General features: G+C 38.4%; 1 protein-coding gene across 1 annotated transcript; it reads right to left on the bottom strand.

Moving 5' to 3' along the window:
• Window positions 1–25,779: 25,779 nt before the first annotated feature.
• On the bottom strand, window positions 25,780–120,534 carry DKK2 (dickkopf WNT signaling pathway inhibitor 2). Its single transcript, XM_080915661.1, has 4 exons — window positions 120,198–120,534; window positions 31,846–31,996; window positions 30,607–30,762; window positions 25,780–27,969 (listed from the first exon to the last, which is right to left on the bottom strand). Exons 1-4 carry the CDS (start codon window positions 120,417–120,419, stop codon window positions 27,719–27,721), a joined length of 780 nt encoding a protein of 259 aa, XP_080771787.1. The 5' UTR covers window positions 120,420–120,534; the 3' UTR covers window positions 25,780–27,718.
• Between the last annotated feature and the right edge of the window lie 23,645 nt (window positions 120,535–144,179).

Below are 144,179 nucleotides of genomic sequence, written 5' to 3'. Positions count from 1 at the left end.
ATCATTTAAGAGCTCCATCTTCTGTCTCTGATGACATCTGCTATGTATCCCTCTGTGAGAGTGAATGCTATTTGCCTTTTTAAAAATGTTTTAAATTAAACTTCTTTTTTGAAACTTCCACACAGAGTTTAAAGGTTAAGAAGAAAGGAAACAAAAGCTTATCTTCCTGTGTTGTGAAGTCTGCATTAGGTTGTGGAATGAAATAGAAGAGCACATTCTCCTTGCTTGCTCTCCCACCACCACCAACTCAGGAACTGTGGGATCTGGGATTCCTTCTCTTCTCCTTCCATCCAGAAGCCTTGGGGATGTTTACAAGTGTTAACCAGATTGTGCTTAGCTTGTGCATAATCCTTGGCACAGATCTGGAGAATGCAGGGCTGCTTGTCAGAGCTGAGCTGAAAGCAGAACCACCGCCCTCTGCTGGATGAACATTCAGTGTCCGGTTAATAGCAGGGCCTGGTTACTTTCCTGAGCTCACAAGTAGCAGTGGTTTTATGATAAGCTGATAATACAATATCATCAATGCTAAATCCAAACGTCCACATGAAAACCGAATCTTAGGTTAAAGGAGTAACATATTTTAAAATTTATTTTAGAATGAGAGATACTATGGCATATCGATGGAATACATTCACATATGTAATGGGTTTCCTATAGCTGTTAAAAGCAACACCTACAGTAATTGTAATTTTTAGGTTAGTATTTATTTTTCCTATTTCGTGATTTCAATATGGTTAACATATTAGTTTCCTTATTCTTTCTCTTCATAAATCCATTTCTGTTCTTGACACTTGTTCAGAATAAGATTTCTTTTCTTTTTACGTATGCTGTTTTTAGAGTCTATTTTATTTCACTCATGTATGTACCTTTTTGGAATGGGTAATTCCAGAAACAATAGTCCTCATTACCCAGGGAAGCCACTTTTAAATTTCCTTTGGGTTTTGTTAGTGACTCGCCAAATGCAATCACAACCTCTCCAACAAAGAAACTGTCAAAGCTAGTTGACAATTTGATGAATGTGAAATTATGACTTTTAAAAATATGACATTATGACACCAATGGCTCAAGCTCTAAGGTCAAAGATTAACAAATGGGACTTAATGAGATTGCAAAGTTTCTGTAAGACTAAGGAAATTGTCAAGAAAACAAAAAGGCAACCAACAGAATGGGAAAAGATCTTTACCAACACCACATCAGATAGAGGCCTAATATCCAAGGTATACAAGGAACTCAAAAAGCTAGACACCAGAAAATCAAATAACCGTATTAAAAAAATGGGGTACAGAGCTAAACAAAACGTTCTCAGTTGAGGAACACCGAATGGCCTAGAAACATCTGAGGAAGTGCTCGACATCCTTAGCCATCAGGGAAATGCAAATCAAAACAACCCTGAGATTCCACCTCACACCAGTCAGATTGGTCAAGATCCAAAACTCAGATGACAGCAGATGCTGGCGAGGCTGTGGAGAAAGAGGAACACTTCTCCACTGTTGGTGGGGTTGCAAACTAATACAACCACTCTGGAAATCAGTCTGGCGATACCTCAGAAAATTGAATATAGTACTACCTGAAGACCCAGCTATTCCACTTCTGGGCATATACCCCAGAGACACTTTAATATACAACAAAGATATATGCTCCACAATGTTCATAGCGGCTCTATTTATAATAGCCAGAAGCTGGAAGGAACCCAGATGTCCTTCAGAAGACGAATGGATACAAAAATTGTGGTACATATACACAATGGAATACTACTCAGCGTCCAGAAACAATGACTTAACCAAATTCTTAAGAAAATGGCTGCATCTAGAGAATATCATCCTGAGTGAGATAACCCAGTCACAACAGAACAGACATAATATGCAGTCACTGATAGTGGGATGCTAACCCCAGAGGCTTGCACTCCCCCAGAAACAACTCACAGACTGTATGAAGTCCAAGAAATAAAGAAAACAAAAATATATATATATTTACAAAACAAGAAGACTTTTACTATTTCCATGTTGCGTTTTGTTTTGCATGTACTTTACGCTCATTGTAACTATTAGGTTTTCAATGCATACTGTCAAGCCCTTGAAAAAAATCAAGTACTGACTAAAGAATATATTCACATAGTTTTATGTAAAAATTATTTTAATATCTGAAAAAACAGTACTGACAAAAATGTATAATTTTAAGCAAAAAATGTTTAAAATCTGTACATTTATCTTTGTTTTGTAAAATAAAGTCGTTTAAAAAAAAAAAGACCTTAATGCAGAGTATCAAACCTTAAAAAAAAAAAAAGGAAAAAAGCCAAGCACTGACAAAATTGTATTTGTGTACATTTATGCAAAAATGTTTAAAATTTTTTCTTTTATCTTTGTTTTTTAAAATAAAGTTAAAAAAAGTTTAAAAAATATGACATTATGAATATAATAAAGGCTACAATTTAAAAGCATTTTTAACAATGTTATTAGTCAGGGTTGTCTAGAGTCACAGAACTTATGGTAGTCTCTATATAGCAAGGAAATTTGTTGGTGACTTACAGCCGGTAGTCCAACTCCCCAACAAAAGTCAACAGCAACTGTGAATGGAAGCCTAAGTATCTAGCAGTTGCTCAGTCCCACAAGGCAAGCAGGCAAAGAGAACAAGCCTTCCTTCTTCCAGTGTCCTTATGTAGGTCTCCAACAGAACATGTGTTCCAGATTAAGGTGTGTAACATCACAGCTGAATCTGGCACTTTCTTTGTCCCAAATGACCTTGAACTAAGAGATCTCTTTGCCTTCGTGTCCTAGGATTCCTGGCTACTATGCCTCAAGATCTCAATGCCAAGCACAGGTCAGAAACTTGTATCTCTCAGCTTCAAGATCAGGATCATAGGTGAGCCTTCTGACTCTGGATTGTGGTTCATTCCAGATATAGTCAAATTGACAACCTGGAATAGCCACTACAAACAATAAATAACCCTTAATTTTCTAACTGATAGTAAGGAAATTGAAAGTCTAATGAGACCTGGCAGAACTAACTGAAAGTAGCTGACAGAACTCTCTCTAAAAGATGCTAACTTGAGTCAGTTGTCAGTCGTACAATTTCTCAAAGCTGTGCTCATTGGCTGGCTGCACCAACTTAGTATGAGTGTTAAAATCTGTGCATGGTGTGTTTCCCTCACATCTGCACTGTGGGAAAGAGGAGTATTTTTCTTCTCCATCTCTTACTCTGAAATTCTACTGCTACCTGTTTCTCAACATAGTTGTTTAGTTCTGCTGAATATTTATTATAATAAAAAAATCAGTTCTTAGTTAGCAAGCTTATTGGTGAATCAGAGGCATTATCCATCCTTTGCAGAAGCCTCTGCTTTCAGAATGTGAACTGCCAGGTACCAAATATCCCTGAACAAAGATGCTGAGTCAAGAGCTTCAAGAGTCCTGAGAGGCAAGGAAGGGAGAGATTAGGTGCAGCTTATTTGAAGGATTTGGTGTAGCAAATAAAAAGCCTCATCCAGGGTAAGTCTCCAGGCAGTTAGCTGGGTAAGACAGAAGCTGGCTTCTCACACTTGTTTCAAAGATAAGCATTGCATGGGCTTGGTCAGTAGGAGAGGAAATAGAATAGGCAATGAACTTGGAGGAGGACTTGGGTTTCTAAAAGGAATGGCATTCGTTTATCATGCAGAAAATAGTGCAGGAGTGGAGAGAAGTAACAGAACAGGAAGCTGAAGGGTGACCTTCAAGTTTTGACCTTCCTTGTACCCCATGCCACATACACCAATGTATGCATGATTGCCTACACAAACACGCACTAATTAAACGGGGAAAAAATAAATGGGTTGACATTGAAACATTACTCAAAGGCACTATGCAAATGAATTGTGTGGGCGAAATACAAACATCTGTGATAAGAGAAACCAATTATAAGAAAAGTATGCTCATAGAGCAAAGGATACTCCTGTGGATCCCGGACCAGATTAACAACTTTTCATAATCCACAATACTTCCTGGCTCATTGAATTTTGAGGGGGAGAAAGAAGTTAGGCTTCCCAGAGTCTCTTGCTTTGATAAACCAGAGGATGTAAAGTGAGAATAAAGAGTGATGGCTGGGAAGAAGAAAAAACTTCAGTTGTTTGCTGTCAGGCTAGCAGTGTCTGTGAAATATTCAAGAGACAAGATCCCAAGACACTTGGCACACAGTGAGAATTCTTAACAGAAGTTATGGCTTGTTGACCTGTGGTTAATACATGTTACACTGGCCCACTTGACATCAGCGTTTCAAACTTTTGTGAGCCACTTAGCCCCTTCCATTTCAGAAGGCCCTGGTACTCCTCTGACAATTCATATTCATGGTTTCTGGATAAATTCAATAGTTCTCAGATGAACACATGAAACTATGGAATTTATAGACAAATGGATGGAGTAGAAAACTATCATTCTGGTTGAAGTAACCCAGACACAGAGAGGCAAAGAGAATGTATTTTTCTCTTGCCTGGGGATGTTCCTTTTAAATATTCTCTCTTGCACACAAATATTAATTGTGAATCTACAGATAGGTCAGGATATAACTAAGGAACAGTAGGAGATGGGTGAGAGACAGAACAAGCTGGTATTAGGATTACAAAGAAAACAAACAGGAAGTGTTAAGCTGGGGATAGGAAGCAAGAAATAGTGTAAAGGAGAAAATATGGAGAAAAAGAGAAATAGCATTAAAGACATTTCAAAAAGACATATGGAAACCTACTATTGTAGAAGGTATGCACACACACACACACACACACACACACACAGAGAGAGAGAGAGAGAGAGAGAGAGAGAGAGAGAGAGAGAGAGAGAGAGAGAGAGAGAGAGAGAGAGAGGAGGGGGGATCAAATGGAGCTGTCCTACAACTTGGCAATAATGTCCTTGACAGACCATAAAAGCTAACAAATGAAAAGGCCAGTGTCAGGAGTGGGTTACCTGTTTGAGGGTTGTTAACCAGTGAGGTCCCATAGACCCAGAGATATTAAAGACTGTTACCATTATTTGTGGCTATCCTCTAGTACTTAACAGTAAGGTCTTCTTGATGAAAACACCATATACTTGAGTTATAAATAGAACATCTCAGCCAAACACACACAGAAGAGGGCTTGGCCAAGAACGGAGAATGACAGCATCAGATGACTTGAAAGTACCTGTGTGAGAGGTAATGTTACAGTGTTAAGTTCTTAAGTCTTGAGGCAGTTTTCCACTTCACTAGTCTTCTTGATTCTAACTTTTCCCCACTCATTCTAGCAACAAGAATAATCTCATCAAGTTTGTTAAACTATGAAACCTTTTCTAACAAACATAGTTACATCTTTAATTTCATTCAAAATGAAAGCAGCGTTTTATAAAATTCCATGTAGAATGCCTCACTGTTACCATTTAATATACCCAGTAGTCATTTCTCCAGAAATAGGCCTTATCCTCTTTTTGCCTCCCTATAACCTACCATACACTGACATATAACTTGTTTGCATACTATTGCAGTAAATATTAAAAAACAGTTTAATCTTTTATCTTACACTTTTGCTGGTTCTCTCAGGGGCCATGTGGCACTATGGAGCTTGGAGCTCCAAGCCACCTCTAAGAACTCAAGCGTGGTTCACTTCACCACCTGTCCCAAGTGGATATGACCACCCTGGTGTGTTCCTTTCCTCCTTCACAACCCAGTGCAAACATGACTCACAACCATCAACTTACAAAACAGGTTTATATGTTAATTTTCAATCCACAAACACTACACAATAAGCTTACAACCAATAGATAAAGAGATAATCTGCCCATCTATATGGGAGAAATTAGACCCATAGAAACCCTATAAATAATCATGACAACTTCATCAAGCTAGAGATGCACAAAGAGCAACACATACATCTGCCTCCATCTCCTTCTCTGCCAATCTCTGCCTCCTGCCTTCTCTTCCACTCCTACAGCCTCCTTACCTGCCTATCTCTCCATTTTCCATAAACGTACAGCATACTTAAATTTTATATATGTATTGTATTGTAAACTATTTATGTAACATCATCAAGATTTGCTAATTAATTCTTCTTTTCATCCTGTTTTTGTATAGTTATTTTTCCTTTAATGCATCTTTAAAATAAAAACCATTGAGCAATTAAATGCAGTGCAAACCTCACTGTGCCAAACCTCACTGTGCCTAGATCTAGATCTTTCTTCAGACAATAATCCAATATGTATCTTACTTTGAAATTAAGTTCTTTTCATTTTAATTAGTGTTTTTAGCATCTGACATATCCCTGTCCAGGCGTATTCATCAACAGATGCAATGTAAATTCAAACCACAGAACAGGATTCCCTCTGAAATTCTGCTGAATGAGAAGAATAAAGATTTACAGGTCCTTCAAATACTTCAGGCTTTGTAGGCAGAATAGAAGTCTGGATAGAAATCCAAGTATTCAGGGGAAGAAAATGCTCTAAGATACCTCACCCCAAACCACTGAAAACTATCCCAGGACATCAAAAGAGATACACATAGAGAACTCACTGAACTTCTCCCTCACATTTTGTTGTATAGTATACATTTTCTCTTCTTTTTTAAAAAATTCTAGTGGTTTTTTTTCACCTCTGTTATATATGTAATTATGTGGTTTGTTTCTACACTATGAAATGTGTTTTATATGAAGTTTCCACACTGTGAAGCCCTTTACAAAACCTTTGAGAATTTTTTTCACTATTATTTTTCATATAATGTGTTTGAGTTGGCACATAAATAAAATAATAGAGACCATTATCACTTTGCCATAAGCTAGCTTGAAATATATGCAATATATTAGAGGCAGAGAATGGAGAGGAGAGACTACCAATGAACAGGAACCATTTGCACCTGCCACTTTCAAAGACTTCAGGGAAGAGACTCTTCTTTTGGAATACCAGTATCTATAGTAACTATACAAGGACTATATAGATGATATCCATGAATTAAAAGAAAAGAAAACCCCTGCAGGGAGGGGGGCATGATAATGGGAAGTGTTGCTTTTTAAAGATGAGCAGTTGGCATCTCCATATCAGTCCATCAGAGCTAAATCCCTGTGTATTAATGTACTAATGCATTCTAAAGATTCTCCGAATGTGTTTTAAAGTAGACTCACACAGACCCTTTCACTCTGTCTGGGAGCTTTCAGGTGTCTAACTCCTAATAAAGATGAGATGGTTCCTCTCGCCATACCCAAGGGGATAGTTCTGCTGAATTAAATTTCTCAGCTTATCCATCACATCTCCTCGAGGACTCGGATGTGAAGGCTGCACATGCAATCATTCTATCTTTCCAGGTGATAACTTTTATATTTCAATCTGCTCCCCAAAGATTGCACCAGGCCTTGAGAAGGACTTCTTCAAAGTCAAACTCCACCACCACCAAGGTCAGAGTGAGACTGGGGTCCTGACTATCATGTCTCCAGAAGTGACCACCAGTGTCTCTTCCACTCATTCAGAGATGGGGCCTGTCAGTAAGAAGAAAAAATTGTGTCCCCATAGCCCATTTCCAGGCTGAGTCTTTTTTTTTTTTTTTTTTTTGACAGAACAAAGACTGCCATTTGGGCCAAAGTTGAGGTCTTTACTAATGCACCGGGAGCTTTAGTTCTCCGGGAATAGTGCCAAGACCACCAGACACATTGAGCTCACAGCATTTTACCATCACGTCATCAGAATGAGCTCCAGTTTTTCTGGCCAACATTGGATTCTGACCAATCTGAGTCAGGTGAAAGGTTACCAGCTCCAGGATTGCCTTGTTCCCTGCCCCCACCATCTACTTCCCATTGTCCCAGGAATTAAGCTGTGTTTATCACTTCTTAATACAAGTTTTTGGAACTGTGTACTGGATTTCAGGCTACTGGTTGACAAATGGTTGCTCAACGCCATTTGGATATTTAACTTAAATCTATACAATTTTATTTAGGAGGGTTTATTTTATGGGACATTTTAAAATTAGAATTAAAAAGTGACTTTAAAAACAAATTCTCATGTTTTAGTCTATTGAGTCTTGCCTTTCTGAAAAATAAAATAGACATAGTGGCTTTACTACTTGTATAAATTTCAGTAAGGCGGATAGGATAAAAATATCTAATTGATTTAATGACAATCCAATGTCAGTAATAGCATCTGTTTCTGTATGAGTAGTAACACATGTCAAAATATTTTGTGTCACTATCAAATTGTGGACCCTGAGGGGGGTAGGAACTCCACAGGAAGACCAACAGATTCAACTAACCTAGACCCTTAGGGCTCTCAGAGACAGAACCACCAACCAAAAATCATGCATAGGCTGAACCTAGGTCTCTCCTTACTCATATGTAGCAGATGTGCAGCTTAACCTTCATATGGGTCCTGAATAACTAGAATGGGAGCTATCCCCAAAGCTGTTGCCTGTACATGAGATATGTTATACTAGCTGGGCTGCCATGTCTGGGGAGGAAGCATCTAGCATCACAGAGACTTGAAGTACCAGTGTATGGGGCTACCCAGGGAGCCGTCATTGCTCAGAGGAGAATGAGAGGGGTGATGGGGAAGGACTGTGAAAGGGAGAGGATGAGCTGAATGTAAAGTGAATACGAAAAAAAAAAGTTAAAACATTCTTTAGTGTCTCATGAAATACAACTGCTTTGAACAATGTAGTTTTCCTATAAAATAACTGTAGGAAATAAACATCCTCCATAGGTATGGATTTTGCTATCAATTTTCATTATAAGAGTCAATAGATACTTATTGAAAACCTATATGTTAACTGGAAATACAGATGGAAACCCAATAGTGAGAATGAGTGTCTGAGAACGGACAGAGAAGCTGTGCTTCTGATGTCTCAATATGGTGACCTAAACAGAGCACACACAATGACAACCACAATACACATGCTTAGGAGCAAAAATAAAAATCTCAGAGGCTCCCACTTCTATACAAAAAGATCAGTCACCTAATAACTTCTGAGATGTAGAAACTAGCCTCTCCCAAGATTAGCCCCATGATCAGTCATTCAGTAAAACAATAATTATTATTCCTGAAATCATATATCCACAAGCTTCACTAAATAGACTCAGAAGGTTTTATTATGCATTAATGGATATGCACACACATGTAACAACACAATAAGCAAAAATGAGGCCATTAATTTGAGAGGGAATGAGAAGGAGGTGATGGGAGAATATTGGAGGACTGGGGGAAGATGGGAAATGGGGAAAAGTGATATAAATATATTTTAATTAAAAAAATAAACAGAAAGTAAATACTGGTAAAGATGAAAATAGTTAAATAATATTTTATTAAGAAAGTCAGATAAAACTATTTATTTAAATAAAGTAAATAACTGAAAGGTCAAAAATTAGATTTATTTTATTTCATGTGTAAAAGTTTTTTGTTTGCATATAGGAATGTTTACCCAATGTGTGCCTAGTACAAGAAGAAGTCAATAAGGGGGATTGAGACTGTCCCAAACCTGAAGTTACTGATAGCTGTGAGCTGCCACGTGAGTTCAGGGACCTTAACCCAGGCCTTCTACAAGAGCATCCAGTGCTCTTAACTATGGAACCATTTCCACCCTCCCCATAATTGTTTTCTTTGTTGGTTCTATTTACTTTGTAGGTGAGGAAGTGTGGCTGGAATCTTATAGACAGGGTGGTACTTCTCTAGCCTTTTCCAACTCCTTTTTGAGTTATGAATCTTGCCATCTTCTTTCTATTTCAATCCACTGTGTGTGTTTCTGAATGTATGGATGCTTATGCAGAGCTGAGGAAGCCCTATTTTTCCTTTTCCTCTCAGAGAATACTTTTTTCCTTGGGAGAGCAAGTGGAGTATTTTATAGTTAGAAAACATTACCAAAGAGTAGGGTCTCTGGCTCCTATTTCCAGCTGCATTCTCAGACCATTAAGCGACCTTCCATAATTGAGCTTCTCTGTGGCACTGTGTACATTGCTAATGAAACATGGAAAAAAGATGGGATATAGGCTTAGCGTTTAGTCCAAGCATCTTACATGAAAGTTATAAGCTCTCAAAGAGAGGAAGGTCAGCACATGACATCATTGCTTCCAACACATACCAAAATAATAGAAAAAATAGGCAAACTAAAACACCTGTACTTTCTGGGAGGGCATTGTCAGGTAAGGGGGAAGGCATGAACCGATAAGTGGGTGGCAGGCAGCTTTCCCAACATAAAATACAACATTTGCATCAAGTTTCTCATGTAAGTTTTTGACAAAGTAGAATTGTAAAAACTCTTTCTAGCAAGGTGTGATGTGCATTGGAACTGTTTGATGAAAGAACACGGGGAAGTAATTGGGGACCTGGAAATATGATTCAAACTCGATTTGAACCCTTGGATGAAAATCCTTCTTTCTGGGCCATTTCCATGACTTGTAAGATTACAGTGATGGCATTTGCATTCTCCAGCCCAGGATTATCTGGAGGAGAAGGAGAGCTCAGTTGAATTGCTTTAGTGAATGCATAAACCATGACATTTCCGGAAAGATAATTTTGATTAAAGGATTGTAAAACCTAAGTCCATTTGCCTTTCAGCATGGGCAGCAGAATTATACACAAGTGTGACATTTGCCTGAGTTGAAAGAAGAAATTTTTCTTCTTCATCATCTGCATCCTGGTTCTGGGTTGAGGGAATCTATAATTTTCAGATGGTGATGTCACATCTATTTCCACAACAGAGATTAGACCATACCACAAACACAGATTTATGATTTCATGGGAGAAATTGTATGTTCTCAAACATTTGTCTTTAAGAATGGGCTACTGGCAGGAAAGCAAGCTACCAGGCATACATAAAATTATGTATCATGTTGTCAGTTGATGGACTGCACACAGACAAAGGTACTGATTATTTCAATTCTACAGTGTGCATGCATTAAGTATTCCATCCAAGTTATAAGCCAGTTAGTGTCATAGCACATTTTTTGTAGGGTAATTACAAAAATGGTTACAAAAGTGGATGATAAAACTGTAATTACCAATAAAATTTCTGTGTCAAGAACTTAAATTCCCATTTTTTAAAATCCATATTTAATAATTGAGAAAATGGCAGCAAATGCAATGTTGATTTACCCTCCTTCTCTGTAAAATATAGGTGGCTTAAATATCAAAACTCCTAGCTTTAAAAAATACTACGTTACACAATTTTTAACTACTAAAAGTTATTCATTTTTAATAACACATGACCTTGGACATAGCAGTTTCAGAAAAAAGTACCTTAGGAAGTCATTGTTCTCATTTTAGCATCTGTTGGGGTCTGTGGTCTTTTATTATTACTATTTACTTTTCTTATTTTTTGGTATAAATGTATATGGTATGTGTGTGTGTACATCACTGAATATGTATGTAGGTGTAATTGTACTTCTGTGCAGTGCCCAGAGGTTAAACTCAGGTGTCTTCTTAGTTCTTCATCGTTTTTCTTCTTTTGAGACAGAGTCTGCCATGGGTCTTGGAGCTCACCACTTGACTTTGACTGGCTGGCCAGCAACACCCAGATTTCCTCCAGTACTGTCACACAGATCTGGTATTACACATTCATGTTAGAGTATTCATCCTATTAATGTTGTTAGAATACTAGGAATCCAAATTGAGGTTCTAGACTTGTATAGCAAACACTTTAGAGGATGTTCTATTTCCTCAGACTCTGCTTTCCAGAAATGGGCCTCACATTTAGATCTCATCTTTCCAGAAGACAGAAACAAATAAGAAAACAGTATTAATGACAAGATTTCACTGCTTCATTTAAACAAATATTTATAAATTTTCATCCTCTGCAAATTAGGATGTGCTCTTAACCACTTAGCTATCTCTCTAGCCTGATTTCAGTTTCTTTAAGATCCCCAAGATATGCCTGAGAATACATGACATTACTTTGGTCCTCCAGGGGTTGTAAAGTAGAAACAATTTTTGCAAGATAACTAGCAGTAGCCATCCTTTATACAAATGATGAATGGGCTGAGGAAGAAATTGGGAGGAAACACCTTTCATAATAGCCACAAATAATATGAAATATGTTTGTATAACTGTAATTCAGCAAAGGAAAGGTCTGTGTGACAAGAACTTCAATTACCTAAAGAAAGAAATCAAAGAAGATCTCAGAGGATGGAAAAAAATCTTCCATGCTCATGGATTGGTAGGGTTGACATGTTGAAAATGGTCATCTTACCCAAAGCAATCTACATATTCATTGAAATTCCAAAAAAAAATCTTTCAATAAAATTTTCTACAGACTTTGAAAGAACAATTCTTAAGGTCATATAGAAAAACAAAAAGCCCAAGCTAGCCAAAACAATTCTGAATAATAAAGAACTTCTGGAGTAATCCCCATCCCTGACCTCAAGCTGTATTACAGAGTAATAGTTATAAAAACTTCATGGTACTGGTATAGAGACAGACATGTTGATCAATGGAATAAAAGCAAAGACACACCTTTTATAAAGTCACACACCTACAGACACTTGATGTTTGCTAAAAAAAAAAAAAAAGCTTTATTTTAAGGGGGTTAAGTATACAACAAATGGTGTTGGTCTAAATGGCAGTCTGCATGTGAAAGAATGCCAATTGATTTATATATATTACCTTACAGAAAGCTTAAATTCAAGTGGACCAATGACCACAACATACTGCATACCCTAAATCTAATAGAAGAATAAGTGTAAAATAACTTTGAAGGCATTGACAGAGGAAAAATTTCCTTAACAGACTCCAATGGCTCACTCTCTAAGATCAACAATTGATAAATGTGACCTCACGAAACTGCAAAGCTTCTGTAAGGCACAAAACAAACAAACAAACAAACCATTGTCAACAGGACAAAATGGCAACCTACAGATTGGTTAAAAGCTCTTCACTAACTCAACATCCAGCAGAGGGCTAATATCCAAAATGTATAAAGAACTCAAGAAGTTAGACACCAAAAAAAAAAAAAAAAAAAAAAAAAAAAAGAAAGAAAAGAAAAAGAAACCAAATAACTTTATATTTTTTTAAATGGGGTACAGAGCCAAACAGAGAATTTTCAACATAGGAATCTCAAATGGCCAACAAGCACTTAATGTTCATCATCCTTGGTCATCAAGGCAATGTATATCAAAATGACCCTGATATTCCACCTTACAGCAACTGGATTGGCAAAACCTCTAGTGACAGCACAAACTGGCTAGGATTTCAAGTAAAGGGAGTACTCCTCCATTGCTATTGGGATTGATAATTTGTACAACCACTCTGGAAATAAAAAATTGGAGATAGTTTTAACTGAAGACCCAGCTATACCACTCTTGGGCATATACCCAAAAGATGCCCCATTCCCAGTGGCAGAAACAGGGACAAGCAGGACCCAGCAGCAGAAGCAGCAGAATCGGTTCCCCTTCCCTGTCTCGGGCTTCCCTTCTCTGCCTAAACCCATCATCAGAAGTGGAGGTGGCAGAATCCACTCCCATCTCTGACCAGAGATCTGTGTGGGTGGGGCTTCTGACACCTGCCCAACCCAAAGTTACACAACAGACTGTGAAAACACAGTTCCTTTCAGTTTGGTACACTAGTGTTGGGCAGTGGAGACTCTTTAAAAAATATTTCATTTATATTTCAAATGTGATCCCCTTCTGCCAACCCCCTAACTCATCCCCCTTACCCTGCTTCTATGAGGATGCTCCCCCACCCACACACCTACTCCAGCCTCACTGCCCTAGCATTCTTCTACACTGGGGCATCAAGCCTTCACAGGACCATGGGCCTCCCTTCCGTTGATGTGAGATAAGGGCCCCTCAGCTCCTTCAGTTCTTCCCCTAATTCCTTCATTGGGCTTCCTGTGATCAGTCCAATGGTTGGCTTTGAGCATCAGCATCTGTATTGGTTAAGATCTGGCAGAGCCTATCAGGAGACAGCTGTATTAGGTTTTTTTTAGCAAGTACTTCTTGGTTTCAGCAATAGTGTCTGGGTTTGGTGTCTTCATGTGGGATGGATCCTCAGGTGGAACTTTCTCTGGATGGTCTTCCCTTTGGTCTTTGCTCCACTCTTTGTTCCTGTATTTCACTTAGACAGGAACAATTCTGGGTTAAAATTTTGGAGATGGGTGGTGACACCAATCCCCAACCAGGGGAGCTGTACCTAACCTCTGGATGGAGACTCTTATGAAGGCTGTTAGCTTCTGACAACTGTAGCTTCTGACATCACTAAAGTAGATTTAATGTTTTCTGGAGTGTGGACCAGAACACTGAGATGTGAGTGTAGAATGGCATTAGTCAGAGCTTCAGTAGATGTATAAGTTCATTGACAGGTGAACTAACCTAATCTATACATCATTTGAAATGGGCTTGTGTATTTATGAAGCTGCTGTGAACTACAAATATTATATTAAAATCTTATTTTCTACTGGAGAAAGCTTAAAAAGTTCAAAGTAGAATTTCTACTTAATTTGGGATGCTTTAATATCTTGGTAAAGCAAAAATAGCTTAAGTTGAGCAATGGTTACTAAAAAATAGTGAAACAAGAACAATGTGTGCATGAGAAAGAACAGTGGGATGATAGCCATACTCCCAGGGGCAAAGTCTCCAGATTCAGAAGTCTGGGAGGGTACTCTCATTTACTAATGCTGCCTCAGCAGATATTTAATCATCCTTTGACTTGTCAGGAGGAAGGCCTAACACACGTAGTGTCTGTGCAAGTTAAATAAACATATACACACACAAAGTATGTTACAGAACAAGTGCTCAGCAAATGTCATTGCAGCAAGAGCTGCAGAGTGCACTGTAGTAAGAGATGGAACCTGAAAGCAGAGAAGAAAAGGCTTGCTGGGGTCAGCATGGAATAGTTTGCAAGGAAGTTAAGTCTTCATCTTTGGGGCTACTAAGTGGAGTGGGAAGTTATAAAGTTCTTCTTGGGCCATAAATTTAAAATCTAATGGATCAGGGAGGATCAACCCCAATGTCTGTATGCACTAGTGTCAGAATCATGGAAAGAGTGCTCAGGTCTCCAGAGATGGACATGGAAGTGCTAAAAGGCAGGGAAGCAGGAAGGATAAAGGGAGCATGCAGGTTATTAAAGCTGCCAGAGAAGAGCTAAATACCTCACCCTACTTAGGGGACCAACTTGCCCCATTCACCCCTCCCAAATCAAATCTCACTGACCCTGGGGGAATTATCTGAGAGCAGCATTCCAGAGGGAGTATTCATCTTTATTTTTGTTTATTTTCTCTTTAGGAAATGTATATTATGCTCATAAGAAACACATTGACTCTCTCTCTGTGTGTGTGTGTGTCTCTCTCTGTCTCTGTCTCTCTCTTTCTCTGTCTCTCTCTCTGTCTCTCCCTCTCTCCCTCTCCTTTTCTCTCTCTCTCTCTCTCTCTCTCTCTCTCTCTCTCTCTCTCTCTCTCTCTCTCTCTCTCTCTCTCTCTCTCTCTCTCTCATATACCCATACTAACCCCAATAACAAATGCTCCAAATTGTGTCTATATGCTTTTGACATTTTACAGTTTTTGCTTCCTGATTCAAATAACTTGAAAAATACAGGATTATGAAATGGAAAGGCTCACAAGACCATTAATGAAAAGAAACAGAAAACATTCATGGATACTCAAATGTAATGACTTTCCAATTCTTTGCATATTTTAATGGTTATAATGGTATAGCCTCATTTTATTATTGCACTTTTACTGGTTACAAAGCATCACTGCTCTAATTGAAATAACATCATCTGGCTTTCATAGTACACTCTAACTTTTATCCCCCTAATCCAAGGGCTGGAGGTACAGCCACAGTCTGGACCACTTAGAGATCATGCAGCATCAGATCACTTGGTGCTACAATCTCTGGATTTGCTGGATGACACAGGAAGGCAGTGATGTGGAAGTTTTAGAAAATGATCATCAGATCAGTAGAAAGTAAAACCAGAACAAGAGTTATGTGCACACAGGTGAGACTCTTCTCTCTTAATGGAGAATTTTGGAGTGTGATGCTTAGAGAGTGGCCACAGTGTCTGTTACTCCTGTCTAGATAAAAACAGCTGAAGTAAAGAGGGTTTGAAGTTCGGAAACCCAGAGAACTAAGCATGGCTTGAGGAACAGGAGAGCAACAGTGGAAGAAGTGAAGGCAGGAAGATTGACCAGAGTGTGTAATATGTGGAAGCCAGTCAGGGGTGATGGCAGATTGTGGAGGACTGGTGACAAAAACACAATTGACAGCCTTTCCTTAATGATCAAAAGGGAGAAGGCTGCATTAGATATTAGAAAAGAGGACATCGGCATGTGGAACGGCACGTAGTGGGCGAATGAAAGGGTGAAAGAGTGAGAGAGTTCTGCTCTCTGGACCCTAACTAATGCCAAGCAGAAACTCAGGCCCAGAATTTTTCTATAGCCCATGGTACGTTGTTTTGACTTTCTGCTTTGCCTTGTTTTGTTCTTTAGGCAGATCTAAAACAACAACAACATTTTATAGAAGAAACATGTAGTTGTCAAATGATACAAAGTATTTTACAATTGGCACATAAGCCAGCACTCTGTAGACAAAACTGAAAATTCTTGGAAGCCAGACACAGCCCTGGTTTTGATTGTTTTTCAACCTTATGATGCTATATCCTGACTTTCATGGATGGGGAAGGAGAAGAAGAAGAAGGTAAAGGTTGAGAGTCAGGTTTCAGGGTGGCTAGTGTCAGGCAGAAAATTTATGAATGACAGAGACTGAGCAAGTGCAGAAGGACAGACAAGAGAACTGTATGACAGCACCAGAGTTGGGAACAGGAAGCAAGGGGGGGTTGAATTATCAAGGACTGGGAAGATGAGAGGTACCATCACTGGGCCCAGAGAAGCCTGTGATGATACTCAGTAGACACTGCATGTCCCAGTGTGTGCTGAGATGAAGTAAAATTTCCACCTAACTACACAGGTCAGGGCTAACTCAGAAGACGTGGCTACTATGTCCTCAGTTCTCACTGTTGAAGCTTCCATGGGCATCACCTGTTAGCCAAAACCTGTAAAAAGCCTTAGGAACAGAGAATCCAGAGCATGAAGCAGGTGCTTGTCAATCTCCCAGGATACAGAAGACAAATCCAGATGCCTTTATTACTTCTATATTACTATTTATGCTTCGAGTACCAGTGATTTAAAAAATTCTGATATCTCTGAAAATTATAGCCAAGTAATGAAAAAATAAACAGCTTTGTAATTGGACCAATTAAACAAACAAACACCCTAGTTATAAACTGGCCAAAACCAGCTTAAAGTTTTATTTATTTAACATACATGTTGTTAGAAAATCATATCAGACAAACCTTTTCCTTTTGATTACTCAAGATTTTTTCAAAAACAAAACAAAACAACAACTACAACAAAGCCTAAGAAGGTCATAGAGACTGAAACAATAGTCACCGAGTCTACACTAGACTATGTGCTAGGACCTCGGCATGTATGTAAGGTTGTTTAGCTTGGTCTTCTTACAGACTCCTAATAGAAGGGGTGGAGGATATCCCTGGCTTTTCTGACTCCTCTTGAGACCTTTTCCCTTCTACTGGATTGTCCTGCCTAGCCCTGCTATGAGGGTTTGTACCTAGTCATATTGTAACTTTTTATATTATTGTTACATTGATATCCCTAGATGATATTTTCTTTCCTGAAGAAGAAGGGGAGAAGAATGAGAAAGAAAGAAAGAAAGAAAGAAAGAAAGAAAGAAAGAAAGAAAGAAAGAAAGAAAGAAGGAAGGAAGGAGGGAAGGAAGGAAGAAGAAAAGGAAAAAGAAAAGAAAGACTCACATGCACACGTGTGCTAGCTGGCGTGCACACAGAGAGAGAAAGAAAGAGAGAGACAGAGACACAGAGAGAGAGCAAGAACAAAGCAAAGCCAAAAAACAAAGTAACACAACAAAAGCCTACTCTTTGGTACACCTTTCAGATTCTTGTGAAAAGTATTTTTCAAAGATATTACTTTTAAATTTTTTATTTTTTAAATTATGTGCATATATTGTGTGGAGGAATGTGCACATGTGCTCCCAGAAGCCTTCAAAGGGTACCAGGTCCTCTGGAACTGTAGTTTGATGTAGTTTCCAGCTGCTAGGTGTAAATAAAATGATTAAACTTGGGTTTTCTGCAAGAGCATCACATACTCTTAAGCACTGAACCATCCTTCTAGGCCCAACCCCATGGTGTTTGAGGAAGACGCATCTGAACTGATGAACTGGGTCTCACATCCTCCTTTTGGAACTGAACTAATATGGTGGATGATGACATGAAGCCAACAAAGTGCTGTTTCTAAGATAAGAAATCACCAGCCTCCCAGAAACTGGAAAGTTTTCTAAGTACAGTTCACAAAGGAACAAGAAACAGTAACTGAAAGACAGCCTCAGGTAAAGTAGGACCGCGAAGTCCAGACCTATGGGTCGTCGTTTGGGTACATGTCCATCTCTGCTTCCTCTGGCTCCCAAGCAGTGACCTGGGCAAGTCATTTTGTTGGATCTTCATTGTAGTTTACCGCACAGAATGACATGCAGCTATTAATGTTTCTATATTTAGTGAATATGTGTGTTCTCTAAACAGATATTGATCTGAACATGTGCATAGGCCAGAATGAGGTCAGTGGAATCTTATATTGACTTTTGAAAAACCAAAAGTATTTTCATGGACATTTTCTAAAAATATTACATTCAAAGCCCATTTGAAAATCTAAAATTTTTCAAATAATTTCAAGTAATTATCTTGAAATGGAAATTTGACATTCTCCTCTGAATTCTGCTATTGCAGCAGAATGCAGATTGTGGTAGGCTAGAGTCAGTGGTTGTCCCAAACTCTTGGTCTTAGCATAGTCTAAGCTACATACTTTAACTCCTCTTTGTAAAACCCCATTCCTGCTTTTCATTAGCTTTGTGAACTTCTGGATTTCCCTTCAATTGCCTTCATGTTACTTGACTGCAAGTTGCAGATTATAATACCCAGAACCTGGTTTTGGTATTACTGTCCAAAATATTAACAGCTGCTTGAATTTGTCCTCTGAAAAGAAACCAAGGACAAAGAACTACTGGATGGTGGCAAGGGGGGTGTATTTGCCATAATTTCAGTTATAGCTACTCTGTTGTTGGAGAAAGTTAGGAAAGATGCTCTGGTAACATGTAATAGTGCAATGTTATGATGATGATGGCTAATGACAGCCTCAGTTATCTGACCTCAGACTCATGACAAGGAAGCCACAGAAGAACATGTCACAAAAGACTCTGTTACTTTTACTGGAAACACAATGGTTACTGATCAAGAATTAAAACCATGGCCTCAGAGTATCATAGTGTCAAACCCTAACTCTTCTCTTAGCTCCATGGTAGTCGCTCTGAAGAACAGGAAAAAAAAAATGCTGCAGATCTACTGTCTTAGTTAGGATTTTACTGCTGTGAAAAGACGCCATGACCAAGGCAAGTCTTATAAAGGACAGCATTTAACTGGGGCTGTTTCCAGGTTAAGAGGTTCAGTCCATTATCATCAAGGTAGAAATATGGCAGCATCTAGGCAGGCCTGGTGCAGGAGGAACTGAGAGTTCTACATCTTCATCTGAATGTTGCTAGCAGAATACATACTTCCAGGTAGCTAAGATGAATGTCATAAAACCCACACTCTTGGTGACACACCTTTTCTAACATGGCCACACCTTCTAATAGTGCCACTACATGGGCCTAGCTTATGAAAACACATCTACCATTAACCTAGCAACACAGTGCACAGTGAACCATCATCAGAAAGAAGAATGTTGGGCTCTTTGTAAGGACTGCCTTAGGGACACATAGAAACAATATGTAGCAAAATACAAGCTTCTCCATAAATGTAAGGTTACTGTTATTGTCACTATGCCTGTTTCCTACAGATGAGTCCTTATGAACAATTCTTGTTACTAGACGGTGAGAAAAGTTAGCAACCACCATATCAGAAAAACACATTAAACCATAACAATACTTACTATTCATAAGACCTTACATCACTGGATATCTTATGACCCAAGTCCTCATAGTTAGTGTTTCCTGGTCAGTCCTCTTTACCACTTCATCTAATTTGTTTGTTGACGGGTGCTGATACTCTGTTTGTATAAGGAAAGTCTGCAAGTTTGAATATTTTCTTGGGTCACATTGATGTGCCTCCTTCTTCCAGGCAGGCAATGCCATTGGCCTGTTCTACTCTTTAACTGAGTTGGTTTGCTATGAGGTTTCTTTCTGCATCAAGTACCCATCTTTTTGTAACGTGAAAACACCCTTTTGAGTGATGCTATACTAGTTGAAGAAATGCTTCTGTCCCACATCTGTACAGCTCCTCCCAGTCTGCCCTCAACTTCTCCATAGCTAAGGTTGATTTTTAAGCCTCAAATGGAAGCCCAGAGTATATTGGAGTGATTACTGCCCATGAGAATTCCAGATCCCTTGGAACCTGTAAAAGAAAGCCTCTCAAGAAGTCAGACTTCAGAGAACCAAATAACCCTATTTAAAATCGGGTTACAGTGCTAAACAAAGAATTTTCAACTGAGAAATAATGAATGGCTGAGAAGCACCTAAAGAAATGTTCAATATCCTTAGTCATTTGGGAAGTGTTTTTTTTTTTTTTTTTTTTTTTTTTTTTCAAACATCATAGAAGGATCTTGAAAAGTTGCAAGAAGGTGTGTTAAAGCAATAAAGTTTGAGATTCCCACAGACATTACTTGGTCTTACTGATGTCTAAATCAGATTTAAGAATGGTACACCCCTGGCAATGGAATCAGCATCTGTTGGAACAGAAAGAGCACAGCTGGCAGAAATGATAGGTGAGGTAGAAAAGAAATGGAAGACAATGTGATCTCAGTTTCAATGTTTGTCTGAAACACTTAAGTAGTACTTAGAATATCTTACATGTGCTATGCTGATCTGATGGTCTCCATCTGTTATGAGGCTCCAGAGGCCAACTGGCCATTAAACAACAGGACGAGGACTGCTGTAACAGGTGCAGAGAAGTGGGAAGGTGTGGAGCAAATCAAACAAGCCCATGGCATCTGTAAGAAATGGTGACCCCCCCCCAGGAAACTTTAAAAGGTTGCGTGCTATGGTATTCATGACGTATGTGTGAGGGGCGTGATGGCAAGAGCATTTCTCATGAAAGTACTTCAATTACTTGCATATTGTTATTTCTTTAGAATCCCCAGGCCTAGCATTATGCACTTACTCAGTGCTCGAAGAGAGCTATGACGTGCTTTGACAAATTGGCCTTTAATGCAATTTATTGGCCTGATGTCAATGGGAATGTTGCCTGAGCTACACCCTTTGCTAAAGTAATTTTCTAAACCTACCGCTGAGTCAACTAGCCTCTCCTCCTGAGTTTTCTTTGACACCCTTTGACATCTGTATCAAATTGAAATTCCTTATTAGCGCCCTTTAGGATTTCCAGCCATATATATATATCCGCTTGAAACTCTGCTTGGTTCATTCTCTGGCTTGGATTTCTTTTTCTTTACTGTTTTCCCTGACTCCTCTTGCATGCTTCTGTTTTTCTACAACCACTTCCCTCAGTATATGTATCAAGCTCTTTCCCAATAATGGGATCCATTCAGCATAGAATCTTAATATATTTCTTAGTTTTTTTCCCCATTGCATCCTGGTCAAATATTAACTGCAAAATAGAGATAAGAACATTAACTTCTTTAGTTGACATGGTACCTATACCACATTAGATCTGTTTAAAAACCTATGGTAAAGGACAAGTGGAGACTGAAGTGCCTAGCAGAGGGAGTTTCCTCCAAAAAGCAGAGGACCTCACAGTACTTTCTTCAGGACAAAAACTTAATAACTCAATGGCCTAAGGACTCTCAACTAAGACTTACCTGGTAATATTCCACATCACCCCCTGTAAGATCAAATTCCTCAACATAATCAATCATCTTGAAAGCATGTAACATATTTAAACTCCAGAAAGAGGATACCCCCTGGAATTGATAGAATATTTGCTTCTGAAAATGGTTTTCCAAAATAGTAGTTAACAATTTTAGTTCAGAAATACGTTGATGTGTCTTTAAAATTAGAACAAACATAGGATTAGTGGAACACATAGTTCTATAGAATGAAGCACCAAAAATCACACAGAGGCACAGAACTGAAGATGCCCGCTTGCAAGAGATTCTGAAGGCTATGCCATTCAACAAAACATAATGTCACATGAGCACTAGTTGTACTTGAATATGCCAGGAATGGAAGCAAGGAACAGTAATGAGGATACTCCCAATAAAAAGTCTGTAAACTTGACCATATGGAAGTCTTGCATATGGAAAGAATAAACTAAATATTACTCATTCTTTAGATGGAAACAGAATGTAGATATAGATTCTCTTCTATATCTTCAAACACCAGGAACTCTTCAGAATACGGAATAATGAAGAGAACTAGTTTGCTATTAACTTCAAGATTTTTAAAGATTGTTTGGGAATAAATTTAAGTTGAAGATAATGATTGCACAATTTAGTTTCTCTGAACTTCAACTTGTTTTGACTTAGTTTAACATGCAAGATAATTTACTCTTTGAAGTTCAGTTTCTCTCTTAGGAATTTCAATGTAAGAGGAGATGTATTCAAATGTGGGGTTTCTCCACATTATGATTTTATTATTGCTGAAATATACTTGTGCATTCCATCATTCGATATTGGATGTGGCATTTATTTTTTACTGCTAAATCTAAGATAGTTTATATTAGACACTATGACAGATGTATCTATGTGATAAAAATATTGGAGAGTTATTTCAAAGATTTGGAAACAGTAATTTTGGAATTGATTTAATTAACAGTTTTGATCCATTTTGCAAGCTGAAAGTCTAAGGGTATAATAAAAGCATTTGGTCAGGGCTCCTTTGGATACTTTGCCTCATGACATTGATGATAATGTCGATGTATATCTGGAAACAAAAGTTTTGATATCTCAAACTAGAAACTGAGAGGGATTTGGGTCCCATTACTCTTCCTGAAAGCATGTTCCCAGTAACTCATGGATATTAGAGTGGAAACTGCTATTTTGGGGGAAAGTTAATTATATCAAATAATTATATCAAATGTTTTGCTGGAGCACACAGGTAAAGGGATGTCTTGCTAAAGTAGACACATAAAAGACTGTTTTCCTGAAGCAGACACAGGTGAAAGGATGTTTGGTAATAGCCAACACATAAAGGGAGTCTTGATGAAGAAGTATAAATATGACCTCTCAGTCAGTGGGAGTCGAGCAGAGAGCCTTGGTTTGTTTTGCTCTGCCTCTTTATTCTTCACTATCAAACACACATGTATTGTTCCAACTTGCATAAAGCTGTTGAGCTAAACTTGAGGTAATGCTGCCACTGAGAGAAACTCACCCAAGAACTGCTTGTGAAGTTCTTGCAGCAGCTTGCCACTTCTGCAGTCTCGCCTCAAGCCAGTTGGTGAGTCTGGCAGTTTCTTCAGGATTGAACTATAGCTGCCTGGTGTCCACTTGCTGTGCGAGCTGGAGTCTAGCTGCCGGCTCATGCCTGGGGTCTGACTGCTTAGAGGGCTGGTCTGCAGCTGCTGAGTTGTATTTGCAACAGGACTGAACTGCTGCCAAAGAAGATCAAGCTCACCTCCAAAGAACTATTGCTGAACAGGTCCATTTCCCCCATATCCTAATAACACTTCTCTTCCACTACCTCTGCTTGGTAGTAGGCTAGAGTAGAGGTTGGATGTTTATTAAAAGTAGGTTGCAAAAAATGTATGCCTACACGTATCTAGTGACTCATGGGTATTCCACTAGGCCCATCTCTTTCAAGAGTCACACCATCAGTACTGTCCCTCAGGGGATCAATTTTCCTCCACACAGATCTTAGCTGAGACCCAAGTCATACATAAGAAACCAAGGTACTACATTGGTAGATAGCAGGTCACATTTTAGCTTTAAACCACAATTTTCATAACATAGGAATGGGTTTATACAATGAAATGCAATGGGAAATTGTGTGTTGGAAGAGAGAGTCTTATTGTATAACTTGAAAACTCATTTAATTTGGAGTCAAATAATAATTTCATCCCTTCTGTGATATGAGTGCTCCACTTTGGAGGAACTCTCAATACAAATCTAGACTGGGAAATGTATAATATATTCTGTTACTCCCTCTTTACCTTTGAGGAAAGGAAGTGGGTCACTCTCTTCTGCTGGCCCATGTTGGCATTTGAAAGAAATGTTCACACAGCCCAGGACTGATGTAGTTCACTGTCACATGTTCAGTCTCACACTAGTGCTTAGTTTACAAAAAGATCCCTCTTCATAGATGAATGCTATAGTCTCTAATATTAATTTTATCTATAATAGGTGTTGGTTCGTCATTGGGCCTTTCCAATGATATTTGCTCTTAATTAGCCTGAATTTGAAGGAAGGAAAATTTTAATTAAATAATTGTTCCTCAAATGATAGAGGGCACAGTTAGGTACTTTTTGGTAAAAAGGGAGAAAAGAGAACATTTGTAATTTCTCAAATTGTATTACTCAGTGCAGTGGAAAAGAAAGAAATGTCATTCATATGGTTGTTAAGAGTCTAAAAATATATTTTCACAGGGAAATACAAATGGTCTCAATTTGAGGTAATAATGATGAGGAATACCCTAAGTGACTGATTAAAATGATGTGGAAATTTTCAGCCATGCTACAGGGATCTTTAACTCTTTCCTGTAGGGACTCTTCTGGCTTTGTTAAGCTGCAATGACTACAGGTCCCACCTTGTCACGGAATGTCTGCTTTCTGTATTTCTACACCAACCTGGTCTCATGCTAAAAACCAGCAGTCAAGCACTCCTGGCCCGTAATGCTTAGAAAGAAAAGAAAAACCAACTTGCCAGGAAGTAGACTGGGTTAATTCAGGCCCCCAAATAGATTCCCACTATAGTTATAACCACTTATAGCTGAAAGAAAGAAAGAAAGAAAGAAAGGAAGGAAGGAAGGAAGGAAGGAAGGAAGGAAGGAAGGAAGGAAGGAAGGAAGGAAAATAACTGTCCCTAGGTATCAAGAAGTTTATTATAGATATGTAGGGGGACATAGTCAGAGGCAGGGACATCTGGGAGAATCCAGAATGAACATGACCCTGAGCCTTGTGGGGAGATGGGGGAGGAGAAGGGAGCAGCCAGCAGCCAGGAAGCTCAAAGGTACAAAAAGAACAGGTAATCAAATGGTTGGTTGAATTATATAGGAAAGAGCCATTCAGAACACTGGGCTGAAGAGTCAAGAGTATGAGGTAGGGTAAAGTATGCCAGCCAGGAGGACCTTGTAACAGGTAGGAACAGAGGAATTCGGGGAAAAATCTGGCTGCTGGTGTCTGCTTTGATATGTTAAATAGGTACATTAGCCAATTGTTCAAGGTTTGCAACCTAACAGTAGTGATTTCATGGAATATGGAAATGAGCAAACCCACTAAACCTGTTAGGTTTCCATCTTGGTGAATTTCTCCTAAAAGCATCTTGGCTAAGATAGTCCCACCTTCAAGTGTTTGTGGAGACCTCTTATTTCACTAGGTTCCTTAATGCAAAGAAAGAATTAATGGGTGGAAATCAGAAGAGGGAATACGTTGATTAAACTTTGTAAATAGCAATTACAACCATTTGTCATACAGTGAGTTGTCTTGGTAACAATAAGCTGGGTCATCTCACAGTGCTGACATCCACATGATTCCCATTCAGACTGAAGACTAATACCAAATCCTGTTCAAAGTCTAAAAACTTAGGATTCTATGAGCATGTTTTTCCGCATAAGAAGACACAAAGCACTTTGCATTCAACTTTTTGAAAGAGAAAAATTTAATATATTTTCTTATTATACATTTCCCCTAAATTACAAAGTTGACAGCTGCAAATATATTCTGCTACAAAGCTTTCTGTAAGTAACATCTCTATAAGAAAATACATCTCATTAACACTTCCTGTAAATAAATTATTTCAAATAATAATTTTTGAGAGGGTGAATATAAGGGGAATAATGTGAAAACTAGGTTGTAGGTGTCATTGCTATGTAGGAAGTTCTGACCAAAATGTTTCATTTTCACATCACAAAGCTTAAACCACAAAGTTTGCTCTTCGGTGAATTAGCTTATGAGTTGTGCTCTAGCGGACACACGCAGAGCACAAACCGTCATCATCCTGACAAAACGTGTGTTGGAGGCTGAAACTCAAAACTACACTGGATTTTGAGATTACAGATGGGATGTAAGTCAATCACAAAAGTGATGTGCTTGAGAGCTTAAGCAACAGCAGGTTTCACTTTCCTTCCTTCCTAGCTTCCTTCCTTCCTTCCTTCCTTCCTTCCTTCCTTTCTTCCTACTTTCTTTCTTTCCTTTATTTTTCCTTTTGTCCTTTATTCACTAAAGAATAATAAAATGGTTTCAGGGAATTTTTACAGATTAGAGATATGTTATTACCTTTTAATTTTCAATAGTTTCAGAAAATAGGAACTATATCTTTGGCAATGAAATACCAATTCCATAGAGAGGTTAGTACACAAACTTCTGATGACATTGTCACTCTAAAGCTTAGGGAGGGGACTGGTTCCTCTCACATCACCTGGTGTAAAGGAATGCATTCTGTTAAATCCTCTTATATTGCAATTATCTTATAGCCTCAAAACCATGAAATATTTTGAGGCTGGGGAGGGTAAGCTGCATTGTCCAGAGCTCACCTGCATGAGAGCAAATCTCAATGAGAGCCTCAGTGTTACTTCTGGAGCCTCTGATAGCAGTCCTGCCAATTTTCCTGTGCTTCAGACATGTGACCTCAAAGCCTGGGCAAAGGACAAGGTTCCCTCTACTTTCCTGCTGTGCTCCACATAATACAGATATCACTCAAGTCTCTAGTGTCAGCATCTCCCTACAGCTCTCCAAGGACAAATGTATTTATCAGTCTGTCACATGGAGGTATGTAAAAATGGTGGCAAACAGTCCTGACTCCATTATTCATTCCCAACCCATGTAGACATCTTTAATGGTTTTGAAATCTGTGAAAATTCTGTTCTGTGCTTATATTGCACTAGACACAATGAAAGGCTCCAACCTGAGTAAGCATCATATTAGTAAGGCTATTCTTTATTAATTCAGGTGAAATTACATTTTTGAAACAGAAATGTGTGGTCTAAAGAGATACATTTACCCTTTCCTAGCCCATTGCCTTAACCACTTGGCTACAACTACTGGTTGTTTACCCTTTTCTAATGTCTAAATGACATACCAGTATCTTAAAGTGATTTGGAAAATTCTGATTACCTTTCCTCTTGTCTACCAAGACCTTTATTGGAGAAAAATCAAAGAACAGTTTCCAACTTAAAATGTGATTTTTTTTGTGATGTGATTAATGATGCTGAATATTTTCATTAGCTTTCCCCATTTTAGAGATTCTCTTATGTCAAGGGAGAGTGAGAGTAATTTATTAAACTATAGCTTTGAGTAGAAATGTGGCTTTAAGTTATTTTTATAGCCATTGCCAATCTGAGGAAATGTCCCCTCCGGCTCAAGCCCAACTCTTGGAAAGTCGCATGGTATCCATCAGGAATTTCCATGGTGTGCTTTCTTTTAATAATAGCATTTTCACAAATGTGTACATTATTTACATAAACGAGGCATAATGGAAACACTGGTCCTGCTTTGGTTGTCACTGTCTCTACTGATTTCACTCCCGCCCTCTTCTGCTCCACATTCTTACCACATTCTTCTTCTTCCGCATTCCAACCTGGATTTTCCCAAATGCCATAATACATTAAATACACAAATTCACAGTCTGTTGGGGATGACTCTTCCCGTGTGTATCAGATCTTCTGGCACACGTGGAGTCTGGCTTTGGAAGAGTAGGTGGCATCTTTCCACACTTTGCAGGACAGGCCCTTTGCACAGTCACACCTCTGGAAAATCTCTAACCCATGGGAACCCTTCTTTCGTTGTTTGGTACAGACTTCCCCCTGATGGAGCACTGGTTTGCAGATTTTGGTCCAGAAGTGGCGAGCACAACAAAACCCATCAATGCAGTCTGATGACCGCAGGCAGGGGTCTCCTTCGTGTCCTACAGAAAATGAGGTCAAGGTGATTACAAGGGTTCTTGGGAGCAATTTTTACTTTACAATCAGAATCACAGAGATACTTTCACTTACGTTACCCTGCATTATGTTGCACTAATGATGAAAAGTCTTAATTACCAGTTTGTTCTCTTCACACTGATAAGTCTGCCTTTGTCTTTTTCCATTATCTATCATCTGCATATGAAGTTGAGTGAACAGCAGAATTGTGTTCATACCTAGTTTTTCATATTCTTTTCTCCTATTTCTCTCTGTGTGTTTATGTGTGTGCGCACATATGCATAAATTTTTCCTTGCATGGGAGTGTGTGGGGGGGAGGTGCGCATGCGCAAGTGCATATGTATGAATGAATCTGAGAGACCAGATTGTGTTGGAAATCATCCTCTTTCACTGTCTTACCTTATTTTTGAGACAGAATTATAAAATCAAACCTAGAGCTAACTGATAAGGCTAGACTTGCTAGCCAATTCTCTTGTGAGGCTGGAGTCACAGATAAGCTGCCATCCACCACCCAGCATTCACAGAAAAAGGGGGATTGAAACTCCCGTCCTCATGATTGCATGGTGAGCACCCATGGAGTTGACACCCCAAACTATACTATAACATTAGATATTTTCTTGATAGTTTTCCTCTACGGGGTTAATTGAATATCAAAAGAGTTGGTTTCAAGCTCATTAGCTTGATGTCTATTCAACAGGTGACTCAAGAAAACTGCAATTTTCAGGGACTTTTGACGTCATTTATCAGTTGAGTCCGGCTGTGGAAGCAAAAGCAGTAGCACATACTATTTAGGGCATAGAATTGGTCACATGTATGGTAGCTGAACTGAGAATTACGAGGGGTTGATCAGCTGCAGGAATTCACTACCACATTTAAGACAAGAGAGCCCCCCAAGGAGCAGGTGATGTCAACATTCATGGGCTACATTCATTAGTCAGAACCTAAAGCTCTACCTGACAGAAGTTGAAGACTGAAGGAAACATAATCTTCCAAAATACCAGTGAAGACTATGAGAGTAGGAAGCTGTTTAAACCCAGTCAAATGCATCTGAAAAGGAGTGCTGAGAAATACGGCCTACAGGAGCCATGAGTCAGAACAGAACAAACAGACGTCATCCAGCCTAGCTCAGGACCACCAGGCTCAGGGTCAACCAAGAGCCTATTTTAAACTATGTGAGATTACAAATCTGGGTATTGTATGCACACACACACACACACACACACACACACACACACACACACACACAAAGAATAAGTCACCAAATAGCTCCCTCCCACATACATCTTGGCTGCACTGATTTCTGTTTCAGTATAAGGCAGGGGTTGTGAAACTCTGTTAGTTGCCAGATTGCAAATACATTAGGGTTCTGAGGCTCTAATGTCTCTTATGGCTCTTCACTTTTATTCTACTGTAAAACTCAGCCATAGAAAAGACATTAAAGAACATGTACAGCTGTAGTTTTATGAAGCATATTTAAGTGATACAGATGAGTTTCAAAGGTGTGGCCACCCATGGTCTCCACCATTCTAGATGTAACTATTTCCACTGTAAGATTTTGCTGCAACTCATAAGCCATGCCAAACAAGATTTCTTGCCACTTATACCAAGAACATTTGGTACTTAGTTACACTGAAAAAAAAAAGAATTTGATTAATGCTATGACTTAGATTTCTGTTGCAATGAGGAGAGACACTCATATAATGCCAACTATATAGGAATTTGATGAAACAGAAAAAGATATGAGAAAATAGGGTTTTGGTAAATACAGAAAAATAATAAATAAAGATATATTATTTGCCAATATCTTTAGTTTTGTACAGATGACCACTAGCAGTCCAGGCTATAGCAACTGGGGAGACCTCCTAGATATTGTCCCTTTAGAAGATAAGAATATATTTTGTGGTGAAATAAGCTATGGAAATAGTATGATTATAAAAGAAAACTAAGTTTTCACATGAGGACTTCCCAGAGCACTTCCGTGCATCAAGAACAGGGGAGAGGCTCTGTTATAAAATTCTTTAGAACCCTGGATATTTTAAAATATGTACATCTTGAAAGATGAATTATACAGATGCACTTGGAAAAGGCCTCCTTTGGGTATATCATAAAATAATTTCATACTACTCAAATTTTATTATTGGTGAGTAGGAGAACTCTGAAATGTTTCCATAGGAAGAAAGGGACTTTATACTCATGCATAACCCTCTATAAACCTTGCTTCTTATAGACTTGTCTATGGATTGATTGCTCAGTGAAGCCAACTTATTGAATCTTCAAAGGTGAAAAAATGGCTGGTAATTCAATTACCTGCAGCAATATTTCCTCATGTATTTTTCACAGTGCTTTACTCTTTGATAGGTTTGGACCAAACAGGATTGTTTAGACTCCTTAATAAGCAAGGGATGCTTAGAAAATAGCATGGCAGCTCAGGCCTTTCTCATTAGATATACTTTCTAGCAATTCTATGAAATCTTCAAAATTAAATATCGATGCAATCAACTTAAATTATTCATTTGTGAACATTTTAATAATGGATTCATAGAACCAGAATGAATTATTGATGCTTTCTCTTACTTCTTTATGAAAGAAAGAGTGGACAGCCATGGAAGTATAGGTAGTTCTACCTTTTATATGAGGCATCTTGGAGTGTGGCCTTCCTAGATTCTGCCATCCCAGGTCATGGTTGGAATAGTGACCATGGTTCCGATCTCTGTGCCGAGTGCCATCCAGAGCTGGGATATGTGGGGTCAGGATGCTCTCAGTGACTGGGATACAGATGCCTGGAAATGGGAACATAAACAGATCAGTTTAACTCTATGCTCTGTGATGTTCATCCTATTCATGTAAGCAAGACATCCATGGGTCTGTTTCCTAATCTACCTGCTATGTATCTCTGTAACTGCTGTACATTTTCGTTCACTCACTTATTGGGGATAGAATACTTTGGCTCTGGAGCCAAGCTTCCTAGATCTGGATTTTGCCTCTTTCAAGATCAAATGACAGCATGCAAACAACAAAACAGGAATAGAAACGGACCGGACCTTACTGAATTATTGTATATACAAGCAAAGAACTTAGAATAGTGACATTGTGGAAAATTAATTCAGTATATGTTGTATTATTTTTTAAAGTCATCTGGCAAGTCACCTGCTAAGGATCGATTGTTCCTTAAGCAAAACAATCTCAGTCCAGCCTACACACTTCTTAAAAGGTGTGAAGTCTTTCTTTCTCCCTTCAGTTCCTTTGTGGTTCTCACAACAGGTTTCTGCCTGGAGGCCAGAGCAGGCATGACAATGAGTTGGTCTTCTTTAATGACTTAACTTACGTGCTTCTAACTGCTTTGTGCAATTTCTTAAACAAATTGTCAGTTCACTATTAAGGCTGAATAAATTTCTGCCTGCCATTTCATTAGGGTTAGGTGCAGCCAGGGTACAGGTGAGAGTCTGTTGTACTTGGTGGGCCAGTCACCCTCCTCAACTAATAAGGCTGTCCCGGGACATCTTGAATGTAATAACTATAACACAAAATTCTTATGAACCTGGTCAGTGGACTCGCACCTGCACTGCCTGCCTTGCCATCCACAGGTTTAGTAAACAACACATTCAGCGACTCTGTATGTAACACTTCAATTTTGCAATAGCAGAAATCAATGTAGAACATAGTCCAGAAAGTGGCCAGACACAAAGAAACCTAACATTTAGAAGGTGACTCTGGTATCTCCTAGTACACAAACCAAGATCCAAAACCTCCCAAATACTAAAAGGTTTATAGCTCAGGGGCCTGGATAAAGAAAAAGCATTAGACACCTTTCCATATGGGCTTTTAAGAAAGAAAGGCATGTTAACACTTGGTACGTCTCTTACCATTATTGCAGCGGGTACCAGGGCAACACATCCCATCTCTATGGCATCGTTTTTTTTTCCTCCGACAGACCATGCAGGCTGATGATCCCTGGTGGGGACTGTGGCAGTACCTTCCAACTTCGCATTCCTTATCGCTGCTGCAGGGGTAAGCCTGTCATCAGGTGGAACAGCACAGAAAGCAATGGGTAAGGTCTTGGGACTTTGAAAAGGCACTGAGGACCAAACCTGAAGGGAATCCATGTCATATTCAAAGTGCCTGAATGAGATACACCATTGTGTGCAGTTCTGAACACTGGTTCTCCAAGGTGACCCTTAGCTGATGACTTTGTAAGTACTGGCTTTTGATGGTGACAAAGATGAATCTGAGAGTAAACTTTAAAGTAAAAAGTACCATGAAATTAACATTGCCCATACATTTTCATTGGCCTATGCTAGAATTAGGATTTATAGTTTATACCAATAGGTCCCTACTATAAAAACAAACTCAGAGGCTGTTATATTGGTGGCTGCCATACTGGCCCTAATGGCAGAACACAAGAACAACCTCACCACTCCATTCTCACCTTGGGTGACTGGGATGGGGCGGAGGCAGAAACAGAAAAAGGGACCAAGGTTTGTGCTGGCAGTGAAAATGTGTTAGCTGCCCAATCAGATAAGAAAAAACTTCTCGTAGTCTCTGCCTGTGAGAAGGGCGAGAGCAACTCTTCCAGTATAATTTCAGAAACAACCTGTTGAACACATTAAACAGTGACATCCCCCCAAACAGAACAAAGGACCTTACCCTCATCCCTACTTCCTCCACAGAGCAACAGCTGGATCTGCATAACCAGAAAGATGCTAGACTTTGGTTCTCCAGAGTTTTCACAAAGTCCAAAGAGTCCCTGCTCACACAACCTCCTCTCAGAACTATACCTTCAGTTTGTTCAGAAAACACTGTTTATTAATGTATTTCTCTGCCAACCAGTAAGTCTTGAAAGTTACCTATGATGTGTTTGATAGTAATTCAGGAGATAAAAGTAAAATATAAACTTTGGTTCTGTATGCCTTGCCTTTTAGAGTTCCTGGATCAGTTGACATGTATCTATTCGAAGACTGTAATGTCACACAGTGCAATTAGATTTAGAGCATTGAGACAAGCCCTCTGTTTTTAACTTTTTTTGAAATAAGGTCTAATTATGTACCCTGTGTTTGCTGGAACTCACCACATGAACCAAATTGGTGTCTACTTTTAACCTTCTGACAATACTCCTGCCTCTGTCTTGAACTGAGATTATGAGCAAGCATTACTAGGCCAACTGTCCTTTTGTTCTATTTTATTTTTCATATTTTCAGACTAATCCACTAAGTTTTAACTACAGATGCAAATCACATTTTTAAAGCTCTGATCTTTGCTTTGACGTGTGCATAAATGGTACAAGGATGAAACTGTATAAAATGTGTCTCTAAAATAACTACTCTGGTCTCTGTGCATTCATTATGAAAACCCACTTGATGTCCTGACCCCACAATTAACTTATTTCCTTTCTTTTTCTCCCTGTCTCTCTGTCTCTGTCTCTCTCTATCTTGCCCCACTACCCCCTCTCTCTCCTCTCTGTCACATTCAACTAGAAAGAAGAGGAAGAGATGAAGTTTTTGTGTGAGCCTCAGGGGCAAATAGATTTTATAATTACAATGTCTTATTTACCCTTGAAGGTAGAGCACAGGGAGCCACTCCACTGTGAGAGCGATTGTAAAGACCTGCACAGTGGCAATGCTCTGCAGAAATATAAGAACTGCTATTCTTTGTCCACTATACGGTTTCATTAGTAAACTTTTGAGCATCTGAATGAAGCTGAATTCAGAACAGTAGACTGTTTTTCAGGAAGCCAACACTGATGAAAACAAACCGAATGTCACTTCCTGCCTTGCCACACTCTTTCCCCTTGAGCAGTTTACCCTCTTCCTATTTAAGCCCATTAATTCTAATTGAAACACAAGTCACATGTTTCTGATTCATTTACATTCATTTCACCAAATTGTTTTGCAAGAAACATTTGATGTCTTACAAATCTTCCCTTCCTCAAAAATAGGACATGCTTTCTCAACAGAAACAAACATGTGCCACCTAAAACATCATGTGCTCCTTACAGCTCAGCAAATTCTGAGTCCATTCTGAAGAAAAGGGACATGGGGTCCCATCCACACAGAACAGACTAAACTAGAGAGCTGATTGCCAAACATAGCTCATTTATACAGGAAACTTCCAGAAGGGCACTTTTGTCCTCATCCTTAGTGGAATTTGGAGATGGATTGGAGACTCTGTTATACAATAGGGTTCATCTGAATGGCTATTCTATATAGAATTTTACAGAGATGGGTCTGGTTAACCTTGGTGTATGGTTGTTTCATTTTGTAAGTTTCTGTAATAAAGTTTGTTAAAGAATAAAAGTGGTACATGTAGTAATGCCATGTCAATACCTGGTGCTCATTTTTATCTAAAACAAACTCCGTGATTAGACATGCAGTTCAATTATGCTCCTGTATGTTTGCTCCTTACTTTAAAGTAGAAATGGTGCAGGCAAAGAGAATATTTTTATAGCATGAAATATTACAAACATTGTGTGCTTGGAACTCAGTGCCCATATAAAAATTCTAGAAGGAATAGTATGAAAATTTGAGAGTAGTGTTTAATCGTTTTAAATACAAACATGGCTTCTCTTAAGCTTAAAAATCTCTTGGCTTCAGCAAGCTATATAGTCTGATATATGAATATGTATGTACTTCATAAATCTTTTCAAGAAAAGACACAGTTTGAGAGGATAAACTAAGTTTGAGAGAAGCAAGTGATATTTAAAGACATGCCTTGCCTTAGAAATTTAGCATCCTCAGCACAGACTTACTGAGGCATAAGGCCTTTTTAGCCCAACATCATCAAAAAACAAAACAGGAAAATATAGGCTCCGACTTATTAACAATGATACCGAGTTTCATCGCTGACATAGAACACTTCAGTAATGAATTCAAGACAAGGTATTTTAACACTATCATGAGGGCTTGGTCACTTGCCATTTCATTGGTGTTCTTTTCTGTTTGTCTTTCTATGATTAAATTGTTTCACAGTAGGAGAGCAAGAAGAGGAACAGGTAGACAGAGACAGGGCCTACTATGACATGAGGCCTTGAAGAATTAATGGGAATAGAAATGAATGAATGGACTTCTGGTAAGAAAAGTATGCATATATAAAATGACCAATTAGCAAGTTTTACAAGAAAATATCTTTATTTCCCAATTACCTTGGTCTCAAAAGGCTGTTACTTGGTTCTCACTTGATGCTTTCTTCATGGAAAACATGAAATAAGTTTGAAAAACGTATCCAAAGTTTTAGTTTAATGTCAATAACATGCTCACCTGACCCTGTTTTAGAGATTTAAAAGTACAAGGCTGATATGCTTTCTACTGTAATGGTTTACAGAAGGAAATCGTTATGGCTTTGCTGACTTGGTCTTTGGAAAGGAGATACTTGTATGAGAGGACTAGGGCAGTCTACTGGAAAATCAATCAAATGTAGGAATTAGAGTGAGACTTGTATTCTCTTCCAGAACTGATTAAAAATCTCATTTTATCAATATCCACAATCATTCACTATCTAGAATCAGGCAAGGTTATGATGTAAATTAACTAGGGACACCTAATAAAAGGAGGTAATTATCCACAAATTAGTATGAGTAGCTGTAAATAAGAGAGCTGTCCAGAATCATGCTAAAAAATGAAAAAAAAAAAAAAAAAGACATGGGTCTTAACACCCACCCCACCCCTACATTCTAAAAATAGAGTTGTTTCATTCTATAAATAATAGTGTTCATTATTACCATGACAGGAACTATAAAGCAGGAGGGAAGAGAACGCATTGAACATAGCTTGAATTGAACTGTCAGAAATCAACATTTCCTTATAATATAAAGATTTGAAGTCCTGATGTGCCAGGGTGGGTAAGGGAGTGTTTCCCAGGGGAGGGGCTGTGAGGGGAGACAAGGAGAAGTGATCTGCAATCAAGAAGTGAGTCAGAAATCAACAAGTGAGGAAGGAAAGAAGGAAGAAAAGAAAGAAGGAAGGAAGGAAGGAAGGAAGGAAGGAAAGTCCATTTCCAATGTGCTAGCTTATAATCAATATTTACAGTTCTAGCAATGAAATGAGGAAGAGACACGGAGTAACTTTTTGAAATACATAATGCAATCAGTGGCAAAGGATTTTGAGTGTACTGAGCAAGGTTGGTCACTGGTGACCTCTGTGCTGAAACCAGAAATTAGAAAAGCAAACATCTTTCTAATGCCAACACCCTGTCCTGGCATAGTCATGAAAAGACAGAAAACTGGCTGGAAACACAGCCAAAGCTATGACAAGGATTGCAGTTCTAGACAAGTTTTAGCTGAGTGTAAATCAGAATTAGAAGCAGAAGACTTCCATGTAAATGATGACAAACAGAACTCTAAGGAGCAGAGCAAAATAAAATGCATCTTTTCCATCAGTTCCTGGGATCATAAGGAATATGGCTTCAGGTTTCACTACAACACTAACCAATAAATAAGCCAACAAACCTTTGGCCACAACCAACCTTCCATGTTCTAAAAAGAACACTATTTGTCCTTTTTGGTGATGTGGGGAGAGAAAGAGACAGAAACATCACACACTGTTCATGTGGGGTGGCTGGCCACCCATCCAGATTCTTGCAAGATTGACCTACTTTTGTTGTTTTAATCTAGACAGTCCTTTGTCCCCTTGAGCACTGTTTGTAACTAGCACGGAAGTTGACTGGAGCCAGGAAAACCTCATCAGCTGGGCAGGCAGAAGACAGCCTGCAGGGGTGAAGGGGAACAAACCAGCTGTGCAAATGAAAAAAAACAAAACAAAACAAAACAAAAACATTTGAGTGGATAGAGGGTGAAACGGTGAAGGGCTGGAGACAGGAATATATCTTGGGGCTCTGATGTCAAAGCAGAGCGAGACTGGCCATCACACTTGAGAGACCACAGCCTTATCCTAACTCCTCAGAGGAGAGATTAATTTCCCAAGTTTTGATGCTCTACCAAGTAGACTTGTATGTCCATGAGAACATAAGGCATGCTGCTTCAAAGGCATGCATTTCAAAACTGCATATGAAAATTGCATCATGGGAATGCTGTGTGGAAACACCTCAGTCTGGCTATGTGGGAGTATTCATTATCTCCTTTGTCCATGATGGCAAAGCATCTTTGAGGACTCGTGGATATCAGGTTGGGGGAATAAGCTATATTAAATTTGAGAGAAAAAGTTCAGATTTGCATGGTGTGCAGAATCTGAACAGCTATTTGTCTGTTGACTCAACAATCTGAAGACTGAATCTATTGTCTTGGTCTTTGTGGACTGATTGCAAGTTATCTCTCAGGTACTTTAAAAAGCTAGATCTGTAACCACAAATGTTTTGCTAGCATTTTTTTTTTTTTTTGGCAAATGTTTTTGGCAAAAAATATGCATGCCTTTTCACATTTAATATCTAAAATGCATAAATGTGTTTGTTTGACTAATACAGTGTTTAGTGTTAAATATGTTGTAACATTAACCTTATAATAATTTAATATGGTGAAATAAATACATATAAAATACCATTTTTATTATAAAATTAATTTTGGTGTATTTTTTTATGAATATTTCTTCTTTAATTAAATACCATGGATTACATTCAGTTAAATGTTGAAATACCAAAGTCATTATCACAACTTTGAATGCTTGGCTTCCAGATTTTCCATGATTTCATTTAAGAATTATAAATAAGGGCCAGGAAGATGTCTCAGCCTTTAAGGGTACTTGCCACCAAGAGTGATGACCTGGCCTCCATTCCTAATAGTAAAGATCACAGACTCCCTCAAGATTTCCTCTGACCTCCAAATGTTTATGTACAATATGGTACATGCATACTCAGTCACACACATAGTGAATAAATAAATAAGCAAATAAATAAATAAATTTTACAAAGTCAATGATAACACAAAGAAAATAAGATTTTAAGACAAAGTATTAAAATTCAGACCAAAACTTGAGTCAGGTGCTATAGGTCTATAATCCTAGCAGTAAGGAGGCAAAGCTAGAGTATTAAAAGTTCAAGACCAATCTTGACTACATGATGAATTCAAAGCTAGTGTCTAGACTATGAGATCTTCCTACCCCCTCCAAATATTTAACATAAAATGCTTAAGAATGTTGCCTATATTTTCATCTATAATGTGTTAAAAGCTCATCAACTCAGACTTAACCTTAGGTAATTTCAAGAACAAAAATCATGGATATTAATATATGGAATATCCATGGAAACTAAAGTAACTAAAATAATTTGTGCTTCTGACATTACTAGGAGGCACAAACTCACAACAAATTCTCTCACCCTCTGGCCCTTACAATCTCTTCTGTCACTCCTCCTCAATGTTCCATGAGCATTGGGTTCAGATGTTGTTTTGTAGTTGTTTTGTTGTTTTGGGACAGGGCTTCACAACTATATAGTTTGGTTGGTAGTGGTATGACTGGTTGTGGGTTTAGCTAATGCTCTCCATATATTACAAAACAAAACAATAACCAAAAACGTTTTCATGATGAAAGATGAAGATTCCACTTGTACCTGAGGATTAAGAGCTACACTCACAAAGTCTCACTAACATGACTACCTAAATATGAGCTGAACAAGTACAATAGACCTGCCAAAGTAGAAAGAAAAAGACCATGAAGCTTCAACCTTATGCAAGGCTAACTACAGCGAATGAAAGAATGCTCAGAGTAAGAGCAATAGTCTTTCCATAACTAACTACCTAATACCAAATTATCACACCAGAAAGCCTAGAGTCAAGTAACATTATAATGTCCAAGTATGTTATATATGGAGATATATGCAAGTACATATACACATATGCATGGAACAGTAACCAATAAAAAGAGGTCATGAATTTAAAAGAGAATAAGGAAGGGCCTATGGAGAGGTTAGGAAGAAGAAAAAGATATAGAGAAATGATGTAATTATAATCACAATAAGAAAAAAATAAAAGTAAAAAATCCACTAACCAACAACAAAACAGCCATGGAATCAACATGGCTGAATCAACATTAAATTTAGTTTCCTAAGAATAATAAAAAATAATGTGTGTGTGTGTGTGTGTGTGTGTGTGTGTGTGTGTGTGTGTGTAGTTCAGAGACAGCCTTATAGAGTTCTAATCTCCATGCACTTTTGCAGATTCCAGGGACTGAACTCTGCTTGCCTGCTTACACAGCAAGTTCTATTAATGTCTGAGCTGTCTCACCATTTATACCTCTATCCTTTACCTTTTGAAATGATAAAAATCAGTGGCAGAGTTTGCAAAACTTCAAGTAAAATTTATATTACTTATTATTAGATAATATTTTGCCTAAAAGTCATTGAACTTGTGTATAATGAGTCATGTGGTCTAATTAACACATTTGCTTCTTCACAGGCAATCATTTTTGTTAATATTGTTTTCCCAATCATATTCTATTCAAATTTAGTATGATTTTCTAAAATTCTATGATTCCAATATAGTAAGAAATTCTCAATATTTAATGAGTAAATTCACTTTCCTAAAAGTATGTCATTAGTGTATTTCATGTTGCATTTCATTGTACACTCTTCTAGGCTCTTTGTTCCCTCATCAATTCTGCAACCTAAAGGTTTAAATGTAGATTTGGAGTGGGAGATAATGCATGTCTTACTCACTACATGTACACAACTGAGTTTGCATCTGCCCATTTTGTTAGTGTTCAAACAAGACCTCAGCTCCAACTTCCTCAAAACTATTTACAACCATCTACTGAAGTAACTAGTATAAGAGAATTAAATCTCCACATTCAAGTGTGGTACAGCCATTTAAATTCAAAATTATGTTTTTGTTTACATTTCTTCCAAAGAAGAACAGACATTTTTGGTGTTATTCCCAACATAATACAGTATAACAGTTATTATGAAGAGCTTTGTGATAGCCATTAAAAGTGACCTAAAAATTACTTAAAAATAAGCATGCAAAAACTCATGCATTTTATGTATAAACATTAATTACTTCATTTATAAAAAAAATACCTTGAGCTGTTTATTCCATTATTTGTGTTTATTTTAAAGAAAAGACAGAAAAATGAGTTTTGATACAAAAGTTCAAAGGCAAGGAAACACCTGTTAATGTTTCCCGGGTTATAAATGAAGAATGATAGAGCAGTAGCGGTAAATACAGTGTTCCCCCAGTTAAGAACACTTGGGAAGCCCCACCAAGTCCCAAGAGGAAATGTTAATTTTATAGAAGAAATGGTAGGTAATCCCTGGCTTTATGTGCTTCACTCTGTCCTTTTCTAAAACTACTTTTATATTTGGGATTATAATCAAATTATATCATTTTCTCCTTCCCTTCCCTTCCTCCAAACCCTTAATATAACTCTCCCTTCTCTCTTTCAAATTCAGGCTTCTTTTTTCATTGATTATTGCTACATGCATTTATGTATGTGTATATACATATATTCCTAAATACAACCTGCTCAGTCTGAATGGTGTTACCCGTATGTTTTCAGGGTTGAGTACATGGTGTTGGATACCAATTGGTGTGCTCTTCCTGGGGAAGGCTATTCTCTGGCTCTAGCATTTCTTAGTTGCCTGCTACTCCTTTAAATGATTCTAAGAAACATTTTTGAACATGTTCTCAACCGTGGCTTATATTACCCATTATAGGGTGAATGGGAGAGTTAACTTTTCTATCTGGTCAGAGAACTTATGGAAACCTAAGTAAAGGATGTGGTTTATCTGGATCTTCATTATTTCTGTACTTGTCATCTTGCTCTCCTCATTATGATTGGCCATCCACACTCCTTTAAAATACAGAGTGTAACTATTTCTAACTGTGGCTATAAGCAGTGCTTCAACATGGGCGTGAGTGATATGAGTCTTTGGATTTGGTGTGTTTATGACCAAGTCCTTTGAAAACTAGTGACTGACTGGGTGTAATTATCTAAACTTAGAGGAGTGAACCACTCAGCTTCATGTTTTCTTCCAAATTTGGGGTTGATCTCGATAGTTAAAAAAATAAATCTCATCGCAGTCTTACAAATTTGCCTGATTTCATGTCTTTAGAAATATACTACCGTAAGGCAGATTTTATAATTGTACTATTTGAATTATGTCTCCAGATTAATTTGTTTTATGGCTCTAGGAAAGTGGGTGAGTTTCATTAGCCCCTTGATAAAATGGGTATATTTTCTTTCCTTCAGCAGTGCTTACCTGCTTACTTCATCATAAACATTCCATAGATTCTCTTTAAAAACACTTATTCACAGAACCCCCCAGTAGACATTATATTTCCATAAGATTGGATGTGGTCCAGGAATCTGTCTTTTAATAAATTCTGCTGTGGTGAACACACAATAAGGAAAGCTAGAGCTGCATGGTTTTAGAGATGTTGCAAGGATTAAATATGTATCTTTTGCAAGTATCACACAAATGATGGCAAGCTAGACAAGGTATGAACTCAATCAGACAAGGGTCCACATGGAGACTGTTTCTATGGCAACAACTGAGTCTACAAAACCAACCCATTGGCAACAGCCATTTCCAGGAAGGTTCCTTTCCCTTCTTAGTACTCGTCTGCTGTGCTTGAGAAAAAAGCTTGAGAACCTCAAGAGCTCTACGAAGAGTAAAGGAGGAGAAGCACACACACCACCATGCACTGGAAAGGATACAGGGTGCACTCAGAGCTGTCAGCACATTACCATTGCTGCATCCTTTCATACCTTCATGTGGTACACACCTGTGTCATGTTGGCAACAGATAACTATGCCGCTTCCTTTGTATTCTATATCCTGAGGGCATCCACGAAACAAATAGCTTTCATCTCCATACAATATATGAAAGGCAAATGATGTGAGCTCCCATTAGTTTATGTTTGTAACATGCCATCCATTTTTCAATTCTCAATGAAAGGCACATTTATATTTACAAGTTGATATTTAGGTAGATGCCAAACAAGTTCGTGTAACTTACTGCTTTGAAAAGACTCTTATGATTATAAAATAGGCCAACATTGATAAATGTTTATATTTTCAAAATACAAATATTTGGTAACTTAAATGTCATATGAGTTGGTGAACAAATGCTTGCAATATTATAAGAAATTTAGAAAAGGATGGCACAATAGTGCTGTGGCTATGTGCATTATTATGTCCATGAACATGTGAGTGTGTCTAGAAATTATATCAAGTTATCTCAGGAAATTTACCAAAGAGATTTTTTTTTACGCAGGGAAAGGGAGATAAGGTTATTAATAAGAACAGATGAAAGAAGAAAATTTGAGCTACATGTAATCGTTTAAAGATATTTTATAATTTACACTAGATACATGCATATCTAATTAAAATTAATATAATTTTAAAGAGCTAGTATTTGAAGATTCAAAACAGAGTTTTTTATTTGTTGTTAGCTTATACCTTATGTTTTTGTTTTAAGAATGAACTATTTTTCCTAACCTGAAGCTTTAACAAGAGCTTTAAGAAAAGGCTCCCTAAACAAGGTGTTTTCAGTAAGTTCATAAATTTTACCTTCTTGGAACAATAAGGTTATTTATTAATTAAACATTCAAAAGCATATTATCACATGTATGCCTGCCCACACAATGCATTGCTCTAACAATTACCTAACTGGGCTACTGTTGGTTATTATCTTGGCTGACTTCACTTGATATAGAGCAATCAAATAGCAACAGTTCTCTCCTCTTATTGAATTCTCTTTCATTTCCTCCCGGAATAAGGCCAGACTAAGGCAAGTAGCCACTGGCTACATTTTATTCCGATTTTAAGGAAACAGCTGATAAAAGCAGATAAAATTTGAAAGGCTACTCGTTTCTTGTCAAAAAGATGAAAAGAAAACCCAGCAAAATATCAACCTTAGGGTTCATTTTGCAGAACAAGAGCTTTCCACATCTGTTGAAGAAGGCCATGAATAAAGATTTGCTCAAAAGTTACAATCTGTGCCTATTAGAGCATAGAGGCTGTGAATGAGCAGACATGTGTTTATCCTTTCAGTTGTGACAGTGCAGAGAGGTAATCATATCAGGAAAAGCTGACCCAATGCCTAGACAGGGGCTTACAGCAAGAGATGTACTCCATAGCTATTATCAGACTGCACAGACAGAGAGACCTTTTATTACAAACATAGGGCAAGGCTGTGATCCACAATCACAGAGGAGTCTGGGAAAAGCAACTGGATCAGAACTATGATAGCTCTAGCCAAGGTATGGGGCCTGTAGATGCCTTATTCTAACAGCCACAGGACGAAGAATAAGCCAATTGCTTATTTCAAAGAAAAAAAAAAAAAAAACAGAAGCTATCTCTTATGAGAAGCATTTTACTAACTTTATTCTTTGCAATTTTAGCCTGATGCCTACATTTATAGTATCTCCAGAAAATAGCCTGTTTTCTCCAATCTGTCCTGTGTAACTTGTGAATCAAGCCTCTGTGTCCTCGACCTGTGTTTAGTTCTCTGCTGTTCAGATTATCTTGATAAGGCAGATCAGATCTCACATAGCAATGTATGCTCAAGACATGCCAAGGACACTTATATAGTCAATTGAACCATTTTTGAGTTCCAAAATCCAAGACAACTAGGAATGTTTGAAGCAATTTCAGAGTGTCAACTTTGAGCTGGGGTAAAAACCTCCCAGTGGAGGAGTACTTGATTTTCTGACAGATGAAATTTGACAGTGGCCAAGGTCACTTATTTATTTGAGACATTTTTAAGATGTCTGAGTGGAAACGCCTTAGATTGAGGAATAGTTTTACTTTTAGTTTCTGATAATAACAATAATATCACCACATGTTATTTATTAAAATAAAGTACTTTTCCAAAAGTAAAAAAAAGAAAAAAAAGAATCAGTATCTCAGTGTACATATGGACTTAGTTCTCAACCTCATACCCCATGAACCAATTTAAATTCTTACTGTATAGAAATTGAAAGAGGTCACTAGACATGGGCCAAGAGATATGTTTCTCCAGAAGAACACGGTATAGAGACATCACTCGTTGGGTTAGCATCAATTTCTATCAATTTTTTCTTTCAAAAGCTTTGGAAAGGAAAGAAATTATAAGCTAGATGATAGATGTTTTGATTTTTGGTGACCCTAGTGTTCAAGTATCAGCCTCAGAAATGTGGTACATCTTGTGATGACATACTTAATGTGTTAGAAACCCCAAAGAGAACATACTGAAGACATTGGTCCCCCACACTGCCCACAACCTAGTGCATCTGCTTTGTTGTGGTGACTGAGTACTCTCAGTAGAGCAAAGGGGGTCAGAATATTTGTTACCAGATTAAAACAAAAAATCATGTTTTGGATTCATGGCATTTTCCTTTCATTCCATTGGCTGTTTCTGCCTGTGCAAAGAGTATGCTCCTCTGTATTTTGCCTTCTTCTATTTGTGGGCCCCTGGGCATTTCTAAAAATCCCCAGATGTTCTCTTTTGGACTCTTTCTGACGCCTTCATGTTTGACCTTACATTCTAGCAGACATTGCAAATATATGGGGTTTAAAATTATGAGTAGAGGACAAGGCAGCAAGAGAAAAGTAGAGAGCAGCTAAAAAAACAAGAGTTCCCACAGGAATTGAGGTGGGTCTGTATTGGCTCAACACAACCAGAATGCCAGTCTTACTAATAGGAGGCTCATGAAAAGGGGTAAGGACATTTTAAAATAATGATCATTCTAAATAAGGGTCATTCTAAAATTTATCACTTTCGATAAAATATCTGCATGTCATGCCATATGTACAAATGTGTCCAGAAAATACTTAGAATGTTACACAAAATCTGCCTGGTGTTGTTCAATTATTTTGACCAAGAAACAAGGACACTATAATACAATTAAGATTACTAGATGATGTTTCTTTTCTTGGCTTGGTGAAGAGTTTATTTTACATCTACAACTTTACATTTTGTGTCATGAATTCCAGCATTCACATCCTCTAGCCAGCCTCAACCCATGACGGTGCATTTAGAAACTTTCTCCTCTACCAAGAACACTCTTCTCCATCCTGATTCATCATCAAGGTGTTTCTATCTCATGATGCAAAGATGACATCACCTAATTTCACTTTTGGGCAGCTCTCCAGGTTTACTATCCACCACAGACTGAGATAGAGTTGACATCAGTATCTCTGATCTTATCTGTATGCACTGAATCTAGCGGGGCACAGAGCATGCTCTGTTCAGTCCTCCATCTACCTTCTCTTTATTCTTAGTTCAAGAACATAATATTTGGAATGCATTAACCTCCCTTGACATGCCTTCTCTTCAGATGATATTTTTGTAGCAATGATAGAAAATTTATGGATTTAAATACAAGAAAATACTTATAATCAACCAATAATAATAATAATAATAAACAATAATAATAGTAATAATAAGCTAAAGCTCAAAAATTGATGATGGCTTTATAAGTATTTTCATATTGCTTTTGAAAACCAGCAAATCCTCCGAAAGCTGCTATATAGGACACTGTTTTACGAAAAAGAAAGTTGGATAATGAGACATTTTATGGCTAGGAATTTGACCAGAAATCTCTCTCCAAGCAACTAGACTCTCTTTTCTTGGGTGCTGCCATCAGTTCCTTACCTTATATCCATGCTCTTTTTCATGTATACATTATCTACAATGAAAAGCAGGACTCTTCATTCCTAAGTAGCTGTGGGCTGTCTGTGCCAGAGAGACAACGATGCCCTGATAGTTATCCACTGCATGAACTGTCTTTGATCTCCTTCCTAATTGTCCTCTGGAAATGTTTAAGAATTTTTGCTAGGTTGGAACACTCACAATGAATAATTTTTGGATCAGGGAGCTGGTTACTTCCCACTCCTAATACTTCTTTCCATGGCTTCTTTGCTTCTGCCTCTAAACATTTTCGTTCACATGCGATAGTTTCCAAGTGAACTACTAGGAACTGTATTGTGGATTGCTTTTGCAACAAAGAAGGGAATCCATGAGAGCATCCTCTAACATGTTAATGCTACACAAACTTTGAAAACCTCAGTGCTGTTGATACCCAATGTCTCAAGATACCTTAGTTACAACAGCTTAGAAATCAGCACAAAGCAGAACAAACACTCTTCAAGTGTCCACTTTGACAACTACCAAAATCTCCACTTAATGACTAGTAATGAATCTGAACAAATTGAATTAAATGAGATTCTTTATCAAACAATTAAATTAATTAAATCTTATTTGTATGTCATCTTTCAACAAACAAATAATGTTTGTAGGTTTTGAGCAAAATGCTTTACGTTCATTGTCTATAATTCTTGTTCATATGCTGTCAGCTTCCATAATTATACCCATATTTATTGAAATTTTAGAAAAATCAACAGAATATTTTAGTTCCTGATTTTAAACTTAACAGCATTCAACAATTTGTAAAAGATTGTTTTCATCTTTGTCTGAGTTCATATTTGGTACTTGAACAAAGACACTGTGAGACTGTTTGCTGAGTAAAGGGACAAGAAATAAGGACTCTGACTTCCAGGCTGAATGTTTCCTGTGTTGGTCTGTTTGGAAAAGGTTGTACACTTGAAGGATCCTTGCATTCTCGTTGCACAGAATAGACTGAAGTGTGGGATTCTTTTATTCTGCAGGAAGAGTAAAGACACAGTCACAGCAGGTATCAGACAGTACAGATTATGCCTGACTGTAACATTTCCTGGGTTTCAATGTGATCACCAGAACTTCATTCACACAAACCAGTTAAGTTACTTCCACACTAAGATTAAATGAAGTGATTGCTTTTTAGTATAAAACCCAACACTAGCCAGGCTCCTGTCTGAGAATAGATCAAAAGCATAGCAATCTGCTGGCAAACAGCTTTTCATCTGCCCTACTAGAGCACAGCACTATACAATGCTGATCAAATGCCACCTGGGGTAAGAAACAGAAATGCCAAGAGTAGGAAACTGCAACCGACTGCTCATCCCATAGCAATAGAATATCCTCCCATTGCTGACATGTCAGAAATCTTTATAACCTGCGCATTGTGCTTCCAAGCAACATTAGAATGTCTTTCTTATATAGAAGCATTAATAAATATTAATAAACCCACTTTTAAAAAGTCTGGTCTTGCTTTCTGGAAAATATTTCAGGACAAAATGAGACTATTTCAAAACAGTCCCCACAGAATGATCATTTCAAGGTGTAATCAACCTGCTACTGATTATAAAACAATAATTAATATTTAATAGCAACTGTACATAGAGTTTTGTGTCTTCAGAATTAATACCAACAAATTAATTTTCTGTCACAAACTACTAACATATGTTTGTAGAACTTCAAGAACTTTAGCATCCATGTGTGTCATCTTGTCGTGTCTACAGTGGGATCCCTCCATGGTTAGATATTAATAAACACTCTTGCATGTACACAGACTGGGTAGCAACGTACCCACATCCCAACATCTGGCTGACTCATAGCTGAATCTTCAACTCAGACCCATTCTAAGGCAGAAAACATGCTTGGAGTGATAAAATGGTATGGTTTTCATTGAAGACAAGTTTAACTGAAAATAATAGAGAAATTGTCTGGGAATTTGGGTGCATAACCTGGGTGTGGTGGAAACGAGGTTTTCCTGTTTCTTACTAGAGTTCCATAGCTTTCTACATAACCTCAGCCCAGCCACAAATTCTGAAATCCACCATCAAACAGGCCAAAAAGTCCCCTCCTGTTAAAAGATTCCCTGGGCACAGAGTCACACTGCAGAAACTGCTCCTATTTCCATGAGACCTCGACAATAGCAAGTCTTGGAGACTGCAGATATTTTGCATCTGTTCCTTCCACAAAATAATTTCACAACTTTCCTGGACATTTTATTGTGTTGCTTTACAGAAGAATAAATAATAATCTCTAGTCTTTATTAAAAGTTGCAAATATTACTTGCAATCAGTTTTCTCTTGAGATTTCTTAACTTGGGAAAATAAGTTTTCCCAAGTTAAGAAATCACAAGAGAAATTCCCTTTCCCAAATGTAGACGCCCATGAGAGAATTATTGATCTTAGATTTGATGGCAGTCTTGTTATCTTTTTAAAATTTGTTTCTTTTAAAGAAATGTCTGAAGTGGAGGAAATTATATGATATATTTAATGTGTTTAATTTATTTCATTTGTCTTTCTTCCTGAGAAGCAAGAGGCAGTTTGAAAATATGGATGAAAAAAAAACTAGTTATGAGTTAAAAATTGGTCAAAGATACAGGGTTAATATTTAAGACTTCAAACATATCATATTCTATACTTTCGTGCTTGGTAGAAATTTCCATCAAAAATGAGTTTTGTAAATATGGACAAAATGTAAGATTAATCTAGAAGCGATCAGTACCATTCATACCTCACATTACTTGACCCCAACACACAGAGCCTGGGCAGTGTCCTAAGAACATAGAATCAGAATTGTACCTTGTCCTCATCTACTTGCAGAGAAGGGAAGATAACCTCAGAGAGCCTGTGCTAGGCTAGAAAGATTTTGGATTTGATGCAAGTAGGGGTTCTACCCTCTAGTAAGTTTACACCCTATCGTGCACAGGTAGCTATGAGTTAGCTGGGTGCAGATACTGATGTTCTGAACTATGCCTCGAGGCACAAGCCTGTGATCTTAGTTACTCAAGGTTCTGAGGCAGAGGACAATGTCTCAAAAGAGATACAGATAGAGGCACAGACAGCGACAGAGGGACAGAGACAGAAAGAAAGAGAAAGAAAAAGACAGACACACAGAAATAGAGAGAAACAGAAAGAAGGGGGAAAAAGCAGAGAGACTGAGATAGAGAGAAACAAAAGGATTTGATAGACTAGCATATATTTTTTTAATCCTTTTAGATCAAATTCCCAAACAGCCAAAGGGGAAACATACACTCCTAGTCATGGAGATTCATTAATTATTTTTGTAAAGTCCTAATATAAGAAGCAGTAAAAATAATTAGGGAGGGTTAGTGCCTCTAGAGGGAGAAGGAGAACACAGGATACAATATGCTGCACTTGTGGAGAGTCCTACTTAGTAATCCTCTCATGAATTGCATGAGAACCCTGTCACCTTGGAATAGAAAAAGAAAAAGTGATATAACCAAGCCGAGAGATAATTGTCTAAGTGAATAAAGTGTTTTGACTAGTTTTAACTATTCTCTTGGTCCTAAGAATATCAGGAAAATATAATGCAATATAATCCAGAAGAGGGAAAGGAAGAAAAAGAAGAAGGAGGAAGAGGAGGAGGAGAAGCTAAGTACCTGTGTTCATCCCTGAAATAACATATGTATAGCACCTTGAGTGTGGCCCATACATTCTGTCATGGAATTGGGAAATGGATTGTGCTGGACTTTTTAATAGCATTAATATAAAAGTCATAGAACATAAAATTAGCCCCCTTAAGATGAATAGTTCTCTTGGACAATGTAGTCACACATTCACTGTTCCTTAATTGCCACTTCTGGTTGCAACATGTTTCAGTTCTCAGCAATAAGCCCACTAAGCAGTTTGGAGATACACTAGAAATTTTGAGTGTACAGAAGAGGAGGCTTACTCAGATCTTCTAATGGCCCATGGTTAGTTCATATAAAAGTTAGAAACAGAATCTAGCTTTTCAAACTCTAAATTTATTAGCAGATTGTAGGTTTTCAAATGTTTACTTCCACCAGACAGCTAGGGGATGTATCAGACACAGGCTGAAGTTTCCACCTTCCAAGTCTCTGAGTCAGTACGTCTGCAGTGGATTCACATTGCCAACAGATTTCCAAAGAATGCTGATGTCACTGTCGCTGTGCTGCCCTTTAGAGAACCAGTAAGCTATAGTGAGTGGTCTTAACCCCAATTCCTAAATATAGGTTTTGTTCAATTAAGTTTCTTTATTTAAACAAATAGTCATACTGGAAGCACTTACATTCTCTGTGTCATAACATTTTTCTTCTTTTTGTTTAGTTTTTGTTTTTGTTTTTTGGCTAAATTACCATCCCAAACAAGGTTCAGTAGGTAACTACAGTTTGTCTGTTTAAAAATTGTCATGTAAATTAAAGGTTGATTTCTTGCAGAAGTCTGAACTTCCCCTTAAGTAGCTAAACTTTTCTCTTTCAAGTGTCTGGGGGAAATGACCAATAAGAGGTCATTTCTCATATTAATCTTACATAGTGCCTGGCATATAGTCATCACTAACTATCAGGTAAATGAACTCATGTATGTAACAATCAAAGGTGCATTTCTTTTAGTATTACTTGAAGTACTTCCAAGTATATGGCTACAGAGCAAACTCTGTGTTTTTGTATTATAGGCTGGGATTTCTACAACTAAGGTTGAAATTGCCACCCTCAGCCAAAGTTCAGCATTGTAGTCTAAGAGTATCAAGAGGTTTCCTTCAAGGCACTAATTACCCCTCCAGAGGCATTCTATCTTCTTGGATTTCTGTAGAAGTTGATTCCAATCTTTTAACATCAACTTAAGACCACCACCCATGTGTGTGCATGTGTGTAGATGAGAATTCCAACATCTGCCCAGCAGATCTGCCTGTGCCCTCCTAGTGACTAAGCTCGAGGTTGGGTGAGGTGGAGCATAGCAGGAGTCAACAGTGGGGCTGATGATGTCTTGTTTCTAAAGTGCCTGGACCCTTTAATCTTTCTTCCTTTGATGTCCGAGATTTCCTTCTTTAGGCAGTGACACTGGCACCAAAGCAACACCAGGAAACCATTTTCCAGTAAAGGGTGTGTGCGCTACGAACACCTGCAGCGCCCCTGGAACCAGGTGACTTGAATTATACACACATTTCTACATTTCTGCTTTGTATGTGGGTGGCAATTTCAACCTTACCAAAAAGAAAAAGAAAAAAAAACCTATTGGGTAAAAGATGATCGCTTTGGTCACAGCCTGTGACTTCTATTTGGTTTTGCACACATATCAAATAAGATCACAAATGTTCAGAGGGCAAGAAGAAACTTTGTGGTTCTTATGAGTATAAATATAGTAGCATTCAAGCCAGTAGGACCTTTGTACAAATGCTTTGTAGATTCTAACAAGATAGAGAATAGTTTGTGGCTATGCAGTTGAATGATAAATTTTGAGATTTAATCTTGATGTGATTGTTACCAGTGAATGTGTGAATTGCTTGCACCCTGCTTAACATTTTGAGGCTTCTGGCTTCTTTCTCGTGTATAGGATCCAGGTCAGCTTCCAAAATGTTATGATTGGAGGCCCTTGGTGGGGTTTTTTGTTGTTGTTTGTTTGTTTGTTTGTTTGTTTTTCTGTTTTACTCTGTTCTGTTTTGGGGTATTTTTTTCTTACAACTTTATTTTAAAGAGAGAGAGAGATACATGTACAGATTTTTAAAAGCATTTTGGCATGAAACAATATGAACATACTTTTGTCAGTACTTGTTTTTTTTTTTTAAGGTTTGATAGTATGCATTGAAATCTTACTAGTTTTCATAAGCAGAAAGTACATGTAAAACAAAATGTAACATGGAAATAGTCACAGTTTTCTTGAGGTGTATAGATTAGACATAGACCTTAAATCATTAATAACTCAAGAGCTAAGAAAATAGCCTTGTGGCAATTTTTGGTATTTAAAAATCATTATGTCTAATCTGTTTTTAACAACCTATCTCTTGCAATTGATGGGCAAAGAAACTTCCAAATTCTGAAAACTGTTAATCATTCACTTGCTTTTCTTTTCTATCACATAAACACTATAAACTGATACTGATATGGGTATCAGAAAATGTTTTCCTCAATCCTGCTTATATTTAACCCTCTACTGGCCAGGTTTAAGGGGCTTCTGAAGACCGCTTTATCATCAGTCCTTTCTGTAAGGTTTCCTTTGGAGACAGCCATTTCCTCTTAGCTCTCAGTACACAGCCCTCTCATTCTCCTCCTGCCTCTGGTAAATCTTCCACTTCCTCTCACCCTCCCGGAAGAGTATTTCCCAACAGAACTAGCCTTAGGCTTCTTACTGTACTATAAAACATTTGACTCTAGAATTCTCATGATGATTTGTGCCAGTGGTATTCTAAACCAGGATAAAGACTTTGTTTTGCATGTACTTCACGCTTATTGCAACTAGTACGTTTTCAATGCATACTGTCAAGCCCTTGAAAAAAATCAAGTACTGACTAAAAAACATATTCACATGGTTTTATGTAAAATTTATTTTAATGTCTGAAAAAACAGTACTGACAAAAATGTATAATTTTAAGCAAAAAATGTTTAAAATCTTTAAAAAAAATAATAAGCTGTTAGTCTTTTGTGTAGATGGAAATATCTCAAGAAACACTTCTTGTTATGATTAATAATTTGAGTCTTATTTGTAACAGATAAGAGACCAATGTATTTTCCATGTATTTTCATGTTAAAAATAAATAAATCTTGTTTTGAAGACAAAAAAAAAAAAAAAAAAAAAAAAAAAAAAAAAAAAAGACTTGTCCCTCAAGACTAAGTACTTCCCATTTACCTTCAGGTAGCTTATGAACGTCTTCTTGTGTCTCATATGCCGTGTGCCAACGTCTGCGTTCAAGAAGATTGGGACAAAACCACCTTTTCTTCATGACTTTCTAAGACTTCAAAGAGTAAAAACTAGGGAGGTTTTCCAATGTTTAGAAAAAGAGCTACAAAGCAAGTGGGTTAGGGAGCCCACAGGTAGAGAAGCTAAATTCAGAGTATTTTTTTTTAATGAGAATGCTAAACATATTAACTTTTAAACATTTTATGTTGAATACATATGGCAAAATATTAGAAGTTATTAGCTCTAATCAGCAGAAATGAGAGAATTAGGAACTAGATATTTTAAAAAAGTATTTAGTCTTTAGAATCATTTTAAAATATGACTTAGGCAAATATAGTTAATGTATCCAGTATTGTAAAACGTATTTTAATGAATAAAAATAGCATGGTCAATTTGTTCATCTTTTTAAAGTGCCATTAAAAACAAACACAATGTTAGCATGCTCAGTGACTCAACAGAATAAAACCTTATTTAAATAATTGCCTCAAAACCTTAAACATGACATCAGTATGCATAATTTCTTGCATATAAATTAAAAAGTAGTAGTCCATCACTTCTAGAGCAGGATCTAGATATTTTCTTATCCCCAAACACTTTCTCATGCATCATTGATAACTGTAAAAGATTTGTACACAAACAGAGTTACTGCCTCTGATAGAATCTGACGCAATGTCAAACTTTTGATACCCTAAAATTCTCTAAAATTTGCTCATTACCTTTTATAACATGTAGTAGTAAATGTGTTTACAAAAAATATTCAAACCATAAGAATGGAATCTTCGATTTATATTCTAGAAATAGTTTTTTTTTTTTTTTATCAACCTTTACAATCATGGTATACTTTTGCAAGTTCCATCTAATTTCCTGTTTTAGCTCAGTTGTTTTTTAGTACCCCTCCTAGGTAACCGCTTCTATTTTGTGGTATTCCCATTTGTGTTTCAACTTCTTGTTTGAATTTTCTGTGGATAACCAGCTGTTAAGCTTAAGAATACCAGATGTTGGTGTAAGACTTGAGATGCTGTTTCCAGGGCAGCCAGCATTAGAACAATGATTCCTCTTCATCATTCTGTTTGCTAATCTAAAGAGGGAACTGAAAAACCACCTTTCTCTATGGAAATTAAACAGATAAAATAACATTCCAGTAATATAAAATAAGATGGCTAAAGCATCTTCTACTGCACCTTGGTTTCTAGCATCTTTGTTTTCCACTCTATGTAAGGACAAAGTATCAAGAGTTCAATAAAGTAGAAAACAGAGAAGGTTTTAACTACCACCAATTGACAGATCGATTATATTTACACAGTTTGAAGGTTGTTGGTCATCATGTTCCTACACAGATGTGAAGAAAGAGCTTTGTGACTTCCTAGTCTTCCCACTTTTTCAGTTACCATAGGGCCAGCTGTGAGATTCATGGTGTTCCCCAGAGCAAGGGACACACACACACACACACACACACACACACACACACATGTTATGGTATAAGAGTCATGTTGTGCAATGTGGTCAGGAAAATCCAGGTATTAATTCCAAATATCATCTATTGCAAATCATCAACAAACCTCAAATTTCAAATGTACACACAAAATGTATTCAGTAATAACTACTCTTCTATGTATTGTTTTATCCAGTAATCAACCAAGCTACATTAATCATAGTACACTGTAAAAGAGTTACAATTTCAATCAGATTATACATGTTACCATGCTCAAATGAGCCTGTGATACTGAGCAGTTTCCTTCTCTTATAGATGTGGTAGTTATCATCGATGTACCATCAAAAATGGTACAAGCAAAACAGTTAAAAGGCAAGCAGATATCTAAGGGTTCTAAGACTGTGTGCTTAAACTTTAAGGTTTGGTGGTATAATATGATTTGTTGGTTCATAGTTTTTTGATCTAATATTATTGCCACTTGCCTTCTTTATACATTTAGTCTACCTGCTTATTCTGTCACAGGAAACCAAAGATGTCAGAAAGATAATTGTTGGTGTTGTCTTTTAATCAAGAACTGTTATTTAAACACTACTCTTGTTATTTAAAATAACCAATTAAATCAGATTTGAAATGTCTATTACTGTGTGTCAGAAGAATCAGTTCTTTGGCTGTTCATGGTATGTAGAAAGCTTCTTTCTACCAGTGTTAAATAGAAGACCATGTCAGTCGAATGAGGGCATTTCTGGACAAAGTGGAAGGATTCTTCACTGAGGACCATGAACTCACACTTTCATAATTAAGAACACTGCTCTGTTTCCATTGAAGAATCCTGGGAAACTGTGTAGTGAGGCCACTAACTTCACATGTCTTCTCAATGGAAATTTGCTTTATTCATAAATAAAGTAATAAGAACAAGACACAGTGTACTAGATTTTAATACTAATTATCTTAAAAATAACAACTTACTGGAAATGCGATGGTGCTGTTATTTGCTTCTCTAATCTTCTAATGTTTTACTCCAAAGAGTTGAAGGCTAATTACTTTGTGAACTCACTTCTCCATCCAAATTTTCAACCTGCCCTTCCAAAATTAGGTAAAGTATCTCATCCTAAGGATTTTCTTTTTTAAGCAGGCTGTTTGTTGGCTCCATTTGCTAGGACAATGCATGGCCTGGGGCTGAGAGGCCATAGGACTACCCAAGGTGCATTCACTAGTGTGTCTGGAGTAAATGTTTCCATCCAGTGCATTTACACCCAGTGCAGATCAACATACCTTCCATGAGTTTGCCACAATTATTCTTTTTATACCTAGTAGCACAAAGGGAGGAAAAAAATATTACTATTTCCCAACAATGCCACCAAATATATTACAATCCATGGAAGCCTTTGGGAAAATTGTGGCTGAGTCTAGATTTACTAATGGTTTTATTCTCCATCATTGGAAAAGTAGAGATTAAATTACCACATTTCTCAGTAGTAAGCTATTTTCCTAGAATGCTGAGATGAAACATTCAATTCCAGCCACATCATGGCCCAGTGATGCTTTAAGTAAATATCATGCTACAGTTGTCAGCTCAACAAGTCCTAGAGTCATCCAGGAAACAAATATCTACACATATCTGTGAAGTATTTTTCTAAATTGATTAACAGATGGGGGGAGCCACCATGACAGTGGACAGCATCATTTCTTGGACCAAAATCTGAGGATGAACAAAAAGAAGAAAAGTACCTGCAATTCAGTACCCATACCTCCCTGCTTCCTGACTGAGCATTCAGTGTGACTAGCTCTTCCCCTACCATGACCGACTGTAGCCCCAAACTATGAGTTAAACTAGTCCCTTTATGCTTCCTTCCTTCCATCCTTTCTTCATTCCCTCCTTCCTTTCTTTCTTTCTTCTTCCTTCTCCCTTCCTCCTTCCTTCCTTTATTCATCCTTCCTTCCTTCCTTCATTCTTCCTTCCTTTCTTCTTTTTCACTTCTTTCTTGACCATGATGGTTAGAACACAAATACAATTAACCTTTTGTGGAATTCTCTCCTCCATGCCTTTTCTCCAACCTCTTGTCTCAGAAACAGGATTCCTATCCATGTTTTCATCTGACTGTTTTCCCATTGCTACAGCATTTGGCATCTTATACTGTAACAATTCAAAATTTCTCTCTAGTAGCTAAGTGTTTGCCTCACCTCTGTAAGCAAGAGCCCAACTCATGTCTTTGCTTCTTGAGTGGCTCAGCACACTGTTATTGAATTTATACAGGAGAACTGAACTTGAAAGATAATTTGACTTGAAGTTGGAGATTATAGTCCATATTTGTTACTAGCATTTTTAAAATGTTTAGAAAACTTAGCTGACAATAAAATCAAGTATAATTTATTGTTCTCCCTCTCTGTCTCTTGCCTCCCCCTTCCCCATCCCTCCCTCTTCATCACCCTTCCTTCCTTTTCTCTTTCTTCCTCTTCCTCACATGTCTCCAGATGGCCTGTTCTCCTCAATATACTTCCTTGTTCCCCTCTCTCTTCTTCTCTGTCCCCCTTCCTTTCTCTGCCTCTACCACTTTTCCAAATCCGCTTATCATCCCACCAATAAACCTTCTTTATAATATATATACGGTAGTATAATTGTATATATATGTATATATAATTTATTAAGAATTGCCTGCTAAACAAACATTTGTGCAACATCTTCTGACAAGAATAAAAATTATTATTGATATCTTAATAAATATTAAGAGGTACATTATGTATATAGCTAACAAAAAGACTATGCTCCAGGAACTTGAAGTATACTGTTTTGTTATTACAGATTTATTTTAAAAATATTGACTGCTTAAAGATCAAATATAGCAAACCACATCCATTTCTAGGAATATTAATCAAAAGTATATTCAGCCCCTGAGGTTTATACAATATTCTTGCACAACACATCACCAACATCTCTGAAATTTGAACCTGTATTTAAGATGAAGATTATAACAAGATGATCAATCTTTATTCCTAAATACCATATAATAATCCTACCACACTGAATATGTGGCAAACACCATGAACTCTAAATTCATGGATGTGTGCCTAGCAAGATTTTCAATGGATATAGTCTGTAAGACCTTAACAATGGAGGGTAAAGCTTATGCACTTGAGCACAGATGCTTCTAATATTGGGTATCCAGTTCAACCAATTATTTTAATTCCTAATAGAGTCCAGTCTGCTAGTGTTTGTTCTCAATCTTAAAATAAAACATAGTGAGAGACAAAGTCATTCAGGACCAAAGCCAGCAAGACAAAGTCATTCAGGACCTAAGAGAGACCACAGAGATGGCTCATCCAGCAGGATGCTATTTTTGCAAGCATGAGGACCTGCATTTGAATCTCCAGGACCCACATGAAATTCAAATTTGGATATTTGTGTCTATAACCTCAGTAATGGGGAAGCAGAGACTGTTGGTCAGCCAGCGTAGCTAGAAAAAGCAAGCTCTGGAATCAGTGATAGATCATGTCTCAGAAAGGTAGACAGTAAGAGAGGAAGACATTAATAAGAACTTCTGGCCTTTACAAGTGCATACAGGATAGGCACACCTGTAACTCATGCCACATGGAATTAAAGGAAAAATAAAAGACCCTTAGAGACATGAATAGAAACACTCTTGAAATGTCTTAGTACTTAGATCTCCCCAAGAAGACTGTACTTTGGAAAACTGACATAAAACATAAGCTTAGCTGCAGTATCTGAGTCTTTGAAATCACAAGTTGTCTCAGAGATTTTATTCACCAGTATGGTAAAATATTTTAGACATATAAAATGGTTTCCCTAGTGGGTTGGGAATAAAATATCCCAAGTCTCCACATCACAAAAATTCTTCTTATGAAGTTACTTTTATGAGAGTCTGGTTGTCTCACATAAGTTTATGTTCAGATTGATCCCGTTCTTCCTTCTCAGGGACTTTAAGAATCCTGCCTCCAACCCGTCAACACAGCTGGCTGCTGTGCTCAATGGAAAGAAGTTATTCCTTTCCCTGTTGTGTAGATCTTTTCATTTGTCTGAGAAATGAACCTGGGTCTTTCCAAGCATTTATTTATTTTGTGTTTCTTAAGAGGCTATAGAGATAAAGCAGGACTTAGACTCTTGGCTTTGAAAGTTCCCACAAGTAACTATGTCTGGACTGAGTAATCAGACTTTAATGGAGATTTCAAAAGTTTTATTTTTATTTTTAATATGGACTGTGCCTGGTAATGAATAGAGCCAAAGTTCAACACACACATAAGTCTCTAACTATAGACGTTTCCAAATTAAGGGATATGGAAAAACGTTAGGAATGGCAAAAGCTGCTTTCTTTCATTCTTCACTTGCTCATTTATGATTTAACTCTCCAGAAATCTTTTCCCCTGGGAAGGCCAGTAAACTTCTTGCTACAGGGAAAGTGTACAAACAGGTGCCCCATTACCCTAAGTCAGCACTGACGGCAGCAGGTTTTTAAGGCCCCCTGTCTGAATTTGCTCCACAGGTCATTGGCTTTCTTACCAGCATCCTAATGGGAAGAAAAAAACTAAAATTAACAAAAGGAAGCAACTCTTGGAAAACTGGATATGCATCAGTACTTCATTCTGAACTGAGACTCAGGTATCTCTAAACCAGCGCTCAGCAAACTCTGAGACAGCGCCTGACATTTCAGGGCCTTTCCCATCACAGCCATGGTGTTTCGAAAGAAGTGAACTTGCCTTTGTGGTAGTCACAATTTATAATTAGAGGAAATTATTGTAATTAATTAAATTCCCCCTTTCTACTAATTCACTCTCTAACAACAGCTAGTAATTAAACTGTAAAAGAACAAGGAAGTGTGCTGGCTCTACTGCGCATGTCTGTTGACACTGGCCTCCTCATCATACTGTGACAGGCTCATTCTGGTTGAGAACAGTTTTATGACATGTATGTCTGTTATTCCATATGTATGTTTATTATTCACTGTAAGTACACATGTATAGGGTGCTGTGTCTGTTTAAATCTTATTTCATATAAAGTAACACAGAAAGGAATTCATTTGTTATAATAATTCATCTATTTCTTTGAAGTCTATTATGGTAAAGGAGACGGTTGATGTGTCAGTATTAGATACGATTTGACTGTGACATGATAAAGAAATGCTCTTGATATCTTGTGCTTTTCCTTTTTCTAGAAAGTCAAGAATCGCCAATTTTCTGTGTGCTCTAAAATAGCAATTCTTCACACATTAAATCTTTCAGGAAAAAAAATGTTCTGACTTTGTTGAAAAGTTGGTACATTTTGTGGGTTGTATATTTTGAAAAGCATTTCTGAGTTGAACAACATTTAATATTTAATTATAGCAACCATGTCTTAACACCATGTTAATTTTTAATTTTATTAAAACTTCTAAAACCTTGAAATTTTCACAACAAAATGGTACTAGAATTCCAAAAGAGTCGAATAAGGATCTGACAATAAATTTTAAAATGTTTTAGCTTTATAAATAATTTCAAATGCTTGTATTTGTAGCTATGAACAGACTGTTCAAAAAAAATCTGGAAATCATTAAGAGTCCCTGAATTCTTTTGCAAGCACAGGGTTGTGGATTTTCCCTTTCTGGTGCTACTGACATTAACAATTCAGTTACAGTCATGCATTGGATGGACAGATTGGTGGTTCTGATTATAACCACCTCATGTAAATTCATTGATATTCAAAATATGCTTTATATTTTTCGACTAAAATTATGCTCACATAATTCTCTTAGGTGTATAATGTACTGCACAAGTCAGACAAATCAAAGAAACCAACTATCAGCCATGCTGTGGTAAGACCATATACTACTGCCTTCTTCTCTCTGCCTTTTACACAACTGTGTGGCTTTGAACTAGTTACTGCACCCATCTGTGCATCCTAAAGTCTTACTCAGTGAAGTTTCTTGGAGAATAAGGTGATGTAATAGATGTGAACAGATTTAAGTGATGGTCTTTAAGAAGCCTGGTATCAGCTCTTGCTGCTATTATAATTCCCATGGCACAGGTGAGAAAAAGAAAGCTGCAGATGACCCTGAGGTCTCAGCTGAGCACAGCAAACGTCAGACCTATCTAAGAAACTGAGCCTCTGATTTTGACAGGATGTGACATTTTTATTTTTGCCATCCTCTGGCTCCATAGGTTTGAATATGCATAATGAGTCACAGCTATGTTAAAAATATGTGTGAGATCATCAGCAATGGAGATTGTGAGTGTCTGCATCATATTAAAAATATTTCTGAATATTTATTTTAGGCTGCCAAATCTTCTATTTATTTATTCTATATATGCATAACAAAGTATTGACAAAGCTCTCTCTATCAATTTAGATAAGGGGCCCATTAGACCTGGAGCTAGAGCTTTGGGTATTGTGCTGTTTCAAATCTAATTATAATTTGTTTCCTGGAGACCCAGAGAACAGGCCTGGTAAGAAGGAGTTCTGACAAGCCAGGGGGCAGAGAGATTTCTGCTGAGTACGTGGAAAGTACACCCCTACCCTGCTTGATTCAGGGACCAGGAACACAGCATTGGGCCCTCTGTTCCCAGACGGTGGCTTTTGGGTGCAGAACGGGCACTAGGACCATTCGACACCAGGAAAAGCATAGATCCAGGGCCACAGGAGGTACAAGTGAAGGACGAGAACCAATCACTGAAAACAAGATGGCAAGAGGAAAGTGAAAGAACGTACTCCAGGGAAACCAAGACAACCTGGCAACACTAGAACCCAGCTCTCCCATCACAACAAACAGCAGAATGCCAAATACTCCAGAAAAAGAAGACTCAGACACGAAATCCTACCTCAAGATGATGATAGAGATCCTTAAACAAGAATGGGAGGAAAAGCATAAAGAATTAGAAGCTTTTAAAGAAGAAAACAAAAACACTCAAAGAACTCAAAGAACTAGAAGAAAATTGAACCAAGGAGATGAAGGAATGGAAGAAGGAATTTAAAATGTAAACGGACACAATAAAGAAAACACTAAAAGAGACAATCCTACAGGTAGAAAACCTAAAAATGAAATCAGGAGTCACAGATGCAAGCATTTCCAACAGACTACAAGAGATGGAAGAGAGAATCACGGGGGCAGAAGACAACATTGAAAACATAGACAAAACAGTCAGAGAAGATGAAAAACCAAAAAGCTCCTAACCCAAAATGTCCAGGAGATCCAGAACACAACAAGAAGACCAAGCCTAAGGATAATAGGAATAAAAGAGGGTGAAGAATATCAACTAAGAGGCACAGTAAATATCTTCAACAAAACTGTAGAAGAAAACTTCCCTACCCTCAAGAATGAGATGACCACGAGCATAAAAGAAGCCTACAGAACTCCAAATAGTTTGGACTAGAAAAGAAATTCCTCCCAACGCATAATAGTCAAAACACCAAGTGACCAAAGCAAAGAAAGAATACTAAAAGCAGTAAGGGAAAAAGGTCATGTAACATATAAAGGCAGACCAATCAGAATCACACCTGTTTTCTCAACAGAGACTATGAAATCTAGAAGAGCCTGGACAGACATCATGTAGACCCTAAGAGAGCAAAAGTGCCAGAACAAGCTGCTATCCCCAGAAAAACTAACAATCACCATAGATGGCGAGACTAAGATATTCCAAGACAAAACTAAATTCATACAATATATGACCACAAACCCAGCACTACAACATATTATAGGTGAAAAACCCAATACAATGAGGGGAACCACCTCATAGTAAAAACAAGAAAACTCCTAAGCAATAAAACCAGAAGGAGAAAGACACACAGGCACAATTCAACCTACAAAAGCAATAATAACAGAAAACAGCAACCACTATTCTTTAATATCTATTAACATAAATGAACTCAACTCCCCAATAAAAAGATATAGGCTATCAGACTAGATATATAAACAAACTCAGCATTTTGCTGCATACAGAAAACTCATCTCAAAGACAAAGACAGACACTATCTCAGAGTTAAAGGGTGGGAAAAAAACTTCCAAGCAAACAGCCCCAAGAAGAAAGCTGGAGTGGCTATTCTAATTTCGAAGAAAGTAAATTTCCAACCAAAAGTTATCAAAAACATAAGGAAGGACACTTTTTTTACTCATTACAGGAGAAATATGTCAGGAGGAACTCTCAATCCTTAACATATATGATCTAAATACAAAAGCACCCATATTCATAAAAGAAACCCTACTAAAGCTCAAAAAATACATTTCACCCCACACAACAATAGTGGCAGACTTTAATATGCCACTCTCACCAGTGAACAGATCATAGAAACAGAAACTGAAAAAGGACACTGTAAAACTAGCAGAGACTATGAACAAACTGGAATTAAAAAATATCTACAGAACATATTATCCTAAAATAAAAGAATACACCTTCTTCTCAGCACCTCAGAGCGCATTCTCGAAAATTGACCACATAATTGGACACAGAAAGGGCCTCATTTGATATAAGAAGATTGAAATTCTCCCATGCATCCTTTCAGATCACCATGATCTAAGGCTGATCTTTAATAACAACAAAGACAACAAAAAGCCCATATACACATGGAAACTAAACAATGCTCTATTAAATGATAGCAGGGTCAAAGAAGAAATAAAGAAAGAAATTAAAGATTTTCTATAATTCAATGAAAATGAAAACACAACATACCCAAACCTATGGGATGCAATGAAAGCAGTACTGGGAGGAAAACTCATAGCTCTGAGTGCTTCGAAAAAGAAACTGAAGAGAGCATATACTTGCAACCTGACAGCACAATTGAAAGCTCTAGAACTAAAGGAAGCAGATACACCCAATAGGAATAGACGGCAAGAAATAACCAAACTTGGAGTAGAAATAGACCAAATAGAAACAAACAGAACCATTCAAATAATCAAGAAAACCAAGAGGTTGTTCTTTGAGAAAATTAACAAGATTGATAAACTCTTAGCCAGACTAACTAGAGGGAAAAGAGAGAGTATACAAATTAACAAAATCAGAAAGGAAAGTGGAGAAATAACTACTGAAACTGAGGAAATTCAAGAAATCATCAGATTCTACTAAAAAGCCTATATTCAACAAAGCTGGAAAATCTGGAGGAAATGGATGAATTCCTAGACAGATGCAAGATGCTAATGTTAAACCAGGACAAGGTAAACCACCTAAATAATCCAACAACACCTAAAGAAATAGAAGAAGACATAAAAATCCTCCCAACAAAAAAAGCCCAGGTTCAGACAGGTTCAGTGCAGAATTTTATCAGACATTTATTGACGACGTAATACCAATACTCTCCTAACTATTCCACAAGATAGAATCAGATGGAATACTACCTAACTCATTTTTTGAGGCTACAATAGCCCTCATTCCTAAACCACACAAAGACTCTACAAGGACAGAGAACTTCAGACCAATCTCACTTATGAACATTGATGCAAAACTATTCAACAAAATCTTTGCAAACCGAATCCAAGAACACATCAAAATGATCATTCACCATGATCAAGTAGGCTTCATCCCTGGTATGCAGGGATTTTTTTAAGAATTATTTATTTTATGTATATGAGTCCCAAGCTGTCCTCAGACACACCAGAAGAGTTTACTAGATCCCACTACAGGTGGTTGTGAGCCACCACGTGGTTGATGGGAATTGAACTCAGGACCTCTGGGAGAACAGTCAGTGCTCTTAAACACTGAACCATCTCTCCAGCCCCCAGATTTGGTTTAATATAAAGAAATCCATCAATGTAATCTACTATATAAACAAACCTAAAGAAAAAAACCACATCACATCTCACTAGATACTGAGAAAGCATTTGACAAAATTCAACACCCCTTTATGTTAAAAGTCTTGGAAAGAACAGGAATCCAAGGCCCATACCTAAACATAATAAAAGCAATATACAGAAAACCAACAGCCAACATCAAACTTAATGGTGGGAAACTGGAAGCAATCCCACTATAATCAGGAACTTGACAAGGCTGCCCACTCTCCCCCTACCTATTCAACATAGTACTGGAAGTCCTGGCCGGTGCAATTAGAAAGCAAAAGAAAATCAAGGGGATACAAATTGTAAAGAAAGAAGTAAAAACATCACTTTTTGCAGATGACATGATAGTGTACTTAAATGACCCCACAAATTCCACCAGAGAACTCCTACAGCTGATAAACAAGTTCAGCAAAGTGGCTGGATACAAAATTAACTCAAACAAATCAGTATCCATCCTATATTCAAAGGACAAACATGTGGAGAAGAAATTAGGGAAAATATACCCTTCACAATAGTCACAAAAAATATGAAATACCTTGGTGTGACTCTAACTAAGCAAGTGAAGGACCTGTATGACAAGAACTTCAAAACTCTAAAGAAGAAAATTGAGGAGGATCTCAGAAAATGGAAAGATCTCCCATGCTCATGGATTGGAAGGATCAACATTGTAAAAATGGCCATCTTACCAAAAGCAATCTACAGATTCAATGCAATCCCCATCAATATTCCAACCCAATTCTTCATTGATTTGGAAAGAGCAATGTGCAATTTCATCTGGAATAACAAAAGACCAAGAATAGCCAAATCCATCCTCAACAACAAGAAAACATCTGCGGGAATCACTATCCCTGACCTTAAGTTATATTACAAGGCAATTGTGCTAAAAACAGCTTGGTACTGGTACAGAAATAGGCATGTGGATCAATGGAATAGAATACAAGATCCAGAAATGAGACCTCACAAATTTGGTCACCTGGTTTTTGATAAAGGAGCTGTAAACATTCAATGGAAAAGGGACAGCCTATTCAACAAATGGTGTTGGTAAAACTGCCACTCAGCATGCAGAAGAATGAAAATAAACCTTTTCTTATCTCATTGTGCAAAGCTCAAGTGTAAGTGGATCAAAGATCTCCACATTAAACCAGGTACACTGAAACTATTAGATGAGAAAGTAGGGAAAATGTTAGAACACATAGGCACAGGAGAAAATTTCCTGAACAAAACAACAATGGCTTGGCCTGTAATGTCAAAGATTGAAAAATGGGACTTAATGAGATTGCAAAGTTTCTGTAAGGCTAAGGACACTGTCAAGAAAACAAAATGGCAGCCAACATAGTGGGAAAAGATCTTTACCAACCCCACATCTGATAGAGGCCTAATATCCAAGGTATACAAAGAACTCAAAAAGCTAGACACCAGAGAATCAAACAGCCCTATTAAAAATGGGGTACAGAGCTAAACAAAAAGTTCTCAATTGAGGGATATCAAATGACTGAGAAACATCTAAGGAAGTGCTCGACATCCTTAGCCATCAGGGAAATGCAAATTAAAACGTCCCTGAGATTCCACCTCACACCAATCAGATTGGCCAAAATCCAAAACTCAGATGACAGCAGATGCTGGCTAGGATGTGGAGAAAGATGAACACTTCTCCACTGTTGGTGGGGTTGTAAAATGATACAACCACTCTGGAAATCAGTCTGGTGATTCCTCAGAAAATTGGACATGGTACTATCTGAAGATCCTACTATTCCACTTCTGGGCATATACCCCAGTGACACTCCAATATACAACAAAGATACATGCACCACAATGTTCATAGCAGCTCTGTTTATAATAGCCAGAAACTGGAAAGAACCCAGATATCCTTCAGTAGATGAATAGATATAAAAATTGTGGTACATTTACACAATGGAGTACTACTCAACTATCAGAAACAATGACTTAACAAAATTCTTAAGAAAATGGCTACATCTAGAGAATATCATCCTGAGTGAGATAACCCAGTCACAAAAGAACAGACATAATATGCAGTCACTGATAATGGGATACTAACCCCAGAAAGCTCTGAACACCCCAGAAACAACTCACAGATTGTGTGAGGTTTAAGGGGAAAAAAATAAATGGCAGACAATGGATGTGAAAGGACAGGGAAATGAACAGATCTGGGGTGCATGATGTAAAACTCACAAATAATCAATAAAAAGTTTTCCAAAAAGTTAAAAAATAATTTGTTTCCTTCAATATATTATGTCATGCAAATATTATACCTCACACTCAGTTCCTAAGTACCACTAGTCTGCTGATCTATTGGACTTGACCTATTAACCTCTATTTGCTTTCTTCTCTAATTAATGACACAACAGCAGACAACTAATGGAATAGAAGTTACAATTATCACCAAGTATTAGAATTTTATAAAGTGTTCTGGCACAGAATTTTAAAGAAGACTATGATTTCAAGGGCCAATTTGGGACAAATCATTTTTTATAACTGAGGACTTTGAGGATTTTGAACCGAATAAAGGTACCAGGGGGAAATATCATTCTCTTTCTCTTTCCACATGTTATTGTTCTCACATTCTCATTTTATATCTTATAAATATTTTTGTTTCATGTTTAAATAGGCCAGAGTTAGGGGAAAATGAAATACTGTTGTTCTGCTAAACAGGCATAGCAATAAAATGGCTCCTAATGACTTACTGCTGTACCCGTGGATCGGTATCTTGCTCAGCCATCATTAGAGGAACCTCCTACAGCAGATGGGAACCAATACAGAGAGACCTGAAGACAGACATGCAGAGTGAGAGATCATGGGAAACTCAGTCCTATGTCTCCAGGAAATGCCTCCCCTCGGGGCTCAGGGACCATGCAGAGGCAGAGGCAGAAAGACTATTAGAGACAGAGAGGGTGAGGGGCAGCCTTCTAGACGCAGCCTTGCTGGCACACATATAAACTCATGGAGACTGAGAGAGCATGCTCAGGGCCTCTATAGTTCTGCCCAGAAGGGATCTTAGAACTAACTGAAAACAGTAGACACGTGTGTGCTCCTGTCCCTAACCTAGAAGCCGTACCCATAGGAAAGCCACTTGCAAGTGAAAAATTAGTTTGCTCCATGGGAGTCTTGCTAAAAAATCAAACTACTCTTAAGGGTAGGTTACATGTCCAACAGATGGTCAAAAGAAAATAAATTCAACTGAATCCTTGGAGGTTCTTTGGATCATGATGGTAACTCAGAGCTTTTCTTTTCTTTTTCTTCTTTAAACTTACAGGCACTTTGCATTGTATTATAGCTTCTGGTTTGAGGTTTTACGGGATTTCTGTGTGAGAAAACATATGTACCTTTGTCTCTGAGGATTTCATATGTTCTGACTTTGACTCTTCTAATTTGTCTGTTTTGTCATATTCCAATTTGTTTTTATTTTATTGTATTTTTTCATTGTTATAGAGATGCTTGTTTGATGGCATAGGGGAGAGAAAGTCTTAATCAGAGTGTGCTGGATAAAAAATAGTCTATTTTCTTTAAAGAAAAGAGAATGAGAGCCAATTGCAACACAAGTCTTCTCAATTAAAAAGCAGATAAAATAATACCACTCCACCAAAAAAAACGAGTCCATATAGATCCTGTGTCAATTATTTTAATCTTTTATGAAATTTTTTACTTTTCTTTCTCACAAAGTCAGGGGGGGTGCTTTGGTTGTTTTGCTGTCCAGTAAAATCCAAGCATATGTAGTAATGTAGTAAGATGAAATTTTAATTTAGGAATCTGTAAGGTATTTTAAGTTCATAATTTCAAATGAAGTTAGATTTGAATTTCTGACTACATCCTGGACAATTAATTTACATACACAAGGTGACAGAGGTTACTTGATGGTGACCCAGCAGTAGCCAGCACAGTGCTTCTAGCAAAAAGTTGGCTTTTATGGGTTACTGTGCCTTCACTGAAGGGCAGACACGTGTGTGTCACATCTGAATCAGACTCTGGGGTTTAGAGAAAAGCGTGCCATCCATGGATCTCTTCTTGGACTTTTCATGCAATGAAACTTCTGAAATAATAAGCCTGATAGGTTGAGACCTATTTAGCATCCACTCTGAACTCTCATCACTAACACAGCTGCTGTTTGTGATGCAACTTGATCGATTTCCTGAGCGTTTTCTCCTTAGTACAGACTTTCCATCCACCCTCAAATTTTAACAACTGTAATTTTTCCAAGAATGTACTTGTGTTTTTTATTTAAATTTCATCTGTTAGGAAGACACATTTGCCTTCCCCGTCCTTTGCAAATAGTCATGTTTGAGAGAGCAGATTGTAAGCCTCTGGGTTCTTCCTTTCTTTAAACAACATGCATCATAGTGAGGAGACTGGAAATCATCATTCTCTGAAGGCAGCCTCACGCCTACCAGGCTTCGCAGCCACAGGTCTCTGGTTTCTAACACAGTACAAGCAGAAGGACGGTCACAAGGAACTGCCTTGAGAATTATCTTCATTGTTATTGTCTGTGTATTACAGAAGTGTAATTTTTTGGTCATTGTTTGTAAGGTTCCATTTCAAAGGGAAGAACTGATTTATTGAAAGTTTCATAATTACTGACCAGAAAAAGATCTAATGACAACCAAGGTCCTCAGTGGCTCCATCAGCCAACCAGTTATGTGTTTATTCACTAGTTAACTGACTGGGGTTAGCTATGGACCACACAATAGGGGGCAAGCTTATCTGCTCCTAAGACAATCACCAACCTGAAACCTAGATGGCCAAGGACAATGGCATACACTTAGATAAGTGCTCTGGGTGAATCTGACCCAGTGCTGAGGCTGTGCAGAGCAAAAGGGTCAGTTGGGGGCAGTCAGAGATAAGAAAACTTAAATGAAACTTAAGCCAAGATCTGAAGGCTGCCTAGTAACTGACTGGCTGAGAAACAGAGAGTTTGAAGAACAACTGAAGGGGATGAAAATGGCATGTGTGACATCCTCATGACTGTACCCCAACCCCCAAAAAGATACAGCAAAGTGATTTGGGGGAGGAGATCAAGGTGCAGACACTGCAGTGACTTGCTCGGTCATCATCATCATCTAAACACCAGCCTATCTCAGGTGGCAGCTTGGAATCACAAAAGGATTATAAAGAGGATGGTCATGTGATCCTGTCCTGGGTTTGTCTTCTTCACTGGAAGTTTTGTTAAACCTGATACCTTGCACACAATGTTGGACACAATGATTGATAAATATCTGTCAAAGTGGGGAGAAAGCAAGGAAAGAAGGAGAACATTGGTAGGGAGGGAGAGAGGAAAGGAAGGAGGAAGAGAGGGATAAAAGGGGGAGAGGGAAGGAGGAGGACCCTGATTTAGATACCCTTAACATTATCAAAAATAGTGTTAGCTTTCAGCTAAGTTGCTGGGAAAGTGGATCTGATGGATAGTAGAGACTGTATCAACACATAAAATGCCTGGCAGGGAAGTAACTGAGTCTTCATTTTCCTTATGGATTTCTGTGTTATTTTTCCTGCTGCTGGGGCTTGCTAAAAATTGAAGAGTAGCAGACCTTTCATGTCAAAAGAGGGGGATCACTCTCACAAACTCCCACACAAGATCAAGTAAAAAGGACAATGCTTCAAGCCTATAACCCTCTTCTTCCTCCCCACGTGCCCCATGTGGACTTCACAAGGACAATATTGCTCAACTTTGAGAAATGCACATATTCAAACAAAAGTATTCAAGGAGACCTCTTCAAGTTTGACCTAAGGAAGTCCCAGTTCCTTTCTGGAATTAAGTGTGTGGTTCCTGAAAACTATGGCTGATTTATGTTTCCTCTTTCGTTTTTAATTTAGGAGTCATTTGCCTCAACTAAGCAGTTTTATGATCTCCGTTCAGAATCAAATCTGGGATGCCAGCATATCCTGCTTTTCCTCAACTTTCTGGTTGATGTTTGGGACTCTAGTGGTTTTCCCATTTCACATGGCCTCTTAAAGAGAGTGTCAGCTCTCTTGATCTGTAACTAGTTTTCTAGGGTTTTAAACCCAATGTCTAAAACAACCATGTTGGGTTACCCAGTGTCCTTTGTCCTACTTGCTCTGTCATTTGTCACACCATCTGGCCCTGCACCCAAAAAATCAGTCCCATTTCTACTCCAAAATTACATCAAATAATTTTCTTTGATGCTATTCTAGACAAAATTCATTTTTAAATAAAGGAGATCAGGCCACGAAGTATAAAAGTAAGAGATTAGTATTCCCCCTTACATACTTTCACCCTTCCTCCCATGCTTCTTTTGTTTTTCCACCAGAGAAGCTTTGAAGACTTTGATATTCACTTTGAGTGATTGTTTCAGATATTATTTTCCTCCCAGATTTTAGGAGTAGGAAGAAAAAACATTGTATAATTAGCTTGCATATGAAAGAAAGAGAGCAGCCAAGAGGAAAACATGGAATTCTCAAGGGCACAGAAAGAGCCCAGGATCTACAATTGGTCACATTCTCCAACACCCCCCCCCCATCATAATTGTAGTTTCTCTATTTCTCAGTTCAAATATGAGGCTCCTTCTTCAGGAGCTGAAGACCTAGAGAACCAGGTGAGGTCCTGCAGAACCAAGGACTGAAAGTCTTCCTGTCAGTTTCAGGACATGGTGTTGAGTCAAATAGAAACCCAACTACTGGCTTTTTAAGGTAGGATTTTACCACTCAGTTTAGAATGGCATCTAAATCTCTATCCTTCTGTCTCAGTCATCCACATGCTAGCATTCAAGGCATGCATTATTACACTCAGCTTCATCCCTGCTGTTTGAATCTGGCATCTTGATCTTGAGTCAAACATAGTGCACTCAAACCGGAGAGCCTTGGCTTAACTCCCTATCCTACCACTTAGAAGACTCATGATGTTTGCCATTTAGTAGACTTTGGTTTTCTACTGGAAAAGGACACTGACTGTTTACTTTCCACCGCTATTGAGAAGACCAAATAAATTAATTAATATGCGAAGAACTGAAAACATTTTCTAAAAGTTATATGTGATTATCTAAGTATAAAGGCAATGCATTTTTATAAGCTTTGAGAGAGAGAGAGAGAGAGAGAGAGAGAGAGAGAGAGAGAGAGAGAGAGAGAGAGAGAGAGAGAGAAGTACACTCTTATCTAAAAGTGAGTAATAGCAATCTAGTTCCGCCCTCCTTGTTTCCCTCTGACTGGATAATGTGTCAGTAGTGACCTTCCCTGCTTGGCATAGAACAGACCCACAAGCACAGCTGCAGTTACCAGTGTCATTCTTCTGATGACCCTGTGACCCTGCTTTCTCCTCTTTCCATCATTGCACACACATCAGTAGATCCCCAAGGTATTTGTTTTGCTGTTCCAGAGCCTCTCAAATGATTGGCCCAAGTGGGACACATGGAGTTTGGTTGAAATCAAATCTTTCTATTACTTTTTCTTGTTCCTAAAGAGAGAGAAAGCAGGATACATCATTCACTTTTTTTTTTTCTTGCTATTAAACACAAGTGAACACATCTTTGAGAGGAACCAAAAGTAAAAGTTTTAAATGTCAATGCCATTGTCTGGAAACAGAAAAGGCAATCAGCTGACTGCTGATGTTTTGTTTTAAACTCTTCAGATATAACCAATTAGATTTTGTTTGGCTCTGTTTTGCTCTACTGATGTAAACATTTATTTGGCAACCATCTTACAATTGTTCCCAGGACTGACTTTTGTTGAAGTGCAGAAATGTTTTCCTGTTTGATGTTTTGTCTGGGAAAATATACCAAGAATGAAATTGATAGGATCCACTTTCAAGATAAACTCAAACACTAACTTTTTTTAAAAATAATTTATTTATTTTTATTTTCATTAGTGTTTTGCCTGCATGTGTGTCTGTGTGAGGGTAACTGGAGCTACATACAGTGTACTTGCCATGTGGGTGCTGGGAATTGAACCTGGGTACTCCGGAAGAATATCTAGAGCTCTTAACTACTGAACCATCTCTCCAAGACACTAACTTTCTTAATAATACTGAGTGATTCCTTCTTTAATGCATAAGTTTATCTTATCTCTTGTTTCTCCAAAAAATAATTTTTATATTCTTCATAGTACAGGTTTTATTAAAAGCATGTTAGCCATCTCCTTTCACTCAATGCATTTCTAGTTGAATTATTAAGCATCTTATATCTTTCATCTGCTGGTACACAAAGGGTAAAAGACAATAAAATAAATGGTACACTGATGTAATGGAACAGACAAATATGCACCTCTGAGATCACAAATCAATGACAGCTACACAACTACCTATATCACAGGCCAGACCGCATAAAGATAGTCCATCTGAAAAACAATGCCTTAAACACCCTGTCCTCCTCTGAACAGAATGTGAATGCTGCTATTATTAATTATATCTGCTGTATTCCATCTATTTTTCATAGTGTTCTTGGATCCATTCTTTTCATTCTTTTTGTCTGAAAGTAATATTCTTGATATTCTTAATGGGAGACCCCCTCTGTGTTCCTAGATGCCTTGGCTGCTGATCAGCAAAAGCCATGGACACACTCAGTCCTCTAAGCTTGGCATCACATCAGTCTGGAAGTAGTTTGCATGCAGAGCCCTTTGTAGTAAATACTCATTAGAGGTTCCGTTGGCTCACTTGGTCACCCACATTTTGCAGTGGGTGGCCCAGTTGGCATGCTCCGTGTTTTATTTTCCACCACTGCAGGCACTCCAGATGTAGTAACCTGACCGCCTTGTCTTTGACCCTATTAGTGTGTGGCTATGGGGTACCCACTTATCTCCAACACCAGTTAGTTAACTACCCCAGGTAAATAGACATACAGACTATGATCCTTCTCTTGAAAGCACCTTTTGTAGGAAAACCTATCGAAGTAAAATTGCTGTTTCAAGGAGCACTCACACAACTAATTTTTTACATTTGAAACTAAGAAGTGTTTTTTTTCCCTCCCCTCTGCTTCCTCCATCCATCCCTTTCCTCCCCACCCACAGCTTCAGCCTCGCACAAATGACTAGACCAACTCACAGAGACATGGTTTCTGAAGTTATTTATGAGCTACAAAGGAAATTTCTTGCTTTGGTTTATTACCTAAACAAATCTTTACTACCAAGTATTGGTGAGTGCTTTTATAAAAGGAGAGGCATCTACAGAGTGTCTTGTCTTTCTAGGAAACCTCAACCAGAGATAGATAGACAGACAGAGAGACAGAGATATAAACACACACACACACACACACACACACACACAGAGAGAGAGAGAGAGAGAGAGAGAGAGAGAGAACAAGAATCGAACAAGAATCGAATATTACTAGACTGCCTATAAAATGCAAAGTGAGTTACCATAAAATATAAGAACTCTAAGACAGTTAATCAGCTGTCAGAAAACAAGTACTGATAAAGTAAAACTTACTGCTCCTCTTATTATTATGCTATATCTTTGCAAAATGCTTGTAATGATATTCACCAGTAGGATTCCTATTAATGCAAATATTAAAATTGCAGTATAAATGCAAATTTCTTACAATAGTAGTTTCTATTGGTTTTATATTTATTTACATTTCAAATGTTATCCCCTTCCCAGTTTCCCCTCCACAAACTCCCTATCCCCTCCCCTCCTCCACACCTCTATGAGAGTGCTCCCCCACCTACCCACCCACTTCTGCCCCAGTGCCTAACATTCTCCTATCCTGGGCCAAGGAGCCTCAACAGGACCAAGGACTTCCCCTCTCATTGATGACCCACAAGGCCATCCTCTGCTACAGCTGCGGCTGGAGCCATGGGTCCCTCCATGTGTACACTTTGGTTGGTCGTTTAGTCCCTGGGAGCTCTGGGGGGTGGGGCATCTGGTTGCTAGATATTGCTGTTCTTTCTGTAGGTTTGCGAACCCCTTCAGCTCCTTCAGTTCTTGCCCTACCTTCTCCTTTGGGGTCTCCACGCTTAGTCCAATGGTTGCTTCAGTGCATTTACCCCTCTTATTATTATGATATATCTTTGCAAAATGCTTGAAATGATATTCACCAGTAGGATTCCTATTAGGACAAATATGAAAATTACCATATGAACACAAATTTCTTACAGCAGTAGGTTTTTTCCTGTACTTGCTAATTCACATAAAGCTGCCCTGTGTGATATGAATCACTGTCAGTCTTTCATACTTTAGATTTTGTTTTTGCTGTTGTTGACATCTCCATACATGTTGAGAAGAGATGTAGCATTGGCGAATGACAGAATATAACCCTGTACTAGATGATGGCACTATATTATATATTTACAACCACCTTTTTATTTAATACCCAAAGTGACTATGCAAGGTACACATTAATAAGTTTGAGTAAAAACTAAAACTTTCACTTGCAAAGTTTCAACAAGGAACCAGTGCTGGAAAGCAAGTTTATCTCTTTCAAAATGTGCATTCTTTTCGTTCCCCACATTTTAATCAGTCTAGTTAATCTCATTTTTTTTCAGACAGGAAGAGTGTAGGAAGCACCCTGTCAGCTTGCAGAGAGTCATTCCGCATCCTGGATTCTAACTGCCGCTAAGATTTAATAGCTGTGGGGGGAAAAACAGCAAGGTATCCTCCAGTGTACCATAAATAGGCCACTCCATGGTAAATTACACACTCACAACTCATCCTAAAAGGAGCCCCACATCATGGCTGGACAGCGATGCTGACTGAGGCCAAAACCATGAGGGCCTGCACGTGCTCAGCATCATTGTCTAAGTGTGCAACCCACATGCAGATGTCAGCCTCACTACTGACTTCCTCCAACTCACTGTACTCGCACACAAATCCAACTTCTGTCTTCTCTCGTATATCACCGCACCAGGTGTTTGTTTGTTCAACCTTGACATTTAGCCTCATAAGACTTTTGTCAAAAGTCCCATTGATCTATCAAGAACAATTCATTGTAATGGTCATGTGTAATGGTTCTCTATCATATGTCTTAAATTACTCATCCATCAACCTAGTCATAGGCATTCCATTTTGATGGATGGGTTATAATTATTGGCCCACCATCTATAATACAGATAGCTTCCCTCAAAAATGCTGTGAAGGATCAGAAGGGAAACCTTCATTTAAAGAAAATGGTTTCTGCAGAAGTAGATATGTCTGCCTTTCTGTTTTGTTTTACTGACATAGTTTCTTGAAACTCAACACCTTCTGAAGCCTATTAATTTTGAATTAGTGTCTTAATTATAACTGAAAATATACAACTGCTTGTTCATCAGAAACACACAGATCTCCTCTTATCCTTCCAACAGCATTAAGAAGCAAGTGCTATTACTCTCTGCCAGTTAAAAAGGCGTGTGACGTGAACAAGATATAAGGACAACACTGGCACTGCAGCCTGAATTATAAAAAAGAGCGTTCTCTAAATTTCATCCACTTGGCATCTGTGACAGTTCTGGTTTAGGCTGACCTGTCTGGACAGCATTCCGTTTACATTGTTACAAAGCATGCATTGCATTATGGCACATTGAGAGGAGAGCATACTTGGAAGGGTGATGTTGTCCTGCATCAGTCGGTGTAGGATAGAATCTCCTAGAGCTGAGCATCAGGAAATCAACAGCCACATTGCATCATCTGTGTGATTCTCTCATGGAACGAGCAGGGACCCTGGGGCACTCTGCAGTCAAGTGATACTGCTCAGGAAATTAGCGGTCATATACATATTTTCTGCTGATAGTCTTTACTTCATCAGCAGAGCCCAGACTATCTGAGAAGAACCAAAGGCACAGACAAGCAAAACTCTGCCAAATATACACTCAAAGAAACCATCTAAATTCAAGGAAAACATAGATTAACAATAAATTCTTTCTGATCATGCTGATATCTAATGTAAATAAGAGGTTTGGGAAAAAATTGTCTTACCAAAACGTTACATTTTATCTACTCTTTAGTCTAAGATCTTGGAAAGTGAGTACACATGGAGAAGTAAACATGAATTTCCATGCCTAATGAGGATGCTATCTCCAACTGACAGTCACTAAAAAGAAAAAAATAATTTTCTCTTATTGTTTCGTTGGTTCTATTATGTTTTGTTTGTTTATTTGTTTTTTTATTTGCCTCCTGTTTGTTTTCTAAAGAGAGAAAGAAAGAACACATGGGATTGAGTAGGAAGGGAGATGCAGGGATCTGGAAGGAGATGAGGAAGAAGTTATGGTCAAAATATACATGCACATACACATACACACATACACATTAACAGTATATGGAACAAAAGCACTGCCTTTTCCTCTTTAAAGCCTATATTTTTACTGACTTACTTTGGCAGAGTCAAGAAGAATAAGGCTTCCCATGTGCCTTCCTTTTTGCTGTCCTTGAGTATTTCAGTCCATCCTTTTAACTCTCGTGGCTGGTCATTATTCTTTCTCCCTGCACTCATCACACAGAACTTCTCTTCCCCATCACTGAGCTTTACCTCCTGCATAGCCCCTGCTTCTTTGAAATTCTCCCTCCTCTTTTAAGTTTGACAAAAAGCACATCTTTCAGATGTTGCTTAATAGTGCTTTCATTGATCACTTCAAAAGAAAGATACTTCAACCCTCATTAGTGAATAATTCTAATTTTACCATATTTTATAATCAGATTCTAATGTAATCCTTATATAATAAATACCTATTTGAGCATGATCTGTCTAGATAAATTCTAAATTCCTGAAGATGAGAAATTGTAAAATTGATGATCCCAGTGCCCTACATGTTACTATCTTGAGAAGTTTTTGGACAAACCTTAGAAGAATTTTACTGTATTCAATTCATATTACTCTAATAATCTGTTTTGTATTTCTGCTATAATATATGCTCCCAAATAAGCAATATTTCCATGTATGCAACAAAAAACCATATACAATAGTACTTATTCCAGTCGGTGGTTCTTTCATTCATATATCTGTCTATCTTCTTTTTCTTTCACTAGCCTAATGTTTATCTATTTTTGTTTGATGTTTGATTCTCAGGTTATTTATATATTTTTATCTATTTCTTTGGGAGGATGAAAGGTGGAGACAGAAAGAGAGAAATAATAATATAAAAAGAAAAGAGAAATGAAGGGAAAAAGGAAGAAAAACAGACAGAAAAACAGACAGACAGACAGACAGAACAAGCACAGTTTGATTGCACAACTTACTGCTCTCATCAACAGTTTTGCTAACTGCAGTGTCACTCATGGTTTTAATCTCTAATTGCCAGGATGCTAGGAACAGAGAATGCAATTAAATTCTGGTGAAGAAGGCTGCTGATCCTAAGTGTATTGTACAACAAAGAGAGGATAAAAAGCATTTTATTTATTTCAATTTCTCTATTATTCATCAATCAATGTAACCACCATGAAGCAATGCAACTTGACCACTGAAATGCCAATTTAGTTGTTTTGAAAGCATAAGGAAAATTAATCAAAAGTGAATATTGATACTGAGCACTGAATCTCAGCATAAAGCTGCTGAAACCAAACTATAGAAAAATAAAAGTAAACTTGGTGTCTTAATTAAGGTTTTACTGCTGTGAACAGGCACCATGACCAAGGCAACTCTTATAAAGACCAACATTTAATTGGCCCTGGCTTACAGGTTCAGAGGTTCAGTCCATTATCATCAAGTTGGGAACATTGCAGCCTCCAGGCAGGTATGGTTCAGAAGCTGAGAGTTCTACATCTTTATCTGAAGATTGATAGGGGAATACTGACTCCCATATGGCTAGGAGGACTGTCTAATTGCCCACCCACACTGTTTCACACTTCCTCCAATAAGGCCACACCCATTCCAACAAGGCCACACCTCCTAATAGTGTGACTCCCTGGGCCAAAGACACACTGGGTATCATGTGAGGTATGATTACAGAATGGCAGGGTATTTAGCTCTCTCATGTTCACTAACAGAACTCCCTAGAGTTTTGGCAACTACTTCACCTTCTTTTGAAATACTCAGTATCAGCGCTGGGACTCTCTCTGAGATGACATATCCTATAGAAGCAGATTCTGTTCCTATCTTTTATAGTGTATAAATATCTTGTGTTTAATAAATACAGTCTCTGAGAGAAAGAATATCTTTAAGACTCATTTTTGTCATTTTTAAGACTTGCTTGGGCAGTGTAAATTGTTCAGTTTTAATGAAGACATGTCGACTGTGAGTTGAAAAGAGAAAGTTTAGAATTATAGTTGGTTCCGAAGCAATTTCAGACAAACCACTTGTTAGAATCTTTCTTTCTATCATTTGAAAAGATGATGGTTTTCAGTATAAATTGGAAATCTTCCTGTGAAATAACTTTATCAAAGAACAAATTCCTCTATCAGCGAACGGCTTGGGAAAACACACTGGATGTTCTATTTACATACAACTCAGATAATTACTCACATACACACATCATTGTCATTGCTGTCAATTGACTCATGTCAGAAGTGTCTACAGTCTTCCTAATTGGAAGCAGCTGGTACAGTCTAAATATGGAGAAAGCCGCTTTTAAAAACCAAGATTAAAAGTCAGAATCCTTGATTTAAAGGTTCCTTATCATTCTCCCTATAAGGGAATTAATTATCACATAGCTGTTAGCTCTTCCCCTATTATTCCCAGACAATTGTGGATAAAATCAAGAATATATTTCATTCTTGCTCTAAAATTAAATCCATTATCCTACAATTAGACATAATCATGACCACATATGACTATGATTTACCATAACTAAAATAGATGGTGTGAGATTTATTGTTGGCTTATGTTTGAAATAGCAAAGGCAGATTTTTGAATTAAATAATTGCATGCTAACTGTGTGGAACATAATTATTGCTCATTCTGTTTTTCAGATACTTTCACCTAGCACTTGAATTGTTAGAATGCTCTGTTAGGAATGTTTTAAGTTATATGCAAGGTCATTCTCTGAAAATTAAAACTTTTCATGTGTATCCATGCACGTGCGTGTGGAATAAGCTCTTTGAAAATATGGTCAGTGTTAGAGAAGAATCGCTGGGATGAGAGCTTTCTGATATATTTGAAGTTATCTTTGTTGGCAGCTTGGTCCTGTCACCGTGTGTGTTTAAGTCAATTATCCCACTGGAATATCTTAATAGCTCCAAGTACGAAGTCTAGCAAACACTTCTGTTTTGCTTCTTCAGAATTTCTTATGTCACTGGATATTTCTTCTTTGAAAATTTGTCCCTCAGCCTTGAGTGAAATCAGGTATCATTACCAATGAGGGCTCCTATCTTTCCTTGCCATGGCCAAGGATAGAACACAAAGCCCTCAACTAACCATTAGGACTCCAGAGAATTTGTGTGTTGAATCAAGAGGCAGGAGTTGTAACAGCACCACAATAATACCAATATATTTTTGGTCTCTCCTAAAGATCCATGAATTATGACCTACAAAGTGAGATTAGTTTTCTATCTGAACGTTATGTTGTAACTACTTCACATGCTTACACTCAATTCTTCTTGAAAAAACAATATTGATCACTTAAGAGTTGATGTCTTTTCTGTACCTCAAAACATAACCGATATGAGATTACCTGCTTCTTGCAGATAATTTACCAGAAGTGAGGGACAGTAAAGAAAGTAAACCAGAGTCACAGAGCTGAACCCAAGTCAGTTTGATTTGGAGCTTTGTCTTTAAGCTCAGTGTGGCATTTTCTATTTCAGAGGAGTTTGGAAGTGAGCATGCCTAGGTCACTACAGAGGTAATATTAGACTAGATACAAAACAAAGTGCACACACTAAAAAGTACATCTCGCCTTGTGAGACTCGATGATGCAGTCAGCATTTACTATATACATAAAGGATTCTTTGCAATAAAGAAAGCCTGCGAAGCCATGACACATTTTGCAATGACCCTGGAGGTTCCTGTCATTCTGCTTTCACTGTTTAATGTTGCACAGCTGTACATAGTTCCAGAGCTAGCTTGGGTTCAAGTGCAGAGCCTACCTGCATTTAAAAGTATTTTATCGCCCACTCATTTAGCAAGGGATATACAAAGTCTAGGGCAAAGAATGTTAACACGTGTGTAAACATCACTTTTATACTCCCATGAAAAGCCACATTGGTGGCAAGTCAGAGTCAAATGTGAGAGGGTCGAATTCTGGCTAGATTGAAAATAAGAATAGAAGTCTTTAACTCCCAGGTCTGGGACCTCTATCCCACTTGTCACTTGGGTACTATTTTTATGCTTAAGCTGCCATTTTTGTTCTTGACCCGTGATTTACAAGGGAAACAGTACTATCTAGTGGGATTAAAAGTAGAAGATGAGGTTGACTAAGACTGAGTTGGGTTTGGGGCTAGGTCTGTTGCAGGCAGCATGGGAGAGTTGTTGGATGGATTTCAGTCAGCCTTTGCCTCTCCCTTCTCGGAGCTGACCTGAAAAGCCACTCTGGAATAACTTCTGATGGAAGTGTGGTGAGCTTTGGTCTTTTCTAGGTCTGTTTCAAAGTAGTTACGCAAGGAGCCAAGGAAGAAATGCAATGTGGTCTGAGGCACAGTGTAGGAGAGAGAAGGCATGATCAAGACCACCTACTCTTTAAAATAGTTTTAGAATCAAAATCCAATAAATTCAACGAGTTTCCCCATAAATTTTGTTTAAAATGCCTTGGAGTGGAGATATTTATTGTATAGTGTGCCAGAACGATCATGGACAATGGAAATGAGGAAGCCTGGTTTTGATTTGGCCTTCTATGCTTACCAGCTGTGTGACTTCAGTCAAGGAATTTCTCTCTGCCTCAGTTACCTGGTTTGTAAAATAAAAGTGTATCAAAGCATTGGCCTTCCTCGGGACTATAGGAAAAGTTGGCTCCAATATTCAAAATGTGTATGATGTATGATAACTACTTTTTTATAGTAATATTTTCTGGCTAGTTTGGAAGTGTTTTAGAACATTCCACTATATCCCATTGTAAAAATCTGCCAATTGTTTTTGAAATAGCACAAGAATCTAAATATTCCTGAGGTAATGGTACCCAATGAATAAATCTCCTGGAGAATAAACACCCCTGTCTTTAAAAACACAGTGATGATTTAATTTAGCTCACAAAGCATAAAATGGCCTTGTTAAAGGAGATTGATTCATTTGGAGAGAATCTTTTGGTTGCATATCTGCCTGTCTGCCTATCTGTCTTTCTGTCTGCTGTCTGTCTGTCTGTCAATCACTAGGTCTTCAGAAGAATACTCATATTGTGTCCCAGCTGAGTATCAAAAGAGAAGTTAGCATGCTATATAATGAGTTAGTTACAGAGTTTAGGCAAAGCCTAAAGCTAGACTATTCTATAGTAGAAACCACACACAGTACTTGTGATTTTTTCTAGTTTAAAGAAACAAGTTATTTTGATTTTAATAATAGATCTAGCTTAATCCAATATAACTTAAATACTATTTAAATAGTAAGTAAATATAAAACATTTTAGTAAGATTGTTTTCATTTTTTTCACATTAACTTTTAGAAATCTGGTATGTATTTTGCATTTATAGTCTGCTTTTATTCAAATAATAAATCTTGAATACAAGGTTGTCCTGCCAATAAATTTTGCTAAGTAAAATGAAGTTGTATTTAACAGAAAAATACTGTATGCATTTTGTAAAAGAAAATCATGCTTGTTTTTTAATTTAAGTTAATTAGTCTAAATTAATTTATCTTAACTAAGTCAAAGATAAAACCCAGCTCCTGATTATACATGATAACAAATTATTCCACTTATTTATTTACACTCCCCAACCCACACTTTTAGACTCTCCAACCTACATGTTATGGACATACACATACTAATACACACACACACAGAGAGAGAGAGAGAGAGAGAGAGAGAGAGAGAGAGAGAGAGAGAGAGAGAGAGGAAGAAGAAGAAGAAGAAGAAGAAGAAGAAGAAGAAGAAGAAGAAGAAGAAGAAGAAGAAGAAGAAGAAGAAGAAGAAGAAGAAGAAGAAGAAGAAGGGAGGGAGAGAGGGAGGGAGAAATATGCATGTGTACGTGTGTACGTATATACATGATACTATTCTTACTGTGATTTTCCTTTTTTTAAAGGTCTTACTAGTTACAATGAGCAAAAAGTACATGTAAAACAGAATGTAACCCGGAATTAGTCAATGTTTTCTTGGTGTGTAAGGATTGAGCATAATGTCTTTTTTTGTTTGTTTGTTTGTTTTGCTTTCTTTTCTTTTTTTCTTGAACTTCACACAGTCTGTGAGTTGTTTCTGGGGCAGTCCAAGCCTCTGGGGTTAGCATCCCACTATCAGTGACTGCATATTATGTCTGTTCTTTTGTGACTGGGTTATCTCACTCAGGATGATATTCTCTAGTTGCAACCATTTTCTTAAGAATTTGGTTAAGTCATTGTTTCTGATAGCTGAGTAGTACTCCATTGTGTAAATGTACCACAATTTTTTGTATCCATTCATCTTCTGAAGGACATCTGGGTTCTTTCTAGCTTCTGGCTATTATAAATAGAGCTGCTATGAACATTTTGGTGCATGTATCTTTGTTGTATATTAAAGTGTCTCTGGGGTATATGCCCAGAAGTGGAATAGCTGGGTCTTCAGGTAGTACTATGTCCAATTTTCTGAGGTATTGCCAGACTGATTTCCAGAGTGGTTGTGTCAGTTTATAACCCCACCAACAGTGGAGAAGTGTTCCTCTTTCTCCACAACCTCGCCAGCATCTGCAGTCATCTGAGTTTTGGATCTTGGCCAATCTGACTGGTGTGAGGTGGAATCTCAGGGTTGTTTTGATTTGCATTTCCCTGATGGCTAAGGATGTCGAGCACTTCCTCAGGTGTTTCTCAGCCATTCCATATTCCTCAATTAAGAACGTTTCGTTTAGCTCTGTACCCCATTTTTAATAGGGTTATTTGATTCTCTGGTGTCTAGCTTTTTGAGTTCTTTGTATACCTTGGATATTAGGCCTCTGTCTGATTTGAGATTCACACACCAGCTCTCTGAGTCTCACAAGCTCAAGGCATCATGAAGCATCAGGTACACACTTTGCTCAACAGATCCTTGTTCAGTTTGTTTCTCACCCTTTGGTTTCCATCCTGTCACGAGGCTCTAAGTGTTATCTGGACCGTGGTTAGAGTTTTGAAAGACAGTCACTTGCTTAAGTAATAAGGGAAGCATCAGGGTAGAAAAAGGCACTAAAGCTAACATATATGCTTCTGCTTGAATAGATTTGTCCTTTCATTAGAGGCCATATGTGTAGGTGGAGCTTCCATTTGTAACTCCTGGAATCCACCATATTAGAAGATGCACTCTGAATTGTATTACAGTGTTAAGGCTCTGAGTTTAGAAGACTTGAGTTGTGGTAGCATATTGCTCCCTCATTCTTTTGCCCTTCTCAAACTCCTGACCACTGAGATTTAGCGTCTGGTTTCAAGCTATTATTGAAGGTCTGGACTCCAATGTGTATTCTGGGAGATGTTGACAAGTCCTAAGTAAAATAGAAGATGTATCTTTAGCTATATTTCGGGTATAGTGGCTAACATAAAGACAAGCTTATTTATTGCAGAAATTCTCAGAGCCTTTACTATGCTAATAAATACAAATCAGTATAAAGGCAGTATGGTGGGTAGCATTACTATGTCTAAATAAAAATTCTCCTGCAGTATACCCAATGTCCAGAACATTAAAAAAGATCCTGGAGGGATATATAAAATCCATTCCAAGGGAGGGATTATATAGAATGCACTCTGGTGTCTAGAGGAAGGAGACTCTTTATGCTATCATTATCATTAAACAAATCTAACTGGTACGAACCATGTGTCCCTGTGTCCTCTGGGAGAAAAAACAGACTTCTGTGTGAATTCAACAGGGATCTTCCTTAAGGGTTCTGTGAATCCTCCACAGAATGAGAATAAACCTGTCTGGAGTCATGTGTATCAGAATGTAGGCCAAGTGCAACTGTCTGTTGGAAAGGGGTTCAGAGCATGACCTCTACTCTCTTACGTGAGTCTTGGGATTCCATGACTGGCTATATATCTTTGAGAAGATCCTACCTCTACTGAATGTGAATACTTTTCATAGCACTGTGAGTTGCTTCAGATTAAAGGATTTATCTCCATGGCTGGAACGTGGTAAAAGCTGACTGCTTCTGACCACCTCTCATTCATTTCCATGAAGCAACTGACTTCACCTGTAAAGATGTTGTCAGTCTCTCCTGGAAGCCTGGTCAACTGCACAACTAATAAAAGTTAGTAACTATGTGAGCCACATGCATGACTAGGTTAGTCCTTGGGGGAGGGGTCACTATAGGTACCACTAGTCACTAAGAAGGACATCCTACACTCTCAGCGGCCACTCTTCTGGAAACCAAAACAGAAAGTGAAATTTTCCATTTATTACAAGGTGATCTCTAAAGGAGCTCATGTCCCTCCATTTTTGAAACCTTTTAAAGATTTCTTATAGACCACCAAAAATGTCGGCCCCTAGTTAAAGCTAAAAGTCTCCCCGAGTTTTGTATAGAAATGTTGTACATAAATGCTTTGTACATAAATGTTGTTAATAGTGCCAAAGTTATTTTCAATTCAAGGGCGGGATGCCATGGGAAAGTAATCTCAGGTTTTGATGTTTCACACAATACGTCTAATGTTATCTATCTTGCTTGTGCAGGAAGAAAACGAACAGGAGTGGTGAGGTGGGGAACTCAAGAGAGTAAATGGAAATGTTGTGGCTGACCAACAAAGGAACTTCCCCAGCCAGAATCAAAACAATGATATTAACTTGGAGGGAGAAAAGTCTGCAGCATAAAAACCTTATCTAGTGGTTGAAATAATTTGGTTTGAAGGACTTAAAAAGCATTTTGTGGTTTCTGTAAACTGCCAACAGACAGTGTGTTGATCAGGCTCTCCTTTGTCTAAGTCCTTTCCTCATCTCACCAGAGAGGACATGATCTGTCTCTCTGTCTGTCTCTCTGTGTTTCTGTATCCCCTTTTCTGTCTTTATTTCTCTCTGTCTTTGCCTGTGTCTCTCTGTGTCTCTGTCTGTCTCTCCCTCTTTTTTTCCTCCCAGCTGCTACCAATATTCAGAAGAGAAAAGCCATGTTCTCAAGCATGAACCAACACCCACACATTGCTGTGCATTTCTAAAGGCATGACCCTGTCCATTTGCTATATTTCCTCAGAAAATTCCCACATGGTAGTCTTGGAACCATCCCTCTTTGTACCAGAAAGTCTATCAAAACAATCGCACGCGGGCAGAGCAGTACTCAGAACAAGCTCACAGTAAGTTTACAATTAAGGTCCATTAAAAGCATCGAGGTGGTTACAATGAGTGGATTTCCTATTGTATAAGACAGAAGTGAGGGCCTAATCAGTGTTTGGGATTCAACACCATTGACTTTACATAGATATCATGACCATGGCCAGGGAACAACAGGAGGACCTCACTAAGGAACTTAAGCTGCTGCTGGCTCCACCTGCTCTCTCAGAATCCTGATGCCCAGGGAGGAGGGCGTACCCTGAACAGCTGATACTGGAGGATAACTGACACACTTCCGAATTCAACAAAGTGAATATACACAGTTTTTCAATAATGTCCTGGAGACAACAAACCAGTCTTGTATGCAGAATGGTCATCCTTTGATTTTATTGAACATGTAAATATTAATCCTAAAATTTTTAATTATGCAATATTAAGAGAGCTTAAGGGGTGAAATTGGCGTGAAGTTGTAAAGGGATTTTTTATTTGCAAGTGTGTTTTGCAGGAGTCACTGTGCACTTGACTGCAGGTGCAGAGGCTGGAGCGCTGACTTCCCCCGAAGCTATAGTTCCAAGGTTGGGAGATGACCGATACAGGTTCTGAGTATCAAACTTAGGTCCACTGCAAATTTAATATGAACTTTTAACCTGGACCATATCCCCTGCCAAAGAATTACTTTATTTAAATATGTTTTGGAAGGATTTTACTTGTCATGAAAACCAAGTACAGTGCATATGTATTCATGTTTATTTTTTATTTTTCTATCTTTGGAGTAATGGATTGTTCCAGACATGTAATATGCATACTTCAGTTTAAAATGATATAAGATTTATTCTATGCAAGAATACACAGCTCAAAGGGAAAAGTGGTACACACTGTGAGATTCGTAATACCAGGTTCTGTTCAGGATTCCATCTTTTTCCAGGAACGTAGCCAAACCCTTCTGTCTGTATGTAGTAGACAGACAGAGAGATCAGTGTGCTATGAGAACAGGTCGCTATATGAAACCCCTTTGATCCTATAGTTCTAAGGTAAACTCTATGACATCACATAGATTTTTCAATTTGACAGACCTTGGAAGTTACAGGCACTCTGGGCTCTAGACATCAAAGAAAGGGTAAAACATGGTGATTAACCTCATGTACAAAATTGTGGGTCATACCACAGAGACAGCTTTCCACAGTTCCTTTGGTGACCTGTTTTGTTGCTTAAACAGAAAGAGGAAATAACGGAAGATTGGCTTTCTCCATCCCTCGGGTTTGTTTTCAGATTCTGGAAAGTGTCTGTCACATACCTGGCTTAGTCCATTTCTGCAGTGTAAAGGTAACTCAGAAAATCATTTCATTTGGTCCAAAATTAATGATTGAAAATACTCACTGAAATGAGTGGAAGCAAAAATGTTCACCCAGCATTTTACACACTGCTAGAGGTTTCTGTAAACAAAAATACCCCATGTGTTCTTATAGAATATATGATATTCACAAATTGTATGCATATGCAAAGTTGAATATTGACTTTCTATAATGCCCACCACTGGCCATGGTCACTCTAGCTGCAGAGATTATTCTGAAGATTACGACTATTCTAATCATTCTAATAAAGCAAAGCAAAGCCCTTTCTGTAACTTTAGCACCCAACACATGACCCAACAGATAGTAGACTCTAACTCATTTATTCACTGAGTAAATTCTGGGTGACTAGTTACTTCCCATTAAGACTTTATTACTTCTAGACATTCTTTCCTGTTTACAAGGTTTAATTGTTTGTACATCCATATGAAATCATTTTTACTTATTCATCAAGTTCTGTATGTGACTGTGGAATAAAGATCAACTAGATACATAAATAGATAAAATCTTTCGCCAAACATAGGAGAGATTATTATAATAAAATAATCTGGGGCCAGGAAGCTATGTGGATGCCTAAGAGATGCATTTACAAATTTTCTTATGGTGCAACACTTCTTTTAATTGAAGCATATAAAAGCTTCTTTATAGTCTCATCTGAAAAAGAAATTAATGGGAACAGGAACATAGAAAGTCCACAGCCAACAATATCCATGATAAACTTTGTGGTAACCTAAATCTAACTTTTATCCTCAACAATCTCTAAGACTTTGGGTATCCTGAAATAAATACTTGGGTCCACAGTTATGAATGAAATAAGTCACTCCAAAATGTTTTAATAGGTGTCCACTTGCCTCTCCCATTTCAAATAGTTTCTTCCTTTTCTCTTTTATGGTCTACCAAATTGCAACTGACTAAATGTACCTATTTAATGAAAGTCAATTCCATTAGAGTGTAATCTTACCTAACTCTTGTTTTCTTCTGGAGGATGTAATGGAGAACACGTGCAGATGCTTAGCAGCAGGCTCCTGTTTCTAGAGTTACGGCCTTAAAGTTGTCAGAACTGCTCAGGAACAAGGGGGATCCAGAGCTTGCCAGGCATACAAAACACCCACTTAGTGAACATTTAAATTGGAGGCTGAAGAATGGTGAACAATTGGCAGAAAAGGCAGAAACTACCCAAGCAAAGAAACTTTCTCTTTTCTTCTCTGGTGATCAGACACTTTGTCCACACAATAAGTGGATTGTGCTCTAATATATTTTTGAAGGCATGTGCTTGAAATTTATTTGGTTTCAACTTCATAAAATGGCATCAGTTGGCATATTCTGGGTAACATGGTGGAGTAGGAGCTGCCTTAATGTGAGTTGATTTAGTAAGGAAAGGACTGAGCGCGCATAACATATGAATGTGCAGGACATGTGACTATAATGAAAGGAGAAAGGAGAAACCAAAAAAGCAAGGAAAGAGATATTTCAAAAGGAAGAACAAAGAAAATAGGGTCATGGAATTCATGGTATAAGGACAAAAGAAAAAAAAAAAAAAAACTATTTGTGTTAAGAAAGGAGCCCAGCAAGACAGCAACAGGAGAGACTGAGGGCTAGAAAGGGAGGCACTTAAGAAGAAACCATAAAAACACAGGTGCATAAGAATAACACACAGGGCTCAAAGCCTTGCATAGTATCTTAAAATAATTTTAAATTGAGGTTTTTAAAAGATGGTATCGACAAATTTTGTCCCAAAACAAGCAAGCTTGATTTAAATTCTTCTGGAATAAAAAGTATTTAACCTGAGCACTGATAATACCAGTTGATAATCCAACAAAGATGGATAAATCTCATAAAACTCCACCCCTAGTTGAAAAGCTACAGGTAAATAATGGGTGATGTGTGTGTGTCTGTCTGTCTGTCTCTGTCTCTGTGTGTCTGTGTGTGTGTGGTGTGTGTGACAATAATAAAGAAGAAAATGTTGTGAATTTGAGAGGTATGTGGAGACATGGAAGGAGCTGGAGGATGGAGAAGGGGTAGAAATTATGTAGGGATAGTACTTGTATTTAAAACATAATTAAAAATAAAAACAAAAAGTGCATCAAGCCAGATGAAGTAGTGCTTGTCTTATCCCAGCATGTCAGAGGCAGGTAGAGAACTGTGTTTGAGATCATCTGTATAGAGTTCTGAGTCACCCATTGCTACATAGTGAGACCCCCATTTAAAAATAGCTTATTCACATTTTTATCAAAGTATTTATGATACCTCCTGAAAGTAAATAATCAATTTGTTGTCAGAGTCTCTTAAGACTACCTATGTTAGAATATGTACAGATGGGCTTTTTTGGAAAAAAAAAAGATACCTGTTTATTTGTTCAAATCTAGGAGACTGCACTATAAACTTTATATCTGAGGCAGTAAATTTCCAATGAATTTTATGTTACTTCACAGATTGATCATCTTATATGTATTGTTTTTATAACTTATAGAAATGAGTTTCTGAGTATTCTGAGAAGTTTCTTCAAAGAACACTAGAGGCACTAAAAAGTAGGAGCCACAAAGTCATAATCAATTCTTAGCACTCAGAAGTAGAAGTAGGAAAGGCTATGAGTTTGAGGACAGCCTATGAGACAGGAAAAATAGCAACTCCAAAAATACATACATTTGTACATATATACGCATACACACATATGTGTATATATGTCATATATACACACATATATACATGCATCCATTATATACATACATACATGCATACATAGCATCACTGACTCAACCACTGCAACATGATAGGCCTCTTCTTGGAATCATGTGCTCTAAGCTTCTTTTGGAAACAGAACAAAAGTATTATCTTCTAGGAAATACACAGACCCTTGAATCTGAAACCCCTGGAGAAGTAACCTAACTCTACAGCTTGGCTTTTGTGTTCACTGCCCCGTGCTTTATCCCTCATATCTCTATGCCTACCTTCTAAGACTCTTATGGGCATATGGAAGCACGAATATGACCCAGAAAGTTCAAGATCATTATGTATTATATATAGGATATTCAGAATACTATAGTGGTACCCATACTTTGTAAAGAAAATTTTATGTAAATTATATAAATGTATGAACATGCATCTATCACTTTAGGTAAAGTTTATTTCTAATTTGAATTTGTTTCATTACTTAGAAATTATAACGTTACATAATGAAACAAATAGCTAATTAAAATAATCTAAATCCATGTCTGTCCTCATCTTTTTAAAACTGTTTAGAATTCTACAAACTCTGTTGTAATTTTTAATACCCACTAGACTGTTTACAATCTGTTAAAATTTCAACCCTTCAAGCAATTATGGTGAGAAGGACTGTGCTGTGAATGGAAGGAGGCTTTGTTTTGAGATCTTATCCTTGAGAAAGTGAATAAATGTGATAAGGGAATATGTACTGTGTAAAGAAATACAGAAAGCGGTGATAAAGGCCATTCAACTGGAGGAAAGTGTGTACCAGTGATAAAAGCAGAGAGAGCAATGGCAAAAACAGTGCAGTTTTACAGAGCCAGAATGAAAGGCCATATCACACTCTTAATCAGATGTAAGATTAACTATACACCTAATACATTCTTACTATAAAGAAACACAGGCTTTGACGGATGGCAACTTTTTGGTTTTACTGTGGATTCTTCTCTGCTGGTATTATGTATTCATAAACTACAGCTACTAGTTTTTATATGATGTTAAGGATTGAAAATTAAATTACAATGTTTCTGTTTAATGCATTAACAGTGTGGCTTTGATTTCAGTTATAATAAAGAGTGTTGTCTACAGCATTTGGGCAGAATGTTTGTGAGTTTATGAGCTAAACAAAGTGCACGCTGTCAAGCTCTGTTCACTAGTCCCTGAAGCACTCTGACCACGTGATACACTACTCACACTGGGACCTGCCACTCACGGAGTGAAGCACAACTTAACCTGTGTGTTGAACTTGCCAGACTCTTGGTAACTATTCAATACCTTTTTGGGTCTGCTATTTGTTGCTCTTTTCCATTTTCTTGCTTTTCCTGTCCTATATTTGTCTCGGGATTCCTGAATGGTGACCTCTTTGCAATACAGCGCACCCATCTAAACCAAAACACAAAGGGGACAGATTTCTATGGCCCATGGTGTGCCAGGGATGACATCAGACCGGATGCATAGTCTCATAAAAACTCACACAAGGTTTATATCTCGATTTTACACATGGGACTGAAATGTGAATAATTCTTCCCTGTAGCCACACAGCTGGGAAGTTTAGATCTCACTCCCTTCAAGCCCTTGTGATGAGGTAAATATTCTCAACTCCATAGTTACATGAACCATCCTAATGGTAACTGGCTATAATGTCACAGAATTGATACTTCCTGGAAAAATTAGATGTGACTAGTTTCCAGCTCTCGTGAGCTCTTTCTCTCTCTCTCTCTCTCTCTCTCTCTCTCTCTCTCTCTCTCTCTCTCTCTCTCTCTCTCCCAACTACCTGCCTCTTTTTCTTTTCCTCTCTCTTTCCCTCCCTACCTGCCTCTTTCTCTCTCTCCTCTACCTTAATCTCCTCCTCTCTCCTCTGTTTCCCTTCCTTCTTGCCTTCCATTCTCTCTCTTCCTCCTTCGTCCCACTCACCCCTCTCTTGAATGTTAAACCTCACTTTGGCCAAACACTATGACTCCCTGCATCATAGACCCACACAACAGAACATCAAAGACTGATAATTACCCACAGTCATGAGAAGGTGGGCAGAATCAAGCAATGATCCTCTTACATTACTTCCAGGGAGTGCAGGGTTCTGATGCCACTTTGCTGATGTCAGGTTTTTCTGCTCCAGACAAATAGGAGAACCCATACATTGGTTAATGAAATCACAAGAAATTTGTAAAAACTTGACTACTCCACACACTTCTTTTCTACAAGAATTTCTCTTTTTTTCAGATTAATTTCTTTCATTGTATATGTATGGATTTATAACCTACAGAGGAATACCCCTTAGAGCCAGCTAGGCTGGTTCCAAAACCTCCCAAAAAGTACCAGGAGCTGGAGACCAAGGCTTCCAAAAGAGACACCTGTGAGGTTGGACATTTGACAGTCAAACCACAGCACTTTTAAAACATCTAAATGTGGATTGTTGGGTAACATATGATGGGATCTTTAATGCTCTTAGCATCAGTTTAGTCTGGATTACAGGAAAGAGCATACGATTTGTGTTTCCTGCCTGTGGTGTCCTACTTGCAAGTTTTACATTCACAAAAGACTTACCATACCCCATACCATATAATATGCTGCCTTATTTGAAGAAAATAATGAACATGTAATAGTTTTTATGAAAAAGAATTGCTTGTAATGATGCCCTAAATACATTTCTGAAATAATTAGAGATAAAACAATTATTCTGGAAGTAAAACAGAAATAAATCGTGTTCCTTTAAAGCAAAATCTTTCTCATTCCAACTTCTCCATTCACTCGACTACTGTCTACTTCAGACTTGGAAAACTCACTTGTCTTCACTGACAAGAAATACAGTCACTCCATCAAAGTTAAGCAGGATGCAAAATATTACATTCCATGAAAATCTTAGTCTGAACTTGATTTTTTGCACTTGGTACATAATGACTTTTCCATCTTTCTTCAAAGAAAAGAAATCTTCGATTTCAAAACCATGTGTCAGGGGGGTAGGGTGGGGGAATCTGAACTGAATTAGATCTTTCCGAACTAGTTGCAAGATGTTTTCTTCACAGCACCCAATTTCGCAGTGTGGAGATACGTGAACAAATTGCTCAACCCTGCTAAGTCCTCATTTTAGGATTGTTGGACCTTTTAGTTCCATCCCATGGCTCTGCTGTTAGCAGGCCCTCTGGTTGTCTCAGCCATTTATTCGCTTGTTCCCATAAGCAGAAGCTGGATCTAATTTCCAAATGAAAGGCCTCTTGACTGAACATTTATTTTTATGAAAGAAGGAATGGCTTTACAGTGTTTGTCATTTAGATTTTTTTTTAATTTGGCTATTTTATTCTCTGAAAAAAATGTGAATGGAAAATGTTTATCTGCTGGAGGGCTTCACATGCTTTTGCTTTCCTGGCTTCATGAGTTCTCATGACAAAAAAAGAAAGAAAAAGAGCAAAGAAAGGGAGCTAAGAAGAGAGGAGACAGAGAGAGACAAAGAGAGAGAGAGAGGGTTAGAGGGGGAGAGGGAAAGAGACACAAACAATTAGTCTCTCTGAAGAACTGTTGAGTGAAATCTAATTTGGTATAGTCAATAAAGGAACATAGCATATCTTATCATTCTACTCTATCTACTGTCCCAGGGTTCCAATGTGCACTATAAATCAACTCATCTGCTGCTTTCATATCTACTCTGCAGCCCAATTAATGTTCTGGTGAACTCCTTGGATAATTATATTGGTTATTGTTGATAAACAATAACATTTTCCCAAGATGTTCAATGATGATTTTTGAATTTCAACTAAGAGTTTCACTACCTAAATGTATATGTAGTAGGAAGAATAGTCCAACAAGGAAGAATATAGTCTTGCATTCAACAGCAAAATGGATTTTGCTGGTCTGATTTGGTGATTTTCAAATGGGAGGGTTCTAGAATGTTCAATAGGTCCTATCTAATCACTGTAAGTCTTCAAAACTGGAAGAACTTTCCAAGTTAAAAACTAAAGGAGGTTTTACTAAGGAAATGAAATTTCAAGGAAATGGAGTTTGAAGAGACCTCAACAGGCTATTGCTAGCTTTGATGGTGAAGAGGTCCCTGGAGGCCATCATTTTGTAGTCTTTCCCCATTGGATAAGACAATAAACTGGAACATGACCATCCAGTTGACAGGAGAGGTCTATGAAGGGCTTTCCATCACAGATTGGGCCCTGGTGGAAGGATTGTATTCAACCCTTCCTGAAACACCTTTTTCTCCAGAGCAGTGGGTCCATGCCTGTCAGAAGTTCTTAAGAGGCTAGAGCCTTATTCCAATACAACTTGTATTCAAAAGCTAGAACTTAAGACCAATATCATCCTTGACTTCCACAATCAGCAGCAACATTTAAGAAAGCATTAAAAATACAAATTAAAGTGCTAAAAGGTGACCAAAGCTTCGAAGGGTGGATAATGAGTTAAAAGGTAAGTGTTAGAAATCAGGATGAAAAGCCAAGGACTTATAGTTTCTACCAGTATTATACTAAACTGGATTTTCTTAGACAAACAGACTTTCCTTCATCATTAATGGTGATAGTAGTTTCATGGAGGGTTTTGGTAATAAGGGCAGTGTGATTCAAAAGGAAGATTACAACATCTCAAAGAAAGTTCAAAACAGTTGGTTTTTGGAGTGTTTGACTAAGGTCTGAGGAGGCCTCTGGTCCTCTCTGTGTGCTTTATCTCATGAAAGTTTATTTGTCTTCATCAAATTTCTAGGAGCTTCTTGAACTCTTTAGTGACTCCAAGTTTATGTTAATTGCATTCACTGGTCAAGTTCAAATTTCGTGAGTCACACAGTGGCTGAACTGAGTGCAGGTGGCTTCCAGGACACAGGCAACAGACCTTCTGAAGTGTAACAAGTTGAAAAGCCCAAGTGAGGATGTTTCAATTCCACTGAGAAAATAAAGCTGGGAGGCAGGTAAAGGGAGGGACCTGACGAGTGGGGGGGTTGGAGGGAAACAGGATCAGGAATGGGGGGGAACACAGAAAAAAGCCCAGAGGGCCAAGAGAATGAAGATAAGCAGCATGTGGGGGTTGGGGGGAGATAGAGGACCCTATAGAAAGTACCAGAGACTGGGCAGATAAAAATTCTAAGGACTCAGTTGGCTAAAATGCCCAACATTCTGGAGAATCCACCTCCAGTAGAATGACAGGGCCTCAGGAAGGACTGGGTTACTAACCCACAGTCAAAATTTCTGACCCAGAATTGTCCTTGTCTAAAAAAACTGAGGAGACAAAAATGAAGAAGAGACTGAAGAAAAGGCACTCCAGTGACCTGCCCAACTTGAGATCTATGGGAGGTGGGGCACTAAGGCCTGATACTATTACTGATGTGCTATATATATATATATATATATATATATATATATATATATATATATACATTATTGGTATGTATATAATTGCATGTCTATAAAATTTAAAACTTTTTTCTTCTCTCCCTTTGTCACCTACATTTCTCAATAATTTTCAGTCAAACAAAGGCTGCTGATAATCTTTGGGTAGTGTCTTGAATTGGTTGCAAGAAAACTCAAACAAAAGTTTAGGAGATACACACTGTTAAGTGAGAACCAAAATTCTGTTTGCAAATTTTGATTAGAGAGCACACCAACTTGTCTAAGCAGTGTATAAGTAAAAGCTTACATTTCCCTAATGATAAAAGGCAGCCACTAGTAAGTGCAATGGTCAAGTGAATTGGGACATATGATTATGCCAAGTTATGTCAGACATAGATTAATTGAGCAACCATTTGGGGCAGTTCAGTGTTTCAAATATTCAAGGAGATTTTCTTTAAAATAGGATTTTATGTTCAGGGCTTAAAGATGGCATGAATATCTGCCTATACCCTGAAGAACAATTACCATAGCAACTTTGCTTTTCTTACATAAGTGATATTTTTCTCCAGTAAATAAATAATCAGGGGTTTATATAAAAATAGATGGTGGTCTGTGTTGACTTTTAAACTTTAGCTTGCACTGAGTCTTCTGCCAGAATTATATGCCCCTGTGAGCCAAGAGGCTTGGAAGCCAGAGAAGCTATGTTTTTTCTTGCTTCAATCATGAAAAGTTTTGAATTTTTTTCTTATAATCACTTTAAAAATATGACATTAAAGACGTGGGTTGCTTTAAAATACAAATAATACATTTTCTCAGTAAAGACCAAAGGTCTTATAAATTATGGAGTGGTAACTAACAGTAAGGTGCTAACTATGTCTTTATCTTAAAGGAAAGAAAAATGATAAATTTGCTATTTGAGTATAGTATCATAGCTACAATATGGAGGATTGAAGGGAGAGGGCCAGGGTATCTTGAATCAAGAAATATTGACTATACACACACACACACACACACACAGAGAGAGAGAGAGAGAGAGAGAGAGAGAGAGAGAGAGAGAGAGAGAGAGACAGACAGACAGACAGACACAGACACAGAGACAGACAGACAGACAGACAGACACACACACACACACACACACACACACACAGAGGCACACTTAAATGGAACGTCTCTAGACTTCGTATTGATGAGAACTCGTGACAAAAGAAAATGATCAGTTAGGTCAGAAACAAAAAAACAGCAGTTCTGAGAATGTCCCCACTGGAGTCTGGGCACACCAGGAAAGAGTTCTGGTTCCCAGTTTCTTATTATCTCTCCAGAATGGGCATCACTAAGAAGCTACGGATGAGGCTGTGAAGAGGACAGGACCAAAACTCAGGTCATCTTAGGGGTGGGTCAACCTGACTGACTTTGTGCCTCAGCAATTTCTGCCCTTATCCTACAAATGGGCCCTAAACCTGCAGCCTATTGGTATAGCATTTCTGGGGTCCAGGCCTGCTATGCAGGAACCTTGTCTTCACTCTCTGTCTTAAGTTCTTCAAATCTGAGAGCCAAGAACTCAGAAGCAATGGACTCATTTGAAGTGTTGTGGTACTGTGAGCATTCAGCATTATAACTCAGGAGAGCCTAGGCTCCACTGAACTCAGACACAATCCCCTTAGGTCTACAGATATTTCCAAGTATTCACTCTTTGATCTTCAAACAAAAAATAGAAGAAAAATGAACTCATGTCAAATAAATGATTTTTGTAGAAATAAAGTAAAAATATTGTTGATTTGTGATGTTGTCAGAATTCTGCATATGAGGGCATTCAAAACAGCAATAAATAAACAGTACTGGCTTATGTAACAGAAGTACCAATTCTTTTTCAGTGATTAGAAATAGTTGAAAATTTAAAATTAATTTTCAGAAGTCAATCGACCAAATAGCAAGAAATTTTCTGCATGCAAATTTAATAAATGAATAAAAAACAACATAGTATACATATATATCACACACAATATGTGCAATATACATTATTGCAGAAGAGCTGAATATATGTTGCTGGCACCTAAAATGTGCATGACAAGGACACATGTCTAAAAGGAAGAAATTACAAATAACTAAGCAATAGCTCAAAAGATAAGCCACTGTTAGACTCAAGCCGCGCACACAAGGTCCCCTCATTCCACAGGATGGCTTTAACTTGCCTCTCTGGCTACTGCTTATTTTGCAATGCTTATTTTTTTTGGGGGGGGGGGTGATGTCTGAAACATTCAGAACTAAAAACAGTGGGATTCAGAAGTAATGGTGCAGCTGAGGAAGGGCCTGCACTTACTGCCACCGACCGCTGTGGGAACACTAAGAGTTTGCGCCACAGTGTGGGCTCGGAAAGAGAGATGGGAGAATCTGGGCTGTTTGTGAGTCTTTGAAATATTGAAAAACAATCATTTAAAAAAAATCCATAAAATACTAGAAATGTGCAGCTGGAAGGAGAGAGAGGAAAAGATGTGCTCTTGCTGTAAGCATATGTATTAATTATGAAACAAAGCTGCGCAGGAGCCTGCAGCTGGAAAGTGCAGGAAACTGAAAATTCAGTTCAGAATAAATTCCTGAAATTACACTTCAGCAAGGGAACTCGCAGCTGGGGGAGGGCAGAGGGACAGCGGCCTGTTTTAACTGAAATAAAGCACTGAGCCCTCGCTTTGACACAGTATTGGAAAGGATGTCCTGGAGTTCGGATCAAAGTACAGTCAGGAGTCACTCTGTTCAGCACAAAGCAATGTTTGGCTTCTTGGCTAAGTAGAAGTATTTTTTTAATGACTATTTGGTATTCATTTTCTAGATCTCTGTAATCTGAGAGCATTCTTCTAGAAATATAGAGGAATAATATTTTAGCCCATGGTGACTGTTCTTTTATTCTTTAAATTTGTACTTTAATGGGAATTTTCTTTATGAGAGTCCTAAAACAGCTTGCCATCTATGAAATTTGCCATATAATTTAAATTACCTAATTTACCTACTAAGAACCTGCTTTTCTCAAAAGCAGGACAGAGTAATATTTAAATATTTAAATTTTTAAATATATATACCGAATGTATTAACTTTTATCTAATTTAGAATGATCCCTTCATTAAAAAATTACTTTGCTTACTAGCAAAGTAAATAAATAAATTATGCAGTGCCCCATGGCTCCTTTTTAAGGTGCAGGTTAACCTTTAACTACAGTTAAGCATGAGATCCATGGTGCAATAGACTATTTTTGTTGTTATTTTTCTAAATCAAAATATTCTACTAAGTAGAGACTGGTGTTTACTTTTCTTATCTTTTAGACAGGGTTTCACCGTGTGATTCTAGCTGACCTGGAACTTGTGATGTTGCCCTCCCTGGCCTCAGACTCACAAAACTTCATCTGCCTCAGCTCCTGAGTGCCGAGAGACTTAGTGTTTCCATAAAAGCTTTCACTGTTACAACTTTAGAAAAGCACAGTATTCTCTTTAAACGTATTCGAGGAAAATTTGTCCACTTACTGTTACTAGTTCCTGTACAACCCTTATCCTGTCAGAAATTCTAAATAAATATTAAGAGAATAGATGTGAAGGAAATCGTATTTTTCACATTTCAGTGTGATGTTTCTGTCAGCATCTGCCTATCACTTATAAGTGTTGGTTCATATGATTGTATATACTCCAAAAGCCCGAATCAAACAACTACAAATAGTGTTCTTTAAAGTGGTAGACTTGCTTTATTAATTTTTAAGAAAATATTTACTGAATATTCCGGTCTAAACACCCATAATGCATCTGAGGACCAAATGTTCTTTCAAGTAACATCAAAAAAGCCACCAAAAAAGCATCAATTCAGATGATTGATACTTTCTCCTGAAATACCTCATATACTGTAATTTTACGTTATATTTAAGATTTTTAACTCTTTTACTGCAACTTAAAAATTATTAGCCTTTATTTTTAAAAAAGATAGAAATAGGTTTAGTAACAATTGCTGAGCAATAATTCAGGAGCATTATATGTAAGCATATTTAATAGACTTCATATTTATGTCAGCTTCAGTGTTGTGAGTTCAGAATTCCTCACTGCCTTTATTCCTTGTAAGCAATTTCATGTTTATATTGTTTCCTGGGAAACAACAGCAAAGGGGTGGAGACATGTCTTACAGAGAGGTTGCTTCTAGGAACCATAAATACTTAAATACTTATCTGATGAAACAAAAAAAAAAAAAAAAAAAAAAAAAAAAAAGGCTGTTTCCAGAGAAGATGGAAAATACTCAGGACACATCTTGATCTGAGATGGTAAGGAATCAGAGGGCTATAAGATCTATACGTTAGATGAAGGTCCCAGAGGGTGGTGTAAGAGTGGAAAAAGGATTCATCACTAGCCAGGGGAGGAGACTCATAAAAGCTTTAGCTGAACTCTCTTAGATCTGAGTTCTTTCATCCAACTTTCCCTAACAACATTCTTCATGATGCTTTCAGCATATGGCCTCTAAAAATGCTTTTACAACCAACTCACATTTTAAAGGATGTGCTCAAAGCTATTCACATCTCACACCCATCCACACTTACATGAGTGGAAGGTAACAGTGTTGCCTAGTAATTCCCAGGGGCTCTTGCTCTCCCTCTCCCTCTCCCTGCTCTATGTGTGTGTGTGTGTGTGTGTGTGTGTGTGTGTGTGTGTGTGCATAAAAGCACGCTCAAGTGTTTTGGTTTGTCAAATGTGACCATGAGACTGACATTCAACCTAAGAACTAGAATGTACTGATACTTGTTTTATCTAGAAATATATTTCTAACTAGAAATCCCTACTCCTTCCAACAGTCTCCATATGAACAATTTTTCTGACCCTCGTTGTATCCCTCTCTCCCTGTAACTCACTGCTACATCTTCCCTCCTCCCTGAGGCATCATGGGTGTGGCTCTGCCTTCACATTGCAAGTAGCACCTCTGCAATCAACCTTGAGCACAGCTTCTGAACACACTTAAGTATTTCTCTGGGTTATACCTGGAAAAATCCTACCTAGAAAATCCTGTATGCAAGAATGTGCATCCGTACTTAGAGTTACAGATGACCGGGTCACTGAAGCTATTTCATGCCCATGAACCATGAATTAAAGTTTCGCCTATAAACTCCCATGAGCTTCATCCTGCCTGTCTTAGTTTTTGAGAATCCAATGTTATAAGTTGAAAGATTTATATCTCACTTTTCATTTATTATTCTACACTAATAAGATGAAGTCTCTATTCTAATCCTTACTAGTGACTTTTACTAGTTGGATAAATGCTTAGCCATGGGTGTTTTACTTTTGCCTTATTGACTTACAGAGATTTGTTGTACACTCTGGACAAGAATTTGTAGTCATGCAAAAGTTTGGTAAACTATTTGTGCTAAGCACAACTCCAAGTTAGTGTATTTTTCTGCATTCTTTTTTTTAAAGAAAGTTAGACTTAATTTTTCTATATAGCAAAATTATGTGATAGTGTTCCAATGTAATTTTTTTAACATAGCTACTCAATGTTTACAAGATTGTTTTTAAATGGCACCATCCTCCATCATAACACATAACACATGTGACATATGACCCATGTGCATGTGTCAGTTTATGCCTGTCTTCTAGTCTGTTTTTTTTTTTTTTTTTTTTTTTTTTTTTTTTTTTGGTCAGTGTTAATGATACAAATGCCTGCTGGTAAGCTGTGCTTTTTCTCACAGAAGCACACAAATCCTCATTCTCGTGATCAGTATTGGAGACTGACTTGAAACTTGTACGAAAGAAAAGAGTTTTAATCACTCAAATGAGATACAATTTTCTTAAATATCTATGAGCTAGTATAATGAGCAAAATGAAAGAAGACTCAATACGTATAGTAATAATCATTATCTATAGTAAGGAATTTGATAAAGATACCCTGACACTTCTTACATAAAATTTTCCTTAAGTCTAAACAAGGCTTGTTAACTAAATGAGTTAAATCAGAGCAAAGACATTAGAAAAATCTTGGTTTAGAATCTAAGTCATATATTACCTTTATACTGCATGGTGTTAATCTACCAATAGACAAGTATCATTGTTTAACAGTTAATGTTAGCTGTATGCATACTCTGCATACAGAGAAACTAAAGCATACACACACAAAAGCTCGACTAATTTAGGGAAATGTCAAGAGAATAGTTGGATGTGAATTCTGATATTGGTTTGCCTCTTGGGCAATGTTTCACACACTTCTTTCTCAGTACCACAAAGCAGGCTTTACACATGCCATTCTTTTTATAGGGTATGGTTAACAAATGATATTTCAGTAATTTTTTTCTCCTTTGCAGTGGTAGACTTGATGATTTAATTGGCTTCCAGAATATCCATTTTTAAATGTTATAAATGTAAACAGATAGAACATATGCAAGACTGTAAAACAAAGATGTTTCTTACATTTATATGGAGTTATTTTCCTAGAAAGATCTGCTTTGTCCTATGTGTCCCAATTGAAGTCCCCAGGATATCTTTCTGTAGTCTATTATGAGTCATATTTTAGATATATGGCCTTACTAACGGTCTTTTTAAATCGAAGAATGCATTTTGAAGATATAGATAAGAGACTTGACTCTTAGCTAAAGGACTTTCCTAGTGAGCTGAATTTGAGTGATGGGTATAGATGAATGCACTGTTTTTATAGAACAGATACCAATATAGATCTTCCATCAGCTGAGACAGAGAAAATCATGGGCACAGGACTGTAAAAGAGAAAGATAGATTTTGGATGTGCTCAGAAGAATTATCTATTCCTGTAGCTGTTGTGTGGTTATAACATAACAGAGAGCATAACAGAAAGGAGCTGTGCCCAGAAACACAAGACACATATACAGGTATTTTAATCCAAATCATCACTGAGTCACATGAATGATGCATACAAAGAGTGTCCTGGTTTATTCTGAGCAAGACTGTATTGTTTTATGAGGTATCCATTTTCCTTAGAATTTAAAGTTTTTTTAAAAATTATTTTATTGGTTATTTTATTTATTTCCATTTCAAATATTATCCCCCTTCCCAATTTTTCCTCCACAAGGTCCCTATCCCATCCCTCCCTCTCTGAGAGCTCCCCCAACCACCCACTCCCACCTTCCCACCCTAGCATTCCACTAGGCTGGGACATCCAGTCTCCATAGGTCCAAGGGCCATCTCCTCCCACTGATGCCAAACAAGGCCATCCTCTGCCACATACGCAGCTGGAGCCATGGGCTCCTCCATGTCAAGCCATCTCTGTAGTGTGGTTCAGAATGAATACCAAGGTCATGGCTCTACCCAACAATCCAAGTTTTTGGGGGGAACAGGCTCACCCGTCAATGGCAAGGGAGGGAAGCAAGCACTTAAGAGATAATAACCTTTCTGTCCCCAGTGTAGCTGATTCTCTTCCCCTGGTAGTTTAAGGGGAGATCACTATGAGGCAGGCCTGAGTGAAAACAGGTAGGTTTAAGTCAGGAGATGGATTTTTTTTAAAATCTGTGGTTTATGTGAAAGAGAGAGAAAGAGAGGTAGACATGAACTGTCTGTATGCCTGGGTTATGATACATTCTCCTGCAACGCCGACCCTCTGTGCATTTCCAGAATGGTGTTTCTTGCTTGGCCCTACTCATTATTAGCAGCCCTTACAAAGATGGGAATGAATAAAAAAAGGTCTTAAATATTGCTTTCTAAAAAACAAAGAAAGGAGGAAAGAAAGAAGAAAGAAAGAAAGAAAGAAGGAAAGAAAGAAAGAAAGAAAGAAAGAAAGAAAGAAAGAAAGAAAGAAAGAAAGAAAGAAAAGAAGGCAAAGTTCAGAAACATCTGGGCTCTGCACCGGGAAGTAGTTTTGGTGAGACTGATTATGTAATAGATGGTGCAGAAGGAACAGAGACTGTCTCTCTGTTGTTGTATTTATGCAACCTTTTACTTCCACAGTAGCTTTAGTCAACTGCTATGAAGTGTTTACCAAACCTGACCCGTTTTCCTCATTTAAAATTGAGACTTATTTAAAACCATTGAAGACTTCCCAACTTGGGCACGTGATTGCTCAATCATCACCCATGATTACAAAAACCACCCACTCCAGGGCAATTTTTAGCTTTGTCTGCTTGCTGGCTGGCTTGTTTGTTTGAGTGCTGCAGTATTGTTCCTCTCAGCTGGCCGGCACCACCCTCTGAGAAGCACCCTAAATTCTCAGAGGTGAAAGGGTTAGCCAGCCAGGAAGGACAATACAGATTATAAAGGAGGAAATCAAAACCAAACACTTGGCCCCCTGAGTCTTCAACCAAACCATCTAAATCCTCTGTCCAAGATCCTTCGAAGTCAGCTACATCATCACCTTGGTCTATCCAAGCTGTTTTGGTTAGGGAGGTGAAGCTGTTGTCCCAGGAAAACAGCATCATCAAGCCATCCTTCCCCATGGAAGTGTGGTGTTAGAATCGCAAGAAGGTCCAAATCAGGACACCTGTGTGCCAGATCCGCCCAGCGGCACCCGAGGGCCGGCCAGCCCTGCCTGAAACCATCTGCTCAGCACATGAAATGCCAGTTTCTTGCTGAAGATGGGTTTGAAGGATGAGAGTCTTTAAAGAGAAAGCTCACAGCTCGGCTGTGACATCCCTTAAACTTTCTCACATTTTAAAATAAACAATTTTAGGAAGAGAGGATTAAAGGCTTATGTCTGAGAGATGACAAGGAGGGTATATTGCGAGCTCCAGAAACGCTGCCTCAGAAGTCCTAGTTCAGATCGGCATTTGGCTTTTCACTCTGGTGACGGATGAAGTATGACCCTACTCTTGGAGAATTCCAGGTGTTAAGCATGTGCACATTCCAAACATGCCCTGTGTTCCTGGGGCTGGGTTTGCAATAATTAGACCAGCAAGGGAATCGCTCTCTTCTCTCGCTCTTCAGACCCATAATGAGACTTTTGGCCCACACCTTCACTTCCTGTGCGGACGAGCCAGACTCTGCAGAATCCTTATACTTCCTGCCATTCTCACTGCACAGGACACTAACACCTAGAACAGTCTAGTTCTTTGGATTTAAGGGTTAATTTCCTACAAACCGTCAGCATCCCTAATTAATAATCTCTCTTCCAATAACTATGAGTAATTATACTGTATTTAAAATATTGTGATTTTTTTTAAGTTAGCCTTTGTGGCCCGTTTTGTTCTGTTTGTTCTAATTTTAATGGAGATTTAGAACATGCTTACGTTTTAGAATAGTCTGCAGGAAAACAAGACAGGTGCTTCGATGATTTCTGAAGTTTACAGGCAAAATTCTATGAAGCTCTTGAAATTTCAAAATCAAATAAAAAAAAGCTCCAATATGTTTAAAAACAACCCTTTTTCACTTCTAGGAAAAATGAGAAGCAAGGTGGTCTCCCCCAATTAACCCAAGAAGGCAAAGCTATTTTATATTTTAACAGAAAAAAAATTAACAATTCTGTCCATAAGGCTGAGTCTCCAGAGGCGCATGGACACCAAATGCTAAGCTTGTGTGTCACCTATGAGGTCACTTTTTAATAGCACCTTTCATTCCTCCTCAGTCAGATATACAGTGAGTGCTTTGCAAGATACAAAGAAGCTGATAAAATGTGGAGAGATTAAGCCATATTTACAGAAAAATCCTGGGGAAATATAGGTACCCAACCAATATCAATCATGTATAACTTCTAGAAAAAGACACCACGTATTTCTCAGATATCTGACAATACTGGTGCTCAATAAAGGGTGTTGCTAAAAATATACAGGGTTTTTCTAGTGAAAACATATTGAATGCCGGGCTGCTTTATGCATGGATAAACTATTACTATGGTTTGCATTTATTCTATTTGATTTGTGTGTGCGTGAGTCACAAGCAGCTGTCCGTGGTTTCTCCCTTCCCCTTTCATGTACGTTAGCTGCAGACTATCACTCCTTCAGATCCTCACTCTCAGCCCACTACTGTGGTTACTAAAGGCACTTTAGTAAACCTGATAGCCAGGATTTGAAGTCCATCCCCTGCGCAGGGCTTTGGCCATGCGCTTTCTTAAGGTATTTTAGGCCGTCTTCACATCTCCAGAATTCCCTCCTCCCACCATCAAATCCTCTCCAGCCAGCCTGTGGCTTTCACAGAAGTGAACTTTTGTTTTTCTTTTTTCTTTTCTTTTTTTTTTTTTTTCATTAAATAGAATTACTGACTTAGTTGAGCTACACAATCTTTTTCTTCTTTTTTTTTTCTTTCTTTTATTTGTCCTTCATTTTGTAAGCCATGGGCCATCAAATATAGTTGTTCGTTGGTGCCGAAAGCTCATATTTTCTAACAACAACAACAACAAAAAGCACAGTGCATATGCCAATTCTAGTTGTAATCAATCAAAGGGTGATCTTGCCCTAAGACCTGAGCATGTACCACTTTTGACTTTAACAACCAACAGACACTAAAGTACTCTGAAGCTGCTGTGAAAGTGTCGCTTCAAAAAGATATTTCTTCCTAAAAATATGTTGGAGAAGATACCAGTAGAGCCAACAGGCAAGTGAGGAAGTCTATGAGGAAAGTATACGGGAAACAGTGTCTTAGTTTGAGCAATTGCAAAGACATTTTTACAGTGTCAGCAATTTGAGATAGTCTCTGAAATTTTAATGTTTGCATAAAAATAAGCCTCCTTACAGACACTGTTTTCTTGTCCTAATGCTCACATTCTAACAAGATACACATGAAGTAGCCTGTGTCATCCAGATTGGGCTCCAGGGAGTTAGACTGGGTGTGGCCTCTTCATGCCATTTCTTTCAGGAAGTGTGGGCTTTGGGTGGAGAGCATACTTCTAGCCTACACTGGAACATCGTGACTCTCTCAGAACTCCCTTAGAAATAGGAAGCATCTTATAAAAACTTCCCAGGATTTTTAACAGACAGCATTTTACAAGATAATTACTAGAGTGTTTTTTTTTTTTTTTCAATTTAAAATTTTATAAAGCCAAGTGAGGGTTTCCATGCTAACATGGGCTGTGATTGAAATAACCACAGTATAATAATGCCTCAGCTCAAAATAACCTGTGGGACATTTTAGAATTGCTCTTGGAAACAACGTTGATTTCTGATTATTGGTTTTGTTTGGGGCTTTTTTTTTTTTTTTTTTTTTACATCCTCACTGCTGCATTTACGAAAACAAGAGCGACCATGTGCCAAGTATTTTGAATGTGATACACTAATCAATATGCCTGGCATTGGTTATAGTCACAGGTTAGGGCCCAGAAGAAATAAACATATGGATCACTTCTGAAGACAGTTTCAGAACAAAGGTCTACATTCTAACCTCAAAAGAGAGAAACTTCACAGCGATTGATTTAGAGAAAGAATGTGTGAATATGCATTTAAAGTCTGTGACGAAGTTTCACACTTCGATCCGGCTGATTGCTTCACTGTGTCAGCCCACATTTCGTCCCTGTGCTTCCCAGTGCTGAGATCTTGGACCCTGTGCCCTCCAATAATCTATGCTGAGGCTCCAGCTAATTCTACACTCCATCTTTGTTCTTTCTTCCCATATTTCTAATTCCTGTATGCTGTCTCCTCCCACTGCTGTTTCTTTGGTGTTTTATAAATTATAAAATTAGAATCAGACTTTCTTGGGAAGCAGCAAGATATTTACGAAGAGGGAATTAATCAAACTTTAAACCCTGTTGAAATATTTGAAAAATAGGCAGATCTCCTTTCTTTACATTATTCAGATAATTCAGTTACTGGTTTTAGATACAGTCTTATCCCTAGAGGTCATTCTGACTGTCTTTTGATGTATCTACAATGCAGTCTGTCAAGACTAAAATGGCTTCATTTTCTATTAAGGTTTTTTTTTTAATTAGATATTCTCTCCATTGATGTTTCAGATGTTATCCCCTTTCCCCAATTCCATCCCCCTCCCCCTCCCATTGTCTCCATGAAGGTGCTCCCTCTCCCAACCACTCTCTCCCACCCACACCTTGGTGTTCCACAACACTGGGAAAACAGCCTTTGGTGGACTAAAGGCCTCTCCTTCCATTGATGCAAGAAAATGCTATTCTCTGCTGCTTATGCACCTGGGGCCATGGGTCTCTCCATGTGAACTCATTGGTTGGTGTTTTAGTCCCTGGAAGTTGTGGGTTTGGCTACTTAATAATTTTGTTCTTTCCATGGGGTTGCAGACCTTTTCAGCTTCTTCACTGGGGTTCCCATATTCAGTGTGATGGTTAGCTGCAAGCATCCTCTGTATCAGTATGGCTCTGGCAGAGCCTCTGAGGAGGCATCCATATCAGATCCCTGCCAGGAAGCACTATTTAGCATCAGCAATAGTACTTGGGTTTAGTGGCTGCATATGGGATGGATCCCCAGGTGAGGTAGACTTTAGATGATCTTTTCTCCAATTCCTGCTCCTCTGTTTGTCTCTTTATTTCCTCCCATGAGCGTTTTGTTCTCCCTTCTAAGAAGGGCGATGGCGTCCATCTTCTGGTCTTCCTTCTCTGTAAGCTTCATAATTTCTGTGAATTGTTTCTTGATTATTCTGAGCTTTTTAGGCTAGTATCCGCTTATCAGTGAGTACATACCATGAGTATTCTTTTGTTGCTGGGTTACCTCAGTCAGGATGATAGCTTCAAGTTCCATCCATTTATATTAAGAGGTTTTTTGCACAGTGATTAATATCTAGATTTGTGTCATTCTTGTATGAAGGGAAATATATATAGCTTTATATAATTGAAGTGAGCAGGATAAGTAAAATATTCAGTGTGAGTGTTTCTCCTTAGAAATCTTGATGAAAACGTATGAAGTTCTCCAGCACCACTGCTATAGTACATGAACCTCTGAGCCTCTGTTCAACCTCAACATGTCACCAGATTCCTCTAGAACACTACACTGGCTTCGTTACTACATATACAAAGGAAAGACCATAGCGTATGTGTCTAATAAATTTTAGTTAGCCGGGATCATAATGTCTAATACACTTTAAAAGGAAGCAATTAAGAAGTTGGTTTAACCAAGCAATTTAATTACATCTGAATTTTCATGTATATCAAAAAAAAGGGTCTTCAGCTTGTTTCTCTGGCCTCTGATGTATACTGGGTGGCACGGGGTAGAGGTAATCAGTACAGGAGACTCAAGCAAGACCGCTTACCTTTATTTTGTTTAATGTTTGCAGTGCTGTGTACGGATCCCAGGACCCGTGTAATAAAGGGAAGCATTCAGCTACTGAACTAAATCCTCAGCCACAAGACTGCCTGACTTTTAACTCCTGATCCACCATTCATTGTAATTTAAGGGATTAAATAGGGGGAATAAGATAACTATTTGCTCTAGAAATGGACAGATGATGGAGACTAGGCTAACCGGACTTTTACTTTAGAAAACTCACTTCTTCAGAGAGAGTGTGGAAGACATCTTGCAGAAGTCTATAGCGTTGATTTTATGGAGAGTAACACTGATGTCCTGTGAATCTAGGCAGCAAATAGATGACAATAGCACAGCAGAAATGGTCATTGAAAAGATGGACCCATCTCCCTCAGAGAAGACTTGCCTTAATGGGAGGTAAAAGGCAGGATCTAGGTTGAGCAAGTAGGTGACTATTGACACTAAGGAGTTTTGTAAGGAATATAGTAAGCAAAGCAAGTTTTGGAGAAATAAATACTGTTTTGTTTTGAGTATATTTGGTTGAAGTCATTTTTCAACTGCTCAAACATACATAAATCCTGAGAAAACAAATACACAGACCTGTGCCAGCTGGTCTAAGTTTGTCACCAAACAGTCTGGGCTGATTACGTGTATTTGTACCACTGTCTCATTCTATAGCTTTCCAGTAGATTACAGCCATCAGGATCATGTCTATAAAAGCCATTACATGTTCTTATTCAACCAGGAAACCAGAGGTCATAAATTATGTCCAGAGTAAACTAAGTTAGAGCCATTTATTTATTTCGAAGAGCGATTTTAACTGACAAAAACACCATGAAAAATCACGGGAGAAACTTAAATGCGGGTTGAAAGGTTTAACAAAAATAAAGGCAGCGTGTTATATGATTCCAAACGAGTGAGATTCTGGGAACCACAGAGTTATCACTAGTTGGCAGGGGATAGGAGGGATGAAAAAAATCAATGACTTGGAAAGAGAGGAGCCTAACGGCCCAGTGTCACCCTGCCTGTCCCCTGACCCTCCGCTTCATTTCCCTTTAACACTAAAATCATTCTGAAGGTAAGGCCTCTAAATTCAAAGTACTTTTTAAAAATAATTATGACAATTTTCTGAAAATAAGTTTTACCCTGATATTCTCATACGTGCATCCATTGCTTCTAGGACTCTGAGATTCTTGCATGTGTAACACCGAGACACGGTGACGCTATTGAGAACATTCCTCCTTAACAGACTAATATAAATCTCAAGAACTTTCAAAAACACCCCCTCCTCAGTCCACCCACTTTTCCTCTGTCCTGGCCGATGCTGTTTCACAATAATGAAGCTTGGCTTTACTGGGAGTACTTCCCAGATGTTAATGCGTTCTCAGCTTTGTGATCTATTATGGGTCCAAAATATAGCACTCGGGAGCACAACTTAGGTCGTAGGTATGGCAGGAAGCAAAGGCTCAGGCTCTTCTTGACAGTCACAGGCAGGGCACTGTAGTGGCAGTGAGTGAAGGCATTTGCAGGACACAATGATAAGTGTTTGGCAGAATTGCACAAGTATTACCTTAGTGCTGAGGTTTTAAAAGAAAATTCAAGAAAGCCAAAACCAACGGCCTTAATAAAAAAATTAAAAACCTGAAGGGATTTTCCAGTCTCAATCTCTTGTACTTATACTTTGTTTCCACAGCAAATGAGTTAATCTACTAAGGAAGCTATAGTCATGGTTTTAGAATCATAATTTACTCTTGGGTTGGTTGATTGTCTAACTCAGAGTTGACATTTATGAATTTAAGATGAAAGGGTATAAACTTTTTCAGTTAAAACAGCTTTTAAAGATATAAGTGCACAGAAGCAGTATCTTTTGGGTAATAAAAAGAGAACATGCAATTACTATTGATATACTGATTTAAAAGCATCGGTTGCCTTGAGGTCTAACACTTATGACCAATTCTATCTCCTGTGTTTGTATCTAATCTTCTCTTAGGTTCACCTGCTATCCTAGGTAGAAATTCTAACCATCCTCAACCATGTCTGATAATTTAGATGTCATGTACATGGAAATGAGGATGCTAATTCAAGGTTCACAGATGCCAGGAACTTTAAAAGGCTCACAGCTTTTGCTTATGTTCTACTAGTAGTAAAAAAGAAAGGGATTAAATACATCTGCAAGTGAAGTGATCTGGGCCCACAGCTGGCAGAGTCAGAGAGAGGAGCACAAGTGTGGGAGATGAATGCTTCTCTTCACAAGGCTTTGTGTCCAACACCATCAAAGTGATTCTGAGTCTCTTCAGAAAATGACACTCACTGTCAAGAATGGTACCTGCATTCCCTGCTGAGCACAGCTACTAGATCATTGGCTCAGTGTTATTCAAACTGTGCATTTTAACCACTGGTGTAAGGAATAATGACTCACATTTCTGAAGGAGGTGGAAGAGGGAACAGCAGGATAAAAAAAGAGAGAAAGATGCGGATAATATAGGGCAGAAAAAGAAAGAACAGAAATTTTAAAGTATGGTCCATTGCCAATCATAAAAGAACTTATACTTGCAACATTCATTGTTGGAGTCTGTGACAGGAGAAGGCCATGCTAGATCACAATGTGAAATACATTTCTTACTCTGGCAGAAAAGTCTTAAAGCCATTGGCCCCTATCCTAGTGAGGCTTGGACCAAGGTCAAGCAATCTGCATCCTCTGCATCTTCCTTTGAGATGCCTGCCATTGCATTGCAGCCTGAGCCAGGCTTCTCGATAATCACACTGCTGAAGTGTCAGGCCTGGGAAAGGGCAACACAGTCACAGCCATTTCCCTTCATTAATTTTGTTTAAAACCCACGGATACAGTTGTCATCACAACACTGTAATCTTTGACAACACATCTGAACATGAACAGATTTCCAGCAGCTAAAAGAACTACACACAATTTATCTCCCATCTTTTTTTTTGCCTTTAATCAACTCAAGACAATGAATCTAATTTTCACACAGAGCTCAGCTGACATAGGGTTTACTAACATGGCTTTGAGTTATTAGAAGGGCTTATATTAGGGTTGATTGAGTCAAGTCCTAGGGAAAAATCTTTTACTCCAGATACCATCCGGGCAGTATTGCTCTCCTTTTGATAATATTCTCAATTTAACTCCCTCAAATATAAGATGAAGACTAAAACTAAATCAATACCAATGTGCCTCTTTAGTATTAATTAGCTTCTTTCATAAGTTTTTGATGCATTTAAATTTGTAGATGATAAGTCATCAATCTCAACAACCCATTATACAGATAAGAATGATCTCCTTTGGTTATCAAATATTCAAGCATTTTTTGAGACTCGATTCTAAAGGAGAGATAAGGGAGCCTTCACGCTGAACATAGCAACTTTTAGGTTATAGAAAAAAATATGAACCCTTTACTATCTAGTTCAAGCTATAAAGAATAAATTACCTGTTAGTTATTTAAAGTCTTTTTGTACAATTTATAATATGTAATTTATAAGCATAAATTGTTGCTATGTGTTCATTTTAACCAAACATAAGAGGTTTTAATACCATATGCACCACAGAACAAAGTTAACAATCCTTTAAGTCCCAAGAGTTTGAAATAGCAGAGATTTAAAAACAAACAAAAGAATAAAAAACATACTTGTTATGGTAGGTACCTACATAACTTTCTTTCATCACCAGGAGGTGGCAAGACAGAATAGAACATGAGAAACTTTCTGGTCTGTCCTACTTGATTTTTTATAGCCTATATCAGTCCAAAGGTTTTTGTAATCATTGCAAAAACAACTTTTTTTTTTTTTTTTTTTTTTTTTTTTTTTTTGCCTGAGTTCAGGCAGTTTGATGTTAGAGGTGAATGGTTTGCATTTTGTTACTGAGGATTGCTGTTATTTCTAGTTTGCTTTCCAAAACTATTGTAGAAAAGATGTGACTCAAGGGGTTTAATCATCTTAAAGGTAGACACCTACATCAGTAGTAAATGGTTCTATAAAAGGAAAAATCCTCTCTGTCCTTGACTAAAAGTAGGAGTAGGAGAGAAACAATCAGAAAGTGCATGTGAGAAGTGTCTGTGTTTACAGGTAGGCAACTGGAGTGGGTAATCTGTAGAGGAAATAAATAAAACAGAAACAGCACAGTATTAAAGATAGAGTGAGAACTTGAGCATACGGAGCTAACAGTGGGCCACAGAGTGCAAAGATAATTGCTGAAAAGCAAGGACTTTAAGGTTTATTACAATGCCACGATGCAGGTCAAGCCCCCTTTAAAGGGTGTGCAAGAGAAAAGCACCATTTGCAGAAGACTACAGTTTCCAATGAATTGAAACTGAAAATCCACCGTCTTCCCATTGGATGAAGGCTCGTATTTCACTCTTAACCAAATAGCAAGGCTATCAGCAGACACCATTGTTTCTCACATGCCCTGTTAGAAAGAAATTTATTGCATATTTCTCTGAGATGAACTTCCCAACATTATTAGAATGCTTCTAATTTGTGTGAATTATAAAAACGTAATTCATGGTGATGTGTCCAGACTAGAGGGAGGGGGTGGAAATACTCTATCCAGTTTATCACTCCATCCCAAACAGACATCTGATATGCCGAGTGTCAGTGTTCTGAATTCTGAGCACAATATGTGGCCTCAGATGCTCAAAAGCAGTTGGATGGCTTGCTTTTGAGGAATTGTCTTAACTTTAAACATCATCAGATTAATGTTCTTGGAGCAGGCTGCAAGGGTACGCTCAATTACTTTGGTTCCTGTGGTTAAGCAAATAATATTGCCTTGAGTATTAAAACCCCAATTTATTATGATTGTATCCTTGAAGTCTGAGTTTTTCTTGCTTCTGTACTCACTCCATAATTTTTCTAGTTAACCAGTAATGTGCTAGCTTCCCTTCTATGGCAGCAACGTACGTCATTCTTAACGTCAGCCTTGGAACACTGTGAAGTTCTTTAACTGGTCTTGTTTTGAGATTCTCAACCTTGTATATGAGTTTGCTACTCCACTTCATGCATATCATATGGTCAAGACACTTCTCCCTGACGTGCTAAGGAAGATTAAACAGGCCATTCTTTGATGCATGGACACTTGATCGTACATGTTTCTGTCCTGGCTGAGGTAGTGACGTCAGCAAACTGAGAGGGTGTGCTTGTAAGATTTTCCATACACTTTAGGCTGTGTGATTCTCATTCTTGCCAATCCATGATATTATTGTTATTGGGAAGTTATTGTTTTCCTGATGCTGATCAGAAGCCTGATATAGGTGTCTTCTGAGAGGCTCTGCCAGAGCCTGACAAATACAGAGGCAAATGCTTGCAGCCAACCACTGACTGAGAACGGGGTTCACAATGGAGGAGCTGGAGAAAAGATTGAAGGAGCGGAAGGGGTTTGCAACCTCATAAGAAGAACAACATTGTCAACCAATCAGACGCCCTAGAGCTCTCAGGGATTAAACCACCATCCAAAGAGTACATATGGAGAGACCCATGGCTCCAGCTGCACATGCAGCAGAGAATGGCATTGTTGATGGGAGTAAAGGCTCAATACCCCAGTCTAGGGTAATTCCAGGGCAGGGAGGCGGAAGGGAGTTGATGGGTGGGTAGGGGAGCACCCTCATAGAAGCAAAGGAAGGGGCAACAGGACAGATTTTTGGAGGGGAAACCAGGAAAGGGAATAAATTTGAAATGTAAATTTAAAAATCCAATAAAAGAAAAAAAAAGAGCTAGAGACATTAAATGACAGTTCCAAAGATTTTCAGCTGAGCAGTGGTGAGTTACCAGTCAAAACCAGTTAAAGACCTGTGGGGCTATTTTATTTTCTAACAAGCAGCTAGAAAAGAAAAACAAAAACAAAGAAAAAGAAAAAAAGAAAAGGCAAAAAAGTCTAAATACAGACAGTTCTTACATACATTGAGAGTAAGGATGAGAGTAAAACATCATGGCAGAGGCCTGGTCTCATGGAAGTATTCACATTCTCAGACATGTGTATAGCAGGATGTGCTGTTCACATGAAAAACAAGACCTCAAGAACATCTCGCTTTACTGATGACATCACTGTAATTAGGTGGGCTAGGTATGCAGATGTGACCCGTGTGTGTGTGTGTGTGTGTGTGTGTGTGTGTGTGTGTCTGTGTGTGTGTGTGATGTGTGAACCTGCATGCAGATACTTAAAGACTCCAGAAGAGGGCGACGCTGAAGCCAACTGTGAACCACTTGACTTGAGTTCTAAGAACAAAACTCTAGTCTCTGAAATGCACCGACTCTGATCTGCTAAACTATCTCTTCAGCTCATGTTTTCTTTACATACCAAATACTTCTTTATTTAGGAGACCAAGGGAATTAAGGTGATTTTCACAAACTGTGGATAGGATCAAAGGAGTTAAAGCAGAGAAGGGCTTAGGAGTCATGTAGCTGGCCAATAAATAGTACCACTTAGTAAATTTTAATATGTTCCAAGTGCCTGCAGCTTTTTAAGGAAGCCATTTATTAGACCATAATTAGTATCCCCATCTCCAGGAAAAAGAATATATGCTTTATCTTATCCATACAATAAATCAGAATATTTAAAGTTACCATTTTCCCTCATAGTGATAGTTTAATTCACCTTATCATTTAATGTAATTAATCACTCACGGACTTTTAAAATTTTTGTTTTATTCAGGACCTTATATACAGCCACTTAATGTATAAATTTGAGATATTTGAACTTAAACTGTTATGTATACTAAATTATAATATATTAACAAATTAATTAAATTAGATTTGAAAGAATAACTGAATTATATTGGTCCCACTATTTTACTGCATGAACAAGTTAGCTAGCAATTTCTTAAAATGTTACTGCTTTCCTGAAGTCCTCCCGATGTGAATTTTGCATTTCTAATTTGTAGTTCACAGATAAATCAAAAGCAATTTTAACATCTTACAAAAATGATCTGCTTTCTAGTGATTGTGCAATAATGTTACAGCTCAAGCTAATTAATTGATTAATGGTACAATAATTTCAATATCAGATTGAAATTGTCAATCTTAAAGATCTCTCTGATGCACTTTACCACTATCCAGAAAGTAATTCACAGCGTTAATTCTCAAGAAGAATTCAGACTAGATACTGGTATTATTCACGCTCTTCCTGTCATTAACTTGGAACCAGAGTAGGCAGTGACCCAAAATTGTCATCATGAGACATTCATTGAGAAGCCATTATTTTAAATATTTAGGTGGTGACTTTTTACCCTGTGGACAGATGTTCCTATTTTTTAAAAGATAGAGCCAGATAGAGAGGGGGGGGAGGGAGGAAGGGAGGAAGGGAGGGAGGGAGGGAGGAAGGGAGGGAGGGAGGGAGGAAGGGATGGAGGGAGGGAGGGAGGAAGAGGGAGGGAGAGGGAGGGAGGGAGGGAGAGGGAGGGAGGGAGGGAGGGAGGGAGGGAAGGAGGGAAAGAGAGAGAGAGAGAGAGAGAGAGAGAGAGAGAGAGAGAGAGAGCTTCCCAAATTTTTTATCAACTGACCTATCTTTTGGGGAGAATGGTTTAAATTTGTTTTGCTAAAACGAACAATTGAAGAAAACTTGTTGTCCTGCTCCAGGGGCTGGCCACAGTAAATAGAAAGAAGAAGAACATACAGATTGCATATGTGAAATACCAATGCTAACGTGTGTTATGCATTCAATATTAAACCTTTCTATGCAACCTTAAAGCACGATGCCAAAAAAAAAAAAAAAATAAATCTGTTATCATTACTAATCTTAATTTTGAGTCTTTGTTTCAGCTTGTTTGGATTTTCAGATTTTTTTGTTTTAGGGTAGCATTGAGAAACAGAAACAAAGAACAAGTTTCTGGGTAGGAGGTTGGGAGAATCTTGCAGAAATTGGAGGAAGAAAGAATATAATTAAAATATATGAAAAATAATAAAACTGACTAAGGGACCCATGAAGCAATATATGATAGAAATTTTATCAGTGATCAGATAAATAAGGTGAGATGGTTTCTCTCTTTTTATACACAAATAAAAGCATCCAGAACATAGTAAGGCAAATGAAATTAATACATTCTAAAGAGGAACAATATTGTAATTTGCCTTGGTATTAACTTTATATTAAAGAATACCCCTTTATATTAAAGAACTACCCATAAGAGGACTTACTTTGAGTGGTAAGTATATTAACAATCACAAACCTCTTCTAGACCTTCAGGGATGATTTTAGATACATAGAATCAGGGAAAATATTGCCCTGAAATGGAATTTAGCCATACCCTTCTGTGGCAACATTGTAACTTTAAACATAGATTTGAAAAAGAGGGAACTGGGTAGAAATTTGTATCCAGGAGAATAAAAAAAAAAATCATTTGGTCAGCCTCACAGCTGGAGTGAATTTGAGTCACCTTGTCCTCTTGCTCTCGCTGGTCTAGCATAAGAATAAAATGAAGGATACTTAGAGCATCGTTAAAATGCTTCTCCTGTTGTCATGGTAAGCTTCTGCCTGTGTCAGTAGACTGCTCCCTGGAATTGGCCATGAAAGCAATGGAAAATAAATAGTAGATTCTTTCCAAATATTTTCAACTGTTTTTAAAAACTTAACTACAAAACGACCCACTTGTTTTGTGATATTCAAAAAGTGTTTGCCAGTTATTTACGTCTTAGCAAGGAGACGTTGGGCTAAGGTTAAAATAAATCTTGAATAATTTCAGAAAGCGAGGCTAGTGACCACAAAAAGAAAAAAGACAGAGTAATTTATTTTACCAGGTGTTTTCGGGGATTTTCACAGGTACAGATAGAAATTGTAAACTACTCCTAGAAAATGTGCCCTTACGTTTTTCAGAAAGAGCAAGCGAGCACTGAGAGAAAACGCATTGCTGACCAGAAGTGGTGTAGAGGATATAGTATTTTTATTAAAAGAAAATGAAATCCACCAATATTGGTAGTTTCTAAGCAAATCCCTCGAGTTCTAAGTTCAGTGAATTTCAATAATTCTTTGCTCAGAACACAATTTTATCCAAGCAACTGTCCTTCAAGTAGCCAACTGTATTAGAAAGTTATAGGATCGGGATTACAATAAACTAGCTGGAGAGCATTTTCACAGACATAATTCGAGTAGCTTGTCAGCATCTTAAACATGACTATTGGCCACCAATCAATGTACCTATCACTTTTAGAAGTATTTGGACTTTGTATAGCTGCATTTAAATTCAATACAGCAATTAAAAAGACCAAATGTGAATGCAAAGAGCAGAAACTCTTAAAAACACACATCTAGAAGATTTTTCTCACTAATACGCAAAACACTGTGGACTATAAATATGAAAATGATTGTTTAATTGCTTTGGTATATTCTTTGTTTGTTTGCAAGGTAACCCATAACATTCAATATGCAAAACTCTAGAGATGGTATCCAGATATATATATATATATATATATATATATATATATATATATATATATATATATATATATAGCCGTTGCTGGATACACACACACATATATATATATATATGTGTGTGTGTGTGTGTGTGTGTGCGTGTGTGTGTGTGTGTGTGTGTGTGTGTGGTGTGCACTCTCGCACATGTATAGACATATATTTTCCCCATGAATTTGAAGATACTATCTAAAATTACTTTTGTTTTCAAACATATAAAATACTGTCCTTGGGAAATGAAATACATAAAAGTCATATATATGTAATAGTTGTGGAACTTGATTTGTACTGTATACATATACAGCAAGCACAATTTAAAAAATTAGCAATGCCAGAAATGAAAGTCAACTTAAAAGAGTAGAACAGCTTATTAAAAAACATTTTTTCTAATTAATTTCATACCAACTACCTGGGTACTCTAGTCTCAATTTCTTTGCTCTGTTCCTACTATAAGTTTTCATGATGTCTCTGAAAGGAAACCAAGTGTTTTCTATGTCAGCTTCCACCATAAGCCATAAGAGTCCCTACAACACCTCTGCTCAGCAATGTGTTTTCTCTGAGGGATCACTTGCTCTTTCTGAAAGTATAAGGGCATGTTTTCTAGGAGTAATTTACAACACGCTCACCTTTCCTACAGAACAGGAAGAACCTATAAATTAAGAACACTTCTCTTCCCTGAAATCAAACTGCACCCATTCTGGGAAACCCTGGAGCTTACACAGTCTTATTTTCACTTTTGTGGATCAACGGATAATTAAATTTCCTTCACAAAAATATTATCCTGCAACAGCAAACAAATTTGTATTTCAGCTCCATGTTCTGAAAGTTTTAAATAGATAGGTGTTAAATTTTGGCTTACTAAAGCATAGATCAAAAACTATGTTTCTAATCTCTTTATGGGAGGTCATATCCTGGAGATCTCCCCGCTCTGTATCTTTAAGGACAGCTTTTTCGGTGTCACAAGTGAAGATGATGAACAGAGGTAAATGTCTGAGGCCTTGGGTGGCACTAGAGAAACGGCTGCTTTCATCAACTGCTACTTTGCTTTCAGTCCTCTCAGCTGTGACAATTGATACATGATGTGCAAAACTTCCAGGCACCAACTCTGTTGCTCTAGATCCCTCTCTAGTGCGTGCTAGCCCACTAGGCTTGCTCTGGCTTCTCAGGCTTACTCAGGCTTGCTCCATAAAAAGAGAAAACCAGCAGCATCATTTCTCTTGGGTGGATTTCCTAGCTTACACCTATTTGTGAAAATTAAGACCTTTGGAGACCATGTATCTGGTGATAAAAAAGATAGAATAATAAGTTCAAATAATCAATTTCTCGTCTTCAACTAACCACCTTGTTTTCATGAGAGTCTATGTTTCAAACCAAGCTACCAGTGAGAAGACAGAATAGATACAATGTAATCTTCCTGCCGCTCACCGGGACATTTTGTTTTGTTTGCTCTTAATTCCAGCGCGCCCTATGCCGGCTCACAAACCTACATTTTAGGAATCTCTTAATTATACTTAAATATCAATAATGAAATCTATTTTAAATACTAAGCTCTATGAGCAGATTATCAATTTAACTTACTTGTAAAATAAATAATTACATATTCAGATTGAGGAGTTGAACTGGTGGTTGCAAATTACACACAGCATAATTAAGGAGGTCTTTGAGGGACACACAACATAATTAAGGAGGTCTTTGAGGGACAGCAAAGATAACCCATAGCTATCTCAAGATATGTTAGCAGAACATGAAGGGTAAGTTAAGTTTGGAGATGTTCTTTAGTCCACTCTGTAAGGTGCTCACGGCTTCTGGTGTAATGGGTAGATTGGCAGAACATTAGGAATAAGGGCCCTGAGTGATGTCACAAGTAAGGGCATGTTGCAGAAACTCCAGGGATATCCATGGATTAGACAGAGAGGAACCTGGAGAGACTGGTGATTTTCTGGTTTGGGGAGAACTCCAGCTCTCTGACACTAAGGAGGCAAAGTAAGAAGTGAGCTTTCTGCAATAGAATTTTTTGTAAATGCCCTTTCAGCAAAGGGCCCTGGCTCATGATGGACCTCAAAAAGGTTAGGTTAATTGCATTTGAAAATGTTTGGGTGTCTGCCACAGAAAAAGAAAAGGTAAGAGGTCGCTATGTTGGTGTGGAGGTATGTAAGAGAGACAGCAATGCAAAACGTATGTGCATATGTACATATATACATTATACACATATGTATAATTTCTCATTTTTCTTAAATTTTTTAATGTCCTGGGCTTGAAGCCTTTGCAGTCCTTTAAGAGAATAGTTGACATTTTTGGTATTTCAAAACGCTGGGAAACATTTTCATATTGCAAGAGCAAAATGCGTGCATACACACACACACAAACACATGCACACCAGGCATTCAGACCATGAGAGGGCAGTAGGGGGCCAGGCTCAGGCCAGAGTCTTCCCTGGCTGTCCAGCTCGCACTACCAGCCTTCTCTCTGCCTCCTGGGCTGTGGGCAGCTGCAGCTGATGACAGCGCGCTGAAAGCGGGTGCAGCCTTAACTCTGAACGAACCAGGAACCCCCCACATCTGCTGAGCGTAAAACCCCGCCTCTGGTTGACACATGTGAAAGGTGCATGTCCTGTTTTGGCAAACTGGCTTTCGATTTTGGCTTCCCACAAAAGAAGCGGATGGTGGAGCTGTGGTGGTTCCCAGTGCCCACAGAGCCCCCTCTTCTGGCCACCTCGCACAGACCACACTTGGTACCCAGTGTGTGTGTGTGTGTGTGTGTGTGTGTGTGTGTGTGTGTGTGTGTGTGTGTACATGCGTGCGCTCGCTTTGCTTCAGTTACCTCTGGGTGTCTGCTCAACCCTTTGTAAGTGACCGCCAATTGATCTGCCTGTGTGACAGACATCAGGCACCCATGGGAAGTGCCGTCTCTCAAAATCGGCTTTGGTATCCCTACTGTGTTGCAGGCACTTAAGACACTGTCATAGTCACCTCCTTATATTCTTCCTGCCAATTGATTTATTCGCAGTTCTACTTGAGTGAGAAATGCGATCTTGCCTGCTAGTGCTAAGAGTTTGGCAGAGAAAGCTAGCTAGCGCGAAAGAAAGCAATGCCCCTTCTCAGCACCGTAAAGTGTTTTGGGTGTCTGAGATCCAAATTCTCACTGCGCTGTCACTTAGACCAGTTTCAAGTTTGGAGTACACACCAACTTTTCATTTGAAGATAACAACAGGCCCTATCTTCCAGAGCTGTGGAGATTAACAAGTACACACTTAGAATCAAGGCTAGCACATCCCGGTGCAATATCAGCCGCCGCTGTTCACATCCATTGCATCCTTGTGTTGGGTGGAAGGACCACTCTGGTCACTTTGCCAAAGAAACGCACAGGATCTTAAAAAGTACCCATGCCTCAACACAAAGATGAGACAGAACTCTCAACCTCCCGCTGTAAAGAAACAGACCCAGAGACCAGCGAAATACCCAGGTCCTGTGCAGACCCAGCTTCAGCAACCCCCTCCCAAATAGCTAGAAGCACCACACCTGGCTTGAGCACTGCTTTGACTTTTGCAGGGCTCAAAGGCAAACTGCAGAAGCATAAGCTCTGGTCCCTACCTCTCCTGGCTGAAGAGTGTGTTTGAGGGGGTTTCCTACCTGCCCCAGGCTTTTGCCCTTCTTACTGCCGCTGAAAGCCAGTCCTTGGTTCATGCCCGCAGATCGATTGGCAGCCTGAGCAGGAATCTCCCCTCCTAGAGAGGACTTGATGGAGTTGAGTTTGGCCCGCGAGCTGCTGAGCTGTGAGCTCTCCACCATCAGCACCGCGGCCAGTAGGAGAAGGCAGCGGGATGAATCCTTGACCCTCATCAGAGCGGCCATCTCCGGGTGAGGGGTTCCCAGAGTTGGGTGGATCCCTGAAGGATGTGAATGCCAGGAGTGAGGACGCCGACACTCAACCCCTCACGTGGGGTGCGTGGGCTCCTCACAGACAAAGTTTCCCCAACCCTTCCTGGATCGGACACTCGGGACTCTTTAGAACTCAGTCTCAAGCCTCAAGCCAGGAGCAAAAGCGACCCTGGCGAGACCCGCTCCTCTGGCGGGCAGGAAGTTCTGCCGTCCCTGGAAACAATCAAAGGCCAGACGCCTTCTCGCCAAGGAGGCGTGACCCAAGGTGCTGTTAGACCCAGCCCTGCAGATAGCCCTGCCGGCTTCTCTTGGCGTGCAGCACTTTTGCTCTTTCGCCCGATTTTCCGCGATGACGGAATCCTCCCTCTTAATGGCTCACAGGGTTCCCTCCGGCTTTTTCTTCTTTTTCTTTTTCTTCCTTTCTCTTTTTCTTGTTTTCCCCGGCTTCGGTTGCTCCTCTGTCCTCTCCTGCGCTTTAGCTCTCAACCTTTGCGCCACCCAAGTCTCTCTTTTCCAGGTTCGCAGGCTTTGTGACTGGTGATCAAGGATCGCCCCCACCCAGTCTACCGGACTCAGGAGAGCTGAGGGGAGCTGAGGACCCAGCAAGCGCACTCCTACTGGTGCAATAAAGAGTTGTCCCTTGGTTCACACGGGCCACCAAGCCTTGACAGGGAAGCAGTGATGCGCTGTGCGGAGGGCCAGTGCTCTCTGGCTGTTCTCCCCCGCCCTCTTGGCTTTTTATAGCTTTCCTCAGTGGGTTTTTCCTCCGCCCCCAATTCAAGAGTGACAAAGAGTGAAAACGTTTCTCTCCCCTACCCCACGCTCCCCCCTCCCCTAACTCCAGAAGGCGCTCTTTCTGAAGTTGTCTCCCCTGCTTCTTACCTTTCCTAACCCTCCCATCCCTCTTGCACTCTGCAGCTAAAAACTTGGGGTTCACTTCCAGAAGAACAAGGGGGAGCTCTTCCTGGCTGATCACAGCCCCCAGAGTAATTGGGAGTTTGGAAACAAGCAGAAATGAAGAGGATAAGTTGTCCCCGTTTGTGGTGACTGCCACTAACCACCGCTTCTGAGTTCTTCCACCCAGCTTCAGCCTCCACGTAGGAGAGCTGGAACATCTGTTAACTTGGTGGATTGTGTGCAACCTAGTTAGATTTTAGCCCGTGCCTCTGGGTTAATGTGCTGAGTGAGACTACTCCACTGTAGGTGCATCATGGGGTTGCACTTCGAATAGGGGAGATGAACAAAGGGGAGGCAAGAGAACAAAAAGAAGAGGGGCTATAGAAAGGGGACGAGGGGACCAAAGAATGAGGAGGGAGGATAAGGGACCATTCTTTCCCAGTTGAAGTGCTTGAATCATTTTTTTTTTTCATCATTCCTCACCCGCCCCCACGTATATAGTACAGATTCATCTAACCACGAAGTGAGAAAGGGCATAATAACCCGAGACCTCTCGGCTTGATATAAGGCGCTTTTAGGGTGCCAAAGCATCCACTGCAAAAAGGAAATCGCAGGCAGGAATAAAAAGCCTAATGAGGAACCGGATGGATGACGAAGTGGGCCAGAAACTTCTGGTCCTGCCTCTTGAGCGCTGCCCCGCTCCCCCTCCCTCCCTAACCCCCAGCCCCCAGGCCTAGGATAGTCTTTCAGGTCCCACTCTGAGGCTCAGAGTCCTGCACCCTTCCACAGAGGCAGAGGGCCACCGAGCGAACCTCCCGGGAGCGCTGGCTGGCTTGTGGCACTTGGGGGCGCCAGTAGCAGCAACCAACCAGGAGCACACACTGCAGGATCATGCTTTGCCAGCAAACTTTGGGTTAGGAGCTGTTTGATCACCCAGGAGAGCGGGAGGAAAGGTCGCTGCGTGTTTTGTTTCTTTAGGAGGCGTTCAGTTATTCGGTGTCCTTGAGCCACAACTTGGAGCCAGACAGGTCGCCCGCTGTGATGAGCAGACTCCAGCAGCACAATCTAGTTTAAGAGTTTGCCTCCTCTTTCACACCTGACTCTGGCATATACCAGCCTGTCCAGGAACCTAATTTAACACATCGCTAAGGGGGAAGGTTAAGGCCGTCTGTATTTTCCATTAAACACTCCAAGACTTAAGGTGTGCATTAAGTGAATGGGATGTCCTAGGCAGACTCGACTATTCACTTTGATTTCCTGACCTTGTGAGTCAGCCTGTCCAGAAACTTTTCATATACACAAGGTGGTGGCCTGTATTTTTTTAAAATTATGCAACCAAACAAGAAATAAAACAGGTTTTATCTCGATTGCCTTAGTGCCTTAAAGTAAAACAAATGTGCTGATTGATTGATGAATGGATGGATTGATTGATTGATTGATTTACTTTTTGATTTATTTCTGGAGGGATGTTCTAGCTATGTTGCCCAAACTGGTTCCAAGCTAGTAATTAATCTTCCTGTCTCCTGCCCTCCCACCTTCCTTTTTCTCCTCCTCCTCCTCCTCCTCCTCCTCCTCCTCCTCCTCCTCCTCTTCCTCCTCCTCCCCCCCCTCTTCCTCCTCAGTGTTGAGATTACAGACAACTGCCATCAAATACTCTTGTCAGACCGTCATGGTTGTTTCACTTTCTAAATGCATAACAGTTACATGTCTGACTCTTGAAGAAGGCATGGCAGTGATGTGTGCCAGTCCTACATAACACAATGAAGATAGCAGTCATCAAGGGCTAGGGAGAAAAAAAGGTAGGACATTACTGTGTCAATAGGCACAAAGTCTCAAGACATCCTGATAAAGAAACCCGAGGCAATTGCTAAATCATATCATGTCTAAAGCAAATGATAATGAAATAAACGTCTAACACTGTCCGGAAAGATCCCATGACAAATGTCTTTACTACGATCAATAACTTATATAGATATATAATTTTATGCTGCAGAGGGTGTGGTGTGTGCATGTGTGTGTGTGTGTGTGTGTGTGTGTGTGTGTGTGTGTGTGTGTGCCTGTGTGAACCCAAGAACAAATTTGTACGGTTTTAAGGATAAGCAAGGCTCTAATGGAACACTGGGGAGGAAAAAGGTCTGTACATTGTGAATTAGCCCTTAGTCTTTACAGACAGATGATATTTCTTGCTTTAGTTTTGATTTGAACTGCCAATCAGAAACATTACAAAAATTCAAGAAATTAAGCGAGAAATTTGATGATTTGGATATTATTAAGAATATTATATTATTTTTGCAACTCTGATTTCTTATCAGTGCATGCGTTCTCACACATGTGGTAAAGTGTGGCGTGTGCAGAGGTCAAGGGGAATAGTCATGGAGCTGATTCTCTCCGTGTACCTTGGCATGGGCTTTGGTCATCAGACTTACACAAAAGGTTCTTTTATTAGCTGAGCCACCCCTGAGAAGTATTTTATAGCAAAAGAAGAGTCAAAATGTACTTAGATATATATGCACCAAATCATCATATAGTCATTTGAAAGGAGATAAAATCTGACCGTATGTGGAGGACAAAAATCAAGTTAATAAAGAAAAATGAGATCTTTGCCTGTTTTTGGCACCTTATAATTTATATCCAATCAGAATTCTAACATATACATGCACACACACACACACACACACACACACACACACACATACACACATACACACACCACACACGCCATCTGAATGAAGTATGGTCAGAAAATTAATTTTAGTCATGATGTACTTACTGCATAAATCCCTCTTATATGAGGACCACAATACGGAGTCTGTCCTGAAGCCAACACAACACTGTACAATCTCCAGGAACAAACTAAATAGTTAAACTTCATATGATTACACTAGGTGGGGTGGCCCAAGCACTCAGAAGACAGAGGCAGGGGATCACTGTGAGTTCAAGGCCAGCCTCATCCATGTAGTAAGTTCCAGGCCTTCCAATGATATACAGTGAGACTCTGCCTCAAAAAATTACATAAAATTTGCTTTTAAAAACATTCTCATGGGTTAGGCATAATCAAACATATGGGGTCAAACAATTAAATATAAACAACCACGCCTTAGATTAAAAAGGGAGTGAAAACTGGTTTCATTGATCACTGGACTGATTTTTATACAATTATTTGATGGACACATGTGTTACACATACAAGAAGATGCACACATACAAAACCAATACCTGAATAATCACATGCCTTGGGCTGCCATCGTAAGTCCACACACGTTTTCTCCCCGTGTGCTTAATTAAATAGGAAGAAACACCCTTGTATTTTACTTGGGAGGATTGATTTCTAGATCTCTGGCAATAACATAATTAAAGAACAAATGCATAAAAGAAGTTTGTGCATAGGTCAAGTCACATCTCTTCTGTTCAGAAGAAAGTGTAGACACTCTGTTCTTTGGCTGTACATTCCCTCCCCTCTCTCTTCTTCTAGCTCTGGGCCATTTTGGCCCCATTAAAAAGAAACAACTCTCTCAGCAGTTGTTCCAAAACCAGATTTCCTTCTAATACTTAACCCTAAAACGGGATTTACCCTTTTTATTTTCCCTTAAAGCTTCTTACTAATTCACTCCATCACCATGTCTCTGGATTAGTATCTACTACAACAGTTCCTTCGGCAGTTGCTTCTGAAATCGCTGCACATTTATTAAGTGCGGGACCCTAAGAACAAAGAGCTGAGTGGACAGAGTCCATGGCCTTGGTGAGGCTCACATTCCATTGTCACACTCTGGACTCACAGAAACCTCTAGCCCACTGGGAGTAGCTACTCCAAGCCCTCTTTTCTCCCACTGGCGAACTTTTCCAAATTTTTGAATTCAGTCTCTACTAAGTTATCTACCACTTCCAAGCTGGTGAGTTCAGGAGATTGTAGAAATAGAGATGATTAAATACATCCCCCCCCACACACACACAGCATACAAACCCCATATTTGAGTTTGGACACAAATGTCCCCAGCAATGGTCGCTAAAAATAAAGTGTTATATCTTGGCCAACTTGAGAAAGAAGGATACCATGCTAAGGGCTCCACAGGTTTCCAAATCATCTTCGGTATACAAGATGGCACCATAGATGAATCTTGGTGGTTACTAAGGATCTGGAAAGTATGGTTATGAGTGTCCTTACCGCATGGTGAACCTGAATACTGCTTGATCCTGTTACTCTGTGGTTCTTACAATTTGGTTCTTAAGACATAGGAATTTGAAGTTATTAATCCTGCCTAAGGAATAACAGAAATATGTGTTCCTATCAATTGTGTTTAAACTGATTGTAACAGATATAAATGAGCGCTAACACGTTGGGGAATAAACTGAGATTTGAGAACAAAAGCCTGCATCTCCTGTGTGCTGTTTGCCTTAGCTTACACTATTGACTGTGTTCTGCCTTCATCTATGATGATCCAATAGAAAAGACCTCGTCACGTACTTGGGAGTTTTTGACACAGGCTTGACACATACGTATAAATGAAATAGATGAGGAGATTTCACAATGAAACAATCAAAGGTAGAATTGCCTGGCCAATTTCTGGTTTCCTTGAACCTTGATTTGTCAGTCCTCTTCCCAGAATTTTCCCTGAATCCAAATGAAGATAATTTCTATGTAGTTTCTTTGTAGTCTGAACACAGGACTTTTAAAAATCCAAATAATATATCCTAAGACTGAAGTAGATAAATTTGTATTGGCTCTTATGCATGGAAGCAACCATACATGGGGTTGGAATCAAAACAACCTCTACATACTCAAATCTGTATTTTTCCTTTTGATGCACATTTTCTGTTGGTTAGACACACCATATGTTGTTCCTTGTAACCCATTTATCCTTACTGTGAAGTTCTCAAAAATTAGTTTTAAAATCCATCTTTGGAAACAATGCTACAGCTGAGTGTGGTGGCTCACACCTGTGAGCTTGGCCCTCAGGAGGCTGGGGTAGGATTGTTGTGAGTTCGAGGTTGGTCTAGATTACATAATGAGTTCCAGGTTAGTCTAGCTGATCCAGTGGCCCCTTGTCTCAAGCAACAGTGAAAAGAAGGAGTATGAAAGGACCAAAGAAAACTTGACATAAAAAGAAGGATGCTTTGTTCCTCACTGAAGAAATCTCATCATGGTAAACAATAACTTTTAGATTGTTATCTGGAGTAGAGATGTCTGGATTCAGTTCATTAGAATTCCAAGTTTCCAAAGAGATTACACAAAATTACCAGGAGCTGTCTTGTTTGCTTTATGTGTTGCACAAGTATTGAACTCATGGGTCTAGTACAAGCCAGGTAAGTGCTCTGCCAGCAAGATACATCTCCAATCTCACCTGTCTACCTCTTATTTTGAGACAAGGTCTCACTAAACTGCTTAGATTAACTTCAAAGTGTATCCCAAGTAGGCTTTGAACCTGATCCTCCTGCCTTCATTGGTAGGACTAGGTGAGATTTTAATTTTCTTTTATGGATAAATAGGAAGCAGCAAGAATAGGTTTTAAACACATGTGTTGTTATTTCTTCTTGAGGAGGACCATGTTTGTTACACGGGCAGCATTAATCAGAAACTGTGGATGGCTCCGTTCTGGAAACCACAGGGAGTATTCCAAGTTCTTCAAACCCAACCAGCCAATGGCATGATAGATTGGCCTCTCCCCTGTATTATTGAAGATGTTTCCAAACATTACATTCCTCAAATATGGAAACTATTCAAACTGAAATTTTATTCTGTCAGAAATTATTTGGTCATTTGTAGTAAGAAATACTAAAAGAGGAGGGGAGGGAGGAAGGGAAAAAGGAAGGAAGGAAGGTAGGAAGGAAGGAAGGAAGGAAGGAAGGAAGGAAGGAAGGAAGGAAGGAAGGAAGGAAAGCAGGCAGGAAGGAAGTAGAGTTGATCCAGTCATAATATAACGTGTTGCTTACTGGTCTGTAACCTAACATATGATTAATGAATACAGAAAATCCTTGGCCACATTCATGCCACACATTAAATACATTGTAGTACAGATGAAAAAATAATGAGATTATCTTCAGAAAAAAGATGTAAGCTCCCAAGTTGAAATTCAGTATCTGTATTTAAAGTATAACTGGGTTTGGTAACAGAAAATATAAACTGGATTTAATTTCTCTTTAAATAATCACCTTAACGTAGATGTCAGCTTTTCAAAGTATAAAGATATATATTATTTACACTGGAGCTCAGACTAGTTTGGAATGTAATGGTCACGATAACATTGATTAGTTGGCAGAATTTTATAAGTAACCAACTAAGGATACATAATAGTGAAAATAATAATAAGAAGAAGTCTTAGCTGCTTACCATTGTATGTGCCAAGGTTGTTAAATGTTTCCCATGCATTATCTCTTAATTATGTCCCATAGTTAATATCAAGAAACAATTGAGTACATAAGTCAATGTTAAAACAACACTTGCCCAAGGGTGAGGCACTGGAAGGAATGAATAAAAGCAAGGAAACCCAACTAGGTGTATTGATTGGTACCTTTGTGTGGTCCCAAAATGGATGCTTTGGGGAGAAATAAGCCTCCTTCCTTGGTACTGGAATCTGAAAACTCCACATGTCTAAGTAAATAACACAAGCTTTGTAAAACAAGACTTAAGAGCAGAATGATGGTGCACAGCAAGGTAAGGCCTTTACTTCCAGGATGCTGGATTAGCTTGCTAAAATGACCATAACACAGTTCTCCTGGTGGCTTAAACAACAGGCTTTCATTTCCCCACTGTGCTAAAAGTTAGCACTTAAAGACTAATATCAACAGCTTTAGGCTCTTTAGAGGATTTTCTCTGTGGCCTTTAGATTACCAAATTCTTACTATGTCTTGAAATGCTCATCCCTTTTGCTTTGGCCCAAATTTCTTCTTTTATAAGACAAACACCAGGCCCATCAAATTGGTTCCTCCTTAATGACCTCCCTCATTTTAATTACCTCTTTACTGACCTTGTCTCAAGGCTAGCTACATACTGAGGACTAGAACCTTAGCGTGTTAATTTCAGGAGAAGAGAACACAGCTCAGGCCACAATAAATGGGATTATAATTGTGGTAGACATCAAAGCACTTGGGAAAACCATATCTATACAAAGTGCAAGCAGCAGTCTACCCAGATCCTTAAATGTGATGGAGAAGCTTTGTCTCATGTCTACTTACCTGTGTTATTCAAATGTCTATCTATTGCCGTTTGACCTCTAGAACATTGTTGATGTTAATGCCTTTAAATTCCTTCTGGATGTGACATACAGCTAAATTTGACCAGCAGAGGCTGAGTGTAGTCTTAAGATTCCACTGGGACCTTGAAAAAAAAAAGAAATCAAATAACGAAAGCTATTTGCCCAGAAGATAAGGTCATTTCTACATTGTTTGAAGAGTACCTAGTTAATGAGAGATGGAAACAATAAAACAGCAGTACACGGTACAAAAATGAAATCATCAGAGATCAAAGCAAAAAGGGAGCAGCAATCAGGAACAGTGGTCGAGCAATCAGCAAGTCATCCTGTTACTAACTTAATTTGTCCATTTATTTAATTTGATTTGTTCGATTTGCTGAGTAAATTAATAGTTGCTTGGAACCACCGCACCTTTAATTAGTTCAAGGCAGTGCGAAATATGTGAAAGCAAGCAGATATCTAGTTTCACCGAAACTGTTCATGAAATCATTTGTTGACATATGTACACTTGACCATTAAGTATAAATTCTCAAGAAATCTGAGGCACAAGAAGTTCAAATTGAGTCTGGTTCCCTGTGCTGTAATTTCAACTAAAATTGCTAAAATGCATGTTGGTTGTTACTTTTGAGAGTGTAGGTGCAGATTTATATGCACCAAAGACCAAATAGTATCTCTTATGACCTAGAAACTGTTTATAGTACTGTCTAAATTATGTCAAGTTTGTTCTCCAATAACAATTCTGTATATCTAATTAAGAAGAAAATAAAATTTAAAAATCTTTGATCAATGCCTTTATTTTCTTTTTACTTATATAACTATAATTATAGAACCACACAGAACCTTTTAATTTGGTGTGTTTACAAACAGGGTCTCACTGTATAGTGGTTGGTGACCTGGAACTCACTCTGTACACCTGTTGACCTCTGACTCACAGTGATCTTCTTGCCTTTGTCTCCAAGGTGCTGAGATTACATGCGTTAGCTGTCTTGCCCTGTTTGACAACTCTCATTCTGTGTTATAATCTAGAAAAGCATTTTATCCTCCCTTTAACATGGAAGCTAGCCAGTACTGAGGCCAGAGACACTCACACTAGAACAACGTTTAACATCAAATGACAAGGCATATCAGAAACCTTCTAAGTGCTACTTTCAGATTCATGGCTATGTGAGTTTCTCTTCCTATGTATTAGTGATGCCCATGGTTGTAAGGTCCAACCTAAAGGCTATATAACAGCTTAAACACATTTCTTTAGCCAAGTGTAGAAAAATCCTGAGACCTGTGAAAATGTTAATGGACAAGCCATTTACAAGAAAAGCCCTTCTGAATATGACAAGGACATGTGGTTTTCTTTGAGTAGTCATTTAATGTCAATATATATGACACAAGACCATTCTATGACCTTAAATAAATTTGTGTAAGTTGGGGAGAGGTGACAGCACATTATAATATTATTCTCTGGCAGCCGAAGAGTTCCTGGTAACAGTAATAATGAAGTGTAAAACAATAATCATCAGTTCCCTTAACTGCTGTGCAATGGTGTGAAAACCCCAGGTTCACACGCTAATGCTCTCTCTCCCCGTGAGGCTAGAAGAGATGAGCACAAAGAGATTGTAAGTGTTTCAAAGGTTACATCTGTGACACAGTTATTTCTCCCACACAGTAGGGCTGAAGTCGTTTTTAAATTATTCACATTCAATCTTAAACTCAGGAAGAGCTACCTACAGGGAACTGACTGTCTCTGTCAGAGTCTATGCTAAGTTTTCCTGAGACAATAAAAAAAATGCTTCAAATTATCAAGACTTTCTCTGGCTACTAGGGACATGAAAAAAGAAGAGCAACAAAATCCAGGAGCCTCACCCGTGCTACTGTAGCTGCTGAAGGTGTCAATCACCCACACAATGCTTATATTCTCTTATACTGGTTCTTTAAAAATTGAACTCAATAAGCATCCCTCCTCTCACACACCCCATGTTGACTATACTTGCTGAAGAAGAAACACCTATGAAAGCAGCAGGAACACAACACAATCAGGGGCCTTGGGGGAGGGGAGGATGGTTAGAATCTGGGGATACTTTATGGTGCAGCTGTTCTAGCCACATGGCCCATGACTGAGGGACAGCATAAACCCAGGAAAGAGATACAAAGATAACAGAGCCAAGACCACTGCACACAAAGAGAAACACTATAGTAACATTAGGTCAGGGACACCACACACTTCAAGACCACAGTTTCTGTGAGAGAATTTTAAGGACTATTAATGGGGTTCCAAGAATAAGTAAGTCCTCAAATCAGAATAAAAGAACTGTCACTAAAATAAGCATTCAACTAGAAAGACAAGAACCGTGTAAGGCTGTAAAAGAAATAAGGACTTGAAAGCAGGACAAAAAATGCAAAACAGGTCTGTGATATAAAGGCACAACATAGAAAAAGAAGGCACTGAGTATTTGGCCATTAAAAGTATTAATACAGCAAATCAAATACTAGAAGCAACAATTCATGAGATTTTCTCCCCCAAGGCAACATAAGGAGTTGTAAATACAAAAAGCAAACTTTCACGGGAACAAATCTTCCAAAATGGATATCATAGTGTATTTCAGTTAGACCATTGAACTTGAGAAAGAAAATTCCTTGGCCAAGAAAAGCTCATTTTCCCCCAAGCCCAGCTACTCCTTTGTAACTGTGATCAGGTCTTTTGGTTAGCCTGTTATGAAAATGCCATCTTCTCCTCAAGCACAGAAGGTGGGTTTGGGGTTACCTGGAACCGGATCCTATAAGGTCAGGGCAGTCATGCATGTGTAGCAAAGTAACAGGGTGTGTCTAGTTAGGGCCTTGATAAAAATACAGATGCAAACTCGCTGGCTTAGAAGGACTTTCAAGCTACTGAAAAGAAAGAAAATAAACAGGGCCATGCAAACGCCATGGAGAAATGAAGATGAATATTGCTGAAGACATAATGTAAACTTACATAGTTTGTGGAAACCCGTGATAGATACGTGGACAAACAGGTAGGTAGGCAGGCAAGCTGGTAAGCGGAGAGACAGAGATAAAGTATGGAATCAATAATCAATAATTGCCAAATTCAGCTAGTTCTAACTTACATGGTTAAGAAATGCCCAGTGCCTAAATATAGAGCCTAGCTGTGTTGTGCTAAGTAACAACACTAGAATGAACGTCAGACTCTGGAGATAAGGCACTTGCAGCTGCAGTGTGAGGGTCTGAGTTCATATCCTAAAAAAGCTGGGTGTGGCCGTAGCTTTCTGCATCGGCAGGGATGTGGAAGTCTGAGAACTAAGGTTTGTAAAACACACGTTTAAATCTTTTATTGTAGATACCGTAATATTACTTAATTTTTGTTGCTAGTATCTACTTCAGCTCTATTTATTTTAATGTTCGGATGCTGAAACATTACCCAAGTGCTGAAACATTTTGTTTATTATTAATATCTAGAGCACACCAGCTAATAATGTAAGGATCTGGGGTAGGGGAAACAAAAGATTGGCTTTTTCACAATTAAGTGTCAGACACAAAATATCTATCAATGGAAGGTTCTCTCCCATTCTCAGTTGACTGACTACTTGAGTACGAAATGGTGTAAGACTTGTTTTGAAGCCTGGCATTGTCTTTCCTGTGGCAGACTTGCTTTCTCCTGCTGCCCTTAGGCCAACAGGAAATGGATTTTTGTTTCCTCTGCACCCATGCATCTCTGAAAACAAGTTATATATTGTGTCACTTAGGTGTAGAGATGGAGCTGCTAATAAAATTTTGCAACAAAAATCTGAAATACCGTTATAAGATACAACGAAAGAAACTCTAATTTTCTGTTCTTAAAGTGTGGTTTACAGAATACATTAGCCTCGAGCAGAATTTGCCGTTGGTAAATATTTACATGGTAAGTGATCAGACACATCTTTTAATTACAAATGATAAGTGGATGTAAAAGCCATCCACGCTAATCTCAGATAAACTTCAGAACCTAGTATGTTGAGTCACAAAGAACATATCAGGCCCCTGAGTACACTGGAGATTTGGGTGAATAATGCTCCACGTTACTCCCAGTATTAAGGGTAAGGTTTAGACTGCTTTGTGAGAATATTTCCAACAGGCTCCGGGGTTGTCCTTTGCACATTTTTTGTCTTGGACACTAGAGGAAGGTTGTTTGCAATCCCTCACATCAAGGGCATGTTTGCAGCAAGGTGTCCATGCTCTGGTTTCCTGTCTTCATCTGGTCTGTAGCTGCAAGGAACAGAAAGTGGCTCAGTGGGCTGATTGCTCCCTTATCACAGAAGACATATCTACCGCCGTTCCTCTACCTTGTGTGGGGAAAACACCAGCTTAGGAAATAGTCCACATCCACTTATAAAAAGAGAGCCTACACTGAGGAATGTAACATAGATAAGAGCATTTAACAGAGGTAAACCATAGCTTAGACAACTTAACCTATTTGTATTCACAAAGCAAATATGGATCGATTGGTAAATGATTGACTTAGATGTGGTCTCACATAGCCCAGGCTGACTCCAAACTTCCTATGTAGCTGAAAACGACTTTGAGCTTCTAATCCTCCTGCCTCCACCTTCAGTTCTGAGATGGCTGTTGTGTGTATGGCACCATGTCCTGTTTATATGGTTCTGGGAATCAGACCCAGGGATTGGTGAACGCTAGGTAAGCCATTTACCAACTGAGATAAAGCTCTAGTTCCCCACATTATATATTTTGGGAAACATAATAGCTAAACTGTTAGAGGATCAGAGGATAATATCTTTTGATACAACTCATTTTGCTATTAAATAGACAGTGATATACTCACTGTGTTTGTGCTCCTGACTGTCCTTCTGGCTCCTTCTGTCCCAGGGGGGCACTTTACCTCGGTGACCCTCTTCCCTGTATCCTCTTTTGTCACTGTTGCATGGGTTCACCCTCTGCTATCCAGGTAGATCACTCTCTAACCAGATCTAATTGTGGTGTTGTTCTAGCTGGATGGGTGTCTGGTACATAGAAGATATCTCATTTTACAAAACTAACTTTATCCTCTTCAAATATTCTCAGTAGAACTCTTTTGTGCCTTTCTCTAATAATGATTCTATGATCTCAACATCTGTTACTTTGAAATGTGTTTTTATAAAGATAATGCCATTATCTCTCTCTGACAAAGAGTCTTAACACACTGTAACACTGATGGATAGCCCCCTTATCTTGTCTTTCTTGTGGTTTGGCACTTGAAATCCCTTCATTTTTCTCAATTCCTGTGAATAAGAAATCTTTTTTTTTTTTTTTTTTTTGTCATTTTCTTCATTTATAATTTTCACTTATATTTTTACCAAAGTTGAAACATTGTGAGAAATGTCTTAAAGCAAGAAAACTATAAGGAAAACTATGTCATTATACCAAGTAAATCTTTGATGCTCTGCCAATGAGGAGTATTTAATAATTTCTGTCCTTTGGACACTATCCCTCTAAAAATTGTTTTATCACTAGCCATCAACTAATCCCTGGTAGAACATCAATTCTCAGTGGCTTAAGTTAGTACTCTAAGAGGTGTTTCTGCTTAAAAAAACAAAAAACAGAACTTGAAACAGAACTTGAGGGGCTTGGGAAATGACTCAGTGGTCAAACACAGTGGCTGCTTGCTCAGAGGACCTGGGTTTGGTCTCCAGTTCCCACGTGGAGGCTCACGGGAACCTTTAAGTACAGTTTCAGAGGATCTGGCGCCCTCTTCTGGCCTCATGGGCAAACAGGCATTCACAGTTGTGAATGTGCAGGCAAATGTTTAAACACTTGAAATAAATAAAAAAAAAATTAAACTCCTTAGAAAATAAATAAGCTTATAATCTCTAGGATCCCCCCCCCAAAACTAAACAAGCGAATCTACATATAGGCTGTGGAAATCACTAAGCACTTTGAATCATGACACACAAGAAGTTGGAGTTTCTCGACCGCTGTGGGATTAAAGGTCTTTGCGGTGGTAGTTAGATCCTGTCTGGAAGGTAATGATCTGGTCAACGATCCATGGCTGGCAATAATACTGTTAGAGTTTAGGCAGGTAGTAGAATTCAAGTGGGTGATACAGAACTGGGTGAAAGTTTGGAAGGCATAAGGCTTATCTTCTTTAGGTTTTCTATACCATGCATGCTCCTTATAGCAAGAGCAGTCTGGATTTTCAGTGCGGAAGAAGCCTCTATTTCGCCCCTCACCACCACCCCCCCAGATTTAACGTCTCCAACTGTGAACATTGGATCAAGAACCAACAATTCATTACCTTCTATTCTGGACCACAAAAGTTGACTCTTAGCATCAAGAAAGGACAGCATGGGAAACATTGGGAATAAGTAGCTCTTGTTAGAACCTAGGGGTGTGGGACAGTTGTGGAGGGGTTGTCTAGCTCTGGGTTCAGTCCTCAGAGTTATCTCAACTGGGAGGGAGTGAGGTTACCAGAGAATTCAATTTGTTTCAAAGATGTTTGAGAATTTATTATACTATCTGATATCACTTACTGTGGGGGTAAATATCATATAAAAACCGAAGATTGTTCTTCCCTGGTAAAGATGTATATGTTAAAACTGAAAAGGTCTTTGTCAGGTTTGTATGTTTCATTATTCACACACGTTGGGTATGGTGATTTTACTATCCACTACATCTCTCCTTTTCTTGGCTTATAAAACTATTTAGGTGGCTTATAAGGTTACAGAGAAAACTGTTCTGAATTTTACATGATGAATTTTCAGTGAGTAAGGGAAGAAGCATCTGAAGATGAATGGCAGCTCAGCAGAACATCCAGACCTGGGGTCAAGTTATTCTTCCTCCTGCCTCTTCCTTCGGGAACACAACCTCTCAGCTGGTACAAGTTCTTCCATCTGTCACTTTAACTTCAGCTGATTTTTTTCCAGTCATAGCTTTTTGTGATCTTAGGACTCGGGTTTCAACAAGGTTGATCACTCAACCAACTATTCTAAATTCCAAATTCCTTTCTAAGAGTTTATAATCTCTTCACTTTTGAGACAAATGTGCCCAATAAAAAAACAGGATGCTATGAATTATCACACTATAGCTTTTTGAGATAGGCAGACAGATAGATGGACATATGATGGATAGAAATAGAAAGATAGTGAAAAGCATATAAAGCACATATAGCGAAAACATATAAAAGAGAAAGGTAATCTTCAAGTAAAGATGGAAGCAGAAAGACAATAACTGATATTGTCTAACTGTACCAAGCAATGAAAACACTAATCTAATTATAGGAATACTAAGACTTTCTCCCTGGAGAGACAGAATAAAGCATGAGTTGGTACTGAGAAAAAGCTGAAGAAATACCTTTTAGGAGTTCTGTTGAATACCAGAAAGATGCCTAAGTAGGTAAAGGCACTTGTCACAAAACTTGACTGCCTAAGTAAGACACACACACCAAATGAATGAATGAATGAATGAATGTGATAATCCTAAGACTTTCTCCCTGGAGAGACAGAATAAAGCATGAGTTGGTACTGAGAAAAAGCTGAAGAAATACCTTTTAGGAGTTCTGTTGAATACCAGAAAGATGCCTAAGTAGGTAAAGGCACTTGTCACAAAACTTGACTGCCTAAGTAAGACACACACACCAAATAAATGAATGAATGAATGAATGTGATAATCCTAATATAATGAATAAATACATGTATGTAATAATACTAATACCTTTTGAAAAAGAACACTGTGACATATGTGCTACAGTGAGCTCTTTGGTTTGCATTATAGGATAAAATAAAATGTAAGTATTTCAAAAGATTCTGAGACATATTGGAAGGTCTTGTATGCCTGACGTCTTACAAATTTAAAAATCAACAGTATTGACTCTATAGTATCCAAAAATAGTATATGTGTATATGATAGGATTAAATTAAGCTTTTAGAAACAAACCAGACATTACAGTCACTCTGATAATTACTTAGAGATGTTGGGTTTAGCAGATAGTTAGGGGGAGGGGAAGGGAAATGAGAAAACATCAATGACTAATCCACAGATCAATTGAAAGGCTCCAAATTGTTTTTGATGTTACAATGGATATAATTTTTCAAGAAATCATAAATAATTCAAAACATATTTCTATTGTTACAGATAATTTTTTCTAAAACATAGAAATGATAACCATTCACAACCACCGACTATGACTGGCTTGGCTTTAGGAAATCTTTATGACCTAATATACAAAGTAATTTTGTAGGAAACAAAAGAAAAAAAAATTCAAGCTCTCCAAGATCTTTAATTTTTTTTTCCTGAAGGGTGACATATTGAAGCAATCTCTGCTAAAAAGGGTACTGATGAAGCCATGGAATTAAAGATGCCATTTCAGAAGATGAAAGAGGAAACTCATGTATCTGAATCAATGAAATGAACAAATGTAACATAACACACATGTTATAATTCTTTATGGGTCTCACACTGTCTGGAATTCCTAATTTATTAAGGTGACTGTGACAGTATTTTAATTCATAAGTCAATCTAGAAATTCAACTTGAGAAAATTTGTTTTATGTTTAAAGACCTCTCTAAAAGTTCAGAGACAGACTGAACTTCAAAGTTTTAGCTTCTAGAGCCGGGTGTTATTTACCTGTGGTCTTTGGTTTATTTAATCTGGGGGAGGCAAACATAAAGCATTCGAGAGAGGATGGAATTTTCTCATACACACAGTGATAAGTCCGAAAACTAACTAACTTCAAACTAAAACTATTGTCAATCTGTTCCTGTGTTCTCTGGGTTGGATATTAATGCAGAAAACAACATTTAAATGTTGGAAATCCAGTTTCTGAAGAAGGGGATGTATTCTTCCTAACGCAAGCCATGTGCCATTTATAGAGTGGGAAAATGTTAGGACCAGCACTGTAAAATCACAGTGAAGCAGTGACTATACCCGGATTGTATGACTGATGTTGCATTTCAACATAATATCATGGTAATATATCATGACTGTTGGCTTAGATTTTTTTAAACCTACTTTTAATAAGTGTTCTCAAATGCTTTGACCCTCCTCCTCTAGCTTACTATCCAAAGGCAGGGAAAGAAAAATGGCAAACAGGACAAGGGACTGTGGACCTGTTTAGAAGTGGTTTGGGGAGGAGATTCCAGTCTCTGCCAGGATACCAGCCGTCCAGTTCAGTATTGTTAGGACACCAAACAGGGATCGGCAGCAGTGGCACGATCCACCAGAAACCGCCAGTCTTTTGCCGAATCTGCAGGAGGAACTAGGACCAGACAGCACACCAGGAGCAGTTCTCTGCTTTGCCTTTCTCAACGAAGTTAAAATCAGCTAAGAAGTAGACATGTGTCCAGTGAAGCTTTGCAAAGCTAGGTGTGCAAGCACGCTGTCACTGTCCGGTGAGTCCCATTGACCCTCTCTCCAAACATCACGTATCCTCAGCAAAATACACACGAATCTGACATGCCCAAAACCTTCTGTCCTTTTATTCAACTCAAATGCAGAAAGTCGTTTTAGTGATGTTACTAACATGTAGTCATATCATTGATTATTTTGATGTGAAAAATGTCTATATCTCCTTAGCAACGTATGTATCCACATGGATTTCTCCGTCTTATGGTTATCAAAAAAGAAACAATGCTATGTATTCTAAACTTATTTCTCCTTGATAGAACAGGGAAAGTAAAATCTTTTGAGTATCATAATTCAGGGTAATTAAATTTAAAATATTTGTATAACCACAAGTTGAAGCTACTACTTAGAATTTGAACCATAAAGAATGTGCATAATTTACATACACTCAACAGGGAAACTTTCAGCAGACCTGAAGAAACATGAGCTAAAGGTTTCACCATCTGCGAACGAAGTAGAAGTAATTCATTGCCAAGGTCGAGAGATTATATTGCGTCACACTGATGCATAGAAGCAGGAAGTTTAAACGGAATATAAAAATACTTTTATTACTTAAAGATGGAGATGAAGTGATTAAAACTAGCAGTAAGGACTGAAGAATGCAACAGTTTAACTCAACAAATGGTTGTGACAAAGTAAATTCAAAAAGTATTTCAGGAGACAAAGATGCATCAAGTGCATGTGCCGTCGAGCAACTAATGTCTCAGAGAGCAAGAGGTATGTAAAAAAGTTCTATACCTGAGTGTAGGAAAGAAACAGACCGACAGTGGGTGCAGGGGCTCACCTAGCTTGGAAGCCAAATAGTGTGATCAATTAAGCCTCAAGGTTTGGGGTAAAGAGTAAGAGAAAGCTCCAGACGCAGTAGTAGAAAATCCGTCTCAGTGTTTACTTTCCCGCCGTCCACTCCCTATGTTCCTGAAGAGACAATGCCTGTTTGGGAAAATACAAGAGGTTCATCACATCAGGGTTTGATTTTATTCCTTGGCAAGAAATGAAGGAAGAGAACAAGGGGCCAGAAACCATGGTAATTAGAGGAGGAGGTTCGAAATCTAAACAATTGTAATAACCAAAGAGAAAAGCTTTTAAATCAATTGTAAATTGAATTTAGGATAATCACGCAGCATCATTTTCCTCTGTATCTTCCAAACTGATCCAGATCTGCCAAACACCGTCCGCAAACTTATCCTGAACATTTGTTTCCACTAGAGAGTGAAAATTGTTTATCTAATCCATCCCATTGTTTGATGCGCTGTCAGGAGCATGGCCTATAGGCCTTGAAATATTCAAAATTCATTTTCAAAGATCTTCCACAGGCATTCCTACTTTGTGTCTAAAATAGCATCTGGGGATACAAATTAAGGAAGTTGGTTAATTATGTCTCAACCAGAGTAAGCTCATGACCACAGAGGGAAAAAAATAATGTGATTGGAGACAAATTCAAGGTAAAGCCTTTATTCCATGTTCTCTGTGTGATCTCATGAAGAAGGGTATGAGACAAACATATGAACAAAATCATTCGGAAGTAGTGCCGATAGGTAACGTTTTACAATAACAGGTGCAGAGCTCAGATCTTAGCGCCTTGACTCGAGCTGTCATTTAGAATGTCAGTCACTTCGCAGGTACCACAGGTGTTCATTTCGTCACCCGACCGACCTTTCTCACAACTCACACTCTGCAAATTTACAAGTATGCAGGAGCTAAGAACCTTGCATGCGTTTGTCTTCTGAAGTCTGCTTAAGCTGAGGTGTTGAGGGACGACCTAGAGAAGGAGACATGGCTGGATTTTCTAGCAGAGTAAATTGTCCATACAATATACTGAAATGTCACCAATTTTAAGTGTAGACACTGGATCTTTTTACAGAGAAGAAAGCAAATGGTCCATACAAAGAGAGTGGAGCTACTCTAGCCCCTGCTCTGCAGATCACCGTGTTTGACCTTGCTAACCTTGAGAATCTATGAGTCCCTGAAGTTAAGCACTATGGAGTAGTCTAAGGGGATGTGACAGGGTCTATACGTACAACATAAACTGTGCATGCAGACCTAAGAGCTCAGTATCCAAAATTCTGTGTAACTCTCCAGCTCCACCTATGGAAGGACTATTTTAGATCTAGTTGTCCTGTAGCAATAAAGCGTATCATTAATAATGTAAATGTCGCTCTATAATTTTTAAGGATTCCAAGGAACATCATAAAACAGCTTGCTTCCTCTCAAGAAGGAAGTAACGATGCATTTATTTTGACAGATGATCTCTTTCCAAACACTAGTTGTAAATTAGTCACTGTTTCCCCAAGGCAAGCTCCTATTTCTCCCAAACTAGAGAAGACAGTTTTATTTGCGATCCCACATGTAGTTTCAGTGTCAGCATTGTGTTCCCAAAGTGGTGGTTTTAATGGGAGTCACCAATGACTACAGTGGCTTAGAATGAACCTGTTTAAGTGATGGTTCAACCTCCAGGGCTCATGGAGCAAAGCTGACTCTGAGTTGCTTCATTTTAATTTCCCAGGGAGATGGATATTTGTGCCTAAAAGGAAACTGCTCTACAGGTAGTATATTTAATATTGAGATGCACTTGGATTGAGTGACCTCTTGGATTTCTGCAATGCCCTTCGGGCACTTGATTCCAGCAAAACTCTCTCATTTGCTCCATGTTTTCTGAATGGTCCCTCAGAATGAAGGGACTGAAAAAATAACTAACAAAAAAATCTTGGTAGCTGGGATGAATTACTTTCATTCCTAGAGGTATACAGAAGGGGACTTTCTATTTCATTTTCTGAGGGAGGGCATGCACCAATAAGAACTATCTTCTGTTATCCCTTTCTGCATGAAGGCTTCCTACTAGAGATGGCTCTGAATATTCCTAAGAATGTGCCTTTATTTTTAATGTCCTTTCTATCTTAGAGTGTATGAGTCTTCTTTGTCCTTTTCCCCCATGCCCGGAAGAAGAGGCATGCCTATTCGTCATCACCTCACTGAAAAGGGCTTGAGAGTGCTTGTCTTTCTCAAGTATTACAGACAGCCTCCTCCCACTGACATCCCAGAACTGCTTCCTTGTAGGAGAGTAGTCTTTGGCTCTGCAGTCTGACATGGCTGCATCAGAAACGAGGGCAGAGCCTACCATTTGCTGCTGGTCCTGCAACAATTCAGAGATAACAAGCATTTACTACGGTGGGTTTAGTGATCTCAGTGATGAGGGAAGTACCAGTAGGCGACAGCCAGTGCAGCCATGGGTATCACAGAGATCAGGAAAGAAGAGTAATGGTAGACAGAGACACAGGACTCTGGGCTCACATCAGAAATAAGCATCGTTTTATTTTTCCCACTGTTCTTTATATGCTGTTTAGCTATAGAGATAGTACTACCAGCATGGTTTGACCACCCCACTGACATTCTTCCTAGGTTTTTTCTTCAGCTCAGAGTTTTCTGTACATGGGACCAGATCTGGGTCAAGGTTTATAGCCAAGGAAGGAACTGCAAACTTCATGGACCCGAGCATCAGGGGCTTAGCTGAGGCTTCCCTGAAACAAGTAGGGAACAGAGCTGACTGTTCAACTACCACAGTGTAGACCCAGAATTCTACCCATCACATGCTAACTCATCATGTTTTTATCAGTACCTATCATTATCCCGTGACATCTTCCATTGTCAGACACTATGGTCTTCTCACCTCACAAGGAAAAATAATCATAAATATTTTTAAGCTGTTCTAGGAGATGACTATGCCAAAAATTATCATATATCTCAAAACTTTGAGATAGATTCTGTAACAACTAGAAAGTATTAAAAAGTTTTACCTTAACTAATAAAAATTTAATTAATAAAAATTAATGAAAAATCATGTCCTTTTTCACTTTAAATATTTAATGTAACTAAGATAAGGCAGGAGGACTGTCAAAAATTCAAGGGCAATCAAACTGCATAGTGAGTTCTAGACTAGTCTGGGGTATAGGGAGAGAGACTGTCTTGAAATTTAAAACAATTAGAATTTAACTATAATTTTAATTCAAATAATATATCAAAAAAATTATCAGCACATATATGAGTGGTTTTAAATATTCTAATTTTTCTAGGGAAATTTTTTAATGTTAAGATAATTTAATTTATTTTGTATTTTTAAGAAACAATTGTCTACTGTTGTTATTATTATTTTCTTTTCTTACTAATTCAGTCTGTCAACAGTACTTAATTTGTATTTACTCTGAATACCAAATTCTAACCTCAGTCTTTTCCAGTAGAATAGCTTGCTCTTTGCTGTTGATAGGTGGCATTCCAGGAAGTAACACTACTGTATTTTACAAGGTGTGTGTATGTGCATATGTATATTCGTGTGTGCGGGTAAGCATGCATGCAGGCAGGTGTGTGTGTGTGTGTGTGTGTGTGTGTGTGTGTGTGTGTGTATGTGTGTGTGTGTGTTGTGAAGGCTTTGATTCTATATTTTAATCTGGTTTAAAATTAATAAGAAGCATGAGGAACTTTCCTGGGTAGTTACTATACTCTACCAATGATGTCTTTAAAGGTTAGGTAATCAAATGTATCCTTACATTAAAATGACAAAGCCATGTCAAAAAAAAAAAAGAAATTAACCTGCCAAGCTTTTTCTGTCACACCCAAGTTATAAGATGATTACCAACAATCCAAATTATGCAATGTGCCACTTCAGACCTGACTTATAAAATACCTTCTGGGAGGCTGGGAAGGACAAGTCATCCTGCTTTGGTTCTGGATAACTGAAAGTCGAAGTCAGTTTCTTGGTGGATTCCGTCGAACATGAAGCTTTGATAAATCTCGTAAAACATGAACTCAAGCCTGAAATTCAACAGCCTGAAGGAAAAGGTCGGCAAACTTCTTTCTCTGCTACCAAATTTCTTATTCGGGCATCTGGGTTTGTCCATTTCTTTATGAAAAAGGATCGGCCACCGCATGCAGCCTTAGGATGCAAGGTCTTAGACTTTGTTTGAGGTTTTAGATGAGATATTAAAGGTTGAGCAAGTAAACATTAAATGGAAAATTTAGACAAGCATCCTGGGAAACCATGGAGTATTTTATGGGGTAGACATTACCTGTATGTTTTGAAGCTCACTGAAGGCCTCAGCTACTACATAGACTGGAAATGCAACAGAGTAAATTTTACATCCTGATAGATTAATGTGCTACTTTGATGGAAGGGCACTCCAGACGAGGGGAACGTGGATAGAGTCCTGGGACAAAAAGCTTGTTCTGCCCCTGTGTCTAGGATAGAATGTTTCCCTGGAGAGTCAGAGTGATAGTGGTCATGTGATGCAGAAACCCCCAGAGGCAGAGCTGGGGACAGGGGACAGTAGGCAGACCAGGGAGCCCTGTTTCTGTGTTAGCACTTGCTCCAACAACAAAAACTTACCTCTGGAAGAATTTATAGGCAGAAGTAGCCTGACTGAAAGCAAATTGAAGTGACCAGAGGTGAAAAAGACTGTGTGACTTTAAAGATATGGGTGAAGAGGTGCATTCTGGGAGAGAGACCATGTTCCTATTCATAAAAGGTAAGAAAATGCTTGTTTATGACTATGTCCTAATGAATAAGTGGGAAGTCAACTAAGACAGTACTGAAGGAATTCAATAGTCCTGATAAACTGATATAAGTACTGTGGGTTAAAGATTGGGTAAAGTGAATGGCTCTCAAGAGAATGACAATAAAAGAAAGATTAACAGAAATAAAAACGATAGCATTCCAAAAGATCATTGAGAACCAGACTTTGTTATTCAAGGTACGATGCCATTAACTCAGAGTGCCACTCCTTTAGAGAAGTCAGCACGTGTTAAGGTCATTAACTTTTCTGAAGTTCCACTACCTAAGAGCAGTTGAACTAAGATACACATACAAGCAGCCCTAAGTCTATGGATCCAGCTCTTGTGTTGTGGGTAACGTGCATATAGAGGTTAACAATATTATGTGAGGGGCAGGGCAGCCAAAGGGGAGAGGGGAGAACTGAGGCTGCTCACCTAGTCTGACCAACACAACTGGTCTCTCAGAGTCTCTTCATGATGCTCTTTCCAAGTCTAGCTTCACGTGTGCTAGCTGGGTGCTATTCTAGAAGCTACTCATGGACACAAAGGTATGTCCACTGCAACCCACCTCCACCCTCTCCCCACTGCCCTTTAGATATACAGAAATTCTCAAAATCAGCATGTTCTTTGTGACTTGCTTAATTAGGGGCTTTAAACACAAACACAAACACACACACACACACACACACACACACACACACACACACACACACACACATTCCAGAAATAACTAAACCTGTAACATATTTCTC

The sequence above is a fragment of the Micromys minutus genome, assembly GCF_963924665.1.
Source record: "Micromys minutus genome assembly, chromosome: 4".
Taxonomy (NCBI): domain Eukaryota; kingdom Metazoa; phylum Chordata; class Mammalia; order Rodentia; family Muridae; genus Micromys; species Micromys minutus.
The sequence above is the reverse complement of the archived record's forward strand: the minus strand, read 5'-3'. Positions and strand labels throughout refer to the sequence as shown.

Bases quoted from the DNA above. Each gene is read 5' to 3' on its own strand.
- DKK2 (XM_080915661.1), bottom strand. From the start codon at position 120,419: ATGGCCGCTCTGATGAGGGTCAAGGATTCATCCCGCTGCCTTCTCCTA. The intron at 31,997-120,197 runs GTAGGAAACCCC...ACCTGATGACAG, and splicing joins AGGGCAAAAGCCTGGGGCAG to GCTTACCCCTGCAGCAGCGA. The intron at 30,763-31,845 runs GTAAGAGACGTA...TCCCATTTCCAG, and splicing joins TGGTACCCGCTGCAATAATG to GCATCTGTATCCCAGTCACT.